The sequence below is a fragment of the Pleurodeles waltl genome, chromosome 7 (genome assembly GCF_031143425.1).
Source record: "Pleurodeles waltl isolate 20211129_DDA chromosome 7, aPleWal1.hap1.20221129, whole genome shotgun sequence".
Taxonomy (NCBI): domain Eukaryota; kingdom Metazoa; phylum Chordata; class Amphibia; order Caudata; family Salamandridae; genus Pleurodeles; species Pleurodeles waltl.
In genome coordinates, this window is record NC_090446.1 from 1,120,340,182 (window position 1) to 1,120,462,077 (window position 121,896).

At 45.7% G+C, this 121,896-nt stretch overlaps 1 protein-coding gene across 1 annotated transcript; it reads left to right on the plus strand.

Moving 5' to 3' along the window:
- Nucleotides 1-33,140: 33,140 nt before the first annotated feature.
- On the plus strand, nucleotides 33,141-120,437 carry OTOP3 (otopetrin 3). The gene is made up of 8 exons (XM_069200103.1): nucleotides 33,141-33,578; nucleotides 45,768-46,181; nucleotides 92,344-92,480; nucleotides 107,734-107,792; nucleotides 108,669-108,782; nucleotides 112,046-112,664; nucleotides 112,803-112,949; nucleotides 118,821-120,437. The coding sequence occupies exons 2-8, from the start codon at nucleotides 45,803-45,805 to the stop codon at nucleotides 118,989-118,991; spliced, it is 1,626 nt and encodes a 541-aa protein (XP_069056204.1). The 5' UTR covers nucleotides 33,141-33,578; nucleotides 45,768-45,802; the 3' UTR covers nucleotides 118,992-120,437.
- The last annotated feature ends 1,459 nt before the right edge of the window (nucleotides 120,438-121,896 follow it).

Here is a 121,896-nt window from a genome sequence, read left to right on the forward strand (position 1 = left end):
CTTACGCCAAGATTATAAGACCATCAAACGATGGTCTACCATTTAGAAGTATACATCTGGTGTACTGCTGTCTTAACTGTAAAAAGTAAATAAAACCTGAACTGTAACTGTTTCACAAGTTATGCTAAATTTTCTGTTAACAATAAACAAACTTGTGCAATGAATAGCAGCTAATTGTTAAAAATGGGGCAACCAGTGGGCAGTCGGTTTTCACCCCGTCCAAGTAGGGACCCTCATTTTAGTCAGGATAAGGGAGATACCGGCTCAGATAACCCCGCTCACCCCGTTGGTAGCTTGGTACGAGCAGTCAGGCTTATCTTAGAAGCAATGTGTAAATCATTTGCACATAACACACAGTAATAAGTGAAAAGGACACCACACCAGTTTTAGAAAAGTAGCCAATATTTATCTATACAAAACAAGACCAAATCCGATAAAAATCCAACATGAAGTAATAAAAATATGAATTCTGCAAGATTTACTCAAAAATATACTTCCTTGAAGTCGATAGCTCCACCTGGGATTATCATGGCGTCGCAATCAACAAAACCAACAGTTCAGGACAGCTATGGTGTCCGGAAGACGTGCAAAGTGTACCTTTGGAATTGCAGGGCGTCATGATCCTCTCAGTGAGTTCTGAAGAGCGGTGTCGGTTCTGGAGTCGGTCCGGGAATCATCGGGCCCTTGAAGTCACAAGCGTTGCGGATCGAACTCCGAGCTGAAGAAGTCAGGAGCGCTGGTGTTGATGGCATTGGGGCTGCAGTGCAAAGCGGGACAATGCGACATGCATGCCCACAGGTCACGGTGCAGGCAGCGGCTCAGTGACGGCGTCCAGCGGCGTCGGTGAGACCAGGGCTGCGATGTGAAGCGGGGCGGTGCAACGTGCTGTGTCACCAAGTCATGGTGCAGGCAGTGTCGTCATTGCTGAAGCGCTGTCATCGGTAGGCCCAAGCCGGCGGTGCAGGACAGTGCTTAGTGACCCTCACGAGCGGTGTCCACAGGCCACGGTGCGGGCAGAGATGCCTGGTGACGACACTGGAGCCAATGGTGCTGGCGTCGTTGGGTCAGGCCACAGTGCGGAATGGGACGTGCTTTGTGCTCTTCACGAGCGGTGTCCACAGGCCACGGTGCAGGCAGCGGCGCCGGTGTCAGGAGGAGCGGTGGCATCAGGGATGCCCAGGCTGCGGTGTGAGCAAGGCGATTCCAGAGTGTAGGGCACACAAGTCACGGTGCATGCAGCGGCTCAGTGAAGTCATCCGATGATGGCGCCGGTGAGACCAAGGTCACACTGCGAAGCGGGGCTGTGCGGCTCCGTGCGGTGTCAGCAGATCACAGAACAGGCCAACGGCGTTCTTGCCGGGGTTGCAGTGGTTTCTCCTCTTAACCAGCACAAAACACACAGTTCCCAGTACTGCAGATCGAGGAAACTGAAGTCTTTGGTGTCCCTAAGACTTCCAACAGGAGGCAAGCTCTACTCCAAGCCCTTGGAGAACTTTCTCAAGCAGGACACACAGCTAAGTTCACCCTTTGCACTCTTTTCAGGCAGAAGCAGCAACTGCAGGCCAGTCCAGCAAATCAACACAGCAAATGCACAGTACTCCTCATCCAGCTCTTCGGGTCTTCTCCTGGGCAGAGGCTCCTCTTGATTCCAGTCTGGGGTTTTGGGTCCAATACTTATACCCGTTTCTGCCTTTGAAGTTGGCAAACTTCAAAGCAAAGTCTCAAGTGTTTGCAAGATCCTTCCTTGTCCAGGCCAGGCCCCAGACACACACCAGGGGTTGGAGACTGCATTGTGTGAGGGCAGACACAGTCCTATCAGGTGTAAGCGACCAATCCTCCCTCCACTCTAGCTCAGATGGCTCATTAGGATATGCAGGCTACACGCCTGCTCCTTTGTGTCACTGTCTAGAGGAGAGGTGTAAACAGCCCAACTGTCAAACTGACCCAGATGGGGAATTCACAAACAGGCAGAGTCACAGAATGGTTTAAGCAAGAAATTGCCTACTTTCTAAAAGTGGCATTTTCAAACGCACAATCCAAAAACCAACTTCACTAAAAGATGTATTTTTAAATTGTGAGTTCAGAGACCCTAAACTCTATATTTCTATCTGCCCTCAAAGGGAATCTGCTCTTTAAAGTTATTTATAGGAAGCCCCCATGTTAACCTATGGGGAAGATAGGCCTTGCAACAGTGAAAACCGAATTTGGCAGTATTTCATTGTTAAGACATGTGAAACACACCTGTACATGTTCTACCTTTCAAATACACTGCACCTTGCCCATGGAGATACCTGGGGCCTACCTTAGGGGTGCCTAACATGTACCAAAAGGGAAGGTTTGGGCCTGGCAAGCGAGTACACTTGCCTGGTCGAATTGGCAGTTTACAACTGCACACACAGACACTGCAGTGGCAGGTCTGAGCCATGTTTACAGGACTACTAAGGTGGGTGGCACAACCAGTGCTGCAGGCCCACTAGTAGCATTCGTTTTACAGGCCCTGGGCACCTCTAGTGCACTGTACTAAGGACTTACCAATAAATCAAATATGCCAATCATGGATAACACAATCATCAATACAATGTACATAGGAAGAACTTGCACTTTAGCACTGATCAGCAGTGATCAAGTGCACAGAGACAATAAACCAGCAAAAAAAAAGAGTCCAGTATACCATGGAAACAGGAGGTCAGAAGGAAAAAAAGACAGGGGAGACATGCTGCCAAAAAGGCCTAACACTAATGTTGAAATCCACTTATTTATTTTGTTCATACTTACACTATAGAATCTGGCCCATATCCATGCTACATGCAGCCACCAATATCTTGGAAAGCAACACTGCTAAAAAAAAACTCTGCAATTACATGCTATCTACTGAGGTTCTAAATACCACCCATGCATGATTATGCCGTATGCATAGAATTAAGTCAGTTCACTGGTTTGCGATGATGATCTCAAGATGGCTGCAGATGTTGGCAATGTCAGTGTGTTTGTATTGTTTGATCTCTCTGCTGCATTTAACACTGCAGACCACACCATATTTATGGATCAGTTTGGTGTAGCAGGGGTTTCTGGCACGCATTGACCTGTTAATTGTTCGTTTCTCACAGGTTGGAACAAACCTGTACAGATTTGATCTTTCCTTGTCAGGGACTTACCATTGATATAGGTAGGCCTACAAGGGAATCCATAAACAGGCACCACTTTATTGTGTCCCTTAGGCTGCTGGCCAAGCTCATCCCCTTCATGGTTGTTGTTGGGATGAAAAGGTTCTCTGCATGGTAAGATATGTGCACCCCTGCCTTGAGTGCCCAAATATACTGGTTCCTGGATCCCTAAGGCTGATTTGTTTTTATCATAGGTAAACACAGGTTATGCATGTTCACCATGACATAGGCCTGTCCAACAGATTGTGGTCTTGTTGGACATAGAGGGTTGCCCAAAGCGCTACCCTCAAACTGGAGAAAGGTTACTGAATTCGACAAGAGTAACCAGCATAACTGTAGTGGTGGCAGCATGCTGTGTAGTGGCCAGGTGTTTTTTATCCTGAGTCAATGGAGTGAGGCCTACAAGCTCACTCTCCTTTTCAAACATTCCGCTGCTGTGTGCTTAACTCAGCCCTGGCCTACATCAGTTGGATGTGGAGTGCTGTGCAGGAGTAGTGACTGTGCTGGATGTGCGTGTGCCTGAAAAGGATACAGTACAAGGACAGATCATTACTGTGCACTATATGTGTGATTAGTACATGTATGCCTGCAGGGAATACATTACATGAGATATGTAGTGCTTTGCAGTGAATGCGCAATGGAAGCATGTGCTGGATGTATGTGTGCTTGTGTGAAGTACAACACATAAAGGGTGAAGTGTTGTGCAGCGCACACATGGTAAAGGTGTGTGCTGGCAGTGTGTGTTTGTAAGTAGCACACCCTGGTACAATACAGAAAAGCTACAGTACTGAACAGTGCTCACAGACTGAATGTGTGTGCTCAATGTATGTGTCTGTAATGGCACAATATATGGAGGAAACAGTGCAGGACAATATGTGTGCTGTGAACGTATACTGGATGCAAGTCTGCCTGCAATGTTATGTTACATGGAGGGCCCTGGGTTCCATTTTGGGAATCCCAGGCCTGCCTGGTGAAGATGTGAGGAGTACAGGAGTCCACACATACAGATTTGTGTGTTGCTGCATTCCTGTGAACTGGGTAGGGCACGCGCTGGAGAAAAGGAGGAAGAGCCTCTCCCTTTAAACTTCGAAAGGGTGCTCTTTGATTTAGTGATAGAACACAAGGAAGGAGACTGGACACAATCCAGGAAGGAGATGGGGCTGGTAAGGGAATCATAAAGAGTAGGACTGGGAGCCCAGGATTAACCTTTTGATGCAGGTATCACTTTGGCTGACATCCAGGTGTGAACTGTGGTCAGTCTCATTAACTGTTGTGCATCTACAAACTTCTGAGTCTTTTCTGCTGTGACAGACAGTCTTTTAAGAGTGAAGACGAAAGAAGAAATGTATGCTTCAAAAGAAGCAGTACCCCAATATAAAGCTACAAAGACTAAGCCCCTGAATCTTGTGTCTGGAAATGGACTATAAGAAGGAAAGGGTGAGACCCCAAAATTTGTCACCTGTCAAGCAGATAGACAGGCTGTGTGAGAAGGGGAAGCTCTGCAAGACTTACGTCTGTGGCCAGTACTGGGGGCAAAGGCCTGCTAGTCTTCCTGCTGGGTGACGGGACATCAGCCAGGGAAAATCAAGAGCAGCTGCCAGGAGCACTCGCCTCCCTGCTTGCCAAGATAAGTGTGGCCTGTGAGAAAGAAAAGAGCATTGGAGGGAGCCAGGTCCAGTGGGAAGCACTATTGAGAGGATTCTCTGAGCAAAGCATGAGGAAACATCTGTGCACTGATCAGGCCGCTACCCAGGAGCAATCTAGTGACCTCTGTATGACAGGAGAGGGATGCCGTGACAAGAGATGTGTGGAAGCGCCAGAACTCCAACTTCTTGTTGTGGTAGCATTGCATACCAGAGGGGCCACCATTGTACTATTAGTTGCCAGAGCATTGAGACTCGTCTCCACCTTAATCAGTGACCCGCCTGCTACGGGCAGCCATCGGGGGAAGAGGGAGTGCACAGGAGAAGTCTGCACCTCAGCTGGAGGTACCGCTGTCATCCCACAACCCAGAAGGGGCAGCCGGTGCAACACTGCCAGAAGTTTGGGTCATTGTCTGGACAGAAGATGGAGGCTTTGACTGGCGAGGTGTCACGCCTGCACACTAAGACCTGAGCCTGACTGATTCCACCAAAGACCCTGAAGGATGCTACTGGAGACAATGCACCCTCTCTGGGCTCCAGTCGGGAGTTGGAGGATTGAACCCCGCATGTACTGCGAGCACCCTAACTTCATTGAACAGGAACAGGACTTGTGAGTGTCCATGGAGAGGGCACTAACTGCATCATTGAACACTTGAATACCGCTGGAGAGAGTAAGAATGGAATTGGGGTGTGGCTAGGCATCATGGCCGACAGGGCGTAAAGCCCCGTAGCTACCGGACGGTATTTCAAAGAAATCCTTCTAATCCTGCTTGATCCTGCAACCAGACTTCAGAAACAGGCCATCCTGGCACACAGCACACTACACTGAGAACAGCCCCGCTGAAATCCAGAAGGAGGCCTGCTACCGGGCTTAGTGAAGAGGAGCAGGCCGCACTACAGGCCTGTACTGCACGACTTGCTTACAAGTTGTGGCCGCTCGTGGCTGCTGTTGCCGGAGCCTGGCCCGCAGAGTGCATCCCCTTACCTGTGAGAGACTCGAAGGAAGCCCTGCTGATACCCCCCATGCTTGTCGAGATGGGGCCACTCACCTGAAAAGCAGGATGTCTGCAGGGGCGATGGTATACCCCTACCTCCTGGAACACCTCTCGGCACTTCCTGGTGGACACAGAAACCCCGGCAGGTGTCCCAAAAGGAAAAGGGGAGTGGAAGACTGCAACACTAGGGCTGGCTTCACAGAGATTCACTGTTGCACACTACAATTAGAACTGTGATTGCACTTATCATGCACAGAAAAGACAAACAAGGGCATTAATTATATCACTTATTATAACTTTCCTGCGTGCAGAGGGTTAAACTAAAAGGAACAAAAACAATCCAAGAAATACAAATGTCCACTCTGGATTTAAACAGTTAGGGTGGCACAGTTTGATTTGGTTTCACTGTGTGTATGAAAAACTCTTCAAAAGCAAATTCCTCAAACCTGGAACACAGGCATGAATGACACAATTTAAATCCAAGAGTTATGCTATTAGAGAAAGAAAAGTCACGTAAATGCTCTTTTAAAATTGCACTGTCACTTTTTGTAGTACTTGAGCTCAAGCAGATTTCCTGAAGCACATTTAGGCAAGTAACTACAATAATAATGTAGAATGTTCAGAAATGCATTTGTCTCTTCAAGATAAGCACTCTGCCAAAAGACGAGGTCTGAAATGCACCAGCTGTTCTAGGAAAGCGCTGCGCTCAAAGAACAAACTCCCTGGAGAATACTAGGCACTTAGCTGCAGTCTTTTCCGGAGTGCTGGAGGAATGGCTGGTGTCAGCTGGTACAGGAACGAAGAAAAGAATTGCCTCAAAAGTCCTGAATACGAGGATGACCGCAGGGGCTGGACTGCCAAATCAGATGCTGAGATCAGGAAGCAAAACAAAGCCAAGCAGGCAGGCATGCTTCACTCTGCTATTTATAGCCAATCAGGAAAGCAGTTGAGTTTCCACATGTGGATGAGTCACCACACCCAATTAGAAGCACATGTCTACACCTGCTCACATTAGCAAACAAGCATTGGTAAAACAAGCATTGATAAAACCAATTGTGTAACACTTCACATTATGTTTACTTAGAAACATGAAGGTTTAACCAAGAACAGAGATATGATTTAACCCTAATCCCTGGGGATGCTGACAGATAACGGAGATTCCTGACAACGCTGAAGGAGGCTCAGCAGACGCAATGGCAGATGGGGAGGAGGACCGGCCAGTTTAAGGCCCCTGTCTGGAGGTTGCTGAAGGCTCTGAGCCTGGGTTGCTCCCGGGACCGGACTTGCCAGCTGAGGTGAGTGATGATTGCCTGGGAGGGGCTGGTTCAAAGACATTGCCTACCACCCACACACTAGCACACCTTCCACACCACCTGGCAGAACACTAAGAGAACTCAGTGCAGTGGTGCGGCTTGAGCAGAGGCCTTTAGTATAGCTGGAAGAGCTGGAGTCCCCACTCCAGGCTGCGTTGCATCAGTTTGAGTGCCCCAGAGGTGCCACCGCTGTCTCTGGGGGGGGGCCTGCAGGCACAGACAGCACCCTGTCCGTGACTAGGTCTATGGCTCAGAAAAGATCTGCCACCTTCAATAATCAATGAGGCTGGTTGGCATGCCCACTCCCCCTCACTGTTCTGGGCTCAAGCAGAGGGCTGTGACAGGGGACAATAAGAAGAGTGGAGTCGTGGAAGAGAGCTGGGTGTAAGTGAGGCTCCTCAGGAGTGGTGCTGGTGAGTCCCCCTGGCAGTGCTGGACAAATTAAATAGGAAGACACAGTCTTGTGGCTGAGCCCCACTTGGGGCCCTGGACACGCCCTAGCGTAGTCCTTGGTGGGATCCTGGACTTACAACACGATGGGCGGGGGTTCCTCTCGCTGACCTGATGAAACTTCACAGCTGTGCTGATTGTAGGCTGCGCCGGCGCCCCTGATGCCCTGGTGGAGGGGTTCTCAGGTGCTGGTATGTACAGCTGCTCTGCAAGGGGATGAGGACGCAATGGGCCCCCAGGAAGACTTGATCAAAGTGAGAGAAGACTGGTTTGCTGGTTGGGGGGACCCCCTCCCTCTCTGCCATTGGAACAACATCTAGAAGTGTGACAGTTGCTGCTCAGGCACCAACTAAGAAAAGCAAGCTCTCAATTAAGGGGAACGATGAGGGGAGATCCCCTGCTCCAATTGTTGTAGTGATGGCGGTGGAACAGATGGGATATACCATAATAAGGACGGTATTGAACCCTGCTGAGGGTTCCCAAGGCCACCCGTAAGTGAAGGATTGGAATGGGTGTCCCTGTGGATGTGACTGAAGCACATAGTGCCCCTAGCGATATCAGAGGTGAAAGGAATAGGTGCAGTTCATGGATATTAGAGTGAGTGACTGCCTCACTTGGTGCATCATGGGCAAGGACTAGGTCGCACGCTTAAGCATGGCAAACACCATCACTCAATATAACACACCATGACATCCCACTCAAAGAATAATGCAGCATTCGCGACTGAGCAATCAGGGATACCCTGGAGGGAGAGCTGAAGTCTTCTTTGGCAGAATTGTTAGCAGCGTCCAGGGCTCTAGGACTGCACTGGACACAAATTACAAACTGTGTTGATTGATATTAACCTGCTGCAGGCAGACTTACAGAAAAGTAGCAGACAAAGTCACAACAGTGGAGAGTAACTTAGTGGACCTCCAGGGGGAGGTGGTGGCCTTGAAGTGCCAAATGGCCAAGATGACTACGACCACAAAGGAATTAGAAAGGCGAGCAGAGGATGCAGAGGGCCGCTCACAATGCAGCAACATCCAAGTACTGGGCTTTCCAGAGAGAGAAGAAGCGGGATCTGGTAAACTGGGTGCAAACTGAACTGAATCCTCTGGGCCTCTCTGACTTCTTTGTAGTGGAAAGCACCTACAGAGCGCTGGTGCCACCACATCCACTGAGGGTACCTCTGCGGGCCATAATCGCTAAAATCCTTAATTATTGCGATAGAGACAGTATCCTTTGTGCAGTCCGTGAATAGCAGGACTTTGTGCCTGACACCATGGTCACACTGGAGGTGGGGAGTGATAATGCATGAGAAGTAAAGTGGATGCTTTTTCCCCCCCTTATGGATGCATAGATGAGCTGTGCGTATGAACAGGTGGATGAGATTGCTGGCAGTAATGGGGTGATATAGAGAATGGATGTAGTGTGCCTTCATGGAATACCCACCACTGATGTGACGTTTGAAGAGATGTATTGGTTCACAACACTGCATTTGGTGAGCCAAAAACGAATATTGACAATACATGATTAGGGATGTTTGGTAGCAGACCAGAACCATTTGAAGATGACTGTCCAAGAGGCAATTCTGTTTAGTGGATTAGATGGTTCCTGTTGAGCTAGCGGGGATGCTGTGCACATCCTGGCACGTGTGGGGTGGGCATGAATCGTTGTAGGGTTGAACTATGCTTGTCTGTGTGTGGGGGGGTTGTTGTGCATGGCATATTATTATTGTTTTCCAGTTGGCAGCAGTTATTGTGGAACATTGTATGGCAGGGAGATGGGAGACACCCACTGCATGATACACATTATGGAGGGGGCTAACTATAAACTCTTGACATGGAATGTTAGTGAATTATGGACATACACTAAGTAATACGAGGTGCTCACCGTCTTAAAAAGACAAATAAGTTCTGTATCCTGCTAACAGGAGACACACTTAGACAATGCCTAGCAAAGAAATGGTGAGGGCAGCTATTTAACTCTTCCTACTCAACCTACACAAGGGGCACATTAATGTTAATGACACTCAGCGTCCCATTCTTCCTCACATATATGGAGGCAGATGTGGGTGATAGATATGTGCTGTTATGGGGGACACTGGACAGATGGGACCTGACTATTATGAACTCCTAGGCCCCAAATAATGATGGCCCAACATTTTTCCGAAACATACAAGACCTGTTACTGCATGAGGTGGATGTGCCATTCTTGTGGCCAGGTGACAATTATATCCTAGATGCTGACCTGAACAGGACGCCTCCCAGGGTGGGTACCAAACTTTTAAAGACCGTACCACTGGGCGAAGTGATGTAAAACTTTGGGTTTGTGGACGTCTGGCGAGCAAGCCACTTGGCGCAGCAGACATATACCTGTCATTTCGCCACACACAATACACACAGTAGCCTAGACAGGATATGGATGGAGGATCTTGCTGTGACCCATTTGGCGTGCTTTGTCTAGGATCACTTCCCTGTATGCAGCGACATGCTGTGGGGTGATCGAGCAAGGGGGGTTCGGTCCTGGAGGATGTTCGCTGACATCCTGGAGGATCTGGCCAGGAAGGACTTGCTATTGCGGGCGTTGTTGGCTTATATGTCAGTCAACTGAGGTACTGCAACTAGTAGAGCTATTGAATGAGAGGCTTTGAAGGCAGTGTTGAGGGGCCACTGAATGGGATTAACATGCAGAGTGCGTAGGCAACCACAGCAGAAACTGGACAGGGAAGAGGCTGAGCTGGCCATTCTGCAGGCTGAGAAGCAGTCGCACCTGGGTGCCCGCTGCAGAGAGCAGACAGTGCGTAGGCATGTAGCTGACATTTGGGACTGGCTGGACAGATATATGCTTAAGCAATACCAGCAGAGGCTCCATAAAGAAGGAGATAAGTAGGGTCAGCTGTTCCTTGGATACTTCTTAGGTATCACCCATCATCTCTAACTGCATACTTGTTGTCAATGGATGATACTAGGGTTGCCACCACGGATGGGATTGTGGAGGTTTTTCAGCCACACTTGCGGCAAGTGTACACCACGGAACCCGCTATGAACCCAGATCGAAATGTTCCGTTCTTGCAGGGTGTGGACCTCCCACAGATCACGCCGTTGGTAGCTGGATCTCTTGACACTCCTGTTGGGCTAGAGGAATTACGCACAGCACTGAGTATGATACTACGAGGCAAGGTGCCGGGCGGGGTCGGCATCCCGCCTGAGTTTTATCAGGTATTCTCTGTGACAATCATGCAGGGGCTCCTGGAGGTCTTATTGGAGGCATGCAAGAGTGGAATCATGCCCCCTTCAATGAGGGAGGGAGAGATCTGCATGTTTCTTAAACCAGGAGGCAACGGATCGGATCCCAGCTGCCAATAGTCTACTCACCATGATTAATGCTGATGTGAAAATATTATGTAAGTCACTTGCCAATTGCCTGGTGCCTCATATGACCTAACTGCTCCATGAGGATCAGTGTGGGTTCATCCCTGGCTGGAATACAAGTATGAATCTTAGACACCTAGCCCTTGTTCTACACAAAGTGGAGCACCGTGAAGAAGAACTGGTGCTAGTCTCCATCAGTCAAGAAAAGGCTTTTAACATTGTGGACTGAGGCTACCTGCTTGCAGTCATAAGTGCTATGGGACTTGGCCCACAGTACAGGGGGTGGATCTGACTGCTCTGCACCAAACCATTAGCCAGAGTGCACTTACAGGTAAGCCGCTTGGAGGCGTGGGTGCAGGAAAAGGGGGCACGGCAGGGGTGCTCCCTACAGCCCCTCCTGTTTGCAGTAGCAATAGAACCCTTGGCGATCTGGGCATGTTGGGCACTGTGGGACTGGGGCATTGGGCTGGGTGACAATTGCCACATCATATCGTCCTATGCGGATGGTGTGTTATTCTATATCGCCACCCCACGTGTACCACTGCCCATACTGTCACACCTCCTGGAGGAGTTTGGGTAACTGTCAGGTCTTCGCCTCAATTGCAATAACTCCCTATTCATTACACTAACAGAGCTGGTCCTTATGCCACTGGATCATCTCCTGAGTCTGGGCTGACGCTGGGAATGGACATTCTTTCCTTATTTGGGGATGCAAGTGGCGCACACTGGACCACAACAGCTATGCCTTAATATGAAGAATGTTGTTGACTCTTCAGAAATCGGTAGAATTCTCAAACACATTGCTAATATCATTGATGGGCAGGCTGGCTGTGTCCAAAATGGTGCCGTTGTTGCGATGTTTGTATACTCTAGAGAGCTCACTTTGTCCCATCCCCCAGAAAGATCTTTAACCAGCTAAAGTCTGTACTTACATCATTGTTGTTGGTGGGAAGTCGCAGTAGAGTAGCCCTGACCATGATGACCTACCGATATGTGGAAGGGAGCTTGGAGACTTCCAGGCTTTATTTGTACTAATAACCGCTGCACATCTACAACATGCAGCCTGATGGCTGGATGTGGGGGACAACTGGGAGAAGCGTCTTTTGGCAAGAACTGTAACCACAGACCAACTCCCTGTGGCACTAATGAAAGGGGGGGACAGATGGGGACTGCCTCTATATTGTTTGCCAAACAGCACGCATATGGAAATGGAAAAGGTTTTGAGACACGACCCTTTCATCGAGAACTTCCTCTCTAGATAATGGTGCCGGTGCAGTAGATGGATTTGATTTGATTTGAATACTTATACAGTGCACAATTGTCCTAAGGCATCTTGGCGCTGACATAAGCCAAAACCTATATCTTGTGCCCTACCAAATATAATTATTCACGTATCACAAGATGTTAAATAACCATTGTAAACAGCCACGTCTTTAACATCTTATGACAACAGAGACAATTCTCTTGTGATGGGAGGGCACGCAGCATCTTATTCCAGAGTGTACTGGTAGAATGCACACAGCTCCACGTGCCCCAGTTCTTTTTCTTGAATCTGGAAACAGTCACAGATCTTGTTGATGCTCATCGGAGAGATCTTTTTAGCAAGTACCATCTAACTTTCTTTCTGAAAAACGCTATCCTTTCTTTGACAGGTAGCCAGTGGAGTTCCATCAAGGCGTTCTTTACAGATTGATATTTTGGAATATTTTAAACTTGGTTAGTGGACTCTTTTTCATGCCAACATAAAACGCATCAGAATACTCTAATCTAGATAAGACTGGAGCAATACCCGCCGATTTTTGCAATTCTGGTGGAATAAACGGTCGAACCTTCCAAAGTATTTTTGTGATGAAAAAACATGATGAAACAAATTTCTTGGTCTGCTCCACAAATGACAGCTCGCCATCAAATATAACCCCTAGATTTCTGACTTTCGTTACTGGTGTAGGAAGAGGTCTGAGTGAATGAGGCCACCAGGATTGGTTACAAAAAGTGAGATCTTTCCCAAAAAGTAAAACTTCGGTCTTTTGTGAATTCAGCTTGAAACAGTTTTTACTCACCCAGTTAGCAATTGCTTGCATATGTTTGTTGAAGCAGCCAGCAACCCCATCAATGTTACTAGAAAGGGACACCACAATCTGGGCATAAGCTATGCTAGCAACACCGAAGGAATCAACAAGCTTCACTAAGTATTAAATAATGTGGGACTAAGTGATCTTTCCTGAGGGACACCACACAGAAGAGAAAAAGCTTCTGAGCTGTATTGTCCGAGGGCTACTCTTTGAGCACTGCCTTCCAAAAATGATGAAAAAAGATCAAAAGCCGATCCAGATATCTCTATTTCTGTTAGCCGCTTGAGAAGCACAGCATGACTAACGGTGTCAAAGGCTGCGGAAAGTTCAAACAGGACCACGGCAGCCCTCCCAACATTATCCATGTTGTGCCTGATTAATTCTAGACTGCAGCTAAGGCAGTGTCAGTACTATATCCAGATCTAAAACCCAATTAAGACTCATTCAAAATATTAATATTATCCAAGTAGTTTGACAGGATACTATTAAGATACCATTCAATAACCCAAGACTGGCAGGCCAATCGCAGTGAGAATTGACAGGTCAAGGGGATAAAAAAGAAAGCCATTATAGTAAAGATGCTTAAATAGCACTAGATATGCACGATTGATACTAAAAGTTGTATGTTTTCATAAAAGTGAATTGATTTATCATCTCTGCGTGTTCATTTCATTGAACCCTCTCAGGCATTTAAGCATTTATTGGTTAAATAAATTTGGAAATGTACTACTTTCAGCTTTATGTATTCACAAAAACTGAAATAAATATGGATAAATACAGATAAAATTATCCAAAAATAAATATGGAAAAGGACAGACGTAAATGTGAACATAAAACTCGCAGCCCTACACATAATCCATCATTACCTGCATAGTTTTAATATTTTAATTATTAATTCCTTTTAGTGCAAACGGGGCTTAGGTTAGTGAAAGTGTTGCATGCTGGGGCAATGTTATGCCTGACACCTGGCAAACGTTCACTAGTCCTCTTTGGTTGTTTATTGATGTATTCAGGCACTTTAAGAGGTAACATTTCCCAGAAATTCCCAGTTGATAGACTGAAAGAAGAAGAACGTATGACGGCAGCATGAAACACAGTCCTTACGTACCTAGTTGTAATTCAGAGTAGGAGAAATGAAAATGCAGTTTCGATGTTGACACAGATATATATAATAAAAATGTACTTTTTCACTGGCGGCACAAATGGGTGTTTACATCACAGACACCATTCTCAAAGTAGCCGGTATTTCACCTGAGTAGGTGGACTCTAGAAGGCCCCCAAGCATGTTCCATCTTTTTAAGGTCTGATGTCTTGAATCCCTATGTACATATTAGTGAGAATCATAAATAATAAGTATTAAATTCACCGCACTGTTCTGTGCTGAATAAATAAGGCCCATCTTTGATTACAAGAAGTGTGTACATTTAGAGGGTAATTCTGACCCTGGCGGCCGGTGGCCGCCAGGGCCACCGACCACGGGAGCACCGCCAACAGGCTGGCGGTGCTCCAATGAGCATTCTGACCGCGGCGGTTCAGCCGCGGTCAGAAGCGGAAAGTCAGCGGTCTCCCGCTGACTTTCCGCTGCTCTTTGGAATCCTCCATGGCTGCGGAGCGCGCTCCGCAGCCATGAGGATTCTGACCCCCCCTACCGCCATCCAGTTCATGGCGGGAAAGCCGCCATGAACAGGATGGCGGTAGGGGGGGGTCGCGGGGCCACTGGGGGCCCCTGCCGTGCCCATGCCAATGGCATGGGCACGGCAGGGGCCCCCGTAAGAGGGCCCCGAAAAGTATTTCAGTGTCTGCCTTGCAGACACTGAAATACGCGACGGGTGCCACTGCACCCGTCGCACCTTCCCACTCCGCCGGCTCGATTACGAGCCGGCATCCTCGTGGGAAGGTCGCTTTCCCCTGGGCTGGCGGGCGGTTTTACTGGAACCGCCCGCCAGCCCAGGGGAAAACTCGTAATACCCGCCGCGGTCTTTTGACCGCGGTGCGGTAATTTGGAGGGCGGGATCCTGGCGGGCGGCCTCCGCCGCCCGCCAGGGTCATAATGAGGCCCTTAGGCTTTTCTGCAAAGTGCAATAGTGTTTTTGTTTTACACATTCTGTTCTACCCCTCCCCCCACCCCCCCCCCCGCCCGCAGGTAGAAAGGTCAGTGTTGATGAAATGAGCACGATGAAGTAAGAACACCCAATAATTGTTAGGAAAGCAAACAGCAATACTGATCTGTTCCAGCGAGGTCAGCCCTTCCCTCCACACCCAGTTTCTGTCGAGCTTTAAGATGCTGAGTGGGAAACATTCTGCCCCCTTAAGATCCAGGGAAAGATCCTTTCGAATGGTAACTCTGAGAGGGGTCTTCCCAGTGCCACCACAGCTCAGGGAGAGAAGCCTGCTCTGTACCAGCTGAGGGTGCAGCCTTCCCTAAATCAGACAGAAGAACTTCCCTAAACCAGCCCTGAGGAAGAGGCTTTCTAGGAGCACCTTCAGGGAAAAGAGGAGTCTTCTCTATATGAGGTGAGAAGTGAGGGCCTTTCTCGATACCAGTTCCAGGAGAGAACCTTTCAGTATAACAGCACTGAATAAGGAGAATCCCCTACATCAGCCCCAAGCGAGGATCTTTCTTATACCACCCCTGAAGAGGAGAAAGGCTTTCTCTGTACCAGCTCTGAGTGAGGGCATCCCAAATACCAGCTACAGGAGAGGAGCCTTCCCACAATTAGTCCTAAGAGTGGAGCCTTCACGATACCCCCTCTGGGGAGGGGCCATTACCTTTACCAGCACTGACTGCAGAACCTACCCTAAATCAGTTCTTTGGGAGTAGCCTTAACTATACCATCTCCAGTACAGAAGTCTTCCCCAGACCGACTTCAGCAGAAAATAAGCCTTCCCTATACTTGCGCCAGGAAAGGAGCCTACCCTCTACCACCACTGAGGGAGACAAAGTTCCTGCATCACCTACAGGAGAGGAGCTTTCCTTACATCAGTTCTTAGTGGGGAACCTTCCCTAAGTATCTCTTAGTGGGGAGCCTTCCCTATGCAACCCTTAGGGTGGAGCCTTCCATAAGCAGCTTTTATTGGGAACCTTCCCTATAGCAGCTCTGAGTACAACTGCACAAAGAAAGGTCCAATGATTTCTGACCATCTCAAAATATATCAACAAGGTCTGCATCTTTTACAAACAGCTCTAAAGCAGCTGATCAAAAAATCCAGTGCCATAAACTCTGCCACACCAGGCAGGAATGGCCACACTGTCTTTTCCCTGGTGATCTGCAGGCACTGCTGTCAGAGCAAGATGGGCTGCCATGATCCAACCGCACCCCATTATACTCGGTTGCCTCCAATGTGGGTTTGGTTCTGGTGCCCTGCTTTCATACTATTACCCAGAATAATTATTCCCCTGCAGCTGTAAATAAATGTATGTCTCCAACAGAAAATGGTGTACCCTTTTCAATTAATGGATAGGTAGCAGATGCATAGTGGTTATCAGATACATTGTATCATGGTGGCAAAATGTCAACCCATACAACCTATACTAGGAGAAACAATATCAATTTAAGTTAAAATACTGGTTTGTGTGCCTGTGCAAGTGAGCATACCATCAGTCACTGTGATTGAAAATACTTGCCATCAGAATTCTGCCCTTGTTATACTAACTCTTCCCGTATGCCATCCTTATTTGCTCTTCAGCATCCCCTCTTCATTCCCCTCCCCATTCTCTCCCACTCTTAACAATAGATTTAACTTGTTTTATTTAGAAATCTACATATAAAGTATTAAAGATGAAGGAAATAAATCATAGAAGCTACCTCGTACTGATAACTTGCCAATAATTCAGGAATACTGGTAAGATACTTTCAATATTCATTGTGCCCTTCTGACAGGACCTATCCTCTTAAGAACATGTTGCTGTTGACTGCACCTTGTACAGCATAACAGCATGCCCTGCTCCAACAGAAACCAGAAACAATGCAACACCTCCTCAGGGGAAAAGGACATGGGAGATTTATGGGCATGAAACTTTGAAAGGAGCTATCCAAGGGGGGGCTACATGAAGTGCCCCACTTACCAAGTAGTCAATGCCAATGATGATGGAGGTACTCCAGGCAAGAGTGGGTACATTCATAATTTGTAACCAGCCAACAGCAATGACCCACTTGCACAATGGTGCAAGAGTGTTTGCAGTACTGCCGGGCACCAGCGTGTGCCTCACCGCACCCTGTGATCAGCAATCTGCAGTAACCAAAATTTCCAAACTATACCTGCCCAATCACTTTCCCACAGTGTGCTACTGTTAGAAATGGCATCTTTGGATGGCAGTCAGGCTACCCCCTGTCCAAGCAAGGACCCTCACTCCAGTCAGGGTAAGTCACACACAATCCAAATTATCCCGTACCCACCCTCTGGTAGCTTGGCACTGAGCAGTCAGGCTTAACTTAGAAGGCAATGTATAAAGTATATGTGCAATAAATCATGCAATAACACAGTATAGCACCACAGAAATACACCACACAGTGTTTAGAAAAATATATAATATTTATCTGATAAGATGCAGGTCAAAAGGATTAAAATGCAATAAGTATATGTTGAGATATCACTGTAAAAGTGATATAAATTGTCTTTAGTCTTTTCAAAGCAATAAATGTCTCTTTCAAGCACAAAGTACCTTGTTCGGGTTCAAAATCTCTGCAAAGAACCGCAGAGGAGGAGATGCGTGGAAACAAAGGGGGTGTGTGTCGATTTCTCGGGCCGCACACGGCGATGCGTAGTTTAGTGTTGACGCAGGGACGGCTGTGCGTTGATTTCCGGCGCTTGGACGTGGATCGTCTTCGAGTTGCTGGGTTTTCAGTCGCCCCGGGGACGATTCGTGGATTTTCTGCACTGGCAGGACGAAGTCACAAGGGCTGCGTCGATCCGGTGGGTGTTACGTGGAAATTTCTACTGCATGGCAGGTGCTGCGTAGATTCCTCTCTAGAAGTCAGGCTGCATTCTTCCGGCTCGGCTGTGAGTCGATCCAGTCGTCTGTGCATCAAATTTCCGGTCGCTACGCTGGCGTTGTGTCGATCTTCTCATTGCGAAGTCAGGCTGCGTTGTTCTGGTTCGGCGTGCAGTGAATTTTTCACTGCGGTGCAGGCTGTGTAATTTCTGGCAGGCTGGGCATTGGTTCTCGCCTCACAAGGAGTCCTTCTTGTAGAGATGAAGACTTTTTCGTCCTGAGACTTCAGGGAAAAGGAGGCAAGCTCTATCCAAGCCTTTGGGGAGCACTTCTCACCACAGCCAGAGAGAAGCAAGCCAGCAGGGCAACAGCAAGGCAGTAGTCCTTCACGGAAAGCAGACAGGTGAGTCCTTTGGGCAGCCAGGCAGTTCTTCTTGGCAGGATGCAAGTTCTGGTCCAGGTTCTTTTCTCCAGGAAGTGTCTTTCAGGTAGAGTGTCTACCTCAGAAGTGCCTGAGTTGGTAGGGGCAGAGGCCCTGTTTCAATACCCAAATGTGCCTTTGAAGTGGGGGAGACTTCAAAGAGTGGCTTAAAAGTGCACAAGGTCCCCTTTCAGTTCACTCCTGTCTGCCAGGATCCCAGAAAGGGGTGTGTCAGTCATTTGTGTGAGGGCAGGCTACAGTCCTTTGACATGTAAGTATCAGGCCCTCCACCCTCCCAGCCCAGGAAAACCCATTCAAAATGCAGATGTATGCAAGTGAGGCTGAGTATTCTGTGTTTGGGGTGTGTCTGAGTGGGGGGACAAGGGAGCTGTCAACTGAACCCAGCCAGACGTGGACTGTAAGGCACAGGAAGGATTTAAGTGCAGAGAAATGCTCATTTTCTAAAAGTGTAATTTCTTAAATAGTAATATTAAATCCAACTTCACCAGTCAGCAGGATTTTGTATCACCATTCTGGCCATACTAAATATGACCTTCCTACTCCTTCCAGATCAGCAGGTACCACTTAACAGTATATGAGGGTAGCCCCAATGTTAGCCTATGATGGGAGCAGGCCTCACAGCAGTGTAAAAACGAATTTAAGAGTTTTACACTACCAGGACATGTAAACTACATAGGTACATGTCCTGCCCTTTGCCTACACAGCACCCTGCCCTGCCCTGTGAGTTACCTAGGGAATACCTTAGGGGTGAGTTATATGTAGAACAAGGGGAGTTTTAGGCTTGGCAAGTACTTTTACATGCCAAGTCGAATTGGCAGTAAAACTGCACACACAGGCCTTGCAATGGCAGGCCTGAGACAAGGTTAAGGAGCTACTTAAGTGGATGGCACAATCAGTGCTGCAGACCCACTAGTATCATTTAATCTACAGGCCCTGGCACATATAGTGCACTTTATTAGGGACTTATGAGTAAATTAAATAATCCAATTGGGTATGATCCAATGTTACCATAATTAAAGGGAGAGAGCGTGTGCACTTTAGCACTGGCTAGCAGTGGTAAAGTGCGCAGAGTCTTAAAACCAGCAAAAACAGTATCTAAAAAGTGGAGGGAGGCAGGCAAAAAGTTAGGGGTGACCACCCTAAGGCTGTCAGGTCTAACAGCTACAGTATGAGTTTACCTGTGTTGTGCTGAGTGTGAAATCACTGAATGAGGCCCAATTTCACTGCCTAAAGTGTGTTCATCATGCTTCACATTCGCCTACCCCCATCTGACCGATGTACCTCCAGATCAAAGCCTTACTGACCAAGACAAGGCAGCAGTTACAAGAAGTGGTCTAACTAGGAGAAAAGCCTGGGAAATCAAGGGGATATCAAAGTGAAACTGGATGAGACATTATTCTGAGCCTTTGATGATCACAATAGCAAGGCATTAAGGGATAGAGCGAGCCACTGTGGCCCTGAGGTACTGATAAATCTGAGCCAGTGATAACATTTGGCCATTGAAGGGGCTAAGGGATCAGGGTTTTCACCCCACTAAACCTGAGGTATCTCTGCCTCATTTAAAGGAGAGAATATCTCCAATTTCTGACAGAGGTACCTTAACCTTGGAAAATCTTTGACCAGTGGCCCATCCACCACAGGGCTACTGGCTTATGATTGCCACAAGGCCAGCTATATGTGTGCTGGCTCACCATGCATGGTATGGCATGCCAGGAAGAAGTAAGCAGAAATTCCCCGATGCACAAGGTGAACATTCTCTAAGGATCAGAGACATTAAGGGCCTCATTATGACCCTGGCGGGCGGCGGAGGCCGCCCGCCAGGATCCCGCCCTCCAAATTACCGCGCCGCGGTCAAAAGACCGTGGCGGGTATTACGAGTTTTCCCCTGGGCTGGCGGGCGGTTCCAGTAAAACCGCCCGCCAGCCCAGGGGAAAACGACCTTCCCACGAGGATGCCGGCTCGTAATCGAGCCGGCGGAGTGGGAAGGTGCGACGGGTGCAGTGGCACCCGTCGCGTATTTCAGTGTCTGCAAGGCAGACACTGAAATACTTTTCGGGGCCCTCTTACGGGGGCCCCTGCCGTGCCCATGCCATTGGCATGGGCACGGCAGGGGCCCCCAGGGGCCCCGCGACCCCCCCTACCGCCATCCTGTTCATGGCGGCTTTCCCGCCATGAACTGGATGGCGGTAGGGGGGGTCAGAATCCTCATGGCTGCGGAGCGCGCTCCGCAGCCATGGAGGATTCCAAAGAGCAGCTGACTTTCCGCTTCTGACCGCGGCTGAACCGCCGCGGTCAGAATGCTCATTGGAGCACCTGTTGTCAGAATGACCCTCAAACTGTTTAGTTTTCATAAGCAAATCCCCTCTTTTAGGGTTCGCGCCAGAAATAGAAAAAACATGCTGAATGGGCTGCCATGATATTTCAGCCTGCCTTGGCAAACTCTGGTCCTCATTATGACTTTGGTGGTCTTTCTGAAAGTCCCCCAAAGCTGCGGGCGCCAGAAGACCGCCAGTGCTGGCAGTCTTCTGCCCACCATATAAAGAGTACTGCAGGACTTCCCCCACATTTTGGGCAGAAATCCTGCAGTTGTCATGCTGGTGGGCAGAGGCGCATGGGCGGTTCGACCATCGGCTCTGCCCCGCCAGAAGGACTCGACCAGCCATATTATGACCTGTAGTACAGCCTGGCAGTGTCCTGATGGCAGGGTGCTGCCGGTGGTGGAAGCACCCGTTCCTGTTCCCTGCTGGATGACCTCATCTCCGTATAAGCTAAGTTGGGCATCCAACAGGAGAGGGGGTGGGAGGGTGGGGGTTGTTGTGTGTGCCTGTGTGAGTGGGTGTATGTCTGTTTGTGTGAATTGAAGGGTATGCGTGTGTGTATGAGTGTGGGTATGGGTGTGTGCTTGCGTGATTGAATGTGTGTATGGATGTTGAAGTGAATTTGTGTATGGAGGCTGAAGTGAATGCATGTACGGATGTTGAAGTAAATGCGTGTATGGATGCATGTGAGTGAATGTGTGTATGTCAGTGTTGGTGAATGGGTGTATGCGGGGGTGCGTGTGGGTGTCTGTGTGCATGTGCATGTATGCGGGGCTCTGTATCAGAAGGAGGGGTTGGCGGGCACTGTACCAGAAGGGGGCAGTGGGGGATTCTGAGGGGTGGGGGAGTTGTCTGCCGGTAGCAGGGAAGAATTTGACTTTCCGTCAGGGTTTTCGTGGCGGTGCTACCTCCGCAGAAACCCTGGTGGAAAGCCAGCTCATAATTCCACTAGCGGTCTTCATTGGACCGCAGGGTCGGAGATGCTCATAATTCCGCTGGCCGTCTGAGCAGGGATGTGGCGCCACTCATGATGTGGCGGTCTTCACCGCCAGACCGCCAGCGGTGAAACCGTCACCGTGGCCCTAGCAGTCAGTAGACCACCAGGGTCATAATGAGGGCCTCTGTTTGGCAAATATGTTCTTGTTCCATGGGTGGGAGAATGTACGGTGCAGAAAGCTCCCCAGAGCGATGGGGAACTCAGGCTATGAGGGAGGCTGATAGAATGGACAGATGGGGCCTCTGCAATCACAGTGGTTTGGCGGCCTACCCACCCTACTAATAATGACCCTCCTAAGCCATTGATGATAGCAAATCACCGCAGATACTGAGGCACTGCAAATACTGAGCCACTATTGATATGGAGCTATTGATTTGACAGCCATTGATGATAATGACCCACTGCAGATACTGAACCACCACTGATAGAGAGCCACTGAAGAGAGAGGCACTGATGATAGTGAGCCACTACAAATACTGAGCCATAGAGCCATTGATGAGAAAGCCACTGATGATAGTGACCCCCTGCACATACTGAGCCACTGCTAGCACCAACTGATAACTCTTCAAATAATGAGCTGCCATTGGTACTCAGCAATTAATGATAGAGGCTCTGATGACAGAGACATTGATGACAACCCAACCCAGCACCAGAACCTATGACCGACCCACCCCAGAAACCACCCAGACCATCCACAGCTGGTCCACACTCACCACGGAGGAAACAGAAAGTATAATGAACAGCACCCACTCTAGAGCCCACACGGACCCTTTCCCGCACCATATCTACATCAGAGCCAGCACATCCATCGCCTGAGCTCCGGAACACGATAAACCACTCCATCAACACTGGCACCTTCTCTGAGGACTGGAAACACACCGAAGTACACCCCCTCCTGAAGAATCCCTTCGCCGACCCATCAGAACTAAAGAACTTCAGGCCCATCTCGCTACTACCCTACCCGGCCAAAGTACTGGACAAAGCCATCAATACACAACTATGAAATTTCATTGTAGTCAACAACTCTCTAGACAGCTCCCAGTTCAGGTTCCGCAGCAACCCCAGCACGGAGACAGCTCTTCTTGCAGCCATCAACAACACCTGATCGCTTATAGACTGCGGCCACACTGCAGCACTCATACTCCTCAACCTCTCAGCGGCCTTCGACATGGTCTCCCACAGCACACTATGCACCAGTCTCCACAACAGGAATCCACCGAACAGCCCTAAAACTGAACACTCCTTCCCCTCCAGAAAGACTCACAGGATCAGGTTTCCTCCCTACACATCTAAACCACCAGGAGTCAGCTGCGGAGTTCCCCAAGGATCCTCTCTGAGTCCAACTATTTTCAACATAAACATGACCCCACTCGCAGCTATCGTCAGAAGCAATGGAATGGACATCATGTCATACGCCGATGACACACAACTCATCTTTTCCCTCCCCAAAGTCCCGGACATGGCCTAAACAGAATTTCCACTCCGGAATTGAAGCTGTCGCCACCTGGATGAGAGAAAGTTGCCTCAAGCTCAACTCTGACAAGAGAGAGTTCATCATTGTCGGAAACGTCACCTCAGCATGGGACGACTCCTGGTGGCCCACATCTTTCAGTACCCCACCTTCACCGACTGAGCACGCTCGCAACCTAGGCATCATCCTCAACTCCTCCCTATCTATGACCCAACAAGTAAACTCAGTCACCTCCTCCTGCTGGCACACCCTACGCAAACTCCAGAAATTTTTCAAATGGATCCCAGCAGACTGCCGCAGGACAGTCACCCACGCATTAGTCACAGGCAAGCTTGACTACTGCAACGCTCTCTACGCCGGTACCATGACGGGAAACATCAAAAAGCTGCAACTCATCCAGAACGCCACCGCCAGACTTGTCCTTAACCTCCCACACTAAGAACATATCTCCCAGCACCTAAGGACCCTCCACTGGCTCCAGATACAAAAACGAATCACCTTCAAGCTACTAACCCACATGTACAAAGCCATACATAACGTTGGACCGGCCTACCTGAACCTCCACGTCTCCTTCCACACCCCTGCCAGATCCCTCCGCTCCACTCAACTGGCTCTGGCCACTATCCCTTGCATTTGAAAAACCACTGCCGTAGGACGATCCTTCACCTACATCGTAGCAAAGAGCTACCTCATACCTCAGACAAAACTCATTGCTCACCATCTTCAGGAAGAACCTCAAGATCTGGCTCTACAGATGAGGTTCCACCCTACCCCCCAGGTGCCTTGAGACCCTCAAGGGTGAGTAGCTGCGCTTTACAAAAATTGATTCATTGATTGATTGAGAGTGAGTCACTACAAATACTGATCTATTGCTTGCACAAAGTAACCGCACCATCAATGAAGCCAGCATCAAACGAAGAATGGTGTTTAAGACACTCTAGCACTGATTCAGTCCCCTACCGGACCCAATTATTCCTCAGTCCACAGAAAAGTGTAATGTCATCAACATCTTCTTCAGTGAAAATATATAGAACGTCCGACAGCACATGACCAACACCAATCCTGCTTCATGTCTTACACTCAACCCTTCTCCTAGAATTCAACAATGATCAGCCTTTAAAGCCCAATCTCTCCCAGATCCTGCTGACATACTCCACTCTCTTAATGCCAATTTTTATGAAGATGATATCCTACCATCGGCCATTAAAGCTGTATCAGGGGACACTGTCCTACTCCTGCTTACCATTATCAATGCCTCCCTCACTCAAGACATTTCCCCAGAAGCGCTCAAGACAGGCCAGATCCTCCCACTCATAAAGAAACCTATAGTAGACTGAGGTAACCTCACCAACTACCGATCAAGACTCACATACCATTCAACAGCAAGAGCATTGACAAGGAAGTCAATGTTCAACTCCAAGTTCACATCTGTTATAACAATCACCTGCACGACTGCCACTGTGCTTGTACATCATGCTGCAGCATGAAGACCACTACCTTACACATGGATGATGATCTCTTGATCACAAATGAAAAGGACTCCTGCCTCCTGGTATTGCTGGACCTCTAAGTTGGTTTCAACAGAGTCGACCATCCCACCCTGATACGTACCCTGGAATCTTGAATGGGATTTACCAGCACTGTCCTTCACTGATTCTACTCCTACCTTTCCAACCAACACTAGTTTGTTTGCATGGAGACCTCACATCACAAAGAATCCCTATTACCTGTGGAGTCCCCCAGCTCTACATATTGTCTCTTCAGATCTTCAACCTTTACATGGAGCCACTTGATGCTCTACTCAGAGATAAAAAATATTGAGATTTACCAATATACAGATGAGGTATATCTCTACTTGAAAGTCTCCTCTTCTTCAGACATCTAACACATTAAACACTGCTTGCATGTCAAGTTAGCTTGGATGTTCAAGCTCAGCCAACCAAAACAGAATTTCTGTTATTTGCCAAGAACAACAAACAAGATTCAGTACCAACCTGACTAAATGACATGAACCTTAATGGCTTTGAATCCCAAACTTTACCAAATGCAAGGTCACTTGGTTTCACCCTAGACACTAAGGCCCTCATTGCAGCCCTGGCGGTCTTTGACCGCCAGGGCTGTTCTGGAGTTTGTACCGACAACAGGCTGGCGGTACAAACTCTGGCATTACGACCGGGGCAGAAACGCCACGGTCGCACCGCTGGGACTGGCGGTTTCCCGCCACTTTTGTCCCGGCGTATTTAATCCTCCAGGGATTACGAGTCCCCCTCCCACCAGCCTTTTCATGGCGGTATGAACCGCCATGAAAAGGCTGGCGGAAAGGGGAGTTGCGAGGCACCCTGCCACGGCCCATGGAGCTTTTCACTGTCTGCATAGCAGACAGTGAAAAGCGCGACGGTTGCAACTGCACCCGTTGCAACACCGCCAGCTCCATTTGGAGCCGGCTCTCGTGTTGCGGCCAAGATCCCCGCTGGGTCGGCGGGCGGAAACCAGGTTTCCTCCTGCCAGCCCTTCGGGGATCTCCAAATAGACACCGCGGGAGTGCGGCCACGCAGCGGTTTCAACTTGTCGGGCGGCGCTTGCCGCCCGCCAAAGTTGAAATGAGGGCCTAAGTTCACCCTCAAGGAACACACTACCAAAAATAACAAAGATGACCTACTGCCAGCTATCTCTTCTAAAGAAGCTCAAAATGTTCCATCCAGAAAGGGACTTCAGAACTGCTGCTCAAGCCCCCGTATGATCACATCTGGATGGTATCAATGTCCTACCCAAGGCCTCCCAGTCTCCACACTGCTATCCCTTAGTGGCATCCTACATGCTGTAGCACATCTTAACCAGGGGTCTGAATAAATATGATCACATGACCCCTTTCTGATGGGACTCCATTGGCTCCCCTAAACAGCCAGCACCATCTTCAAAACCAGCAAAATCATTTACGACCACCAACACCACTTATTTTGCAGACAAGCTCACCCTCTCTCATGACTCTCACCACACCCGCAGCCAAGACATCACTAGACCTAGGCCTTTTCCATCTATGCATCCACGATCTGGAACAACCTTTCAGTATACATCAGGCCCCTCCCACTGCTGCTCCAAATTACGAATGAATTGAATGAACACTACATCACAATTCATTAACCATCCACAATACAGCTTCCTCTTCTATTACTTGTTGACTTTATGCTGGTCTTTGACCATTTACAGCACTCTGTTGTTTTTTTTGGCTAGGTTTACGCTATAGAAATACCATACAGTTTTTGATGAGACAGCCACTGATGATAGAACCATTAACGATAGAGCCACTAATACAGAGTCTATGGTGCCAATGAGACATTGATCATACACCATTAGTGACTACTCATTTTAAGGCTCTGCTGGTAGTGAAACTTCCATAATCTGATACACAGAATTTGAGCCATTCATAATACTGAGTCATTGATAATACAAAGCTGTTGGTAGTGACACTGGTAATATTGATGCCCTATAAAACTAAGCTACTGCTTTTATTCAGCCATGTTGATATTGAGTTACCAATTATAGTAAGTAGTGGGTGCCTACTACACTGAGATAAGGCTAATCAATAGACTGAGGCTGTTTGGAATGTAGCTAGTAGCACAAATGAGAAGTAATTCTAACGTAAAAATTGTGCTGATTAGTGTGGAAATTCCATGTTGATTGTAGAAACAGTAAATGGTTCTTGCCAGCAGGATAGTCCAGTGGTGTGTACATCTACTGCAGTGATGTGCATGTAACATGAAAGAGAGTTGTTGCAGTCACTGGATTCTTTAATTGCTATATCGCTCAGGTTTTCAATGTGTCTATTGCATAATGTGCGTGCATGATTGTAGCCTGTATGTTAGTACTGAATCAAGGCAGGGTCCACTCTGTCTTTTTTCCTTCCAATGTTGCTTAAATTACTATTAGCTTGTTTTTGGTGGAATTTACAAATTAACTAATAATTGTAATCATGGTGGCACTTTAAATACTTGTAGCAGCAAATATGTTAATGAAGAAGCACTTCCTGGGCTAATGTGGTGTGTTTCATATTTGTTTTTAGAAATGTACTTGATCAAGGAGCCTTAAAAATGCATAAACGTATTTTTTAAACATCCAGGGCCACCTGTACAAAGCCATTTTGCAGCCCCAAACTCAAGATTTGCAAACTCAATCAGTCAACCAGCTCCATTTGATACTCATTGCTCAGCTTCTACCTAACCCCACTTGAGACACCTAGCATCGGATAAGGCGATTCACTCAGATCCACAAGCTACACCTCACCCAGCTCCATGTGAAACACCCATTGCTTGGCTAAGTGAAACACCTCACCAAGCTCCATGTGAGGCACCAGACCCAACTTCAGGTAGGTGACACATTATTCAACTCCACATGAAATACCTTGTCTGTCTCTGGTTGTCCATCTAGCTTGGGTGAAACACCTCACCCAGGATTGAGCATAAGCACCCACTCAGTTCTAGCACCTTGATACCCCCAGGGTAATTAACCGCGCTATACAAATACTGATTGATTGATAACAAGCCATTTCACCCAGTTGCAAGGGAGACACCTCACTTAGTTTTACATGAGAAACCATACCAAGCTCAGCGTGAAACACCTTGTAAAGATAAATATGAGCCCTGTTTCCCAACACTAGAAAGCCACAAGAACTGGTCTTGATAAAACCCTTAACAGAGCACAATATGAGATTCCTCACTTGGGTCCAATTGAGATTCCTTGCCCAACTCCACATGACCCCCAACCTCTTCAGCTCTTGGTAGGAAAGAATGCCAGAAATAAGACACCCTGGTCATTTACATGTGAGACCTCACCCAACCCTAGGCATCGCAACAAATCACCCAGTTATGATGAGTCATCAGCCGCCTTTCAGGGGGAGTCACCTCCTTCTGCTGTAGGGGAGACCCTTTGTGGTGCTCCAGGTGTGGTGTCTCAGTCAACAGGGAGCTACTGATAAATATTCCTAAACTATTATGGATAAGACACTTTGCCAGGGTCTATTAGGGGCACTTCAGCCCCATCAGGTGGGACAGCACACCTAAATGATATGGAGACGCCTCATTGCACTCTGTAAGAGATATCGTATCTCCCACAGAGACATATTCCATTCATCTTGCTTAGGAATTCACATTTCAGCAAGACAGATGAGATTGCAGGGATGATGCATGTACTGACGAAGGTTCTGCCATAGGTGTTATTAAGCATATGATGCTTGGCACATGTGCAGTTATCACTTGAAATACAGAGGCACACCTATATCTGAAAAGGAGGGGTGTGCTGGACACAGGTACTGCTGACAGAATTGTATCTTATGAATCCATAAGGGTTCTGCATTTTCTGGGACAGCTATGGACTTCATCTCTCTCTGAATCGAACAGTGAAATATGCCCCTTGCTTTGAACATACAGGTGGGATATGTGTGCAATCACCACCACAGACACTTGATTACTTTCCTCCAGCGTACACAAGTCTGCGAGGGCCTTGGAGTCAGCTCAATGTTCTAGTAAATGATCCACTCTCTCCAGTACTATTCTGTGCCTAAATCACAGAAACCAGATATCACCCAACAGCAAAACTGCTCACTGAATGGGCTATAGCCATAGGAAAGGACTTTGCTTCAAGAAGGACCAACAGTCGGCTGTGCCTCACTTGGGCTGTACATGAACATACAAAGAAGAGTAGCTGATTGCCTTGGTTTGGCCTCTGAAATCAGGTGCTCTAGTGACCTTATGGAATTTTCCATAACAGGAAGTGCTATTCACCCACATGGTCTCTCACTCTTAGTAGAAATATCTAACATGTAACTGTGTTTGTCCCCAGAAAACCCAGTGATTAGAAAAACCCACTATTTCCTGGGATTGGATGTTCCTGCTTTTAATCTCCCCTTGTCAGAGGAGCTAACACGGGGAGGCTGTTCCTTAGGTTTTTTTCTTTGTTAATGCTGTTACACCTGTAGTGAATACCATAAGACAAATGCTGTTGTATCTGTAAGGTCTGGCCAGGACCTCCACCTTCAGCATCCCCGATCTCCACAGGTGTTCCCTCAGGAAGACAAGATATTTAGGCAGTAACGGCTGGCGACTGGGAAGAGTGTGGGTCCGGGGAACAAAAATATATAACATATATATATTTTTTTTAAGTACCTTCTCCACAAGGCCGCACTTCTGCTCTGCAGGCTCCCAGTCTGCCCTGCAGCCAATCATGACGCTGCTCAGAGCAGCGTTATAATTGGCTGGAACTCCCTGGCAGGGCGCTCCAATGCAGACTGGGAGCCTGGGCTTGCTCTCCCCAACTCGACAATACAGTGCCGGGTTGGAGAGAGCCCTTGTACGCATGTGTGTTTGGCTGGCCCCAGATGGCCGACCAAACATACATGCGCACTGAGGGGAGTGCTCACTGCTCGTCACTCCCAGGGCCCCGGCCCTTTAAAAATAAAACAATGATAACCATAGTTTATTATCATTTTATTTTTAAAGGTTTGCAGCTTCTGCTTCTGGTGGGGGGTGAACAACACTCCTCCGCCATAGTGGACGAACCGCCCCTGCATCTAGGCGTCGAGATCCCACTTCTCTGCTGCATTATGTAGAGAGCATCCTGCCCTTTAATTCCACTGGGTTTTTCCATGGTGGGCTGGGGCCCTTGGAGGTAGGTTTAAAATCCCAGGCCTGATTCTAGTGCCTTTCCCAGCATCCAGAAGGTAATGGCAGCAGGCACGTGGAGGTTTCAAGAGAGAAAGAGAGAAAGGGATGAGAGAGGGAGAAGAGAGGGATGAGAAAAGAAGAGAGAGAGAATGGATAAATGTAAAGAGAGATATTGCACAAGTAGATGAAGGGAGCTGAGATGGTTAGAATATGTGTGGCTGGGGGCTTTGGTTCTCTAGTCTGGCACTGATTATGCACCATTTGCACTTACTAACAATGTACTATCTCAACAAAAGCCTACTGCTGTGACCTACTGGACAAGTAAGACTGTCTTCTTTTCCTGTGCCACCTAAAAAGACCCCCTTATTTTTGCTGCACTGTCCACCCTCTGAGCCACTAACGAGTAGAAGTGTGCAGGCAGCTCTGCTCCCGGAGCCAACAGATTTTTTGGAACTCTACTCTCTGTTTGGAGCGCGGAGTTATCCCAAAAACTGTGCTAGCTCTTCCAGCGGAGCGGAGCTCACCTTCTGCGCGCTGCAGCCCAGTATGGGCTGCACAGCACAAGCACACAGAGTCTACACTTGCGCTGTGCAGCCCATAACTGGGATGCAGCGCGCACCGGAGCAGAGGAGGGAGGCAGCCGCTGTTGAGGAGGACTCATCATCGCCGTCAGACGACGAGGAGAGGACGACCCCCGGGAAGACCCAGGTAAGTCCTTGTCTCTTTAGTTGTCGTTGTTTGTGCACACTGGTGCACAAACAAGGACTGAAACAGCAGCTTTCGCTGCCTACGACCCTGGCAGAGCACACAGGCCATTCCGGTGCACAAGAGGCCTCAGTGCACACGGGACAGGCCAGTGCATAGGAGGCCTGAAACTGCAGCTTTCACTCCCTACGGCCTTAGGCCATAGGCAGCAAAAGAAAGCTGCAGTTTTAAGCCTGTTGTGCACCGCACTGCCCCGTGTGCACTGCACAGAGTACAGGCCGGTGCACAAGAGGCCTAAAACAGCCACCTTCACTGCCTACAGCCTCCTGAATGTGCCCATCTAGGAAGTACTATGCAGGGTCGGGCCTGGCTGACCAAGCCTGACCCTGCTTTGCGCTTCTGAGATGGGTGCATTTAGGAAGGCTTCCGCGGGGCACGGAAATCCGGCTTCGTGAAAATCCACCGAGTTTTTTTCAACTCCGAAAAATCCCTCGAATCCGGACTTCATTCACCCCGCCCAGGCCTACTAGCGAGCATCTGGCTTCCACACATTGAACCACGCCATATTACTTCTTTGGGGCTTGCCTATCCTGCTGTCTACATGTCCTCTGTGCCCTCATGTTTAATGCACTTTATTCACTGGGCTGGGTACTAGGATGCCGTTTTACCCCTTGCAGACTTCCAAAAATGGCAGAAAAGATACTCCATTGTAACGGTGACAGAGTACCCCTCCACCAAACTCATAGTCCTTCCATTTGTTTAAGAGGCGGGCAGACCAAAATTATGTTGACAACCGAGTGTACTCTGGCTCTATCACTAACATATTTCTCTGACAGCCCAACAGAATACAGACTAACCGAAGGTAGCCATTCGAACACCTGCTCCATTTAATTTGGGTGAACAGACAGGGTTTGTCTTTTTTAATGCTGTCTGTCACTGCCAGGTAAAACCTGGAGGTGAGGGAAAATGACAACGATCCATTTTACAAGAGCAGACTCCCTCTTTGGAAGTTTGTTTTTGAAACATTAAATACTGTGTAAAAGTTTGAAAGGTGACCATCCTGTTTGATGGAGCTGTCAGTCATGCCTTTACAAAATTGACAGGAACCATCATGATAGCTGTTCCTGTCAATGTTAACAGCCATCCGTGGGGCTGGCAGACAAATCTAGATTTCGCAGACGGAGGTCCTTTCGGATGGCAGGGGCAATGTCCTCTGCCATCCCCACAGAGTACCCTCTGACTGCTAAACTTTAAACAAGCCCTTTAGTCACTGCCGAGGGCCCCACCTTGTAAAACTGTTCTTGAATTCACCATATTCATCAGAGACACTATACTCTTCGACAAAGTCTCCATTCACAACGCTGTGTCCCAAGACAGGGAAAAGGAGTGAAAAGATGGGGAGTGCACTTAGGGCTTCATGGTCGACTTGAATGTAGGTTGCTCAAATATTTCACTAACCATTGCCTCCACAAATAATGGTGTAAAACAGTGGTTCCCAACCTGTGGTCCGGGGACCCCTGGGGGTCCGCAAAGCCTCGTCAAGGGGTCCCCGACTGCTTATACAATTAAATAATACTAACAGATTATGGTGGTCATTCTGACCCTGGCGGTCTTAGACCGCCAGGGCGGAGGACCGCGGGAGCACCGCCGACAGGCCGGCGGTGCTCCAATGGGGATTCCGACCGCGGCGGTAAAGCCGCGGTCGGACCGGCACCACTGGCGGGGTCCCGCCAGTGTACCGCCGCCCCATTGAATCCTCCGCGGCGGCGCAGCTTGCTGCACCGCCGCGGGGATTCCGACCCCCCCTACCGCCATCCAGATCCCGGCGGTCAGACCGCCGAGATCCGGATGGCGGTAGGGGGGGGTCGCGGGGCCCCTGGGGGCCCCTGCAGTGCCCATGCCACTGGCATGGGCATTGCAGGGGCCCCCGTAAGAGGGCCCCTACATGTATTTCACTGTCTGCTGCGCAGACAGTGAAATACGCAACGGGTGCAACTGCACCCGTCGCACAGCTTCCACTCCGCCGGCTCGATTCCGAGCCGGCTTCATCATGGAAGCCTCTTTCCCGCTGGGCTGGCTGGCGGTCGGAAGGCGACCGCCCGCCAGCCCAGCGGGAAAGTCAGAATTACCGCCGCGGTCTTTCGACCGCGGAACGGTAACCTGACGGCGGGACTTTGGCGGGCGGCCTCCGCCGCCCGCCAAGGTCAGAATGAGGGCCTATGTCCCCAGCTTTCAGTAATGACTCAGTGGGGGGGTCCCCAGATTCCAGAAATGATTCAGTGGGGGTCCCCAGGTTCCAGTATTGATAAAGTAGGGGTCCATAGAAGTCAAAAGGTTGGGAACCACTGGTGCATACTGCTGCCTGCTTTTGCACACACTGTAACATACACACCACCCTCACACTCTATCAAATTCCCAGAGATTAAAAAGTGTTGGCTCAAGCATTTTCATTCATGACTTCAGAGGAAGCCGTGCCAAAGGGTGCTACTGACTTCCCATTCAATTCCTCTATGCAGACGTAATGAGCCTTGTTAAATCATTAAGACTTTCATAATTGCTATAAAGGCAAACAACAAAAATCGATTTGTTCCAGCAAGGTCAGTCCTTCCCTCCACACCCATCAACCTTAAGACTTTGGATAAGAATTCTCCTGCGCCCAGTCGCTTCAGGCGAGGAGTATTCTTTATACCAGGTCAGGGAGTGGAGCTTTGTACGAGCTTCAGGTCAGGATTCATCTGAATAGCAGTTTCCAGTTAGGAGCCTTCATGTTTCTGGACGGGAGGTGCATCCCTGTCTTAATCACCTATAACTGAGGAACCTCCTGAATAAGTGTTTTTCCAGATACTAGTTTCCAATGAGGAGTCTTTGTAAAATTGACAAGAGCGAGGAGCCTTCTCTATATTCTAGGTGAACATCAGTTGTTTGCGAGGGATCTTCTGAATACTGACTCCAAGATGGTTTTTGCAAGCTCCGGTTGAGCAGCCTTCTAAATACCAGCTCAGACTAAGGATCCTTCTCTATACCAAGGACATCACATCGTTCTGGCTCAGAAGACAGCTCCAGGTGAGACAATATATCTATTGCAGTACGAGTGTTGTGGGAAATTGCAGAACTTCACTTTAATATATGTGCTGGAATTTGTAACTTTCATTACATTTGTATGGGCTCTTTAAAACAGCCGTAGGAGAAGAGTCTACTGAACTAACTTTTGTTAAAGAGAAAACATACAAAATGACTTTTGTGTCCTGTCCAACAAAACAAGTGAAACATCGTTAGCTTATTCAGTTATTTCCCTGAAAACCGCATGAAAGAATTTTGTGGTAAAATGTGAAAACTTCGCCAAAATCATTTGTTTAAAAAACATAACTGTGTGATTCATCAAGTGTACAATTATGAAATATTATCAGTTTCACCTGTTGAATTATAATTCTACACATCCCTACACCAGAGGTGGGTGAGCAACCACATCCCACTTGTGAACCCCATGCCCTGCTCCAGGTGAGAAAACTTAGCGTGCTCAAAGTGAGCAACTCGCTCAAATTCAGATTAGCATCTCCCTGAATTTTTATGAGATGCCTCAGCTATCTCCAGGGGAGTGAGACACCTCTCTAACATTGTGTTTAGATGCAGTCTGTGTGTAGCGCTGCTTTTCAAGCAATGCATGAAGGAGGTGCCGGGCTGCTCTTCCCTGGAAGTGGGCCCTTCATCATTGCATCTGTTGGCCGTTGTTGGATATGAAGAAGGGGGGTTCAGAGTTCCATCTCCCTAGTCCTCGGTGCTGGCTCAGGTGCACAGCTCCTGCAGGCTGCCAGCACTCACAGATGCATCAGCTGAGGCAGGCTGTAAGCAGGAGACACACATGCATGTGTTTCACTTGTCACAAAGTCCAGGCAACTCTGCAGGCATCTGCAGAATCAATGCTGCTGGGATCAGGGCTGTCAGTCAAAAGCCACAGAAAATCCTGGGCAGGCTAGGCAGTGACTGCTGAAATGAGGTTCTGATTCTTGGAAGCTTTAGGGACTGCAATGGAGCCCTTAAAGGCATAAAATCAGTCTCCAGCGCCCGCAGCTTAACAACTACCAGGGAAGCTTCTGGTGTCCCAGGCCTGATGTGGTGACGGGGGCAGGGTGTTTGGGAGCTTAGAGCCATGAGAATGGAGGGATCTATCTCCAGATCGTTTATGTTTGGCAGTTTGTGTAGGAAGCAGGTTGGGGGATACCAGCCTTAGGCATGTGGAAGGTTGGAGCGTCCTGAAGCCCCTGATCAGAAATATTCTATGTCCTGTGGACAATACACACGATTCTTAACAGTGTTTGCTGCTTCGTCATTTAGCACAGGGCTCAGTAAGATGTACAATAGGCTTAGACACACGGTCTGCCATGCAGCATGATTCAGAGTCCAATGCAGATGGAATTGTAGAAGTTCAGGCTGGACGTTGGCAGCATAGGGGCACATATAATCCAGTATAGGTGAGAAGAAATCCCTCTAATAATAAAAGGTAGAAGAGAGTTTGATTCCACTGTTTATTCTGGAGATAATGGTGACTATGGAATCAATGAGCCCCAGGTTTTTGCACGTTCTCAAAGGGCTCAGGGAAATGGGCAAAAGGAGGCCCCCTCATCAAACCGGATGTCATGTGTCAGTTTAACCCAGAGCCAAGGTCACTCAAACGGAAATGGACAGAGCTTGTTTTAAATCATACTGTCTTAAGCCAGTCGGCCTAGGGATTCCAATGTAGTAGGACTCAATGACTGGGACACTCGGGCAATGAATACCATAAAGGGCCTGGAGAAAGAACTAACAACCCCTGTGATGCCCCAAGGTGTTTAAGGTTGTGTTTGAAATGTAGTTGTCGAGCTTGATCAGGTGTGCCTAGTTCTCTAAAATGATAAATAATAAAAATAAAACCTTTATGCAGACATTTTCGTCCAGATAACACTATTACATTTTTTAAATATCACCTAAAACATTTAAAATCAATACAATCTCTAGGCCAATAAAACGATGAAAATACACAATGTTATAACCCTTGTGCCTTCGTACTAACACCAGTACCATAAAGTACAACTACTAGCTCAACACTTTCAGATTCTAGTCCAAATAAGTCATTGAAAGCAGAGATTATGGTTCTTACACCTGCCTTCTTCAGAACCATTTTTTAAATGCTACTTTCTTATATTCATTACTAGGTCTGGGCGGAGTTTGTAGAGTTCTGCATAAAAACTCAGTTAGGTCATGCCGTTTGATTTTTAGCGCCGGGTATTTATCCCGTACTCAAAAATCAGCACGAATGGCACCACCCGGAGTGCAAAAGGGTGCTGCTTCTTTTCTGCCACTCAAGTAGATTTTTTACTCAAGCTGCTCCTTATGCAATGCGAATGTAAGATTTCTCAAAGCGAGCTGTAGCGACCATCTGCAACCACCCGCGTTGTGAAATCTCCATGGGAGGTGATTTGGTTAAGATTGTACTTGCTCACGTTCGCCAACTTAATGTCGGCGAGTGTGAATGAGGAAAAAACTCCAATCTACTCAGCAGAGTTTTTTTTCGGAACTCCACACTCTAAGCGTAGTGGGAAAAACTTTGCAAACTCTATGAGCAGAGTGGAGTTTGCCACCCACCCCTATTTATTACTCCTGGGCAAATTAGCATCAATTGTATTAATTCATTATGACCCTTTCTCTGACAATTGCATCCACAACAGGAAGATGTAGGTAACCCAATGAATGTCTGATCATCTGATGAATGCCTCTAAAAACACCCAAGTATCTGAGGGCGCGACGGCTGCCCTGATCCATGGAAGCAAGTTCTTCAACTCTAAGATCAACCAGGGCGTCTTCTGCCCAGCAATAACAGTGGAAGATGGAGGGTACAATGAGACTCAGTGTGATCCCATCTGATAATTTCAACATTTATTTGAGCTACTTTGCTGGGGAAACTGTGAGATATGCAGCAGTCGCACTCTGCAAGACGTTTGGATGCTCACTTCTTTCTCGCCTTCCTAATAGTTTGTCTTTTATAGAGCTCTCACTCCCAAACTCTTCTTTAGTGAGTGAGAAAAGTATTGCTCGAGAGAACACCTTGGTTTGCCAACATGAACCTGCCAGACTCCCTGAGGGCGGCCAGTCAGTCTCCACCTTCTCATAACTTGAGGATGCAGATTGCCAAGCAGCCTGAACAGCCACGCTATCTTTAACCTACCATCCACAACCTCAGTGCACCCTCCTCGTCCACACCACTATAATGCAACACAAACTTCAACATATTGTTTGCCTCAATATTTATGTAGCGCACTACTCAAAAGTGGATTATCCAGGAGCAGCAACATTGCTGTTTCATCATCATAAGGTAAACCACTTCATTGTGCAATAAGCATCCAATAGAGGAAGCGCTATTCTCCTGGCCAACTATACTTTCCCTGTCGCATCACTAAAGCCCTCGGTAAGCATCCTGGGAGAACATCTGCCAGCTGCTGTTCTTTCTGTTTGTGATTCTGCAAATTGCCTAGAGAGATGCCTTGTGGTGGTGGAGTGGCTGATTTTTTGAGTAAGCCTGACTTCCTCCAAGAGGTTACTTGGAAAGGGAGTACTCTACACTCTGCAAATTTGTTTAAAAATGTAACCGAAAAGAACATTTACAGCACAATTTACATGACTTTGTTAAAATACCATAGGTTGTAAAAGAACCCTGGAAATATTCCTATATTTCCATGGCGTGACAACGGGATTTGGGGGAATCCACCCTCCTCCTCATGTTTTCTATTAATGCCGGATAGGGGGATTTAGAGTGCAATTTTCACATAATTTCAAAACAAGCAGCAACTGGCTGAATAATGAAGACACTCCAGTACTTTCATAAGGTGCCAATTAAACCTGATGCATGGCAGAAGTGTTCAAGGATAACCAGCTTAATTTAAATTATGGAGAAAAATTGTGACAAAATGGTATATTTAAGTGAATGCCTAAAAGTTACCGGAAACGCATAGGTGAAAAATGCAGTTCAAATTATAAAATTTCTCCTAGACTATGGTTTTTAACCACATCTATCTTCAATTGAATATCTCAATTGCTTTCTTTTTTAGGGTCGTGCGCACGCAAGCAGTCTGGCCCCTGTTGTAATCTTTCTGTGGGCTTTTAACCACACCCATCAGTTTGGTTGGTTCGTGGGCTTGCCTTTTAAAATCCACTTGATTTTATTAGTGAAAGGCATGCATACGTCATGCCTTTTTGGGTGTTTAGCCCTCCTCTACCGCACCGGTAAACTACTGAAAACATACGTGGCTCCATGTTTTCCGAATGGCTTCTGCACTATTTCTTTTTATTTCCTGTGCAGCGCGATCTCACTGGGCAGTAGTCGAGCTCTTTGCATGACATCGACCCTGTTAGATGGATAATTCTACTTTTGCTATTCTACATTTTCCGGTTACACGGATAATTGTACTTTTGCCGATACATTTCACTGCGAGCGAACTTCTGTTTCCTTTTCTGTGTCTCCTTCATGCTCATGGTGACCATCGGCTCACATATGTGAAACTGTTTTACTTTTCATTATCAGTTTATGTGGCAAGAAAGGTCCAGTTAGGAGTTTACAACAGAAATAGCTCGAGCAAATGCAAGACCCATTGCATTGCAAATGCTTGTTTTCTATCTTATCCTTTCCATGTGGACTCTAGTCTCTTTCAAAGGGGCAAAGTGGGATGTTAAAAACAATCACACAAAGCTTGCAATTTCATGCAGTATGCAGCAGAGCTACATGGATTTTACACCTGAATTACCAGTGCTATCTCTCAGTTTACAGACACATAATCCATAAACTGCAGTTCAAGAAAATATGCACATTCTGTTATCAAATTGAAATATGTGAATTTGAAAAAATGAAACCTAACGGCCCCAAAAAAAACTTAAGAATTTAAAAAAAAAAACCTTGTCCCGAAATATCGATTTCACCTTTATCAAATATACATTTAGGCGCTCATTAGGACCTTGGCAAATGCCGCCTACCGCCACGGCGACGGCCGCCAACATACCGTTGCTGTGGTTACCGACCGTCCATGGCATTATGACCGTAGACGGAATTCCACCAGAAGGCTGGCAGAATCCCATCAACGGTCATGGCAGCTGACGGTGGGAAGGTGGCACTGGTCAGCAAAACACCGCCTACCGTATCATGTTCCACGATACGAACTGGTGGTGTTTTGCTGGTGGATGCTGCTGCTGGCAGCAGCGCCATGTCCTGTCTCCTGCCGGAGGACCCCCTGAAAGCAGGTAAGTCAGGCTCTCTGACAGGAGAGGGGGGTGTTGTGTGCATGAGTGGGGGTGGGGTGTGTTTGACTGTGTGTGAATGTGTGCATGAGTGTGTAATGTGTGTATGCATGAGTGGGTGTGAGTGTACGTGCATGTTGTGCCGTGAGATTCTGTGTATGCCTGGATGTATGTTCATGAGTGTTGCTGTGAGTGTGTATGAATGTATGAATGCGTGGGTGAATGTGTGTATGCATGTGTGTATGGTTGTGTATGTATGTGCATGTATGTGTGTAAATGTGCGGGGAGGGGGAGGGTGGGGGAGACCTCTATCAGTGCCAGGCCGGCGGTAGTTACTGCTGTGGCAGTTGGTGTGGTACATTGGCGATTTGGCTTTGGCCAAACCGCCAATGTCATAATAGTGGAGGTAGGTACCGGCAGCCTGTTGGTGGTAATACCTCCACTATACCACCAACTGCCGGGGTCGTAATGACCCCCTTAGTGTCAAAGATCAATTTATAATTTTCATCACGGTCTTTCATACACTCTTGCAACACATGGGTCGACTCTGTCTTGTATGCCAGTGAATCACCAGCTCATGGTATGGATATTCAAAAAATGCCAGGAATTACCACTATTATGCCAGGGCCCAGCATTAAACCAGAGAAGGGCACCATCATGCCATGGATGCTCATAATTGGTCAATAATTGCTAGTGTTACACCAGGGTCAGTATTATTCTAAGGGTGGACTGCCCCCGGAGATCTTTGAGGCAAGGAGATTGTTTTTATTTTTTATGCCCAATGTTAGCGAACGATGACCAACTTAAAATTGTATATGAGAGTTTAAAATACGAAAGGATTTTTCTGCCCTCTCAGTAAAGGCCCATAGGGCTCTAGAGCCTTTGTCAGAAAAAGAAAATGGTCCTCTCATAGTCGCTGTCACTTCCCCGTCATTCAGTCAGTTGATTCACAGGTTGTGTGAGAATAGAAGTAACCTATTGGTGTATCCCAAAAGACGGTCCCTTTCACCAATATGTGACTTGCGTGAGGCCACCTGGCTGTGGCCGATGTCTCAAATTGCCCCCGAAATGCTGATATCATTGTCCGTTGATCACTGGTCCACCTGGACAGTCAAATCGCCACAGGAACAGTTCAGGGCCTGACTGCAGGCCATGTGTTATCAGTTGAACTGTTAGTGTAATGCCTGTCCTTCTGTTGCTTTCGAACTATGGATATACAGCACTCTACTGGAGAGCTCTGGGTCACCTTTTCTAAAAGAGCGTTCTGTACCAGTGCTATGAACTACACAGACTGTGCATATTAGGAAGGCCGAGAGTGGGCTGTTGGCCCATCAAACGTGCAGTGCGTATTTTTTTCCCTGCGTGAGACGCTCTTCGGGGGGGTCACAAGGCAAACGAGCTACTGGGCCTCAACCGTGATGGCTGTGTTTGTTTTGCTCTTGTCCTTGGGCCCATGCTATCAAAGCACTTTACTCTTTAGGTAGCTAGGGCGAGTAACCAAAGGCTTTTCAGGCAGATAGTGTGAGGGGCAGAGATTCAGAACTCAGCGGTCAACCACCAGACACAAAAAAACACTCTCCAGTCCAGTCCTCGTCTTAGAAATACAGAAGTACTTTAATAGCACAGCAAATGGAAATTCTAGACACATTAATTGGGTCCCTCACAGGGTTCTTAAAACACCATACTTCCCACACCCCTATAGAGCCTCAGTACAATGGTGGTAGTTCCTGCCACACAGCAACGACTTACCACCATGGCTGCAGCTCCCACCCTACTACAGCGACCTAGTAATGCAGGAAAACCTAGGACAAGATTCGGCTCAGTTGTGAGATCACTATTTGATTTATGCAGGTAATCAGGAAATGAGAGGCCCCGTAGGTCAGTTCAGTTTATATTTTGCAATAAACTTTGTATCAGTACTTGTTACTCCTTTCAATATGCTGTTCAAGTCGTTCAACATGGTCTCGAGTTTTACCTGTCCTAGTGGATGCAGCTCAGCACTCTGGTGGTTGTGGTTCGCCTTTTGTGGGCACAGGACCAGTGACTGTCAGTGGGAGAAGGATCTCAATAGATCAAATCTTGGCTCATGTGTCTGAAAAATACAGCATGGTAATCCTGGTTCATCCTTCATCCAGTTTCAGTCTCCATGGTGTTAGGGGCCCCTGTGTTACAGCAGTCCTGAGGTCTTTGTCCATAGCGCACAGCAGTGACAGAACAGTTTGATCGGGTCACAGACGAGATGCTGGACAGCATGCTTCTACCTAGTGGGTTGTGTTGCTTCACGCAGTTCTCCACTTGAACTACGGAGGGAGACTGTTGAATGTCACACTCCCAAATGTAAGTCTTCTTTTGCTGGGTGTTCCACTCCTGGAGGGCATGGATGAATGGCACCCTTCTTACCTCTATGAGCAGGTAGGTTGATTTCTAGGTGGCAGGCACACCGCCAGCTTCAACTTAAGCTGATGTTTCCTCATCTCTGGTAGGGTGTCAATCATGCAGAGACCATCCATGGATTACAACAGCTTTTTGAGTACACAGTGCTGCTCTCCCTTACATGGTGAAGAAGAACTTGATTGTTTTGGGACCCACATTTATGCTAATTTCTGACGACTGAAGATTTGGAACCACTGTCTAAAGCCCTGCTACCTGTTTGGGGAGATTACTTTTTAAATGTAATTTTCTGGCTGCAGTGCAGGCTCGGACTTTCTACAAGGCGATGAATATCACAGCAGGTAGTGATGATGGAGTATACAAGGAGTATGCCAAAATACCTGCACAATGAGGTTTGAGGACTATGCACATGGCTGTCATCAACCTTCCGGAAATAGCAATTAGGAAAATGTAAAAACACCAGGCCCTGCCTAGTAACTTCCTCAACCTTAACAACAAAATCTGCAGCCTCACCTACTATTCTCTGACACACAACAAATGACAGTACTCAGAAATGACTAATCATCAATCATCTGTTAAAAGGTCTTTATACAATTTCTAAGGGTAGCCTGATCTCCACCCTCCCTCACTTAAGTGCCTGGGTCTCTTCCAGACAACTTCAGGAAAGCAGGTAATAAGCCACAACTGCGGGGGGAAAGCTGCATCTCATCCCTCATCAAACCAGGGGCTACCAAAGTTGTTTCTACTAATCAGTCTCTCACAACAGCACAGAGTCTTGCTACCATCTCCACCAGTAATTCTTAACGTTTTGAATTATGTGCATGCCCACATTCTTAACGTTTTTACCTGTGCGGACTCTCACTTAGGGGGTCTTCACGAGTTTGGCGGTCGGAAATATCAGACCACCAAGCTCCCGACGAGGAGACTGACACTGTGCTGGTGGTCTCCCCACCAGCCCCATTACAACTTTGCACCTGGCTGACCTTCCCGCCCGTCAGCCCAGTGGGAAAGGTGCGGCAGCCTTGTTCCTGGCTCATAATTGAGCCGGCGGGAATGCTGGGGTGAACCAGCAACCTTGAAGTGTGCAGTGTCTGCACAGCAAATAGTGTGCATTTCAAGGGTGCTGGGCAGGGTGATCCCTGCACTTGTTCTCCACCAGCTTCTTCATTGCAGTCAGACCGCCATGAAAAGACTGGCAGAGAACAGCACTGACTTCAGCACATCCCTGGCTGATCACAACCAAGACCGCCATCACCCTGTCTGGAGCAGAGATCCAGGCGGAGATGGCAGTCCCCTGGAGGTCCGACTGCCAGGGTCGTAATGTGGTGGTCGGACCTCCACAGCAGCGGTAGTCCAACCGCCACCATGAGTCTGGCGTTCTTGAGACCGCCAGACTCATAAGCAGGCCCTTCAACATTATTGGAATCCAGCAACCCCCATTGAGTCATTTATTAGTCAAAGCTGAGGACCCCAGCCTAAGCAATTTTGATGATTTGACCCACAAAACAGTACACAAATATACAGACACAAACATTAATTAAATACATACACAAATAATGACATAGTTTATTTAATTCACATACAAATATAAAATATCAAAATGCTGTTTTCAATGGCAATGTTGGACCTTTTCTAAATTCAATTGATGCCACTCAAAGCCCATATTATACTCTGTATGATGCACTTGCACTGCTCCCATGAATGAATCTGATGACACCAACTTATTTTTTAATCTCCAATTTCAAATTCCTTCAATTTACAGAACATTTTAAAATTGACAGTTGTGAGAAATTGGGTTGTTGGTTGACTGTGGTGTGAGCCCTGGTCAAAGAATACCCACAATCCCTTGCAGGGTTAACCACAAAAAGTCACTAATTTAATCTGTGCTTAACCCTGGGTAATTTGGCACAAAAAGCAGTCAGGCTAATCTTGGAGGCAATGTGTTAAGTATTTATGCAGTACTCAAATAACTATACAGTGAAAACACAACACAATTAAATCCCAAACCAATTTAGATTTTTTTAAATGTAAGGTTCAAAATACCAAGTCCTCAATTTTGGAAAATGGCCACCTGGGCACCGTTAACACAACAACTAAGGGTCCAGGAATGGATGCAGAACTCTGGGGGGTTCAAACCTCTCTCAGGCTGGGTCCAGGTGCAGGTTTAAGATAGTGGGAGCCTGCTACGTCCTTGTGGCTCAGACCAGGAGACCAGCTAAACTAGCCCTTGGAGTCACTTCTGAAGTCCTGGGTGCAGGCGGTGATGCAGCGCTCTACAGCAGGGCTGGCCTCAGAGAGTCCCAAGCAGGCTTCGGGCAGCAAAGCAGTCCTTCCAGCTACAGCAGCAGTCTGGCAGAGTGCACAGCAAGTCATCCTCTGAGAGTCCTTCCGCAGGGCTAGTAGTGAACTGAGGAGCAGGTCTCAGAGCCCTATTTTTATACCCCGGTGCCCTGCTCCTAGAAGTTGGGTGAAGTTTCCAGAAAGGTTCTCTGAAGTTGAAGTAATTTCCTGCCTCCCCTGCCCTGGCTCCCAGCTGGCTGCACTGACAATACAGGTTTGTTAAGCCTATTGTGTGGTAGCAGAGCTCAGCCTATTTAGTTGCAAATGGGGATGTGCTTAGTTCTGCCCACCATCAAGTCAGTTAATGTCCCATTCAGGCTCTGCTAAACCCCTTCCTCTCCCTCCCCCCATTGTGTGACTGTCTGGGGTGAATTCACCACCTGCCAATTTTCAGTTACACCTAGTCATGTGACCTAAGGCAGATTAGAGGCAGAGGGGGCTAATAGCAGGAAAATGCCAACTTTTTAAAACTTGAGATGATAAATCTGACTTTACCATTAAAGAAGGTTTATCATTACAAGTTCATAGGTACCAAGCATGAGGTATCTACCACCTCTGCATTAGTAATTACAATTTATTAATTTTAATAAGGAATCCCCAATGTTATCTTATGGGAGGGGTAGGACTCTCAGTCGCGAGAAAGCAAATTTGGTAGTTTTACACTACTAGGACATCTAAAACTAAGAAGTACATGTCCTATCTTTTAATTACACAGCACCCTGACTTATGGGCTACTTAGGGCCTACCTTAAGGGTGACATATATGTAATAATAGAGGAGTTTAAGGTTTGGCAAGGGGCTTTAAATGTGAATAATATGTGCAATAGCAGCCCTGGGACAAGTTTTAAGGTACGACTTAAGCACTGCAGACCCACTAGTAGCATTTAATTTACAGGCCTTGGGTATATGGTATACCATTCTACAAAGAACTTACATATAAAATATTCCAATCAGGCAAATGTTTCAGGGGAGAGAGAACAAGAACTTTAGCGCTGGTTAGCAGTGGTAAAGTGCACAGAGTCCTAAGCCCAACAAGCAAAAATCCAGCAAAAATCAGGAGGAGGAAGGCAAAAGGTTTGGGGGTGATCCTGTAGCGAGGGCCATTTCTAACACCAGTGCTATATTGTTCTTCCTTATTTATAAATACTTTATAAATCTGTTAATATTATTTGATTTTCTAAGCAGCTGGGGCCCTTTGAGCAGGTGTTGAGGACCACCAGAAGTACCAGACCACAGATTAAAAATCGTTGATCTACACCATACACATATGCACTCGACATTCACACACACCAGCGCAAAAGTCTGGGTGTTACATCTAAGTGGAACTTTATTTACATGGTGCCAAGCCACATTCCCACTGAAACATATAAAAGGTCTACTCACTACTATCAATCAACAAAAGTACTGATATGCTGCCACAACCTCTTCACATCAATAACCCAGGACACTGACAGTAGACCATGTGCATACTTGATACAGCCTACCAGGTGGCAGAACAGTTTCTAGACCTTAGAATCACCATGGATAGGCCTTGCCTCAGTGGACACCCTACATTAGAGTGTGAACTGTGCCAACAAAAATCAGCATACCAGTTTCCCATACCGTTGGGTCACTCTAGACAGGGGTACATGTCTGTTTACCATGCAGGGAACACTCCCAACCCTATACCAGTTCACTCCAAGGGTTTTCAGGTGTGAAACAGAGGTATTGCTGTACAGCTTCAGACACTTGGGGTGACAGATGAAAAAAGGAAAAGAAAATAAGGCACAGAATCCCAGGTTGGATGTAAGGTTTATTTTATACTTTCATACTTTTTTGTGATTGTTAATTTGCACATAATGTTTCTGTATATGAATGAAATACATTTTGCAATACTTTTTTTCCTTATTTCCCATTTTCGATTTGGAAAGTAGCAATATGCACCTGAAAAATCAATTAAAAGGTTTATATGCTTTATTCCATAGTGATAATCTTGGACGTAATTAAAAGAGGTATAAAGTGTTCTAAAATGTAATTATTCACAATTTTAGAAGTTATTGTTTTCACTTATAGAAAAATGTTTTTTATATTAGGTTGTTTTGTTATATGTTTCTTCTAAGAATAAAAGAATAAAAACTGTTGCCTAAACATTATACATCGAGTATGCTATTATCAGATGAATCATGAAAAAACTCTATTAATCAATGTTATCCACACTTGCAATGTGGTGCTCTTCTACGTTAATAATCTGAAATGAGACAAATGCGTGTTGTTCCAACTCCAGGTGTGCAACCTCTGTGATAAAGGGATCTCCAGATTATGGCTGATCAACTGCCTGAACAGAGGAAGCGCCCAAGCCTCAGCAGTGATGGATCCTCCCTGGTCGAGAAGATTCGCTATGAGAAATCCTGGTTGCACCGGCACTGCTCGTCTGTGGCCATGAGAGACAAAAAAGCAAAGAAGTCTGGACAGCTCTTCTCAGGGCTGCTGGTGATGAACGTAGTGTTCCTGGGCAGTGCCCTCATCAGCAGCATGATCTTCAACAAAGTGGCCATCACCCCGTTTGATGTGAAGGTCTTCCTCAGCCTCCTCATGGTGCTGTCCAGCTGCTGGTTGCTTTACTACATGCTTGGCACATCCCGGAAGCCCCACGCAGTTCTCTACAGGGATGTCCATGCTGGGGCTTTCTGGCTCCGTGGTGAGTCCTGGAGATGGGTCCAATGCTTGCAATCATATTTGCTGCTTTTTGCAGATTTTGTAGAAAAATACATGAAAGGCACACTATCTTGCATATGATACATCACATGGTAAAAATGTCACATCACTGCACTGACCCGACCACTACATCGCAAGCTACCTCTAGGTAAACAGATGTAAAGTTAAGAATAGTATAGAATAGTATATATGCATTTTGCTTGATGATGTAGTGGTGGGTGAAGTAGATGAAGTAATGGATGCAATATTTTTGTAAGTCAGTATTGTTGACCAGCAGGACCTGGTTTTTGTCAATACCTTAATGTGCGACTCACAGAGATGAAACAGGTTCGTTCATAACTGAAGCTAGGTCTCATTTAGTCCTGGTGAGCCAACAAGCAGCACTGCCTCCACAACCCCAGCTGCAACTTGCCTGCCATGTAGAAGTCTCCTTGCCTGGTCTGACAGGATAAAGGTGCTTCAACTAACCCAGTAGGTGTACTTTCGATGAAATTGCAGAATTTCGGCATTCCCCCTCCCCCACCCCCTCCCAGCTGGATCAGCCTTTTTTATTGCTTTTTTTTTGCTTTTGAAAAGTGAAATACAGTGGCTCACTGGCTTGAGCGGGGGTGAAAACGTGTTTTTTTCCATTCCCGGAACAAATGCTCAGGTGGTCCTAGGCAGAATCAAACATGGTGGATATGGCATCAGTGGTCGTGCCCTAAATATTGCTTTCTGATGCCATGCCTGAAGGGGTTTTGAAACACTGGTCTCTGCCATGTGAACCACAGCGGTTTCCTGAGGTGGGAGAACTGAGGGTTGAGTTGAGGGGACGGCCGCCGTTTTGTGTCAGATGTCCTATTACTGTCTAACCCTAAACGAAGCCCGCACCCTTCTGCTTGCAGTGTTCTCGTTTCTCAGAGTCTCTGCTTGCCTCTTTGTGCAAACGCAATATAATTACTGGACTTCAAATTCCGTATAGTACTGGCTTCTTGAAGTGTATTATTTAATTATCCTTCATTAAAATATTTTCAGCTCTTTCTGGAGTTATACACTACCTCTTTTCATCAAATAAAAAATGACCCTCTTCTCAATTTTCATGATTTGAGAGGTAAACACAGGCCATTTTCTTACTTAATGAAGATGTACACTTGCCTCTTTGACACATGGCATGCGAACTCTTGAAGTAGCAATAGCAGCAAAATAGATACTGGCAGGTCTTTACTTAATATTAGTCCAAATAGAGACACAGCCATAATAACACTTTTCTTTCATATAAAAATTTGTTAAAATCTCAAATACACAAAGAATAACGGTATTTTTTAATATCACTGACCAGCTCAGCTCGAGAACATTATACACAGCTCCAGTAGCACAGCAAGGGTGTCTTGAGCTGTAATCCTAGCAATAAAAATGGCGCCTCGGCTTCCAGATGGACAGTAAAATAATGGGCGCAGCGAGTCCTTGAGTCCCTGGAACGTGCTGGGCAACATCCTGTGATTCTGGGCAATCACTTAATCTCTCTCTGCCTACAACCAAAATAAAATAATCTACGTTGTGTAATGATATGCGCTGCTCATGTAAAGAGCTTCAATGCCCGTGGGCTGAGTTCGCGTTATGTAAAACTTCAAAAAATAAAAGAACCTCCTAAAAAAATGGCAAGAAAAAAAAACATAATGTTAAGTGCGACCCTGCCCAACTCAGGTTACTCTTAGTGCAATGCGGAATCGCTAACTCGGCAAAACTAATGACTTTACAGCACAAGTCCGCAACGCAGCTCCCAGAACCCTGCCGCTTTTCTCAGGATGCTGAAGTCCCTGTGATCTCCTGGGCGTGGAGTACAGTGGACCTTTCACCGGTGGCTGACAATTCATAATCTTGATATTGTGAGTCATTTACACGTTAGTAAATATAATAAAATCCCGTGACTAATAATTATATATACAGGGAGTGCAGAATTATTAGGCAAATGAGTATTTTGACCACATCATCCTCTTTATGCATGTTGTCTTACTCCAAGCTGTATAGGCTCGAAAGCCTACTACCAATTAAGCATATTAGGTGATGTGCATCTCTGTAATGAGAAGGGGTGTGGTCTAATGACATCAACACCCTATATCAGGTGTGCATAATTATTAGGCAACTTCCTTTCCTTTGGCAAAATGGGTCAAAAGAAGGACTTGACAGGCTCAGAAAAGTCAAAAATAGTGAGATATCTTGCAAAGGGATGCAGCACTCTTAAAATTGCAAAGCTTCTGAAGCGTGATCATCGAACAATCAAGCGTTTTATTCAAAATAGTCAACAGGGTCGCAAGAAGCGTGTGGAAAAACCAAGGCGCAAAATAACTGCCCATGAACTGAGAAAAGTCAAGCGTGCAGCTGCCACGATGCCACTTGCCACTTGCCACCAGTTTGGCCATATTTCAGAGCTGCAACATCACTGGAGTGCCCAAAAGCACAAGGTGTGCAATACTCAGAGACATGGCCAAGGTAAGAAAGGCTGAAAGACGACCACCACTGAACAAGACACACAAGCTGAAACGTCAAGACTGGGCCAAGAAATATCTCAAGACTGATTATTCTAAGGTTTTATGGACTGATGAAATGAGAGTGAGTCTTGATGGGCCAGATGGATGGGCCCGTGGCTGGATTGGTAAAGGGCAGAGAGCTCCAGTCCGACTCAGACGCCAGCAAGGTGGAGGTGGAGTACTGTTTTGGGCTGGTATCATCAAAGATGAGCTTGTGGGGCCTTTTCGGGTTGAGGATGGAGTCAAGCTCAACTCCCAGTCCTACTGCCAGTTCCTGGAAGACACCTTCTTCAAGCAGTGGTACAGGAAGAAGTCTGCATCCTTCAAGAAAAACATGATTTTCATGCAGGACAATGCTCCATCACACGCCTCCAAGTACTCCACAGCGTGGCTGGCAAGAAAGGGTATAAAACAAGGAAATCTAATGACATGGCCTCCTTGATCACCTGATCTGAACCCCATTGAGAACCTGTGGTCCATCATCAAATGTGAGATTTACAAGGAGGGAAAACAGTACACCTCTCTGAACAGTGTCTGGGAGGCTGTGGTTGCTGCTGCACGCAATGTTGATGGTGAACAGATCAAAACACTGACAGAATCCATGGATGGCAGGCTTTTGAGTGTCCTTGCAAAGAAAGGTGGCTATATTGGTCACTGATTTGTTTTTGTTTTGTTTTTGAATGTCAGAAATGTATATTTGTGAATGTTGAGATGTTATATTGGTTTCACTGGTAATAATAAATAATTGAAATGGGTATATATTTTTTTTTGTTAAGTTGCCTAATAATTATGCACAGTAATAGTCACCTGCACACACAGATATCCCCCTAACATAGCTAAAACTAAAAACAAACTAAAAACTACTCCCAAAAATATTCAGCTTTGATATTAATGAGTTTTTTGGGTTCATTGAGAACATGGTTGTTGTTCAATAATAAAATTAATCCTCAAAAATACAACTTGCCTAATAATTCTGCACTCCCTGTATATCGTGAAAGTTGAATAGGTTAAATAAGGAGAGTGGGCAACTTTCTACTATCACTTGCCAGGACACACAGCGTGTGTGGACAGCAGGCCCGGTTCTACCGGGTGAGCCAGGTGGGCTAGGCCCACCCAAACATGACCTTTGGCCCTCCCAGTAACAGCAAAAGAGACCACGGAGAAAGAACCTGTTAAGTGCTTCCTCCATGTCAGCAAATGTGATTTTTTTGTTTCATATTTTTTTCACTTTAATTATCAGTAGGGGTTCAATAAGAAATCTCTAGAATACATTTTATAGTGCAATTTTTTTAATAATAGCTGTTTAACTTTTTTACTGATAGGGAGAAAAATACCGCCTTTAGATTATTTTTCTACTGTCTGAGACAAAAATCTGGGCATGTCCGTAAAAAGAAAACAGTTCAGTGGCAAGCTTAGCTCATGTCTGAGGCAAGCTGCGGTGGGGAGGTTTGCTTTGGGGAAGAGGAGACGGGAGTTTACCTGCCAGCCATGCCTGCCAGAGCCCAGGTTGTAGGCTACCTCCAGATTTGTCAAAAATTGGGCACACATTAGTTCATCCAAACGCACCCTTGGCTCATCCAGATATAAATTCCTGAAACCGGGCCTGGTAGAAAGACACTGCATGCGTGGACCCACTGCGCATGCACCAGAGGACATTTGTTGAGGAGTTGATGGCTGTGGCTGCCTAGTTTTCTGATTGCTCGGAGTCACACATTGCACTGACAAATAATTACACTGGGTGCCCGAAAAAAACAACTCCTGCTAATCTCAGAGGAGCTCTTAAATTGTGTGATAAAATGCTTCAGTGTGGGAATGGCTAAAGCGTTTAATTAATCTGACCCGTGATATGTGGCACTTGGCAGTTCGGTGTTACTATTTTTTAAAATTAATATCTGGGTAGTACTCACAACACATTGGCATATCCATGGGAAGAGTAATCCCTTTAGACTTGCATCAGAATCACTGACACCCCAGTTGTGGACAAGTTAGAAACTGTAGAACCAGGAGGCATGGTTTTTAAGGCCGGCTTTCACTTTGACCAAACTGTGTGCTCTTAAGCAATCACTTTTTTACCTCATTCCTTAACTCCCTTTTGGCTAAGATTAGGAGTACTTAAAAGCAATGTAATAGCTGCTTGCAAGTGCGTGGTTTAAAAAGGACTGATATTGGGGGCATGGCCACGGGCGTCAAGATGGTGGTCGCACTCTAAGAGTACTCCGGACCCCTCCATCATCCACCAGGCATCGGCCCGCCGTTCCTGCACCCGACCGACCTTTCTTGCCTGTGCCCCACATGCGCAAAGACCCGCTGCAGTGGTGTGGGGAGGTGTGCCCTCGATTGGGGTGTGACGGAGCTGGAGACGGGGATCGGCCGGGTGAGGCCGGCACTGGCAGCGCGCTCTGGGCCGGCCGGAGGAGGCGGGGTCCCTGTGGAGCCGCGGCAACCGTTGGGGGCAACGTGCAGCAAGAGCAGCGGCGTCCTGCAGTGAAAGGGGCGCCGCTGGCCCCATAAACGAACCAGGCCACATTCCGTGGCAGAGATGGAGAGGAGGGCCCCGCCCCCGGTGTCCGCGGCTTGAGGCCTGTGCCGCAGCCTGGGGGCGTGCAGAGGCAAGAGAGGCCTACGGCACGTGGCGCGGACGGGCCCGATGTCCTCGTGGGCCCGCGCGTAGAGACGAGCGGACCTCCTTGCCGACCAGAGGAGAGGCAGTGAAGAGTGCTGGTGCAGGTGGCTGGTTGGCGCCACGTAGGAAAGCGCCAACCCCGGCAGAAGAGGGGACAGGCCCGTGGAGCACCGGGAGAGAGGCGCTGAGAGGCCGTGTGAGGTCCAGAGGTTGGCGGCTGCCCCCCCCCTGAGGATACTGGGACATCGCTGCGACAGGGACGGCCCAGGGGAAACTCCTGAAGCATAAAACTGATGTATGTGGGCCCCCGGGGGTGGCATGGCCTGGAATTATCTGTTCTACACTTGTCCTACACTTGGAGGGGCAGTGGGGGACAGCAGGCAGCCAAGAAGTGAGCGAACGACCCCGGCGCGCAAAACGTGGATCGACTGGTAGAGTGACAAAGAGCAGGAAGCCCCGACTGGGGCAAAGGCAGGCCCCCGGTGGAGAGTTGTGGTGATGGAGAGGTCCACTGAGGTGGGGGCAGCAAGATTTAGTGCCTGAGAAGGTGGGCAGACGGCCCAGGGGTGATCCGACCTCGCATCAAGACACAGACTGGCGGTGGACATGGGGAAAGATAGGGCAAGTAAGCAGCCACCCGCGTCGCAGCAACGCATTGACCAGTTCGCCAGGCAGCCTGCCTTGCGGGCGGTAGGCGAGCTGGTGTCAGAGACCACCCCGGCGGAAGGGGTCAACATGATCCTACAAGCCATCCAGTCTTTGCAGCTGGCGGTCGAGGCCAAGGTTGGTGAGGTGCGAGAAGATGTGGGCCTGCTGCGACAGGATTTGCAAGTGGCAGTGGGACGCATTACAGAAGTGGAAGGCCGGGTCTCCCAGGCAGAAGATAAAATCATGGACCACAAGGCCAAAGTTGCCTAGCTGCAGACCCGCACGGGGAGCTCCACCATAGAGCAGAAGACGCGGAAAACCGCTTCAGGCGTAACAAACTGCGCTTCGTGGGTTTCCTGGAGGGCGCGGAGGAGAATGACGCAATAGCTTTTCTGGAGAACTGGATCAAATCATGGGTCCCGGCTCAGAAACTCTCCCCTTGGTTTGCGGTCGAACGAGCTGACAGGGCCTTGATGCCCCGGCCTCACAGGGTGGACCTCGGCGGCCTATGATTGCACGATTCCTTAACTTCAAGGACCGGGATTTAATCCTTAGAGAGGCCAGAGCGCAACCGGACCTCCGCTGGGACAATCACAAGATCATTATTTTTCCAGACTACACTCGCGTGGTGCAAGCCAAGCGATGTTCCTATGAAGGAGTTAAACAGAAACTCAGAGCGCTGCAATTGACTTATATGCTTCTCTTCCCGGCACGCCTTAAGGTCCTCATGGGCGGGAAAGCTTTCTTTGACTCGCCGGAGACCGCATGGGACTGGCTTACGGAAGAACATCGAGTGACACGACGGGGCCCTCCCCGACCGGGAGATGGCTGCCCAGTGTCGGACCCCGGCAGACCCCTGGGTGCACCGGGGGGGCGCAAGCGCACCCGTTCTCGCTGGAGGAGACGGAGTGGCCTGGGTGGTGCACACGAGGCAGAGAGACAACCGAGTTCAAGCCCCTCTCGGGGTGGAAACATGTCAGGAGACCCCAGCCAATGGGGGCCTGGCCGAAGCTTCCGAGGGGGAGCACCTTAGCCAGTTCCCCCTGCTCCCTTGAACCTGACACACAGACGCATGGTATTGCGGGGAGGCCGGGATGGGGATATGTTCCCTAGTGTAGGGCGCACAGCGGCAGGGAGCCAGATTGCAGAACTCCGACTGAAAGGAGGGACCACCACTCCAAGCTTGTAGTTGACACGTTGTTAGCAAAGTTTAGGGTAACAGATGCTTCTGGGTTGGAAGTATGGGGTGGGGGGCAGTTGGGGGGTCATGCGGGTACAGTTGACTACAGTTGTTTATTATGGGGTTTGTGTTGCTTTTTTATGCCCTTGCTAGGCTGGTCGTGGAGGAACACCCGAACAGGCACACCTCTCATAATGCTATTATCGCCTTGCACAAGCTGGAGCAGACTAACCGGGTCCTCTCCTGGAACGTAAACGGGCTCCTCAACAAAATTAAGCGATCAGCAGTGTTCTCTTTTATTCGTCGTTTTGCCCCATTGTAAAGAAATGGCTCCCTGTTGCAGTTACCCCCCACCTTTTGCCTGATACTGATGCTGACTTGACTGAGAAGTGTGCTGGGACCCTGCTAACCAGGCCCCAGCACCAGTGTTCTTTCACCTAAAATGTACCATTGTTTCCACAATTGGCACAACCCTGGCACCTAGGTAAGTCCCTTGTAACTGGTACCCCTGGTACCAAGGGCCCTGATGCCAGGGAAGGTCTCTAAGGGCTGCAGCATGTCTTATGCCACCCTAGGGACCCCTCACTCAGCACAGACACACTGCTTGCCATCTTGTGTGTGCTGGTGGGGAGAAAATGACTAAGTCGACATGGCACTCCCCTCAGGGTGCCATGCCAACCTCACACTGCCTGTGGCATAGGTAAGTCACCCCTCTAGCAGGCCTTACAGCCCTAAGGCAGGGTGCACTATACCACAGGTGAGGGCATATGTGCATGAGCACTATGCCCCTACAGTGCCTAAGCAAAACCTTAGACATTGTAAGTGCAGGGTAGCCATAAGAGTATATGGGCTGGGAGTCTGTCAAAAACGAACTCCACAGCTCCATAATGGCTACACTGAAAACTGGGAAGTTTGGTATCAAACTTCTCAGAATAATAAACCCACACTGATGCCAGTGCTGGATTTATTAAAAAATGCACACAGAGGGCATCTTAGAGATACCCCCTGCATTTTACCCAATTGTTCAGTGCAGGACTGACTGGTCTCTGCCAGCCTGCTGCTGAGAGACGAGTTTCTGACCCCATGCGGTGAGAGCCTTTGTGCTCTCTGAGGACAGAAACAAAGCCTGCTCTGGGTGAAGGTGCTTCACACCTCCCCCCTCCAGGAACTGTAACACCTAGCAGTGAGCTTCAAAGGCTCAAGCTTCGTGTTACAATGCCCCAGGGCACTCCAGCTAGTGGAGATGCCCGCCTCCTGGACACAGCCCCCACTTTTGGCGGCAAGTCCAGGAGGAGATAATGAGAAAAACAAGGAGGAGTCACTGGCCAGTCAGGACAGCCCCTAAGGTGTCCTGAGCTGAGGTGACTCTGACTTTTAGAAATCCTCCATCTTGCAGATGGAGGATTCCCCCAATAGGGATAGGAATGTGACCCCCTCCCCTTGGGAGGAGGCACAAAGAGGGTGTACCCACCCTCAGGGCTAGTAGCCATTGGCTACTAACCCCCCAGACCTAAACACGCCCTTAAATTTAGTATTTAAGGGCTCCCCTGAACCTAAGAATTTAGATTCCTGCAACTTACCGAAGAAGAAGACTGCTGAGCTGAAAACCCCTGCAGAAGAAGAAAGAAGACACCAACTGCTTTGGCCCCAGTCCTACCGGCCTGTCTCCTGCCTTCTAAAGAAACCTGCTCCAGCGACGCTTTCTCCAGGACCAGCGACCTCTGAATCCTCAGAGGACTGCCCTGCTTCAAGAGGAATAAGAAACTCCCGAGGACAGCGGCCCTGTTCCAAAAAGACTGCAACTTTGTTTCAGAGGAGCAGATTTAAAGACCCCTGCAATCCCCGCAAGAAGCGTGAGACTTGCAACACTGCACCCGGCGACCCGACTCGACTGGTGGAGAACCAACACCTCAGGGAGGACCCCCCAGCGACTCCGAGACTGTGAGTAACCAAAGTTGTCCCCCCTGAGCCCCCACAGCGACGCCTGCAGAGGGAATCCCCAGGCTCCCCCTGACCGCGACTGCCTGACTCTAAAATCCCGACGGCTGGAAAAGACCCTGCACCCGCAGCCCCCAGCACCTGAAGGATCGGAACTCCAGTGCAGGAGTGACCCCCAGGAGGCCCTCTCCCTTGCCCAGGTGGTGGCTACCCCGAGGAGCCCCCCCCCTTGCCTGCCTGCATCGCTGAAGAGACCCCTTGGTCTCCCATTGATTTACATTGGAAACCCGACGCTTGTTTGCACACTGCACCCGGCCGCCCCAGTGCCGCTGAGGGTGTACTTTTTGTGTGAGCTTGTGTCCCCCCCGGTGCCCTACAAAACCCCCCTGGTCTGCCCTCCGAAGACGCGGGTACTTACCTGCTGGCAGACTGGAACCGGGGCACCCCCTTCTCTCCATTGAAGCCTATTCGTTTTGGGCACCACTTTGAACTCTGCACCTGACCGGCCCTGAGCTGCTGGTGTGGTGACTTTGGGGTTGCTCTGAACCCCCAACGGTGGGCTACCTTGGACCCCAATCTTAACCCCGTAGGTGGTTTACTTACCTGCAAAACCTAACAATACTTTACCTCCCCCAGGAACTGTAAAAATTGCAGTGTCCACTTTTAAAACAGCTAAATATGTTTTATGTAAAAAGTATATATGCTACTGTAATTATTCAAAGTTCCTAAAGTACTTACCTGCAATACCTTTCAAATGAGATATTACATGTAGAATTTGAACCTGTGGTTCTTAAAATAAACTAAGAAAAGATATTTTTCTATAACAAAAACCTATTGGCCTGGAATTGTTTCTGAGTGTGTGTTCCTCATGTATTGCCTGTGTGTATGTACAACAAATGCTTAACACTACTCCTTTGATAAGCCTACTGCTCGACCACACTACAACAAAATAGAGCATTAGTATTATCTCTTTTTGGCACTATCTTACCTCTAAGGGGAACCCTTGGACTCTGTGCATACTATTCCTTACCTTGAAATAGTGCATACAGAGCCAATTTCCTACATTGGTGGATCAGCGGTGGGGTACAAGACTTTGCATTTGCTGGACTACTCAGCCAATACCTGATCACACGACAAATTCCAAAAATTTTCATTAGAAATTGATTTTTGCAATTTGAACTATTTTTCCAAATTCTTAAAAGACCTGCTAGGGCCTTGTGTTAGTCCCTGTTTAGCATTTCCTTTTAGAGTTTAAAAGTTTTGTGAAAGTTTGAATTAGAACCTAGAACTAGTTTTAGATTCTTAAAAAGTATTCCAACTTTTAGAAGCATAATGTCTAGTACAGAGATGAATGTGGTGGAACTCGACACCACCCCTTACCTCCATCTTAAGATGAGGGAGCTAAGGTCACTCTGTAAAATAAAGAAAATAACAATGGGCCCCAGGCCTTCCAAACTACAGCTCCAGGAGCTTTTGGCAGAGTTTGAAAAGGCCAACCCCTCTGAGGATGGCAACACAGAGGATGAAGATAGTGACTTGGAGGAAAATTCCCCCCTACCAGTCCTAACTAGGGAGAACAGGGCCTCTCAAGCCCTGTCTCCAAATATAGTAGTCAGAGATGCTGCTTCCCTCACAGGAGGGACCAACATCTCTGAAATCACTGAGGATAACTCCAGTGAAGAGGACATCCAGCTAGCCAGGATGGCCAAAAGATTGGCTTTGGAAAGACAGATCCTAGCCATAGAAAGGGAAAGACAAGAGATGGGCCTAGGACCCATCAATGGTGGCAGCAACATAACTAGGGTCAGAGATTCTCCTGACATGTTAAAAATCCCTAAAGGGATTGTGACTAAATATGAAGATGGTGATGACATTACCAAATGGTTCACAACTTTTGAGAGGGCTTGTGTAACCAGAAAAGTGAACAAATCTCACTGGGGTGCTCTCCTTTGGGAAATGTTCACTGGAAAGTGTAGGGATAGACTCCTCACACTCTCTGGAAAAGATGCAGAATCTTATGACCTCATGAAGGGAACCCTGATTGAGGGCTTTGGATTCTCCACTGAGGAGTATAGAATTAGATTCAGGGGGGCTCAAAAATCCTCGAGCCAGACCTGGGTTGATTTTGTAGACTACTCAGTGTAAACACTGGATGGTTGGGTAACTGGAAATGAAGTGCATGACTATGTTGGGCTTTATAATTTGTTTACGAAAGAACACATTTTAAGTAACTGCTTCAATGAAAAGTTGCATCAGTATCTGGTAGACCTAGGTCCAATTTCTCCCCAAGAATTGGGAAAGAAGGCAGACCACTGGGTCAAGACTAGGGTAACCAAAACTTCCACTGGGGGTGACCAAAAGAAAGGGGTTACAAAGCCTCCCCAGGAGAAAGTGTGTGACACTAGAAATAAAGAAAAAGAGTCCTCTGTAGGCCCTCAAAAACCAGACCAGGTGGGTGGGCCCCAAGACACAACCCAAAACAAAGGTGGGTACCAGGGTAAGAACTGGGATGCCACTAAGGCATGGTGCCATAACTGTAGACAGACAGGGCACCACACCAAGGACACTTCTTGTCCCAAAAACAAACCCCCTAGCAAAATCCCAGGGGTGACCAGTGTAGCCATTGGGGATGACTCCTCAGAAGAGGAGGTCTTCATAGCCTTCAACTGGAAAAAGGGCCCAACAGGTGAGTTGGAGATTCCAGAGGGAAGTAGACACTGCCACCACCTACTGGTGAATTGAATCCCAGCCACTGCCCTGAGAGACACTTGTGCCAGTCACACTATTGTGCATGACAGGCTGGTGTTCTCAAACCAGTACATCCCAGGTGAGACTGCCAGAGTAAGAGTTAGCCCAGACAGGGTCACTGATAGGCCTGTGGCTTTTGTGCCCATAGAAGTGGGTGGGACCTTTAGCTGGAGAAGGGTGGTAGTCAGTACAGACCTCCCCCTTGATTGTCTCCTTGGAAATGACTACCCAGAGGTTAGTCAGAGCCCAAGAGAGGAACTGGTCCAGTGCCAGTCCTCTCCCAAGGATTCTGGAGGTCCTGCCCCTGCAGTAACTGCAAGCAGGCCCCAGAAGAAAAAGAAAAGAAAACAGTGTAGGAAGGGTGGACAACCTTTAGCCAAGGTTCCAGCAAGCCAAGGAGATTCTGTTCCAGTAGGGGAGAACTCCAAAAGTGGCACTGATAAAGTCCAACCTGACCCACAAGAAGTCCTGGCTAGTAAGGCAACTGTTAAGCCTGAGTGGGTGGCTCCTCAGCTAACAGAAGAAAGAGTGGAAGAAGGGTGTTTACTACAAGATGTGTTAACCCCCCACTCTAATGCAGCAGACAGGCTCCCTGGACCCAAAAAAGCATGTAACTGAGCCCCTTCCCTTGTAGGTGAAGAGCTAAAGGTGTGGTTCTGGGCACTGACAGCTGTCAGTGGCCTCTGCTGGGTGTTAGCCTTTATGGCTGCACTATCCTTGGCATGGTGGTCTGACCCCATGCCAAATAGCAAGTTAGGACCCCTGACCCTGTTGGTCATGGTGGGGTTACTCCAGCTCTGGGTAACCTCTTTGGGTAAGCTAGGGGTGACCCTGGCTAAGATAAGATTAGATGAGGTGGATACCTCTAACCCCAAAATAGAGAGAATGGGTGAAGACAGTAAAAGAACAGACGAGAGGCAATTCAGACTAGGTCCTATCACTGTGGAAGTGGGTCAGTTCCCAGGAGGGAATGACCTGAACAGGAGGATTTAAGGCAGAGTAGGCCCTGCAACAAACCAGCCTATTTCCTCTACTCTTCCTCGCCTGACAGACTAGGAAGACTCTCCCAGCTTTGGCTGAGTCTCCTGGCCTGTGGGCTGGGGGGGGCTTGTGTAAAGAAATGGCTCCCTGTTGCAGTTATCCCCCACCTTTTGCCTGATACTGATGCTGACTTGACTGAGAAGTGTGCTGGGACCCTGCTAACCAGGCCCCAGCACCAGTGTTCTTTCACCTAAAATGTACCATTGTTTCCACAATTGGCACAACCCTGGCACCTAGGTAAGTCCCTTGTAACTGGTACCCCTGGTACCAAGGGCCCTGATGCCAGGGAAGGTCTCTAAGGGCTGCAGCATGTCTTATGCCACCCTAGGGACCCCTCACTCAGCACAGACACACTGCTTGCCAGCTTGTGTGTGCTGGTGGGGAGAAAATGACTAAGTCGACATGGCACTCCCCTCAGGGTGCCATGCCAACCTCACACTGCCTGTGGCATAGGTAAGTCACCCCTCTAGCAGGCCTTACAGCCCTAAGGCAGGGTGCACTATACCACAGGTGAGGGCATATGTGCATGAGCACTATGCCCCTACAGTGTCTAAGCAAAACCTTAGACATTGTAAGTGCAGGGTAGCCATAAGAGTATATGGGCTGGGAGTCTGTCAAAAACGAACTCCACAGCTCCATAATGGCTACACTGAAAACTGGGAAGTTTGGTATCAAACTTCTCAGAATAATAAACCCACACTGATGCCAGTGTTGGATTTATTAAAAAATGCACACAGAGGGCATCTTAGAGATACCCCCTGTATTTTATCCAATTGTTCAGTGCAGGACTGACTGGTCTCTGCCAGCCTGCTGCTGAGAGACGAGTTTCTGACCCCATGCGGTGAGAGCCTTTGTGCTCTCTGAGGACAGAAACAAAGCCTGCTCTGGGTGGAGGTGCTTCACACCTCCCCCCTGCAGGAACTGTAACACCTAGCAGTGAGCTTCAAAGGCTCAAGCTTCGTGTTACAATGCCCCAGGGCACTCCAGCTAGTGGAGATGCCCGCCTCCTGGACACAGCCCCCACTTTTGGCGGCAAGTCCAGGAGGAGATAATGAGAAAAACAAGGAGGAGTCACTGGCCAGTCAGGACAGCCCCTAAGGTGTCCTGAGCTGAGGTGACTCTGACTTTTAGAAATCCTCCATCTTGCAGATGGAGGATTCCCCCAATAGGGATAGGAATGTGACCCCCTCTCCTTGGGAGGAGGCACAAAGAGGGTGTACCCACCCTCAGGGCTAGTAGCCATTGGCTACTAACCCCCCAGACCTAAACACGCCCTTAAATTTAGTATTTAAGGGCTCCCCTGAACCTAAGAATTTAGATTCCTGCAACTTACCAAAGAAGAAGACTGCTGAGCTGAAAACCCCTGCAGAAGAAGAAAGAAGACACCAACTGCTCTGGCCCCAGTCGTACCGGCCTGTCTCCTGCCTTCTAAAGAAACCTGCTCCAGCTACGCTTTCTCCAGGACCAGCGACCTCTGAATCCTCAGAGGACTGCCCTGCTTCAAGAGGAACAAGAAACTCCCGAGGACAGCGGCCCTATTCCAAAAAGACTGCAACTTTGTTTCAGAGAAGCAGATTTAAAGACCCCTGCAATCCCCACAAGAAGCGTGAGACTTGCAACACTGCACCCGGCGACCCTGACTCGACTGGTGGAGAACCAACACCTCAGGGAGGACCCCCCGGCGACTCCGAGACTGTGAGTAACCAAAGTTGTCCCCCCTGAGCCCCCACAGCGACGCCTGCAGAGGGAATCCCCAGGCTCCCCCTGACCGCGACTGCCTGACTCTAAAATCCCGACGGCTGGAAAAGACCCTGCACCCGCAGCCCCCAGCACCTGAAGGATCGGAACTCCAGTGCAGGAGTGACCCCCAGGAGGCCCTCTCCCTTGCCCAGGTGGTGGCTACCCCGAGGAGCCCCCCCCTTGCCTGCCTGCATCGCTGAAGAGACCCCTTGGTCTCCCATTGATTTACATTGGAAACCCAACGCTTGTTTGCACACTACACCCGGCCGCCCCAGTGCCGCTGAGGGTGTACTTTTTGTGTGAGCTTGTGTCCCCCCCGGTGCCCTACAAAACCCCCCTGGTCTGCCCTCCGAAGACGCGGGTACTTACCTGCTGGCAGACTGGAGCCGGGGCACCCCCTTCTCTCCATTGAAGCCTATGCGTTTTGGGCACCACTTTGAACTCTGCACCTGACCGGCCCTGAGCTGCTGGTGTGGTGACTTTGGGGTTGCTCTGAACCCCCAACGGTGGGCTACCTTGGACCCCAATCTTAACCCCGTAGGTGGTTTACTTACCTGCAAAACCTAACAATACTTTACCTCCCCCAGGAACTGTGAAAATTGCAGTGTCCACTTTAAAAACAGCTAAATGTGTTTTATGTAAAACGTATATATGCTACTGTAATTATTCAAAGTTCCTAAAGTACTTACCTGCAATACCTTTCAAATGAGATATTACATGTAGAATTTGAACCTGTGGTTCTTAAAATAAACTAAGAAAATATATTTTTCTATAACAAAAACTTATTGGCCTGGAATTGTTTCTGAGTGTGTGTTCCTCATTTATTGCCTGTGTGTATGTACAACAAATGCTTAACACTACTCCTTTGATAAGCCTACTGCTCGACCACACTACCACAAAATAGAGCATTAGTATTATCTCTTTTTGCCACTATCTTACCTCTAAGGGGAACCCTTGGACTCTGTGCATACTATTCCTTAACTTGAAATAGTGCATCCAGAGCCAATTTCCTACACCCATCCGTAGTCTTGCTACAGGAGACCCACCTTCGGAGTACTAGGTGCCCTATGCTCACGAGGGGGGCTCCAACAGAGTTTATCATGCAGGGTTCTCTAGGGGCTCGAGAGGCACGGCTGTTTTGCTGCACCGCTCCTTGCCCATGGTGGTGACGGTCACTCGGTCTGATCCACAGGGCCGATACGTGGTAGTCACTGAACTTCTCGGGAGCACCCAATCAATATACTCAGTATCTATTCCCCCTCGGGTGCACAGGGGCATCTCCTCATGCTGCTTAGAGTCGTGGTGGCAGGACTCCCCCTGGATCTCACCATATGGGGGTGGGTGGGGGGTTAACTCTGTTCTTCACCCGGAGATGGACACAGCCGGACCCTCGCCTTTAGGTTGAGTCTTTGGGGCGGCTGGGCTGCGTAAATGGGTAGACAGCCTTGGTCTCTGTGACGCGTGGCGGACTTGGCATCCCCATCGATGGCAATACACCCACACGTCGGCGGCACACCACACCCACGCCAGAATAGATCTCTTTTTTGTGCCGGCCCTTGATATTCCCCAAGTTACGGGAGTGGAGATAATCCCTCAGGGGGTCTTGGATCATGTGCCATTACTTCTTCGTTTATATGACGTTGACGCAGACGCTGGATGTGGCGACTTAATGCCTGGTACCTGCAAGACGATGATTACACCCAGGCTCTGGGAGAGCACCTCACAGACTACTTTACCTTTAATCTCTGGTCCGTATCATCCCCGGGTACGATCTGGGTGGCCTGTAAGGCCACTCTTAGGGAACATGCTAAGCATCTCCTTCGGGTGCGGGAGCGTACACGTCTTCAAAAAGTGTCGGCCCTTGAGGCCAGAGCGGTGAGTTTAGAGGGCCAGTTAATGATGCCATATTTTCATCTGTAGCGCGACACCTATCTCTAGTTAGGGAAGAGATTCAGCAACCTACTATCAAGGCAGCGAAGCACGTGGCGAGCGTCCTTAGCCCGCGTATACGCGTGGGGGACAAGAATGGCAAGCTCCTCCACTGGCTCAACACTAGAACAATGGCAAATAGAGTTGTGCCAGAGGTCGTCGACATTGGCGCCATCTCCCGGACGCCACACGAAATAGCACAGAGTTTCGCCACCTATTACAGGAAGCTCTATGAAGAGCGGCCCAGGCCCCAGGTTGAGAGAGAGGCCCCCTTGTTGAAGGAGGTGTCCTTTCCAGTGATTTCGATGATGGACAAACAGGATCTTGACGAGCCTCTAGGCCTTCAGGAGGTTGAGGAGGCTATATCGGAGCTGGCCACGGGGATGACTCCGGGCCCTGATGGTTTCCCGGCAGAGCTCTACACAAAGTTTCACGATATCCTTACCACCCCATCTGCTCACCATGTTTGAAGAGGCCGAAAGAAAGGAGGAGTCTCCCCCCCGGTCTAGATCTGGCCACCATAGTGGTGATCCCGAAGACTAGCCCCCCCTTGCGATGCTGTGCAGCTTACCGCCCCATCTCGCTGCTTAACACAGAACTTAAAATACTATCCACAGTCCTCGCAACAAGATTGAAAAGGGTGTTGCCCTCATTGATCCACCCGGACCAATGCGGCTTTATGCCGGCCAGGAGCACGAGACATTTTATCCGACGACAACACGTGGCCCTGGCCAACCGGAACCTGTTGACCTCTCCACTGGCACTTCTCCTGCTAGACTTTGAGAAGGCCTTTGATACAGTGGACTGGTCCTACCTTCAGCAAGTGCTGTTGAAAATCTGGCTTGGGCCACGATTTCGAGCCCTACTAGGACTCCAATACTCCAATCCAATGGCCTGGGTGCAGGTGAACAGGGTGGTGTCTGACCAATTCCCTATCCGCCGGGGTACACGTCAGGGGTGTCCCCTATCACTGCTCCTGTTCGCCCTGGCTATGGAGCTGGTGGCGAAACTTATCAGGGAGGACCCCTTGATTGAGGGCTGGTCATGGCCTACCGGGAGAGAAGACCGCATCGCACTATATGCGGATGACGTGGTTTTGTTCCTAGCCAACCCAGCTAGTAGCAGTCCTAGAGTGCTGCAACTGCTGGACCTGTTTGCCGAGGCTTCTGGCCTGGTGCTTAACCCCCTGTAAACCGCTCTTGATTCCACTTCACCCGGCCAGAGACTGCTATGACTGGCAGAGTACCATTCCTATCCTACGCAACAGCTTCCGATACCTGGGCATGCAAATAGCGTTTTTGCCCGAATTGGCGTGGTCCCTCAATGTTAAACCACTAACCTGGAGAGTCAAGGAGGACCTCCAGAGATGGCAGTCTCTGCCCCTCAATGTCTTGGGCCGAATCACACGTTTCCATAACTTATTTCTTCCCTCCCTATTGCTTCCTCTTTCCTCTCACGTCTCACACTTTCCCTTGCCAAAGTTCCCCTCTCCTTTCAGGGCTGACTTTAGCACTGGTGGTGGCCGGTACGACAATCTTTTTTAGTGTTCCAATCCCCCTCCCCCAATGACCACCTCCTCTGATTAGCTCACTACCACCCAGCTAAAGTGCCTTCCTTTCTCCATAACCCCTCACTCACATATATATCATTTCTTTTAAAGCGCGGGGATAGGCTGGCTTTACTAATCCATTCAGCTATCCACATAAAATACAGATCTGTTCTTTGTAGCAGGGTATTAACCCTTTGGCTACTATGGCCACTAGACAACACCCTGATCTCTCATTCTTGCAGGAACATTTTTTTTTTTTTTGCTGCCTGAAACCTGGGAGCACAAGAAACGCAGCAATCGTAAGTTATTGCTAGACATAGCCCCCCCCCCTGAGGTCAGTGCCCCCTTCAGGACAACGCCCAAAGCGACCGCACCTGTCGCACTGCCCTAAAACCGGCCCTGGAATGTAGCTCTATTTTCTACCGGTATACCAGGAAAACTACAAGTCCTAACTTCACGCCAGATATGAAAGAAAACCTCAACAGCTCTGAAAGGTGTGGGGTACCAACAGTGAAGAGTCGCACAGCAGTGGCGGATTTTGCATTATGGCGCTGGGGCCACGCCCCTAGCATTTTGTGGCTTCATTCACTTAATCAAAGTGATATTAGAGTGAGCACATGTTGATTACGCCTGACCGTCTATCTGAGCGAGTTTGACAGCATTTCCAACTGCACATGTCTGAACATGGTGCTCCGGCACTGAGAGGGCTCGTCCATGCACAGCCCTTGGATTTCTAGTGTACGTGGTGACGTCCCATGTCAGTTTCCTCCTCCCTCCTGCATCTCCAATAATAGAAAGCATTGGGCGTTTTACTTTCGAGCCCGTGTTAGAGAAATCTACAAGCCACTCAGCCTGCATGCTGCGCCCTTTTTATAACCGACCTTTACCATCTTTCGGAGGATGGGGTGTGAACGCAAGTTTATTTAACCAAACCCCTTTCTCTACTAAAATAGGAAAGCTGGCATTGAGGTCACTGTTCTAGAGTTTCAATTAATACACCCTGCAGTGAACTGTCTGAAAATCACAAGTAAGTTGGAATTTTTCAGTATCCGCGTCTAGAGAAACAAAACTCTAAGGGGGTTATTCCAACTTTGGAGGAGGTGTTAATCTGTCCCAAAAGTGACGGTAAAGTGACGGATATACCACCAGCCGTATTACGAGTCCATTATATCTTATGGAACTCGTAATACGGCTGGTGGTATATCTGTCACTTTACCGTCACTTTTGGGACGGATTAACACCTCCTCCAAAGTTGGAATAACCCCCTAAATCTGTTCTCTCTCATTTCCATAACTAATCCATATTCCTGCACCATCTACAATGTGGTCAGTGTAAATTGCTTGATAGTTATGGTTTCAGATGCTTGTTTTTTCCCCGCATGTTATAGCTCTATGATGTGAGGGTGGGGCATCTACTTTTTTCACTTCCACATTAAAGAATCACAGTTTTGAAAGGAATAAAACCAACATTAGTAAAACCACAACGTGCAGTTTTTTTGTTTTTATGGGGAATTGTGTGTGTAAATGGGCGAGTCACTCCATCTGCCAAGCACTCTACCAATGCCAGTAGGACAGGTGCTAAAGGGCCAGTATGTAGTCCTCCCAAGTGTGCACAAACAGGGTCGGGTGAGAGAATTGTTGAGTGTGGGTGAGTGAGTGTGCATCAATAATGTGTATAGGTGAAAGTAATTGGAATGCTGGGCCAAAGCCTGGTAATGTTGGTCAATGTGTGAAGGAACTCTGGCAGGCACACTATCTGCCTCTAGCCAGGTCTAGTGCAGTAGGCTAGTGCAGTAGTTCTAATTGTATTAAGCTTGGGAGGATGAAAGGCAAAGTTCACCTGCTGTGCTTCTAATTTGTGACTAATGGGGCAAAAGCAGCTAGCTCTGAAAGGTCTGGTCCCACTTACTACGCTTGCTTGAAGAGTGCAATATCATGTATGGGCTTATGTGCCCTCCCCCCCCCCACCTGTTGCAGTCACCAACCGCCACTGTCGCACAGCACGATAGAACACCAATTAGCAAGCACTGCTTGCAATCCCAGGCAAGCTGGTGGGCAGAGGGCAATCGGGCAAGTTCAGATGGGGTTTGGTGTGGGTGGTAAACAAGGGGCCTTAATCCCTCAAGTTAGCTTCACATAATCGGGTCTCAGTATTTCTAAGGCACGTTTCAGTTGTATTGCATGACACTGTCACTGGCACAAATACTTAAGCATAGTCAGCTTCCGCTGTGAGGAAGCTGCTGCTCTGGGCAACCTCCCTGCTGCTGGTGCCAAGAGGGAGGCCATTCTCTCACTGGCCAGGCGCCCATGTAGTCTGGATATTGGGTGAGACCCTGGTTTCCTTATAATTGAGTGCACATGGACATCCATTCAGGGGTAGCGCAAGTAACGCCCTTTAGCCCCTGTGACATCACAGGAAGTGGTCATATGGCCTTCGACCTACTGTCACCCTCCCTTTAGTTGTCTATTTCTCAACTTTTCATGACCTCTCAGTGACCTACCTTTCTCATCTGTTGTTTCTTTCTCACTCCTCCTGGCTCCTCCTCCTCCTCGAAGTCTGCTGTGTCTTGCTCACTAATCTGATAACTCACGTCTGACGTCTCTCACCTGTTGTGCCTCTCACTGCTTTGCCTTTCTCTTTCTCACCTCTTTCCAAATATTACTTTCATATCTCTCACCTTTATTCCTCCTCACCTCTCCCTCAGCTGCGTTTTCTAACCTTCCTGTCTCTCTTTATAAATTATATAAGTGCTCTATCTCCCAATCAACTGTCACTTTATCACCACACTTTCAACTGTCTCATTTTTTTCAGCTATCACATTCTCACGCCCAGCTCCCTACTTCTCTTAGTTGTCTTTCTAACTCATCTCTTTATTACGTATCTCTCTCACATTCATCTTCTCCTCTTTCAGAGCCCAACTGTCTCCCAAACGCTCTGCTTCTGATTCTCTCTGACCAGACTCTCGATAAGTGGTCTCTCACCTGTCTCCCCACTCTCTCAACTGTCTCTGCATTAGGTGTCTTACCTGCCCATCTCTGAGCTGTATCTTTCTTACAAGGCTCACCAACCCCCATCTACCTCTCAGTTGTCTATCACCAGCTCTCTCTTTATTACATTTCTCACATCTGTCTCTCCACTTCTGTCTTCCTTAGCTATCTTTCTCTTTTTTCATTTTTCATCTAGCTTTTAGCTCGAGAAATACAGTATAGTCAAAATAGGAAATGTAACTTCTGTAAAGACTTGTTTTAACTTTGTTTAGTATTATGTGCCAATGATTTCAGTAAGTTGCTTCACCTTGCATCTCTTACTAAAAACAATATGGGAAAACATTAAAAACATTCTCAGAAGACCAAGAGCAGTTTGTGTGAGTTTGCCTCATATTGGGCTAAGGGCCAGCCTAACACACAACAGGGATTAGAGGGGTGTGTAAGTAGAAGGAACTGTAACGTACTTATCAGAGTCATGGTTAGAAATGGGGTTTCTGGTTGGCTAGGGTATGCGCCTAAGCCAGGCAGAACCCACCCACTCTAGTCAGGGCAAGGGAGTTACACGTCCAAGATAACCCCTGCTCACCCCCTTGGTAGCTTGGCATGAGCTGTCAGGCCTATCCCAGAGCCAATGTGTAAAGAATTTGCACAACACACGTGATGCACTATCCCCACCACAAAGGAAACACAACAGCAAGTTGAATAAAACTGAACTGTAATGTACACAGCATAATTATTAGACCAAACACGTCAGTAATATCCTGCCACCCAAGCAGTTGTCAGAATGTTACACACTAGTTACTCTGCAGAACCAGCAGTAGTCACATATAACACACAGGTTACTTATAATTCTGCAACATAAGCAGTAGTCAGGAATCACATTACAAGATAAATGTACTTGTAATGAAAGTATCATTAATGCCTATACCAAGAGTGTTAGAAATGGGGTCTGTAGTTGGCAGTCAGTTTGCACCCTGTCCAAGTAGGGAACGTCACTCTAGTCAGGATAAGGGAGATACCCGCTCAGATAACCCCTGCTCACCCCCTTGGAGCAGTCAGGCTTATCTCAAGCAATATGTAAAGCATTTGCACATAACACACAATAATAAGTGAAAACACTACAAACGGACACACTAGTTTTAGAAAAACCATAGCCAATATTTATCTATATAAAACAAAACCAAATCTGATACAAATCCAACATACAGTAATAAAAATATGAACTCTGCAAGATTTACTCAAAAATACAGTTCCTTGAAGTCGATAGCTCCACCTGGGGCTATCACGGCGTCGTGATCAACAAAACCAACAGTTCAGGCCAGCTGCGGCGTTGCGGGTTAGGTTTGGTGTAGGGAAGTCCTGCAAACAGTACCTTGGATTTGCAGGGCATCGTGATCCTCACTGTGAACTCCGGAGAGCGGCGTCGGTTCCGGAGTCGGTACAGGAGTAGTCAGGCCTTTGAGGTCACACAGGATGTGGATCGAATTCCAGGTTGATGAAGTCGGGTGCGCCGGCGTGGATGACATCAGGGCTGCGGTGCGAAGTGGGACGATGCGAGGTGCGGTGCCCACAGATCACGGTGCAGGCAGCGGCTCAGTGATGGCATCCAGTGACGTGTGTGAGACCAGGGCTGTGGTGTGAAGCGGGGCGGTGCGATGCATGGTGACAACACAGGAGTCGATGGTGCTGGCGTCAGTGGACCGGGGCTGCGGTGCAGGACGGTGCTTTGTGTACCTCATAAGCGGTGTCCACAGGCCACGATGCAGGTAGCGGCTCCGGTGTCAGCAGGAGCAGCGATGTCGGGGATGCCCAGACTGCGGTGTGAGCAGGTGATGCCGGAGTGCAGGGCCCACAGGTCGCGGTGCGAGCAGCGGCTCGGTGAAGACGTCAGATGATGGTGTCGGGGAGACCAGGGTTGCGGTGCGAAGCAGGGCAATGCGACTCCGTGTGGCGTCGGCAGGTCACAGTGCAGGCCAGCGGCATCATTGGCGGGGTCGCAGTGGTTTCTCCTCTTGAACAGCACAAAACACACAGTTCCCAGTGCTGCAGGTCGAGGAAATGGAAGTCGTTGGTGTCCCTGAGACTTCCAACAGGAGGCAGCCCTCCAAGCCCTTGGAGAATTTTCTCAAGCAGGACACACAGCAAAGATCACCTTTTGCACTCTTTTCAGGCAGAAGTAGCAACTGCAGGCCAGTCCAGCAAAGCAGCACAGCTCCTGGGCAGGGGTTCCTCTTGGTTCCAGAAAGATTCTAAAAGTCTGGGGGTTTGGGTCTTCTTCTTATACCCAGTTCTGCCTTTGAAGTTGGCAAACTTCAAAGCAAAGCCTCAAGTGATTGCAAGATCCTTCCTTGGCCAGGCCATGCCCCAGACGCACACCAGGGGGTTGGAATCTGCATTGTGTGAGGGCAGGCACAGTCCTTTCAGGTGTGAACGACCACTCCTCCCTTCCCTCTAGCTCAGATGGCTTGTCAGGATATGCAGGCTACACCCCCAACTCCTTTTGTGTCACTGTCTAGGGAGGTGAAAAACAGCCCTCTTGTCAAACTGACCCAGACAGACAATCCACAAACAGGCAGAGACATAGAGCGGTTTAAGCAAGAAAATGCCTACTTTCTAAAAGTGGCATTTTCAAGCAGACAATTTAAAAAACAAATTCACTAAAAGATATATTTTAAAAATGTGAGTTCAGAGACCCTAAACTCCACATTTTTATCTGCTCTCAAAGGGAATCTGCGCTTTAAGGATATTTAAAGACAGCCCCCATCTTAACCTATGAGAGGGATAGGCCTTGTACAGTGAAAATCACATTTGGCAGTATTTCACTGTTAGGACATATAAAACACAATAGTATATGTCCTACCTTAAACATACACTGCACCCTGCCTTTGGGGCTACCTAGGGCCTACTTTAGAGGTGCCTGACATGTAGTAGAAGGAAATGTTTAGGCCTGGCAAGCGGGCACACTTCCTAAGTCGAACTGGGAGTTTAAAACTGCACACACAGACACTGCAGTGGCAGGTCTGAGCCATGTTTACAGGGCTACTAATGTGGGTGGCACAACCAATGCTGCAGGCCCACTAGTAGCATTTGATTTACAGGCCCTGGGCACCTCTAGTGACTTAACGGTAAATCAAATATGCCAATCATGGATAAATCAATCAACAGTACACTTTACACAGAGAGCATATACACTTTGGCACTGGTTAGCAGTGGTAAAGTGCCCAATGCCCTGAAGCCAAAAAAACAGGTCAGAAAACTTAGGAGGAAGGAGGCAAAATGACTGGGGATGACCCTGCAAAATGGACAATTTCCAACACAACCCCCACCAGCCTAAAGCAAGGGAAAAACAATCAATACCTTGATGTACTTCCCTGATTGGGGCGATAGCACAGGGACTCAGGCCCACAACAGCAGGGGCATGTGCCAGTTCTACACCTTCCTGACTCCAGTTGGATCCCTCTGTCCATGCTCTCAGGGCCCACTAAGCTAACCCATGGGGAGCCTTTCTCCTCACCTGCAGATACCATCTGTGAGCACCTAACCTTACTTTGCTCACAGATGTATCCCAGGGGGCAGATAGTACCACCAGGACCAAAACAGTGGTGTTGCCCACTCCACCCTGGGGTGTGACTCTTGTCCTCCCCTTAGGGGCAACTCTGTCCACCAGGACAGCAAGCCACAGTGGCCACTGACATCTGCCAGGGATGAAAGCCAGGCCCCAGTCTTCTCAATGCTCTCCAACCACTGTGACTGTGAAGAGTGGGGCCGGTAGCCCCAGGTGCCTGGCACCCTGTGACCACTCTCCCTTCCACCAGGTCTGAGATGACAGTCTGACCATGGTCATCCCCTCTGGGGCTCTGTACCCTCCCCCTAGGAGCAGCACCCCCAGAGTCCAGAATTGTCAGGGTGCTTGTAGAAGCAGTCCTGCACAATTCTCCCACAAGTGCAGGGATGTTAACCTGCAACTGGTCTTCCAACCTGGGGTCTGTGCCTTCAGGTTGGACCAAGGCCAGGGACTAGGCTTCCCTCCCCATGCCCCCCCTTCTGGGGTCCTGAACCCCCCAACTAGGAGTGGCTTCCCCACAAGACAACACAGTAGGGGCACTGTTAGCAGTAGCCCCTCCCCCCAGGTCAGGAGGGACACCCTGAACCTGGCCTTTCAATCCAGGGTCTGTACCCTTAGATTGAACTGGGATCAGGGGTGAGTCTCTCCCTCCGCTGCCCCTACTCCCAGGGTTCTGCACCCCCTCACCATGGAGAGTACCCCTAGAAGTCACACCCGGGGGGTTAATTGGGCAAACCACACACCCCCTTCAGGTCAGGGTTTACCCCCTGCACCTGATCCTCCAGTCTAGGGTCTGTACCCTCAGACTGGTCCACTGCCTGGCAACCCAGGACTTCCTGAGGAGCACACCTACTCCCCATTAGGTCAGAGTTTACCTTCCGAACCTGATCATCCAACCCAGAGTCACCACCCTGCGGTTGAACCATTGCCTGGCACAACAGGACTTCCTGGGGGGCACACCTATCCCCCAAAATGAAAATACCGTCCCCAAGGGCCACACAAGAGTCTGGCTGGTGCAGGTCTCCTGACCTCTGCACATCTGGCAGGGTCTGGATTCCCCCAACCCAGAAATGGTCTCACCAAGGTCATTCCTGGGGTGCTCTGACCTTAGAGCTAAACCCTGACCCTCCAGGTTCTCCACTGGGGTCCGCAACCCCCTCTCAACCCTCTGTCTGGACTTCTGCACCCCTCACTAGGTGTGGTACTGCCAGACACCAGAAATGGTGGGACACTGGCTACAGCCGCCACCCCAAATTCTCCTGACACTGTGGGGTCTCCCTCAGCAGATGACGCTATGGCACAGGCTAGGCTCCCCTCCTGGCGTTCCCTCATGGAACCCTCCAGGATCTGAGACTGGATCTCAGGGACCCTGGGCCTCAGCCCAACCCCATTCACTCTCCTCGGAGACTGGACATGGGATCCCTCACCCATCCCACTACACTGGGACCTACCTGGGACAGTACAATCCTTTTCCACCTCACCTGGTTGGGAAATACCTAGACCACTCCCCTCAGGAACACCCCCTAATGCCTCTTCAGACTCTCTGGTACTCACCCAGAGGTCTGCATCCAGTGTAAGTTCCCTGGGGTCAGAGAACTCTCACTCCACCTGGTGTTGGCATAGCTCTGGAAAATAAGGACTAGACATATGCTCTCCAGCAATTGCATCACTCAGCCCCTCACATGAATTAACCAAACTACCCTTCACCCAACCATCCAGTGACTCAGCCTTGGAAAAGTACCCCACATCACCCTCCTGAGACTGGTGAGACAGTACCAGACTGTCCCTGACACTCAACCCACACTCTTCTGGGATGTCTCCACACTCCATAGCCAGGTCTTCTACCTGGGGGGGAACCACTCTCCCTGTCTCTCTCACCTAGAGCCAGTAGAGTGTCCCTTCCATCACTAGGAATATGAGTCCCCCTGCCAGTTCCCCAATACACCTCAGGGACCCTGTGCATCACTGGAGCTACCCCATACCCCTGAACCTCCTGGTGTGTGTTAACCCCCTCCTTCAAGTGGGGCACCAAGTCTCTGGGCATGTGCACGTCTTCATCTACACTGGATACAAGATTTTTGCTGCCACCATCTGAACTGAACTAAGCCCTCATGGCTTCCAGCTTCAGCTCTTCACAGCTCAGATCTTGAGCTGCCAACATTTATTTTTCCTTGGCTAAGACTCTCTTAGCCTCAGCTCTCTCAAGCTGTTCGTCCAGCTCTCTTATCCACTGCTCTTGAGCTAGGAGCCATTCCTCTCTCCCTGGTTCCCTTTCCTCATCAGAGTAGTCCTCCTCCTCGGAACGATCTGGTATGGCTGCTTCCCAGCGTTTCATCTCATACAAAACAGGGCTCAAAGACCCACCTTGGGGGCCTTCTCTTCACAGCCAGCCCCCTTTCTTTGCAGAAAACCTTTAGCTCCCTCAACGTGTAGTACTCCAGGTGTCAGAAGTTGACCTCCATTCTGCAAAGGCCCCACAACCAAAAACCAGAGTCCAAAAATATCACAATATCTCTAGGAGGACTCCAGAGAACAAAAAGGAAAATCCAGTATGTGGTACGTAATGGCCTGCGATATGGTAGTAGTGTGCACCAATCACTATGGGTCAAGTGCAAATGCAAGTACTATCGTCACCGCTGACAACCAGTGTTAGAAATGGGGTCTCTATTTGGCAGTCGGTTTGCACACTGTCCAAGTAGGGACCCTCACTCTAGTCAGGATAAGGGAGATACTCACTCATATAACCCCTGCTCACCCCCTTGGTACCTTGGCACGAGCAGTCAGGCTTATCTCAGAAGCAATGTGTAAGCATTTGCACATAACACACAGTAATAAGTGAAAACACTACAAACGGACACCACACCTGTTTTAGAAAAAAATAGCCAATATTTGTCTATATAAAACAAGACCAAAGAATTTGAAGTTTAAATCTACACATACAGACACTGCAGTGGCAGGTCTGAGCCATGTTCACAGGCCTACTAATGTGGGTGGCACAACCAGTGCTGCAGGCCCACTAGTAGCATTTGATTTACAGGCCCTGGGCACCTCTAGTGCACTTTAGTAAATCAAATATGCCAATCATGGATAAACCAATCAACAGTGCACTTTACACAGAGAGCATATGCACTTTAGCACTGGTTAGCAGTGGTAAAGTGCCCAGTGCCCTAAAGCCAACAAACACAGGTCAGAAAAATAGGAGGAAGTAGGCAAAAAGATTGGGGATGACCCTGCAAAAAGGGCAATTTTCAACAAAGAACATTATAAAACACATGGCAAGTCATAAGAACACATCAGCATAGAACGCCCATAAAAGGAACATTAGCAAAAATATATGTAGCACATCAGATAACTAGGCAGGTTAACATATAAATCCTGAATGCCCATACAAGTAACATATGACACATGAATGTCCTTAAAAAGTACCTGTTTCTATGATGCCAGGCACTCCCGGAGCCAAGAAGCGAACAACTGGGGCCTCAATGTAATTTCGTGGTAAGGGGGAACACACACCCACTCTGATTTTTTATAATGGGCCCCTCCTGGGTCATGCAATCTCTGGGGGCGCCCCCCCCCCCCCCGGGCCTCCGCTGGCCCTCCAACAAGGAGGGGGCCAAAGCAATGCCCCAAAACAACAAGGGGCCACCAGCCTCTCGCGGGGGCTCACCAAACACCAGGGAGGACTATGCTGGAAGGGGAGCCTCCCGCGAGGCTTCCACCCTGCCCGCGGCCTGCGAAGGCAATTTGGGTGTCCGTTGGGGCAACCTCCGATGAGGCTTCCTTCCTCCTGCCCGTCCACAACAACAAAGGGGCTCTGGTGGGGCGGGGGAGCCTCTGATGAGGCATCCTTTCCCCACCTGGCTACCAAATGCAGGCTGCGGCCCGTCCGGGCAGTAGAAGACAGCAGGCTCGGAGCATGCTTGGCCCCGGGGGCACGGTAGGAGCATGCTCGCTCCTCTGTTGATCACAGTGGTGAGCCGGGGGGCCCAGGAGCAGTGCGTCACTCGCGCTGCAAAATGTATAACATCTGGCTTGTGGCGGTGATTTCCAAGTGGCAGAGCGCTTTCCAGCGCAGAACCTGGGGGAAAGCCACAACGCCAGGCACTTTCAATAATCAAATGGGGCGCTCAGAAGGCGCTACATGGCACAACTCAAAAGCACTCTTAAGGAGCTACATCAGAAAAGGAGAAGCGTTTCTCATGCGCTTCAGGTGGAGTTACAGAGGTCAGGGGCCACAGCACCCTGCCCCCGGGGGACAACAGTCCAGGACAAAGGAGCACAGGTGGCAGAACCCAGCAGCAGGCCAGCACAAGGGGGATGCAAGCAGATGGCAGTCTCTTCTAGTGACCCAGCAGGTCACAGGTCAGCACAGCAGCAGCAGTCCATGGTGGTTCCTGGTGAGTCCCTCCAGCATTCTGTGTCCAGTTCCAAGTAAGTTCCAAGGTTTCTTCAAGTTGTGGGGAAAACTCCCCTGTACTTATACTCAGTTTTACAGTGTGTTTACAAAGAAATGGAAGAGGAGGTTCCAACCAGTTACAATTGGTTCTGGGAGTGCCCCCTCTCTCCTCCAGTACAGGCTCCAAAGATCAGTTGAGGGTAAACGTCCCTATTGTGTGAGGTCAGGGCACAGCCTTTACAAATGCAGGTGTGCCCCACTCTCCCTTCTCTCAGCCCAGGAAGACTATTCAGTATCAAAATGCACCTTTGGAGTCAAGCTGCAAAACACCAGTCATAAGCAAAGAGAAATGCTCACTTTTTAGAAGTGGTATTTCTGTAATAGTAATAAAAAATCCACCTACACCAGTAAGGAGCATTTCTCACCATCATTACAACCATACCAAACATGCCTACTCTACCCCTCATAAATCAGACAATACCCAGGGCAGGGCATTTGCAATGTACTCTTATGAGAAGGCAGCACTCACAGCAGTGAGACACCAAGTTAGGCTGTTTGTCACTACCATGACAGGCCACGCAACCTGGCACATGTCCTGCCTTCTACATACATAGCACCCTGCCCCTAGGGCTAGCTAGGGCCTATCTAAGGGGTGACTTACATGTAATAAAAGGGGAGTTCTGGGCCTGGCAAGTAAATTTAGATTCCAGGTCCCTGTGGCAGGAAATTGCACACGCAGGCCCTGGGCTAGCAGGCCTGAGACATGTTTGAAAGGTTACTTCAGTCAGTGGGTGGAGCAAGCAGTGCTGCAGGCCCACTAGTAGCATTTAATTTACAAACCCTGTGTATAGAGATACCACTGTACAAGGGACTTATAGGTAAATTAAATATGTCAATTAGGTACAAGCAAATCATACCAACTTTAAAAAGTTTGATCAGCAGTGATAAAGTGCTCAGAGTCCTACAGCCAACAGCGATAGGTCAGAAAAAATAGGAGGAAGAAGGCAAAAAAGTCAGGGGATGAATCTGCCAGAAGGCCAGGTCTAACAGTCATCAAGACAAAAACGGCCTTATATCTCTTCAAAAGGCATGTAGCTCATCATTCAGTTAATACATAAGTCACCCATGTGAGGTCATCGTCTCCATTGCTTCACTCCTTTCTCTTAGAGTGGGAGATGTGGGTGTCTTCCATCTTTGGAGGATCCATATTTTTGCCTTAGACCCAGCCTACCCCAGCCAGTGGTGAGTAATGTTCGACCTATCAGAGGAGTGATGAAGAATAGACAGCTCTATGGAGGGTGTTAGAGCAAAGCTGCTATTTCTCATCTGTAGCCATCTATATCGTACTCTCCTCCCCTCCCACTGGTCTTCACATATGTTTGCTCTCAGCTTTCTCTTTCTCACCTATGTATCTATCACCTACCATTGTCACCTGTCTCTTTTTGTTTCACACCTATCTCTAACTCTCTCACACTCTCTCAAACATGCCATCTCTCTGTGATCTCTCTTTAATCCCTCTCATGCACCCACCCCTGTTTTTGACTCTCTATTTCTCAAATGTCTCTTTGTACAGTCTCTTCCTGCTGTTTGTTTCATTTTTACCCCTTCTTTCCCCTCAAAGTATTTTTACTCTCTCGCCCCACTTTCCTCTCTCTCTACCCTACTGTCTCCTGTCTTTCTTGCTCCCTTCACATGCTCGGGGCAGAAGGAAACATGGATAAACCTTTTTTCTCTAATTGTTTTGCAAGTTTATTACATTCCTCTGAGGCCAGGGCTCGCAAACTCCTTGCTGGAGGTTGCAGGAGCCAAGCCAGGGAGGGGGGCATTGCAGCTGCGACCCCTGGCTAACCCTAAACATTTTCTACGTGAGTCATCTGGTAACAACTCCAGTGCTGTGTCAACCGGTGCCGAAATGAAGAGTGCATGTTGACGAGACTAGATGACTCCCTCCCGCCCCTGAACCTGAGTGAGGGATCAACACACCATAGATCTAATAACCAATAGCAGACTCTTGCGGCCGTTGCAAGAGTGAAATAGGTAGGGTTAAGAAGATAATAACTCATTGGAGTCAAGCTCTCCTTCCCGCTCCAATTTTGCCCCTTTCAAATGCAACAAGCCCTGATATTTGTTACAAGAGATCCTGCAGTCATTACAGGCTTTGTGAGGAGGGGTTAATTAGGTCTCACCTATAAGACTGTTGTGAGACATTGTGGGCTTACCAAGAACCTACTTGGAGCCTTGGAACCCACCCATTGACAACCACTGGTTGGCTTGCCTGTCACTCTCATGTGCCTACTTTTTATTTGTGTTCTAGCTTTTAAATCTTGTGTGTCCCTCCCATGGGGCATAGCCTCTTTATCATCTCTTTTGATTGGTTGGCTTCTACACATCTGCAGCTTGCTTTCCAGCAGTACTTTTTTAGGTCAAGTGCGCAAGAGCTTCTAACCTGTTGTCTTTCCGTTGGGCTTTTAACCATGCCCATGTCACACCCATCACTTTCATTTGTTCGTGGGCTTGCCTTTTATATTTACCTTGATTTCATTTGGGAAAGACATGTATACGCCATGCCTTTTCTGGTGTTTAGCCCTCCTCGAGTGCACCAGCCAGCTACTAAAAACATACGAGGCTCTATGTTTTCCACATGGTTTCTGGACTATTTTTTTCTTTTTATTTCCTACACAACACAATCTCACTGGGCAGTAATTGAGCGCTTTGCATTACTGCCAGTTTAATTCTATTGATTATCCAGGCGCTCCTCGGCGAACTCAAGGTTTTACAAAGCGCAATCATATAAAAAAAAAAATAATAATAATTTTTACCCATCCCCATCCTCGGCCACCCCCGCCCCTTGAGATTTACGTAGGCCGCCGCTGCACATACTCATTGCCACGCGTCCTCTAGTGTGATTATGCTTTGTTTCTTGTGCACACACAACAATGTTCCTAGTTGTTTTAGTGCTAGTGGCTTTGCATTGCTGACCACTCAATGATGGCTGTCTTAATGTGGTTACCTGTTCAAGTGCCATGTGGTGGTGCATGTGAAATTATGTGATCAGTGCCGTGACATCAGGCGGTGTCAGGTTTTCATTTTGAATTTTCATACCTACCTCCAGCCCACAGCACGGGTTCATCCAGCCATACAGCCCTGCTTTGATGAAAGGGGCAGGATTTGCTTCACTCATATGAGATGCTTTGATATGAGTCCCCTCTCAGTAACATGTTTGCAAAGACGTTCGTTTGCATAGGGTGTTGTAATTTACTTAAGTGCCTCTGCTGGGCACAAGTCGCACGTGGGATGTTGGACTTATTTATGACCTGTTTTGTTTTTGTTTATTGAAAGGTACGTGTTGCAGCAGGAACTGTGACACTCGTATTTTTGGAATTATGGGTGTGAAAACCAAGCTGTGTTGGTGTACCACAAATACTTTGCATGATTGTAGCACCCGTACTTCCTTTTCATCTGGATTGTGATTTATCTAAATGATAACGCATCCTCGGCACCAGGTTTTGATCGAGCAGCTTCTGCTGGCACTGTCACCACTGCCCAGATTAGTCCTGTTATGGCATGTCACGTATGCCCAGTTTAGCCTTGTGTCCTATGATTATATTCTGTGTTATATGCAGGGCACCGGAATTATATTGCAGGAAATTACGAAATTATGAGGCAGGGTTGACCAATTTAAGTGGCAACAAAAGTCCTATTATGGATTTACAATGCCAACAGCTCTACCTCAGATAAATGTCAGACCTATCTCCAGTATCTCCAGTTTCACCAGCAATCACTAGTAATCGGCAACCAGAAGATAAAGGTGAGCGGGACACCAGTTATGCACAGGAGACAGGACTCAGGGGGCACATGCTACCAGCGCTTCAGCAAGGCGGGAGCACAGGTGAGCACATGAGCAGCGGGGGCCAAGCCAGGACTCAGTCTCGGATTTGGTGCAGCTAGTGGTCCTGAGCCTGTGGTACCTCCGGCCCCTCGCCCCCTCACCCCCTTGAATCCTTGAACCCATTCAACCCAAGGAACTAAAGAAGTCAAGGAAGCCAAGGAAAGATAGTAAGACAGACAACAAGGCAAAATTAATCCTGCAGCCCTGCGATTAGAGCAACTGGAGTTGTGCATGGTGCTGCAGTGTTCTGCATGCTTGTGCTCCCCACCCCAACAGTGCGGAAAAGTGGGGTGTCGCAGTTTTGCCAGGAAGTCTAGAGTGCGAAGGCAGCCCTGAGGAGAAAACTTGAATCTACACCAACCTACACAAGCCACACACACGCCAACAAATGCCGACACACAGTGCTGCATTGCCCCTCCCACAGGCCCACCAGAGACCCCATAAATCTGCAAAATGCCAAAAAGAGAGGCTTCTGTACTCCAACAAGCTAGGGTTAAGAAATCTCCAAGGAGCTATCAAAGAAAAAAATAACTAGGACTTGGATACACAAAAGGAAGATACTTCACAGGTCTGTAGAGAAACCAGCATAGAAGCTTATCTGCCACAAGGGAAATCCAAACACACATTCAAGTGTATTTTGTGCAAGATACAAGGCCTGAAGCCTTAACTCCAGTGCAGTCAAGTCCAAAATGGGAGTACAAAACCGGTCGCACTGAGTCAGATATTGAGCCCATCAGATGTACTAGGGACAAAAGTGCCGCACTCAAGACAACTCCATATTTGACTGCAAAATTAAATGGAAACCTCAGCTCCCCATATCCCAGAATTTACGTCTGTTAAAAGGAGGGCCCAGAGCCGGGAGTCCTCCCCATTTATAAATTAAACTCTGAGAGGCAAAGACCCAGCTTCTACAAGGGACTTCACCGGCAGAGTGGTACCATTAAGTCCAGAAATATACTTGATTAATGGTAATGGTAATCCCAACTCTGGGAAGGAACGTAAGAGTCCCTCGGGAGAGACAAGCAATCGCCCTACTTGTGGGGCTCTGAGCTAGCCTCCCAAGTCCCCTCAGTTGGGACTCCACCATTCATCTAGTTCAGCAAAAGGAGATAGTAGGCTTTAGAGATGCCATGAAGAAAAAAGATAAAAAAGAAGAGGATGGGGCCGGCGTCTGAGCGCAGAAAAAAGAACAAATTATAAGTGGTGGGCCAGAAAATGCTAGAAGAAGTTCAAACTGTGCCCTCTAAGTCAGATCCTCAATAACAGTGCTGGCACCAGCAGAAGCGCTGCCTGGACAGCAAGCCCATAAGGCAGTACCTGAAGAGGCCGGCCAGAAAGTGTTCCCTGTCTAGTTGGTGCTCTAAATATTAAAGTTCATGCTTCATATATCATCAGGACCTTGAGCAATCAGCTGATATAGCAGAACAGCAGCAATCAGCCAGAAACTATACCACAAATGGCGGCAATTTTAAACATCAACAGAACACTTGATGCCATGGCTAACGCGGCACTCCTCAATGCAGACAAGCTTAGAAGTACAAATCTTCATCCTGCAAATGATTCCCACACTAATCACAAGGATTGAAAGCAAATTTGTTGTCTTAAATAATTTAATCATCAGAGTCCAAGACTCAGTTCAAGTAGAACAAAAGCAATAGCTGTGCACCTGTGGGCCAATAATAGAAAAATTGTCATCCTTATCAACGGTGATGACCACCTTGATTGACGACTTTAAAAAGTCAGCCATCACACAGGGTATCGGCAATTGGACAACTCAATATCCAAGTCCAGGAGCGCAAAACTGCATCAAGAAAACTTCCATGCCAACTGGCGGGCAAACTCAGGCAGATGACGACGCACCTCAAAAAACCCAGGGAGTGGCAACAACATGTGTGGAGGATGATCCGATGGAGCACGATCTATCCACCCTAGGCAATGTCCACATTCAGCCCTGACCAGCACAGAGGACATCACAACTACAAAATAAAGTTATATCTAAGGATCCAAAGTCAACGGACGACCTGAGACCATCCTTCTCAAGGAAAAACAATAGAATGCTGAAAAAACTTCAAAAAAGCAAGACCAATAGAAGATCAATCCCCCTTCATTAGCTACAATTGGAGGAGGGGCAGGGGTAAGCGTGCACTCCACACCAAAATAGAAAGGGGTCTTGCAACCCCATGCTGGAGGTGAATACTGGCAATGTGGGGGCCTTCGACTTAAATCAGAAGAAGGCCACCATGGATGTTCGGGAGATCATAGTTAGACCAAATGTGACCTCTGAAAAACTCTGTGATCCGATAAGGTCCTTGGAAAAAGGCCTTCATCTCCACCCATTCCAGCCAACACAGCCGAAGGAAATGAGCTTCCTTGCCTTCATTGAGCCTCCAGAAGGGTCGCAAGAAATGCAAGCAACACAAACAATTCCAATGCCCCTAAGCTCGGGAGAGGAAAGAGGTTTGGGTGGGCCAGGTGGGCCACCCAACCACTAGCTCCCACAAAGAGACTCTCTAGCAAAATGGGGCATTTCAATAGGCATATCAGAGAATCGAGGGGATTGTAAATCCCTATAGGTGTCGCTATTTAGAGCAACTAAATAGGACGAGAATCCCAAGGAAAGCCATTCCAGGAAAGCCTGTGTCCCAGAAGTTGAGAAAAGTAAATCCAGAATCGATCAATAAATACATTTCTACCCAGAATATGAATCAAGGGGAACATGGGTTATCCTCAATAGAGGAAATATCTTGAAATTATGCACAAACATACCAGGTTTGGAACAAATTTGCTCCTCTGACATGGAAGGTGTAGCCTTCCTTCCCCTAGGGAATGGGGAGATCAACGATTGCACAGAAATCACTTTTGCCAGCCCAACAAAAGTCAAGGCATTGAGGAAAAACAAGATGCAGTTTGAACAATGGGGTATAAGATGTGTTGATCCTGTGGGAAGCAAATACCCCATCTGTCTTCTAGAACCGGCTGCATACATAAATAAATCTTCAAGGGGCACTACAAGGGAAAGCCGTCCCCTGGAAATCATGGAAGAGACATTAACAATCACAGCAAGCAGAACCGGCAAAGGCCGGCTGTGCACAGCTGGGTAGTCCACACCTACCAATTGGGCGTGCCTACCAAGTACCCTAAACCCCAGCTCCTAGCCCAAGGCCTTATTGTTTAATTTGTATCTGGCCAACATGCTATCCCACCTGGAGATAGTAAGGGCCTTTCCACCAAAAATTGCAGGCTCCAGAATACAATGATTACGATATGCAAAATACACTGTGGTATTCGATTTGATTCCCATTGGTCTACAGCGGCTTCTAAACACCCTCCCAACCTACTGCCAAGTTGACAGCTTGAAGATAAATGTCACCAAAACAAAAGTCTTGAGGGCCCTGGTTCATTGAGGGGAGCCAGGTTGAAGTTGTTGAAGCTTACAAATATTTGGGAGCATGGCTAGACCATAGGGACCACATTTCCTCCCACATCTACATGCAGAAGGCAGCTGCAAGCTCGCTGGAATGGACCTTTTTCAAATTAGAGAAGTCACAGGTGAATCTCATCTAAGATCACTGTTAAAGGTGGTGAGCTGTAAATTACTTCCTACAATAATTCATGGTGCCATTACGTTTTGAGAAAGAATCACAAAGGGGCTTGTTAGGGCCCAATCCATGTCCTATCAAAGAGCCTTCTCCCTCCCCAACTGCACCACGCCTGCCCAAATTCATCACACGTTCTGCTTGGTCTCTCAGCATTGGGCACTTAAGGCAAAATATTTAGTATACTGCATAAAAGCGAAACAAGTGAAAGAAAACACGCTGGAAAATATAATTTGGGAAACAATAAAAACCCCTTGACTAACTGGCACAAGTATTTCATCCATGCACTGGACACTCTAGAGGTCCGTGATATCTGGTCAAGCAGTCTCCCTGTGTCAATAACCCCTAGATTGATAACTATGCCAGAAAAAGCAATTTCGAGGGATCAGGATGCCCAGACAATCAAGAGTTGGACCATGGCAGTTGGGGCTCCACACTGTATGAGCCGGGGGCCCTGTCGACTTATCTTTCCCTGCCATTTAGCCTGGGCCTAAAGCAAGAGCTAATGAGATTGTGAAACTTTGATGACAGGATAGCCGCTGTCGATTCTGTGGAAGGCAGGAGGAATTATTAATCCACATCCTCTGCTTCTGTGAAAAGCTGTACCACCTCAGAGTATTTTGAATAGTGAGTCCTCGCAGCTAGCAGCCCGATTTCTGAAGTTCCTGAGAGTGGCCTGGGCATCATCTATGTGTGCATCAGATTCTATCCTATAATAGACTATTAAAGTGATCACAATCTTTTAATGTCCAACTGTAATAGCTTCTCCTTCTCGACTAGATCACCCCGTGTCTGGCCCTTTTGTAAGGCTTGTTTCGTGAGAAATATTTTAGTAATTGCACTATAACCCGAGCCTTATTAACAGGATTTATGCATGCACAAGCACCTTCTTGACTAGCTTTCTGCCACCCCTCGGGACCAGTCCATCATTTTTAGATCTCTTGTAAGGTCTGGTTCTAGAGAAACTGTTTAGTAACTGTATTTTAATTTGAACTCTGGATCTTTGTTAGCTCTTTAGGGCCTTCCCTCCTAGAGGCGATGTGTACAGTAATAGGGCTAGTCTTGCACTCGATCCAGGGCTAAAAACTGCACATAAGTTTTACGAACTCTTTTAAAACCAACTTCTTAAATTTTTGTACTTTTTGTATTTCCTGTATTTTAGTGATTTCTAAATTTAATTTGGTCTCAGGCCTTTTGGCCGTTGTAATCTCTGATACTGCTGACAAGCAAAAATGCACTTAGGGTTTTTATTGTAATGATTTAAAATAATTGTACAATAAAGACTTATCTATCTATCTATCTATCTCTCTGTCTACCTACCTGGGGGGCAAAGGATGGGAGGGACCATCTATCAAGGTAAGCTGCCACATACAAGCATGGGATTACCCCAGATGCTCAAGAGTGAGTGGAGACCTACTGGTGGGCAGCATCAATACCGGCCTCACCCTTTCCAGCCTCCTGAGGAAATGCCCATTGCCCAGACGTTCCAAGCCAGGCATGCCAATGTAGCATTCAAGAACAGTCAGTCAGATGGATCACCCTCAGTGGCCGAATGACACTCATACACAGTAGTACAGAGGATGGACTGGCACCTGTGTATGCACAAGTCCTCTTTATTGAACATAAACACAGGGCCATCCGGCCACAGGGAGTGGGTGTGTGCTAGTGCAGTTTGCTGCTTTTTAGTGTTATTATTTTCTTTCTTTATTTATTTATGCAGTTATATACAGCACAGACGTTTCCAATGGCCACTAGAGTACTTCACGGTAGAACAATAGGTTGCAGGAGAAAAACAAACTTTGGCAAATCTAATAGTTCTCAGCTCTAAAAGTTAAAACTATTGGCTTTTCCAATGCTTTTTGTCAATTGTGTCAATGCAGATGTGTTAAGAGGCAAGCACATATGTATAACAATCTTCCAATGGGGCTTCTGTTAAAAAAATATTCCAAGGCGTATAGGAGTCATTTTTAATTCCAACATGGGGGTTGGCAATGTTACAACATTAAAATTAAAATGCAAAAAACGCCAGAAAAAAGTGCATGAACAACAAAACAGGAAGTCAGCATGTGCCAATAGTTGTAGCTGCTGGGCCCTCATAAAATAACATAAAATTAAAAAGGAAATAGTAGAGGCAGTGGGTTCTGGAGCAGGATGGGAAGCTTTGGTGAGTGGCTAGTGAAAATTGAGTATATGGGTGAAATAAAGACGAAAAGTGGGAAATAGCAAGAAAACAAATGCATTCCCACTGAGTGCTGAATGCAAAATTTAAAAAGAATCTCCTCAAGTATGCAGTAGAAGGCTGTAAGTCATCCACTCAAAACACTGTCAGATCGAAATACTCCCGGGCAATATTGCTAATGTTGGTTCATTAAGTCGTAGCTACAGCCAGCTTAGCTGTTTGTAAACAGTTTTATTGCTTCCAAAACCATAACATGTACCTAGAGTGGGGTTTGGGCAGATCGTTGCTCATAACGTGATGAGTTGTCTATAGCACTTGTCTGTTCTTGATTCATTGTCTTTTCTTCCTCTTTTGGATTTAGCACAGTCAATAACGACAGATTTTCAGTCAAAAATGCTATAGGAAGCACTCCAGGATTGAGCTGGTAGAAGCTTTTGAGATAGTGAGATCCGGAGAAACTCGGTTTTTGCAGGGTTGAGTTTTAGAGTGTGAACACGATGTGAGAGGAGGAAATAACGAGAAGAAATCAGGAGAGGAAATACTGAGATAAGTCTTTTCATTCACACACTGATGATATAAGATGTTAGAGTTTGTAAATATGAGTTCAAATAGTTCGATGTCAAAATTTAAGAGTATGGGCCAGAACAAAGCATTGATAACGCGTCCCGCCCTAGATAATTTGCTTAGTCTGGGACTCGTTTTAGGTCAATGAATCTTTTGACCCTGATTGAACACACCTTAAGACGAGATAACTAATAAGCATGTCAATCAAAAGATCGATAACCTCATCAATATTCACAATAACAAATCAATCAAGTCAGTTAATGGCATTAATAAGAATCGGAACACACCATGACCTTTCAGTCATGAACAACCACACAAAATTTTGGAAGAGCTACGATATTTATTCCCTATTGATTACACTCTACTAGCAAGTTTATTAGTCTCAAAACCATAAAACACATTAGCACTGTCACATTATGGCAACTCGAATAAGATTTCAGCAAAGCAAAGGTCATAAACATTAGGACAAAGCACGACGTCAATATGGATTAATTTTAGCAGAGCATCATTAGAGCATTATTCAACAAAGCATCGATTAAGTCATTTGTCAATTTGCATCCGTTTAGTGAACCCCTTAACTAGCTCGAAATTAGCATTAGCATATTGGGCTTCATGCAAAACAATTTAGCAACACAAATTTAGAAAACATCTATCTATGGTCTCTATCAAAAGAAGCAGTTGGTACCTAGAAAGAAAAGGCAAACAGACAATTACAATTTTATTATCATATAGTTACCCTCCGCAATGGGTCAACATACAGAGACAGTCTTCGTCCTCAGGACATCAGTTGATTCGCCATCAGCCAGGAAACACAGCAAAGTTCAGCAAGACAGGCAATAAGGAATGCCTCCCTCATAAGGAGGAAAAGTATAGAACGGGTAAGACAAGGGTAAGGATGGTTTGAAGAGTCAAACAGCAAAGTCTTTAAGACAGAGTGACAAAGTGGCTAGGTGCTAGCAAAGAATGGCACAGAATGGCAATGGCAAAAATCGCTTGGAATGGCTGATTTCTCCTTGTGACGCAGGGTTATATTAATCTTGTTGTACAGTCTCCTAATTTCCAATTGGGCAAATTTTGGTGCATCATTATCTCCAACCAATAATTTGGTGGTCACCTCATTAGGGTTTTCACTTTAAAACAGTTCTCACGTAGTTCATTGGCTCCAACGGGTAGAATGTCAGGTACAAACTTTTATTCTCGCAGGCTCAGTCAGTAGTCCCATTGTCTTTACCAGTTCAGGCAACATTGTACCTGTTGCAAGTTTACACTGTTGCACTCAGCAAGAATATCTCCTTGAGCAAGTCGGGTCTCATGAGAAAGAATTCACTACGGTTACACACATCTTCTAGCTTCTGGAAAAGTACAGCTACATGTCCTTCAGCAAGTCAGCACATTGCACGATAGAAAAACACATTTAATATGAGACTGGCAGCTAGGCCCCGACTCATTCTAAGGCCAAGTAATTAATTTTAGCAACATATTAACATAGAACTCTTAATACTAATATAAAACCACACATTAGTACATCAATAATTCATTATTAGTCAACTTCATTTATCATCGTATATATTGGTGGCCACTCCCCGTGGGCACATTTTCAAGCGCCTATGTTAAAAGCACATTAATACAAATTTCTATGCGACATCATAATACATTAATTTGCAAACATCTCATGTTAATTTTGATTATAATAACTACACTCCAACAGCATTGAAGGCAGCCCCTTAGGTAAGGCAACTGAACTTGGGAGGCATGTGTCAATTTTGATCTGCTGCAATTGGATTGACAGATAGGAGGCAAACCAATTGAGAACAGTGCCATCAATATCCATACATTTGTTGAGGTTCTTAATGAGCATATAATGATTTTCCATGTCAAATGCGACGGATAGATTGAAGACAACTAGAAGATAGGAATTGTTATAGTTGAGGATGTGGATTGCATTTCTAAACTACTAAAACAGATTCTGTACTACAGCCTTATTTAAATCCCAGAATTCAGATATATGCTGCTTTAATAGCGTTGCAACACAGTTCTCAATAACTATCGAAAGAAGGTGAAGGCCTGTCTCTTTTTTTATATTCTGCTCACCATCCTGAGAAAACACAATGAGGTAGCAGGCCGATTGTCCAAGGTTCTCCAACCACCTTAATGATTTTATTTCCTTGTGGAGATTTTTATAAAACCAAGACACTGAATAGTTTGGTCTTTTTTGTTGCTTGGAAGGAGAGCTAATTCATAAGGAAATGCAGGCATACATGTGATAGGAGTAAGAATATTCAGGGCTAGTGACATAGTGTTATTCAGCTCAATATGTATATTAGTATGAAACCACAATACTTCCTCCAAATGTGATGCTGGTGCAGTCAGGAGTGAAGTGAATTAGGAGAGGATCAGACCATTCCACAACAATGAAGCAACTTTTGGGATAATTATGTACAGTGTAGAGTACTTTGCGTGAGTAGGTTTAAGGCAGTTTTGTAGAAGCTCATTAAAAGAAAGGAATAGGTATAAATAATTAACTGCAGAATTTTTGATATCACCAGGGAAGGTTTTAATAATCTAGAAAGATGTTTGTGTCAGAACAGATTAATTGGGTATTGATATTCTTCATACAGTTCTTAACAAAAACTTCAAATTGTGGCTAGAAGAGTGATAAACATATGTAATGGGCACCAGGTGTAGTACACACCATCCCTCCAACCTGCCCTGCAATTGAAAACACAGCATAAACAAAGAAAATGAAGAGTCTGATACAGAGCTTAGTTTCTAAAAATAATAATAATAATAACTGCTAGGTCCTAAGGTATTTCTCAGAGGACCAATGTAGCTTTCACCATTCACTGTCCACGCCAGTGCTGCAAAATTCCAATACTGACTATAACTACCAACAATTACACTCCTACAAATGTGACAATCTAGAGTATCCTAGGCACCCAAACCCATACGAATTCCCTGGATATGATGCCAGTACAACCTTTCTAATACATATTGAATTGTTAAACTCACTGGTAGTGTATTCTTTTTAAAATAGATGGACAGAGACACCATGTGGTACACTGTCAGCTGTATGTGTCGGTGTTAAGAAATAAGTGAGAGTATCCAGCACCAGTAAACACCGGCACAAATTATGCCCTGTTTTGATATTTGACTATCTGCTCTATAAAGTTAATTGTTTATAAGTCTTTGGGAAGGGCATGGGTACTGGTGGAGTGCATACCTTCCTTGCCCTCAGCATTACCTTTGGCTATCTCCTGAGCTTTCAAAAGGGGAGTGATTACTTCAAGTGATATGGGTCCAGGAAATCTGAGCCACTCCTGTTCTCAGAGTCTGTGTCTGTGTGAGTTCTGTTGAAGAAGTATGCTCTTCTTTACACGTCTGAAATGTCCTGTGTGATATTTTCTCCTCTTTAACATCCGGTGACAGTGATGCCTCTTCTTGTGACCACAGTCCATAGTGAGCACTTATTTGTTTTCCAGAATTTGCTCCCCTGGTGTCTGGTTAGTTCTATTACTTTGTCATCCATTCCAGCCGCAAAGGAGTGACATTGTGATGTCCTTGCTCACTTTCCTCAGGAGCAACGGCAATGGGTGAGCAACATTCAGTTTGGGGAATTGCCCTTCATTGTTTCCCTAAGCAGAATGAATATAGGGTTGCACAATGGGTGGTGTTGATGAATGCTTGATCAAAATATTAGACTCTGTATTCTGGAGCTATTTGTTGTTGTATTCCCATGTGCGTGGATTTCAAGGCGCATATTAAAGTTTTAACTTCGCCATTGGCCTAGAACCATTCCGTGGTGATTTTCCTAGCCCTAAAATTTGCCACCGTATAAGGGAGGTCCATTATTTGTTTTGCCTCATTTAGAGCTGTCATTGGAGACGCAACATGTGGCTTTTTTTTCAAGTTTAGTAGCCAAGCTTTTGAACCATGTAAAATTTGCCAGCTTCACCACAGGGTATTTGATGCAGGACTCATTAGCAACTAACAACTATCGACAAAAAGGGATAGTTCAGGAGTTCTTTCTTCTTTTAGTCCACAGTTCCCTGAAATCTTCTTCATTGATAACTGATAGTGGGGGATCCATATTCCCTAATGTGTGGCAGGGGGAACAAAGGTTATTTAGGTCAAGATCAATTAACTAAATGTTAAATTAAACTAAAAGATTGGGTAAACCATTAACTAAACTAAAAGATTAATTAACTAAACTAAACATTATGTTGAAATTTGGCTTTCATTTTACCTATGCCCTTATGGCATCGGTGTGCCAGTTGGATTGTGAAAGAAATAAAGCCAGGATTACTATGCAGTTTCCTTTAAAACCACTACTTCAGCTGTCAGGTCCAGTTTGGGGTATGCCTTTCTCAGTGCCTTGAAGGTGCTTTGGGTATCTCAATGTCAGAGACCGTAAAATGTCTTTCAGTCATTGTTTAGCAAGGCTTTTGTCACTGCTTCTGTTAAAGATTTTTTAACATTTCTATTTTTGTACATCATTAACAACATGCAAGGTGTATTTTCACACTCGACTACATTTGTATAGACTAACATAGTAATTTTGCTTTTGAGACAGATTTTCTATGATGTGTAGAAGTAAGCTTTCCTGGCCTTTATCAAGTAGCCTTCCCTATGCACACCTCACTGCCTTTAATTTCTGAAGCACATAGTTGAGTGGAATATTATTTGTTTATTTCCATTGTCATGGTTCATGCTGTTTTCATTGGACTTTCCCGGGGTCATTCACAAACCTGCAAATATTTCTTCCATGTCTTTCTGCTAGATTTCCATTTCTACTAGGGAGTCTGTCCGTTTCTTTCCCAATTTTGCTGCCCACTTCAGACTTAGACTAATTTCTGATTTTCCATTCATCTGTAGAGCCTTAATGGCAATGACTCTATATCACATTACTTTTGAATTTTGTAATAAAATGCTTTAATTAGTCTGCTAACTTAAAACTCAGTTATTTAGCCAAAAATGCATTTTTGTGCCTTTTCTTTCTAGGTACCAACTGTGCTGTCTAATAGCTTTTTTAGCTAGATGCGTTTTCCTAAATTCTTGTTTTCTAAATTGTTTTTGCATGAAGTCCCACATGCAAATGCTAATCTGGGTTAGTTGATAGTTTCCCTACATGATGTTGACAGATTACCAATATAAATGGTTGACGGACTGCTTTGCTGAACTTCATGACTAGGAAGGAATATTTGTCTGTGATTCTCTTATTGACCTATGTTAATGCTATAGAATGTACTCTGATACAAGCTTTGATTAGTCTATGTTTTTGGCGTTGTCTAACAAATTGATGCTGGGTTTTAATCAAATTGAATTGCATTTTAATTAATCTTATGACTTAGTATTGTAATCAATAGGGAAATAAAATTACTAAAACGTATACTGAGGTGTGGTTATTCATGGCTGAAAGGTCATTGTGTGATGTTTATGGCTCATATTGACTATTGATTGATGTTTTGACTCATGGTTATTGAACCTTGTGCATGGATTACCGAGAAAATTGGTCACTCCATAGCTAGGATACTCCATGTGAATCAAAAGGTTAATCGACCTATACGCGTCACCTTGTAAGTTTACTTATTAAGGACCAACACGCTAACACTACCATTAACTAGGAGCTATGGTAAATTATGTATCTGAACTGATGTTATGTATTAATTGAAATTAATTCAGGTTTATAGTTAATTCTAACTAAGGGTAAAGTCTAGAGTTGGTATTATAAATAGTTACTGTTGTTTTCTTTTATTTAAATTTTATATATGTGAAGTACATCATAGATTGAGGTCAATGATATGAAATTAATTTAATGGAATTATGATTTCTTATTTATTTTAAATTAATCCCATCCAAAATAAGTATGGGTTAGGTTAAAGTTGTATCTCAATTTACTTTACTATAAATTAGATAAAGGTTACGGAGTTAGACTAGCATTTGCAGGAGGGAAAGTAATAGGCTACTATTATTTATTTAATTCAATGTCATTAAATAATGTAAATATTAATTATGTGTTTTGTTTAAATTCATTTAATGTAAGTAGATAATAGAGATAATGTATCTAATGCTATTTTACTTAATGTGTTTAAATTAAGTACGTGTTAGGGTTCATTATTCAAAAAATAATTATATTTTAATAATCAGGTATGAGAATAAAGGTTGTATTATATTTAAATAAAAATAAATTGAAGTAATGAAATACATTTTATTTTTATTTTAAAATGTTGAAATAGCTGTAGAGTTGTAGAAATTAGATTGCAGTGAAATACATTAATAGTAACAGTGAAGTACATGAATAAATTTCTTTAATTATGTAGTTGGTGGCAGTATAGTAAGCAAGATGTGGTCGGACCTCAAAACAATGGACAATGTGGTAGTAACATATAACCGTCTTCTTCTGAAATAGGAAGAGATGGAGAGTGAGGTCACAGTCTTGCATCAAGTATAATGAGAGCCTGTGGTTTGAGTGATTCACTCACATAGCCCAGCCCAGCTTTGTGTAAAAAATCAGGCTCCTAACAGGGTGCCTAACCATAGGTCAAATGAACAATGTACTCTCACATCCTAGAGTATGCAAGAACTCAAGGGGGAAATGAAGCTCCCTTCTTGGTACCTGAACACTTAGGCATGTACAAAGTGTGTTCTTTTGTTGCTCCTTAGCGCCTAAAAAACCTTGTTCACTTTAGTTGGAGAATTTCTTTTTGGATCCTTGTTTCTGCTGGTGAATGGAGCCTCTTGATACCACTGCTCTGTTATCCTGTCTCTGTTGTCTTACCTCTAGGTCTGGTTCCCTCTGTTGCCTGCTCTCTGTCACTGTTTTTGTTCCGGTGTCTCCCTCCTTCTCTCTAGGACTCTTGGGGCTTGCAATCTCTGGTAGGTATTATTTCATTGTTCTGTCTTCCTGTTTCCCCTTAGATCTTCTGCCCCATTTAGGACCACAAGCTTCTCTCATTGTGCCCTTGTTCAGTGGCTTTGCACCAGGTTCACCTGTTTTCGTATTACTTTGGTGCTTGGAATCCGTACAGGTCATTGTTCTGATATCTGATTTCTCCTAATTTATCTCTAGGTTCATTGGTTCTTTTCGGAACTTGCAGTCTGATGCTGGCTGTGTTCAATATTGGTTTTGAAGTCAGTCGCCCTGGTTGTGAGTCCCCAATAAACATCATCTTCCCGTGTCTGGAAATCGTCTTCATCAGCCTCCAGGTGACTAGCATATGAGGATCTACACTGAGGGTGCAAACGTGCAGTGCAGTCAGCACACAGGAGTACACAGTACCTTAAATCCAGGACTATGTTGTATAAACATGAAAGGATAAAAATACTAAAGTCATCATCATTTGGGAAACCAAAACATTACTATGATTAAGGCCTTCTTCTCTCCCAATGTACTTCTCTTGGTACAACCAATTTCTGATGTCGGAACATTATAGGAACAGCCTTGAACCCTGGCTGAGTGCACCTCCCTAAGGAAGTATTTTTAGTCTTAAGAACATCTTTCCACATTTGAAGTGTATCCATCCTTATAAAAGTGGAACAGTCCTATATGAGTGTATCCCTTTAGATAGCAATCTTGTGTTCTGAATCCCAAATATACAAGAAAGAAGGCAGCACTTGATCTTTATTCCCCAGGCCTTTCCTGCTTCTCACTGTATTAAACATGGTGTAAGAGATTTAGCTGTAGAAGTGGCATCTCTTTGACATCACAGACGGTGAGTGCAACTTCTAGTAGCATAAAAAGGGCCCGATTACGAGTCTGGCTCCACGATGAAAAGGCTGGCGGAAACAGGTGCAGGGAGCCACAGGGAGGCCCCTGCACTGCCCATGCCCTTGGCATGGGGAGTGGAGGGGTCTCCCTGCCCAGCACCTGCACAATGCTAATTCACATTAAAGTGGAAACTTACAACCACACAAGGAATACTGATATGAATGTGTGAATCCTGAAGTACGTTGACTTGGCAACAGTTAACCAACAAATGCCCTGTAGCCAAGTTTTAATGTCGCCGTAAACAAAAATCTTGACACATCCAGCAAACTGTTTGAGTGAGATGCTAATGACCGCTGTCATCCATCCTCCAGGATATTTTTAGATTAAGACAAATCTTACTTCATTGCACCATACTACTTCTGTTTTTTTTTTCTTGGCAATACCTCTGGATTGCACAAATGATCTACCCTCTATGAGCAGATATATTGCCGTAATAAAAACAGAGCACAGTCTTCTCTTTAATGAAAAAGGTATGACACTTTATTTTGTATACTGTGCATGGCAACGTGGTATTACACAGACATCCCTCCTGCCCCAGGCACTGACGGCATACACCCGAAGCTCGAGTTGTAATGCAGACTTGTTAGCACATTGGACCTCAATAAATAAACTTACAAGGGGACGCGAATAGGTTGATGAACTTTTTGACTCGCATAGAAGATGTTCCTAACATAGATTCAGTATTTGTAGATCAATAATAAAAATCTAATCAATAACATCAATAGTCAATGATAATCTGTAGCATTAGTATTCAATTGGAGTCAGTAATTATCACACTCCATGACCTTTCAGTCATGAATAACCACACCTTTTAGTAAAAGTTAGAATATTTATTTCCCTATATTAACAATGCTAATGTAACGTAAAATAATCTCAAAATCAAATGATAAACATACAGAAACATCACTGGCTGTCCAAAGCGATGAAAGAAACGTAATCTAATCAAAGCTCGAATCACTACACGTTCTAAGGTTACAGTGCAAATTAATAACAAGAACAATTGAGCAAATGATATTACATAAATTTATATTCAGCAAAGGGAAAACATCGATTATTACCCTCTGTAGCAGGCTTTCATTAGTGAGGATCCTTATCTAACACCAGATTAGCATAAGCATGTTAGGCTTCATGCAAAACAATTTAGTCAACACAAATTTAGAAAACATCTAACTATGGCTCTATCAAAATAGTGCGGTTGGTACCCAGAAAGAAAAAGCAAACAGACTTAAGAAACACATAGGTAATAATATACCTCCCCTCAAATGGATCGGCAAGCTCAGATAGTCTTCGTCATCAGGACATCAGTTCAGTCAGCAAGGCATAAGGATTCAGCATCAAAGTTCAGAAACACAAAGGGGGTCATTACAACCCTGGCGGTCGGTGACCGCCAGGGTTAAAGTGGCGTTCGTACCGCCAACAGGCTGGTGGTACGAAAAGCCATATTTTGACCGCGACTGTACCACCGCGGTCGCACCGCCAGGGCCGGCGGTATTCTGCCATTTTAGCCCCAGCGGTGATAATCCACCAGGGCAGCGCTGCAAGCAGCGCTGCCCTGGGGATTATGACTCCCCTACCGCCAGCCTGTTTCTGGTGGTTTACACCAGGAAGAGGCTGGCGGTACGGGGACTCAGGGGGCCCCTGGGGACCCCTGCACTGCCCATGCACTTGGCATGGGCAGTGCAGGGGCCCCCAGGCAGAGCCCTGTCGCACATTTCACTGCCCGAATTTCGGGCAGTGAAATGTGTGACGGGTGCTACTGCACCCGCTGCACATCAGTATTGCCGCCGGCTCAATTACGAGCCGGCGGCAATGCTGATGTGACTTCTCCGCTGGGCCAGCGGACGGTAACTCTGTTACCGTCTGCTGGCCCAGCGGAAAAGTCAAAATACAGAGCCAGCCATACCGCCAGCACTGGCGGTATTCTGGCTCCCGCAACCTCGGCGGTCTGCAAGGCAGACCGCCGAGGTTGTAATGACCCCCAAAGTCTTTAAGCATTAAAGTAAAGCATGTCTCTAGACGCTCAGTAAAGTAATGGCCTTTCGACAAGAAGAAGATGGGCAAATGCGCTAGGCAAAAGGCAAATGAACAAAGGCAGCTTCTTCTCAGTGTAGTCCGGCTAACTTATATTTCCTAAAACTACTTCCGAAGTCCCTATTGGTCAAGGAATTGCATGTTCACACTTTGTCCAATAAAACTAAATATCACATCTATATTTTCTATTAGTACTCGGTTCACATGTCGCTGATTGGCTTCTCTTGTAACGTCCTCATCGTCTGGCTCGTCAGGTAACAATATTGTTGCAGTTTATACTCCAGTCAGTGTCTCTATTGTTCTCCTCCTGAGAAAGTCAGTCTTACACACATTACACTTATACTGTTAAATGTTACAAGAACAGCGTCTTCTAGCAAGCGGTTTTCATGAGAAATACTTTTAGCTATGGATACATTTAGTCAGAACAGTGGAAAATTACAATTTAAACCTCTAAGCAAACCTTTTATTAATCAGTTCAGAAATACAGCTTGACATGAGGCTGTGCACTATGCCAAAACCTCCGCTAAGGTAAGGCCTACAATTAATAAAGCTAATACATAATGCATAACCCTTAATATGATGTACTACTACAATAATCAAACAAACTCCATATTTCACATTAATAAGCCATTAAAAAGTATACTTTGTGAACATTGGCGGCCACTTACGTGGACACATTTTCAAATGCGTGCATTATTTTTCTCTATATTATTACATTTTCTACGCAAATCCATCACTCAGAATGCAAGAATATTAATTCATATTTTTATTAAAACACCTGCCCTAGCAGACTCGTACCTAAGTATGCGTGGATTGGCAAAGTTTGTCCTCGTTACCCTTGCATGTTTCCTGCAAAAACTAAGCTTTGACTGAAAAACATGCAAAGGTCATATAGGTATTAGTGATTGCGGTTGCGAGTAAAAAAGTTTTTTCCCGATGCTTTGGAGTGTAATTTAAGGAACCTTTTTTTTGGCAAATCTTCAGTCATCAACAGGGAAAAGCCATGAAAGAAATTCACTCACATACAAAATGCTGATCTTTGAGCTTCAGTGGGTTTCGGGGTGAGGAGAAACAATCCTTCCATGTACAGGAACTATAGACTACAAAAAAAACAATTATTAGTCAAACCTACACTTTCATAATAAAAACTTTGCACATTTGCTCATCCTAACTGAGAAATCGTCCAGAACACAATAACCGTAACACTTAATCAGAAGCAGAGTTAGAAACCTCAGAAACCCTCGGAACCGTGATACAAAGTCACCTGAACTGCAAAAATCACTATATGGAACATACTGAGACAGAATTGGGGGCGATAGAAATGACACGAACATAACATAACATATAAAATGGCATTTAATGTTTTATCTGGGTGCTCATATATTCTTAATGTACTATTCTATTTGTTGTCTCGTCACCTTTCACAAGACTGCCTAATGTGTAATGGGACACTGATACAGGGTACCTCATAGCAACCCTACTATGAACTAAATGGACCTGTACTGGCATTTCTCAAAAAGTTGCCATAATTGTAGAAGTCAGTATTGTACTTTTCTGCAGTCATACAATACATTTGCTGGGCCTAGGAATGGTTTCACCACAAAGAATGGTATGCCTGGCACTTCATGTTTAAGTAACAACAGAACCACCCAAAAACCCACATGGAACTGGGTGTTCATATGTCATACGAAACAGTTTTCCCTATGGAAATGCTTTTTGTTAATTCTGACCACTAAAGAACCTCTGTAACAAATGGTAAGTGTGGCCTGGGCTATTGCTAAATACTTAGGACCTTATTACAAGTGTGGCTGTCTTACGACGGCCACACTCGTAATGAGGTCTGGACCACCTCCTATGCGGCTATCCGACCGCCGCATAACAACCCTAGCGGTCTGACCACCAGGGAACCGCCAGCTCCACCATGATCTTGGATCCCAGCGTTCTGGCGGCAGCGGAGATCCTAATCCACCAGGGCAGCCAGGGCAGTGCTGCTTGCAGCACTGCACTGCGGATTACGACCTCATTCTCCACAGAATTCTGTGAACGGGTGGAAATCAGCATGTAATGCTGCTCATGCAGAATTTTAGCACCAGGAGCTCGTTCTGTGCTTAAAACTCAGCAAGAACAGACCCACAACAACGCACCATAGGACACTGCTGCTTGAGTTGATTTTACTGCTGCTCGAGTAAATTTTCTACTTGAGCAGCAGCTTTCTCACTGTGAACAGTTTTGAACCACAGTGACTGTGCGCATTGAGGAAATATTAAAGGGTGACTCCTAGCACCTGAAAATTGCACTGGAGGATGCCAATTCTTGCTCACACTCCTCATCTTACCATTGACAAGATAAAAACTTAATTTGTAAGGGAACGAGTGTCGGTGCCCAAAGTTCCGATCAGAAACCCACATCCAGTGCTATTAAATGTGGGTGCACCAAATACGAGGCTGCATTGTCTTGAATCCCCATCATGCCTTTTTAATCTACCACCAGACAATCTCAGCCCCTTAATCTCACTCTTTCAGGTTCCTGTTTTATCCCTTTGCGACACTGTTTTTCTTCCTCAGTCTTTCCCCTTTGTGCACTTTTTCTGATTTATCGCTCTAAAAATGTGTGCTGGTCCATAGAAATGAGTGCTGGTGGTCTACACTGGCAACCACTGCTCAAATTAATCACTGGACATCGCCTGTCAAAATGCCATTTCATTGTCTGATAAGATAATGTGTTTGAGATGTTATGTATGTGCAGTTGTCAGAAATATAGTTCTTGAACATATTCCCTGCCATGATATAAAGATTAAGCACTAGATGCTGGGATCAGTCTTTTATCTATTTGAAATATGGGGAGTGGCTTTCAGAAGTTCAATTGTACCAACAGTCACATGCATTACAGAAGGATGCCCCCCCCCGGATCCTAGTACCAGAGAGCACCATCAGTAAAATGCCATAGAAGTATCTATAAATCAGACCACTGATATAATATTGATCCATCAAATATCAGTTTTCATATATGTCGGAAATTAAATATCAAGAACAAAACTACAGACTCCATAAACCTAACTTTAAAAATCACAAATATCGAGCACACAAATATCATTGTCAAATATATTGATTTTTACATACATCAATAACAAGTATATCGTAAGAAAAAATATTGTCACCTATAAGTAAACATATAACATAGCAAAAATATCGATTCACACAGTATCAACTACAATATTATCACAAATAAGTAATTAATCTTAATATATATATATATGTGTGTGTGTGTGTATAGATAAAAGTTAACAGAAAACAGCTACTTCAAATAACCCCACAACTTGCAATGAACATCTATAATTAACTAAAAGTATATTGCATTTAACAAGAAATAAACATTCAACCAAAAACTGTACTCCTAAAACAAAAACACAAAAATCATTTATATTAATTAGAAACATTTAAACACAAACCAAAATATTAATTAATTTATGTAAACAAATAAATTCATGGGAAAATAAAAAAAATATATATCATACTTCAAAAATACAAGATAAGTTAGCATTTACCAAAAAAGGAGTCAACTGATAAAAAAAATTCAAACTATACTAAACCAAAAATAAAATAACACTACAAAGAACGTTAACTAATAAAATCAAACAATTAAAACAATATAAAAGACACACTAATTAAAACAACTACATATAAACGCTGTCGAATTGTCACACAAAACGATTAAAAATGACAAATACATCTCAACAAGTACATAATCAAGTAAGCAATACTTATATTTAAACTAAAAATACTTATTAAACTTAAAAATATAAATTAACAAATAGATGTTAACACACTCTGTAAGTTTTATCTTTTTACATAGACTACCTAAAAGAAGATAAACAACTTTGAGATCAACAGACTGCCAGAAAAGATCAACTATAACAAACTAGGAAGAACATATAATAAAGTAAATATACATAAATAATAGATTATAAACTCACCCAAACAGCAACCAGAAATAAATCTACATTCCCAAATCTGGACAAACTAGCAACAAAAGATCTTTGTTTTCCCTTTCAACAGAAAAGAAAGCACCTGCTACACATTAAAACAAGCTCAGGGGAAAAGCTGCAAAGCTGTGCAAAACATCTCAACAAAACATTCAAGTAAACAAAACATATGTAACTGCATTTTTAACATATTAACAACAAACATGCAAAAGTTAAAATATACCATATATTTATACTATTAAACTACTTACAGATGCTATGATAGAAGCTGGCAATTTTATCACTTCTCAGAAAGGAAAGCAATCATTAAATCACATGGGCTACTCCTACAGCCAAGAAAGTGCATCGACAGAAACTGGAAATGTACTAAATATTCTAATGCTATGGAAGGGCAACTACAAAAGATAATGTGGTAATTAATGTTAACTAGCAGAACCATTCCCCACATGTCACAGAAATAGAAGTTAGATAAGATATAAGAAAGGCAAGCACTAGCTACCAGAAACCCACTAAACCCTTAAAAATATATAACTCAAAGTCCCTGAACACATAGCAGGTGTCCCAAACCATTCACTCAGTTATACACCATGCGTGGTGAATATCAACACACCAATATCCCTTTCATGTATACTTTACTACCAAACAAACAAAGCAGAACCTTCTACAAACTCTTAAACTATACAAAACGACAAACACATAACTAATACCCACAACAAATAATCAGAGATGTTCAGCAGGCCATGATTCAAACAGTTCTCAAAACATATCCACACACAGCCATAAAAGGCTCTTAGTATGACTTTAATCGAAGTATATGGCGAAACCTCCAAACATATACACTTTGTGTAGAATATTCCAGTAACAGCCAATTTACCTTTAAGATAAAAAAAAAACTAATAGCACTAGTCTTGGTCCCTGTCACATAAGTAGTCAACCACTATAACTTACTAATAGAAAGCCCTTTCTAACGACAAAAATAAAGACAAATGTGTTCCTCTAATAGACCCAAAGACACTTGGCTTGGCAGACTGTAACAGTCAGGACTCAGAAGCCAAGCCAAATTCCATATCCATGGTGGAGTGTCTATGAGAGCACCCTGGCACTGGAAGCCAGTACAAAGAATGCATGCCTTATAATCCACTCTTGGCAGAACTCAATCTACATTATCCACATTTATCGAAGCATTACAAAAAGAGCAAAGCAACCAATAACTAAGAATAGAGCAACCTGTTACCCAAATTGACCCTAAACTTAACTAACAAACTAAAAGAATGCACAACATGCTACAATTTAAAGTCAAACTCTTCAAAAATAACAAAGGAGAAAACCATACTATAAAATACATATTATTCTACCAAGATCCTCAAAACTACAACAAACTCAAAAGAAACATACCAAATCCTTTTTTAAATATACATCTAAATATTGTATTACATTGGTGAAACAAATGAAATCAAAAGTTAATAAACACTAACATAAAAACATATATGCTAATTATTTTTAAAATGTAACAATAACCAACCAAACAACTTAAAACCAAATTCAATTCATTACATCAAATAAATACAACCCATATTTCAAACAATTCCACATAATAGTGGCATAAATATAGCGTAAATAATATTATATGACATCTCACTCACAATTAAAGTAAGAAACAAAATTTACTGTTGTGTAGCTTCAGATCTTTCTCCATTTCCATTTACAAACATTTGTAATCTTCAACAAGATAAAGCAGACGAATCGAAATAAACCCAGAAGAAAATGCAAAATAATCCAATCGAAACCCCTTGAAGCAATCCAAACTCTGTAGCTTCCATGTAAAACCTGAAAAATCGCTTTAAAAAACAGAAATACTCCAAGAAACCTGACAAAAGGAAAACTAAGTAAAAAAACATTCATTTATAATAAACCAAAACTGATTTCCTTTAAAAAAAAATGAAACTCTAAATTCCCATATTAATACTCCATAAACAAAAACCTGTAAAAAAGCATGTTAAAGACCCACCCGCACAATGCATTACTGTCCCAAATGTGCAGATACATAATATTTAATCATCAAAACATAAATAATATAAAATAATTTAACATAACAGATTCATACGTTTCTATAACAATAATGAAAAAACACAACACTGCAAATAGTGCAAAAAATTAACAAGAACACATCTAAATGCACCAAAATCTCACAAGCAAAAATATACCCAAGTTTTAAACATGTATTCTAAATCCCCCTACCCTCAAAACCCTTAAAAAAGCCTTACAAAAGGACTTATTTGTTCTGACAAACAGCAGCACTTTCCCACGACTTGGGGCCTGATTACGAGTCTGGCAGTATCAAGATCGCCAGACTCATGGTGGCAGGTGGACCGCCGTGGCTGTGGCTGTCCTACCACCACATTATGACCCTGGTGGTCCGACTGCCAGGGGAACACTGTCTCTGCCAGGAGCTCTTATCCCAATGGGATGACAGTGGTCTTGGTTGTTATCAGCCAGGGCGGCGCTAAAGTCAGTGCCGCCCTGCTGATTACTATCTTGTTCTCTGCCAGCCTTTTCATGGCGGCCTGACCGCCATGAAAAGGCTGGCAGGGAGAACAAGTGCATGGTATGGGCGGTGCTGGGGTCCCCATGCCTAGCACCCTTAAAAGTTTTATTACTTAAAATACATAGTTGTAACATATAAAACTGCACAATAAATTATAATTATAAAAAAATAAAATTTAAAATATTTGTGTGACATCTTTTTATTATAGTAAATTTGGGGAAGATGTTGGACACTAAAAGGGCAACATTTACCATTCTGAGACCAATCTAAACCAACTTGGTTAAGGTGCCGGACACTAAAGGGGTTACATTTACTACTCCCCCTCCAACCTAAACCAACTTTGAGAAGGTGCTGGCTATTAAAGGGGTGACATTTACTAATCACCACTCCAAATAAACCGATTTCAAGGAAGGCACTGGACACTAAAGGGGTAACATTGACTATTCCCACTACAATCTAAACCAACTTGGAGAAGGTGCTGGATACTAAAGGGGTGACATTTACTATTCCCACTCCAATCTAAACCAATAAGAGAAGGTGTTGGACACTAAAGGGGTAGAATTTACTGTTCCCTCTCCAATCTAAACCAACTTGTGGAAGGTGTTGGACATTAGAGGGGTGCGATTCACTGTTCCCACTCCAAACTAAACCAATTTCAGAGAAGGCATTGGACACTAAAGAAGTAACATTTAGTATAAATACAAATTTAAACAATTTAATAAGTAGAAAAAACTATCTAAACTAAAAACAAAATAAAAAAATATAAATACATAGAATAAAAAAGTACTATACATTACATACTTATAAACACTAACAAAAGATATTATATGCAATGATATTCTCAACATCGATATTTTTTACTAGATTAAAAACAATACTGAAAATGATATCTTTACCTTCTATATTCCTGTCCACAATATATTTGAAGTTCTGATATTCTTGACACAATATTTATGTAGCACAATATTTGTTGCTACATTTGGTCCAAACACCCTAAAAATGGCTTGTGCCAGTCTTTATGGGAGAGCCAGTTTTTTCCAGTAAAATCTTTGCATTTGTACCAGTTGTCCGAAGGCTGTCGGATGGGTGGAAGCCTTTGACTGTGCATGGTGAGTGGCTGACCCCAGGGCCAGGCCCTGCAGCCAACCACAGCAAGTGGACAGACCACTGCTGCACACAGCCTAAAGCTGTGTGCAATAGGGGTTGGCTGTAGGGCCTGGCCTCTGACCAGAACTTGCACCTAATCCCACTATGGGCAGCCAACCTCCTGTAAGCCTGCAACCCTCATTTCATTTATTTATTTTCCCCCATTGAAGCATGCACTGTGCAGCGTCTTGTAGCTTGACCAGCAGCTCCCATGTGCGTGTCACAAAATGTTTTTTGTTTTTTACTTTTGCCTCTGGAGGGGATACTCTGGGCCCCCCAACAAGTGCCACAAGGTCAGAATACATATAACCTTCTCGATTACACTATTTTCAAAAAACATTTCAGGACATGGGAAGTCCGATAAAGTCTGCAGTAACATTATCTTCCATGTATCAGCTGGCCAATTTTATCCCGTGGCACCACAGGACTGGGACCAATTTTGCATTAACATAATGGCCAACATAAGAAAAGGCTCACTTGACAAATCAGAAGGCCCCTCTTTTTTAACTTTAAACACACTGTCTGATGTGCCTGGCAGCTCCTTCTTGAAGATTTAACAGTTTCAGTGCATGTGGTCAGGTACACACCAAACTCATTTCTTTAAGGTTAGTTTTTATCGTGATGTCTGGGCTTCCTCTGTGGTTTCTGCACGCAGGAGAGGAATGAGTGTAGGCTGACAGATGATGCTTAGTGCTTTAAGGCTGACATACCATGCTTACTTCTGACCTCTGAATCCCTGCCCATAATGACGAGCCATACAATACCCATATGTTTTATAGCTCCAATTTTGGACTAAATATAGTGGACAGGATTCTTGAGTTGAGAGACAGATGGATGATGCATAGAAAGGTGGATTTGCAGCGTCTAGGTGACATGAAATCCTCAACCTCTAACAAGGCTTTGATGATCACCAGGTTGTTTTGTGCAGCTGAGGCCTAGTGGGCGTAGTTATTGGCGTGATGTAATAAGTACACAATATGGGGACTTTATGAGTCTGTCGGTTGGCGGCGGTCCGAGTGCCACATTACAACCCTGCTGGTCAGGCCACCAGGGAACCGCAAGCTCTGCCAGGATCGAAGATCCCGGCAATCTGGAGGTGGTCCTAATCTGCCAGGACAGCACTGCAAGCAGCACTGCCAGGGGGATTGACCCCCTTCTCCACCAGCAGTTTCATGGTGATACCACTGCCATGAAAATGCAGGTGGAGAACGGGTGCAGGGGGGCCCCTGCACTGCCCATGCACCTGGCATAGGCAGTGCTGCCCCCCCGGCCAGCACCCTTGCAATGTCTGCAGACAGTGAACATTGCGATAGTGCTGGTGCACCCTTCACGCCATAGCATTACTGACGGCTCGATTACGAGCTGGAGACAATGCTGTAGCCTGTTTCCCGCTAGGCCAGCAGGCAGAAACTCAGGTTTCCGTCCGCTGACCTGGGAAGCTCTTAATGGGGCCTGGGATGAGATAGCCTATGTAGTAGCAACCTCCCCATTGGAAGCTCGGCGGACGGTAAAAACTGTCCACCAAACTCATAATGACCCCCTATGTGTTGCATTTGATTGTCCACAACATCAACACCATTAACATAAAAAAGCACAGAACGTTGGAAAGTAATTGTGGAAGGGATGGTAATAGAGCATAGCTCTGAAGCAAATGTGTGCTATGTGGGGAAAGTAGCTGTGTCAGAAAGTGAAAAGGGTACATTGAAGTTGTTGGTAAGGAAGTTTCATGCATATTGACAATTTCAAAGAGAGCCCTTCTCTTTCTAAGGAATGGAATAAATGTGGAAGAAAAGAGGCATTTCTCAAAGATTCATGGGGGAGAGCCCTTGTAACCCCATTATGCCTTGGCTAACAAACAATACTGACACAAAACTGACATGCAGTAGGGATAAATACATATGTATTATATGTCACAGTGAAGACATTAATTGATCACTGGAAAAAATGTTTAATTCTGATATTCATGCTTTATATGAATTTATGTTTGTCTCCCTTTGTCTCGCTCTTCCTCTAAAGTAACAACACATGTAATATATAATATTGACACAATGCACGCCACTGAAACAAATATATACACATAATTTCACACAAAAATATACATCATAATTTTCAAAAAGAAGGCACTGAGTTTAAAAGGTATTGCACTGAAAACTTCCAACAAAGTTCACGAATAGGCATGGGCAGTTCAGGGACCCTACTGTGGCCCCCAGCACTGGGCTACCGCTAGGTTTTCCATGACGGTCAGACTGGCATGGAAAGGCTGGCGGTAAGTAGAGTTGTAATCAGCCAGGCGGCATGGTATTCAGCGCCACCCTGGCTGAGTACAACTCAGACCACCTTCGGACCGTCAGGAGCTATTTTCCCGGCGAGGACAGCAGTCCCCTGCCGGTCCGACAACCAGTCTCCTACATTTTCAATCAGACCACCGTAGTTGCGGCAGTCCGACCATCACCACGAGGCTGGTGGTCCTTGGACTGCCAGCCTTGTAATGAGGCCCTAAATAAAAACATTCTGGGGCTTCAGTATGTTTGAGCCTCTATTTCCACTTGGCTTATCATTGAGTAATCTCACAAGCTCTACCACAGATTGTGGTTTCACATCATGGGAATGATATGTGGATTGGGATCTGCCATGTCTGTCTTTCAACATGCAATTTTACACATATTTAAGGATATGGAGGCATCTGTGAGATGATGGTGCTTTACTTTCTGATGGGTGAAATGACTAAGGTTCTCAGGAAGGCATGCTGAGATTGAAAAAATAGGAGTCAACTCTTAAAGGTGAGTGAAATATATTGAAAGGAACTGTGGACTATTTACATCACATAATTTTTTTGTAATGAATAAAACCAAAATGTTCTCTTGGGGAAACCATTCGAGGAGCCCCTCAACTGAATAGGGATCACTTACGGCCCCTTGCAGGTTGGCCAAAATAATGCAAAAATCATTGACCTAAAATATACAACTGTTATGAAAGGTTTTACAAACAGATGAAGAATATGTTAGGTTTCTGAACAAGCGTAATCGTCCTTTATGATAAAAGATGACATTGTGGCTGAGCCCACACTCAAACAATTTGATGTTAAAAAAACACCTGAATTGTAAGGCAATGCTGTTGTGCTTTGGGTAGGGACAGTGTTGTCCCAGGAGGTGGGTAAGAAAAAAGATATTCAGTTATTAAATAGAATTTATTAGCTACTGTGTTGGTGGTACAACATTTTAGACATTAGGGTCCTGATTATGACCTTGGCGGACAGAATACTCCGTCACAAACGTGAGGGATATCCCATCTGCCATATTACAAGCTCTAGTGTATTCTATGGAACTTGTAAAATGGCGTCTAGGATATGCATCACATTTGTGACGGAATATCCCATCCGCCAAAAGCATAATCAGGCCCTATATGTGGGTTGGGGAACTTAGAGCTTGAATAGATCACAAGAAATGTATATCTTGGTGTGAGGAGTGTGGTTATGCAGATTAAGGTGGTGACCTAAAATAAGATCATACGTGGACGGGATTGTGAGGCAGTAAATACTGTGGGTGTATCTGGCTACAATGGAACCAGTAATGTGGCCTGGAAGGAGTGAGCAAATATTAGCTTTTGGTATGTGTCCGGTTGAATTGTTGAAATAAAATGACCTGCAGTTACTGGTAATCAAGAAGAATATTTTTTTTGTTTATGTTTGAAGTTTCTTTTCTAGAGAGATCGTTCACTGGAGAAGGAGAGGGCGTTTTTCCTGGGAAGGTTTCTAGTAAAAACCAGTGAACAGTGGTCAATTCGTATTTGGATAATTCAAATATCCCTTCATGTTTAAGACGTTATACAAAGGAGAAAGAAGTTACACGAAAGCAATGGTCAGGTCGAGAGGTTCCGCTGTGTAATTTAGAACAGTAGTCAGCTAGCTCTAGTTAGTGATGTGACTCTTTATAAAGGTGGTTCAAGGAAGGGCCTGGGGTCATCACCCACCACCGCATTTCATTTACAGGGGCGTGTCCCCGAACCGGTGAAAGGATGGACTTAAGATTCGACGTACGTCCTTTGTGTTTACGGAAGAGGTTCTTGAAGCAGGATATAGGAGGCCTGGAGGATGTACATAAGATGTGGGTGGGAGCACATCAGTAGTTGAAGTTATGTTACAAACCTTGGTATGAAAGGGCTGGTGTTAGGATGTTAATGATGCGGTGTTTCCCAAGTTGTACTGTGTAAAGGTTGTTGAGGTCTATTAAACCAAAAGGTGATGTTGAGGAATAGCGTGAAACTAAAGATGGAAAGTGATGCAGCCTCAGAAGAATAGCTAGATTTTATAGCTTGTTGTTGTGATGTGGGTTTCCAATCCAGGTATATTGAATGCTCTTAGTGGCTGCAGGGGTCGAGTGAGTGTACTGGAAAGGATTTCAGGGAGATTGTAGCAGGAAAGGAAAATAATTTAACTTACCAGCATGTTCGTCTTCTAAAGTGAAGAGATTATGTTTCACAGTGAATTGTGTTCACTAAGGGCTGCCTGTGGGTGTGTGCATTTGTATGTGGGTGTCTAAGGCACAGGGCAGATATTCGAGGGAATGTGGAATAAGCTCGCACGAAAGAAGATCCCTTTGGGGTCGTTAATGATCCTCACCTTGAGAAGGGGTCTGTTCCTGGGCCATGTGTGTGCATTAGTATACCATTGCTGTAGACATATCTTTCCAGGTTTATAACAACAGAGGCTCTATTTTCTCCGCGCTTTTGGAGCAGCGCTTATCTCTTGCGCCCAGTTCTTTGAACAGTTTTAATAACCGGGTTCTTGTTCATTTTCACACTATTAGAAGAGAGAAAGAGCACTCTCTAAAAAAGTAAACCTGTTTCCATCACACCCTTGTTGTTATTGTGAACATTCCCATCAATGCATTTATGCAAATACATAACTGTACTGGGCGCTGGCTCAGGGTAAATCCTCAAGTATGCAGATAATGTTGTGTCTTAATCAGCATCTCTTTCTCCTCCTCAGACAGGTTTGTTGTGGTTCTATTGCAAGGACTGCGTCCAGGTGCAGCATACTCTCACGAGGTAAGAGTGGTGCACCAATCAGCACGGTGAGAAGGAAGCCAAAATGGAGCATGGTTTCATGGGGAGATCGGGCTTGGATGTTACATGTGTGCAGTTGTTCTCTAGACCCCAATAATGGCCACTCATACCTCAGTATGCTTAGAGTTCTCCTATAACTAGTCCTCTCTCCTGGTCTCCCATTTCACGTCACGGTAATCCTAGGCGACCCCATTTAGCTCATGGGGCCCATAGTGAGCCCCTTAACAGCTTTACCACCCTATACTTCTCTCTTCAGGTCCTGGCATTGCTATGGCTCATCATTCACAGTCCTTCGTGCTATTAGTGGTAATGCAGCCTTTATACATCCTCCTACCCCATCCTCTGCATGTAGGAGTTCCCTTTAAACTCGGATATTTTCATACATCCAATGTTACAGCCACTATCTCCAGAGTTTCTTCTAAATGGCACCTCATCTTGATGTTTTCCATTTACAGCCTGGCACCTATAGGCTTCTTATTCATAGTCCTGTGTTAATATGGCCAATAGCAACAGTACACTCCTGGCACTACACTACAGTATGTGCATGCGTAGGTTATTAGGTTCAGTTAAGCAGATGTAGCTATAGCTGGGTGAGCGCCACTGGTTTATTGGACTTGGCTGTGTTGGTGGATTTGGATATCAGCTATATTAATATATCATCATCACATTAATATTAGTATCAGTGTTATTATTACTACAAATTCTAGTGCACTTTTTATTGTATCTGTATAGATATTAATTCTGAAAAAAATATTTTAAATAATAATGATAATATAATTGTGAATATTACTGATCGCATCATTGATAGGAGCAGAAACCATCAATGCCTACTAACTACTTCCAGTGCTTGTTTTTCAGATATGGGCTGATGCTCACTCTTGCAACTGATCTGCTCCTGTGGACTCTGGCTGTGGCAAATGACTCCATACACGAGGAAATTGAATATTTTTCTAAATCATCCAATAATCAGTCGTCCCCTGAAGGCAGGTGCTGCTATGCACTCTCTTTTTCGCTTGTGCCTCTCCTAAAGGCTGTGAACCTTGATAATGAAGATATCACCCTTGAGGGCCAAAGTCCCAAGAAAGAGCTCCTTGGGTTAGAGGGATTTCTACTATAAATGCTTACATTGTGGGTGAGGGTAAACTGTCTTTACTTGTTAAGTCTAGTATTACTTAGAATTCCTGCCCAGTCCATCCTCGCTTTGCAAAGCAATGAATTTTGAGGCAGCTGGCCCGTTGTTCTGTTCACTATTATGAAAAAGATATGCCCCGATGGCAGAGGCCCCCCAGTGGCAAAGTATAGGGAAAAGTAAAACAGTTTATTGAACTTGAAACAAAATATTTTCATGTTAAATATTAATGTAAATTATTTTTCAATATTTATTTTAAATGTAGAAGAAAACAATAAAGCACTTTATGTGACAATTTGAAAACACTAAATTAAATTACATTATTTTTCTAGAGATTAAATTACAAATAAATCTAAAATATATTGTTATATATTAAAATCTTTAAAAGTGACATGTATAATTAATAAAAAGTACTTTCATATTATTTTATCAAAATTAGTTTACATTTGTTTTCTAATTCCAAAAAGATTACTCAAAATAAAATAATAAGTTGTATTTGTAGATATATTTTCACTCTGTTAAATGTATTTATATTTTAACTACTTTAAATAATGTTATTTGATTTAACATTATTTCACGTGGGGTTATATTTTAAGGCCCTGCCACCATTATTTTCTATAGGTATTCCAGTACCAGTGGTTGGCCATATTTGATGCTGGATGTACTCCAGTTCTGAGTTGGAGTACATTTACTACACTTTTAGTTATTTTGTGGCTGTAGTAACTTTAGAAGTGCAGTGTATTTATCGCAATGGGCTTACTGTGTTATGGGTGGTAGCAAATCCCTCTCTGAACCCCTCCCTAACCCTTCTAAACCTCTCCTTATTCCTCCTCAGGTATGCCCTTTTTCCAGCTACCACCCCAGTCCCTCCCACATTTACTACTAAATAACCAAATAACCTTACATGTGTGAGGATCTCCCCACAGAAAAGATAGGAGAGTTGAAGGTGGAAAGTTACACTGTTAGATTTGTGAATTGAACGATATAGTAAGTAGAACTACTGTAGCAGTACCATCTGTACTAAAATAATGCAGTTTGTGAATCAGGCTAAGTAAGTCTATGCTTACCTTTACCACTTAGTGGTGGTCAGTATTTTGGATACAATATCATGCTAGGAAGATTTTGGTAACTAAATATTTTACTCACATCAAATCCACTGATATATCCTCATGTTGGCACCCTCAGCCCAACTAGTCTCTAAAGTAGTTGTGTGCGAGCTGCACATACTTTTCTAGTAAGCACACACTTGAATTGATGCTGCTGAGAAATAAGGCTCCTGCTTACTGTGCCAGATTCTGAGGAGCTGCAATAGTTAATGGGTTTCTCTGTCGGTGAACCTGTAAAACCTGCTGCCTTTGAGCTCTTTGTGTTTGCTGGGCCAAGTAGTGGAATATACAGCTGGGTTTGACACATTTTCCAGGGCAGGTTTGAGCTCCCAGTCCAGTTCTTGTCCTCTATTTTGTGGCCACGTCAGGATCTCCTCAGTCCAGGTTCAATGTGGGAGGTAATGGCCTTGGTCCTAGTCATTTCCTTAATTTGGGCTCTTTAATCTCACTGGCCCTGTCTTAGTGCCCATTCAGTCATACCTCTGTCACCTTCACGAACCTGGCCACTTTTATAATCCAAGACTAACCTTGGCTGCTGCTCTCCCAGACGCTAGGTCTCATCCGTCTCCAAGATAAAGCAGAGCGGCACCTACCCCAGTCACTGGGCTTGGCACTACCAGCCCCTCTCTCGGACTAGCCCTCAGGTTTATTCTGCCCTAAAAACCCTTGCCCCTCCTCCCTTGAACTTTTCACTCCAATTCTCTTTGCTTACATACACTACAACCTTCAAATGACTATTCCCAGCATTTCCCGCATTAAAATTCTTTCCTCTCTCAGCTCCGACCCACAGCCAGACAGAGTGCTTCCACACTCAACTGAGCACATACTCTAGAAAATAATCAGCACAGTTCTCTTACATTATGGCAAATGCACCACTCAATTGCAAATAAATTGTACTAAGGAACTTTCTAGCGAGAATTGAGAGTGACCCAGAACAGACCCAAATCCCCCTATCCACATAACACCCTACAATAAATGACAGGAGTGCCATGTGCATATTTTGGTATGTTTTAAACAGTGATCAACACATCAGAATATTAAATAACCTCATGTGCGCTTGCTACAATAACAGTACCTGAAGAGCAAGTTCCAGCTTTTACCTAGTTCCATGGCACTGCCCTGTTTTCTGGAACCCTCGTTTCTCTCCGGTGCCATGTGCTTTTTCACAGGACACACAAGGGTCACTTGACAGATCCAACATGTTCTCAAAAGGAAAATGTTGCACCTTCGCACAACAAAGCTGTAGCAGCCCCAAAGACCCCTGGGTAGATGAAGCCAGGCTACTGTCCAATAACACTCCACCCCCCAGAGTACATAACGCACTCATCTGTTGACCATCAGTAATCCTTTCAAGATGTTAAGATCACATGACCACAAACAACCAATCAGTAGATCCAAGCTGGGACAAAAACTACAAGTGGAGTTGCGCATCCCTCCCTCAGAGCTGAGTGCAGTGCTAAGGTGTGTCCTTTGAGTGATGGAGCAGGATATAGTGGACATAAAGGATGTATGTAAGATGATCAGTAGGGCACAAATCAATTAAAAGAATTATTATCAGGTGATGTGCTGGCCCAGAGAAGAAAGAGAGCAATAAAAGAAACTGCCAGGGACCAATAGCTTAGGTGGCACAGTATCAGCAGACCACGCGCACCTCGCTCGATAGACCAGGGCCTGTGCTGGGGAATACACGCAGGAAACACTTCTGGAGAAGAGGTGATTTGCCTATAGGGTAAACAGAAAATTCCTCTGACAGGAAAGAAAGTCTGATATGGCTGTGACAAGGTAAACCTCGCATCCTACTAATTGCATAGGCCTTTCATGGGCACCAGCTTTGAGGAGGGTTCTAATGACACTACATGCCTGTCCTCCATTCCAGACGGGGGAGGTGCCTTTATGTTAGTAGCGTTTTGGGATATACCAGGAATGACATCATGATGTTAGCATACATTTGTAGATCCTCTCATCTAACCTTTGCGCTTTAACTTCACAGCTGAGAACAGCAGCAGCTGCAACTGCACAGGGAGGTATTACTGTCGTGTCTTTTACCAGGGCTACCTCACTCTCTACCCATTTAACCTGGAGTACAATCTTATTGGCTGCTCTATGCTCTACATCATGTGGGAGAATGTTGGAAGGAGGGCGGCACACCACTCCACCCATATTTTGCCCCGGTTCAGGTTTCATGGTGTTCTTTTTGGGCCCCTCTTGGGCATCGTAGTTCTGCTGGTTGGTGTATGTGTCTTCATCTTCTACCAAATCCGTGCCACATCCTTCACCCTTACACAGCGCGAGTTTGTCTTGTACTATGGCTACCACATTGCACTGCTGCCTTTGATGACCATGTGCTCAGTGGCCGGGACGATCATCCACAGCCTGGAAGAAAGACAGTTGGACCCTCACAAGAACCCTACCCGAAGCTTGGACACTATTCTGCTCCTTGGGTCTGCTCTTGGACAGTTTGCCATCTCATACTACTCTATTGTGGCCGTGGTGGCCACTGACACCCGGGATCTGGTAAACAGCTTGAATCTGACCAATTCAGTCATCCTCATTTTCCAGCACATCGGCCAGAACATCTTCATCATCGAGGGTCTTCGCAAGCAACCTCCAGGAGAGGGTGTCATCCACCTTCAGCTTCACAGAAGAAGCTCTGCCCCTGGTCTGACCTACATCAAGCAGGACGCCAATCCACCAGTCAAGGGACAAGGCCTTGCAGAGGGAAAAGTGAAGGAGGAAGAAAAAAGCGTAGAAGAGGAGCCGCCAGAAGGGATAAAGCCAAGGAGCACCTCCATCCCATCACTCAGGAGGGCCTCGCAAATATACCTGGAGGCCTACAGCAACCTGAACTGGAAGCGCAGGGCTGTGAAAGAAATTGCCCTCTTCCTCATCCTGTCTAACATCATAGTAAGTAATGAGCCCTCCTCGTCTTACTTTTTTGGGAGTTGACCACTAGCCTTCCCTATCTGTCTCAACACCTGCGAAATGGTATATTCCTATGACTTAGACATATTTATGTGTGAACTCAGCAAGTGGCTGTCACCTGAGCTGTCCACAATCATTTCCTTCTATGCTTCTGCAAACTGCCCGCTAAGGAGTGTGTGAGACAGGGGTGGTGGAACAATTTTCAGAGTGGGTGGTGTGCCATCAAAGTTATGTCACTTGGGTCAGAGGGATCATGAACAATCCAAACATTGCACAAATAACAAGTGTTCAAATGAGCCATGCCCATTCCTCAGGAGAGTGTTAAAGGTGTGCTATGTAGCAGGGGGTGCATTTTGGAGCACATTGTTGCAAATATTTTACTTAAGCATTGTGTGGTAGCTCACTGTCGTGTACCAACAGTAGACTTTCCATAGAAATGGTCATACAATCTTATCGCGTCCTTTATCGATTTGACAGTCACACCTACTGGTGTCCTGCTTTGCCTGTAATGCTACAGAAGTTTAGATCCATTTTATGTTTTAGATATCTTTCTTTGGAAACCACAAGGCCTTCAAAGGTCAGCTTGCCAGATCTCTTTGTTTTCTGTATTCCATGTTCGAGTTGCAGTCTGCTAATTGTAGTCCTGTTTCTAGATTATAAATTAGGTGAAGGTATGCAGATCAAGAGAAGATTGTCTATCCAGGAAATACCAGACACGGGGAATAGGATTTCTTCCTTTAGACTAGACATGGTCATTAATGGACACAAATGGGCAAGCGGTCTTTGGCGATGTCTCTAGCGTGATAGGTCAGATTATTCAACCCTCATCTGTGGTGGTACTCCTGGGATACACGAGGGACATCACAGCGGGTTAGAAAAGAGACAGATTGCTGTGCACTGGCAGTGGGGTATGTCTGCAACCACTAGAGAACAGTATGAGATATGGTATGAGCAACTAGGAATATGCAAGACTACACTCCCGCAGAGGACCAGAGCAAAGGATATTTGGCATTCCCGAGACCCTTCTAATGTTATCCAATGCTGCCCTGACCTAGATTCCTTAGGGATAAACAATTCACTCTATGATCTATAGAACTACTGTAATTGTGCCTTGTAGTGCGGGCTAACACTAATAAGTGGCAATCGTGTATGATCCCTAACTGGGAAATCGATGTACTTATCAGCCTGGTATTATTAAAAGGCAATTATAAGTGTTACTGAGAAAATAATATCACCTGTAGAAACGCTGGGATTGCTCCAGAATGAGTTGAGAAGTATAGAGACACAGCTGCATAGTAACAGCATTCTGTTCTTTGATGAATATCATGGCGTGATACTTTTTTAACCCAATTAAAACATTACAAACTCAGAAATACATGCATCAGAATGCAAGGAGAAAACCTGGAACGAGTGAGCTGCTCACCCATGGATTGTGGAAACTTGCGAACTCTGGGTTATCAAATTGAGCCATGTACAGTAAACATGATGTACCCAGTCCTAGGTTTCCCGTTTACACATCAATATCATCTAGCCTGCCACCTAATTGTTTTAACTGATGAAAGACTACAACTCACGGGATGCTGTGATTTGTTAAAAGAAAATGCAGGGCTGTCAACGGAGTGTTCAACATTTATGGATTAATGCTGTCAACCTTAACTGCATAGAAGCAGTTTATGGGAACGAGCACAAGCAGACCCATTACCCTCGTCATCACGGCATCTGCACGGGTACAGATCCCAATGTTGTCTTCTGGGTGTGCATCGATGCACAAAACAAGCACTGGCAAAGTCAATAGGTCTTGCTTTTGCAAGAGGTTCTATTTTTTGTTTTCTCTATTCTACAGTAGTTGTGCGGATAGTAAATGCATATTGTAGGTATTAATAAAATCGTTTTTTAATGTTTTGCTGATTAAGTTATGTATGTTTTGTCTGCCACAGTAGACTTATTGGCTTTGCAAATGTTTTTTGTCAATATTAGCCTTAACTCTCTGCAATACGTCAATGGCATTTGAAAATATTACATAAGTCTACACACGCTCCCTTTGGCATGTATTGAGTGAGCTATAGTAAATGCTTTTGTTAAAGCTTTCTCGCACATCACACAGAGGTCTGGTTCTTTCAGTAAGAGAGGGGGTCTTCTTTTAGCCTCCATTTAGTCAGAAGTTGTATGCGCAAGGTATTTATATATAAACCTAATTGAAAGGCAGGGGAGTTCTGTATTGTCAAGGCAGAGCCATCGCAACATATGATAGAAGTGGTAGCTGGTGTGTGGAGTATTGCTGATGCGGTTTGACGTAGAAGTGGGAATCAATGTCTGTAAATCAATCACCTCTTGCAGCATCCTCTCTTGCAACCCGTCAGCGAACTTGAGTCATGTCATGCAGTGGGAAGATGAAACAGACTGCTCTCTCAACTGCTTTCCTTGCTCCTGAATATTAACTTTTAGAACACCCTCGATAGCCACAAGACTGTGCACTAACGGCTCGATTAAACAATTAATAGTTGTAAAGTTGTGGGTTTGCATACACGGTTGCGATAATTATTGATAATGCACTGTGCCTCTTTGTGATGACTGGCAGTCTCACGTGTGTGTGTAGCTCTCCATTGGAAGCAGTTGTAACGAGGGGCCTTGAAGCTAAAGTGGGACTCAGAGAGGAGGAGACAGGCGCGGCCAATGACGGAGGGGGCAGGAAGTGACGATGGGAGGGATCGGTGGACGCAACAGGCCCCCTCGCAATACTGCAAATAGGACGAGGTAAGGACAAGATTTACAGGGCTGTTTACTGAAACAGGACTTGGAGCATCAACACTACAAAGAAACAAAAGGGAACCTTCCCAAAACAATTAGTGAGCAGTATGAGAAAAATTGTGAGAATAGATCCTGTCACCAGCCCCTTTCTGACTTTCACAGAAACGCATAGTCCTCCAACAATGGTTCCTGCCGTCCTCTGACACACAGATCAGCCAAGGAAAGTGTGGCACACATCAGAAACCACCATTCTCCCATTAGAATTCTTCTCAGCCCAACAGTGTGCTCCACAACACACCCCATTCTGCACAGGAGTGAGAACGAATGGGCCTCCAAGGAGTCTAGCTCTGTAAGAAACGTGAACAAATGACTTAGCCAAACCCGATCCCCACTGGGAAAAGCGCTCAAAAGTAACTTCTAAAGTCACCCAAAAAGCCAGATCTCCACACGCTATAGCTTTCATGATAGAGACAGACCCCCGTAGAGAATGGACTATGGAATCTGCATCCGACAATACCCTAACCTCTCAACTGCGCAGATCCAACACTCTACCCCAGAAACAACATTCAAATGAGGCCATCTATGCCCCATATACACCTCTACAGGCCACGCAGAACTGAAACAAACAGGGCCATAACTACTTAACTTTCACCACAACCACTGAATCTCCTTCCTCAACGGGACCAGTGCTAGAATAGTAACAGAGTGCACAGGAGGAAAAGAAAAGCATTGAATCTTCCAGCACCACAGACACACCACCACAGTTAAAGCAGCATGCTAGGTCAGACAAGACCTATTGGACCCATCACGGTGGGGGATACCATAGGGGCAGAGGCTGGCATTAACCCATAGACCCAGCATGGAGAGAAGGGAAGCAAGAGGAAACGTTCATTCCAACAGCACAGACTAGTGACAGTTTCCAAACTGCAAGTTATTGCATACCGAAACCAGAGGTAACAACTTGACATGATGTGGTTTTTATCTAGAAGAGAAAAGCAATAGCGACCCAAAAACACAGACACAGAATAGGCAAAGATGATCCGCTAACTATACCTCACACTCAGCACCAGAAGATCTTCGCCAACATGCTTCAGATGCTATCTAAACTGAAGAGGCAGACCACTGCTGAAATCCATCACTCTTCCATTAGCCACAAACACCAACAGGCCTCTCTGGTGCAAGACACCCACAGTGCTGTTGCTCCACCACACCAAGGATCCTGTTGCAAGCCGCTCCCAACCTCACACAGAACAACAATCTTACTGTGCCTGAGGGGACACCACTGCACCCTCAACTCTATCCACAAAGCTCTGCATGTCTGATCTAAGCCCCAGTATCACCAAGACAAGGTGCAACCATTGGAGCATAGGATGGGGAGAAGCCAGTAGAGGCTCATCACTCCACTCCTCAACCACTACAGCCGCTGCCAAAGAACAAGCAAAGCACCTCCCAATCAGCCGCCCTTTAAAAGATTATCCATGTCTGCCTACCCACCACCACCTTTGCTGCCTTTTATGGTACCAGACAAGGTAAGCTCCTCAAAATCACTCCCCCTATCTCCATTTCGGTTTCCAACCCCAAATCCTTCAACATGGCTCAGATAGCACACAGTGTCTCCAGAAATGCTCCTATTTCACTTCCTCACAAGACCAAGTAAGAGAAAGGAATATCCTCACTATTACAGCAAGGTCCTAGCTCCAACCTCTGAAGTAACAGAGGCAGTGCAAGGTAAAGAAAGTGATGGGAAGAGATGCAGTTAGAGTTGCAGGGAGAAGGATGAGTGAGATAAAGATCAATCAACCCCCACCAGAGCCCGCTGCCCATGGTCTGCCGTGTAGATTAACGATAAAGTCAGAGGAAACAATCTTCCGATGAATAAAAAAAAAAGGGATGGATATAGTATGAGAGAAGCAGTGAAACAAGCTGCTTGTGAGGGATCTATCTTGCTGTATCTTCATAGGAGTGGTTGGCAGGAGGGTGCAGTTATGCCAAAAGCAGGAGTACTGGTCTGCTGCAGCAAGTCCAGCCAAATAGTGCTTGTGTGCTGCCATTACTACTTTACATTTTGAAATGTAAAATTAAATTTCAGCATCCTCATTCTGAAAATAGTCTTAGCACCACTACCAGTGTGCTGCCTTCCTCTCCTGAATCTTTGTAGGAAGGTTCACTTCTCGACGATGAGCAGCCTTAGTCCCATAAGCGTTTGATGCCGTCATCTACTGGCACCAACAGAAGAAGGAGGTGGGTCATTCTCTCTTCTTATAATAACATCCTCCCAATTACCTAGTCAGGGCGTTCACCAGACCACTCAGCCCTTAGGGAAGAAACTCCCAAATAGTAATCTGACAGCCCTATGTGCAGGAGAGATATGCATATTCATGGGCATATGTAGGGACCACTACACTTCACAATCAACACAGACAACTATCAAACCTGCCTGAGAAGTGACAACCTACCTTGTGCGAAAGAGATAAGACAGGTTAAACTTTCTTTGCTCCCAGAAGAATACATTTTTTTTGGTGTGCATTAACACTAAAAAGATTATATATATCTGTTTTAAGTACAACTGCCTACTGTTCTATTGAAAGTATTTGCAATGGTAATTTAGTTTTTAATTACACATTTTATTGCAAGTATAAGGCCATTACGTTTAGGAGGCAGCAAGTTATCTTTTGTGTTTATTCTTTTTATTTTTGTGTCATATGCTTGCAGTAAAAATTATATTGAACTATTGCAACAGCTTCCCAAAGCCAGAACTAATGGCTTTGTCAATGCTCTCTGCCTGTAGGAGCAAAAAGACTCCTAGCGACAGACATTTGTCCAGAGGAAGAAAAAGAAGACGTTCTTCTAGGTTTTTGCCAAATAGGGAAATAAAACGTACTTATTAGTATCAAATATGGCGGCTAGAGCGAATACAACGTGGACCTAGATTCGAGACTGTGAGGGGTCTGTGTGTGAGTGTTTTGTTGCACTATCCATATGGGCGTAGCTGTGGTTGCATAATCTGTTCTGGCTCTTTCCTTACATCACTCCTTTTCCCTCTGACCTTGTGTGTTTGTACATCACTTTTTTGAGGAGTGACTACTGTGCTTTTCTTTTCACCAGCTCTGGATCATGCCAGCCTTCGGTCTGCACCCACAGTTTGAAAATGGACTTGAGAAGAAGTTTTATGGTGAAAGCACTTGGTTTGCAATCTTGAACTTTGGTTTACCGCTGGCTGTCTTCTACCGCATGCACTCAGTGGGGGGACTCCTGGAGGTCTACCTAACAGCCTGATTCACTGCTGCTTCTCAACACCCCACAGTCTGCTGGTCTTGCGTGCCCACTGAACACAGTAATAATCTTGTGCTTTCTGAACACGCCCATGAGCATCCAGAGCTGGATGAACAAGAAGCAGGTCCTTATTACCCCTGTGCCATCTGAAAAAGTGTCTTGTCAAGGCTATGTCTGCTGCACAAACATTTAGCATCCTCCCTGCGACTGCCAAAATGTTATCTAATCATTTCTCGGCCTGGCGAGCAAACACCCATCTTCACTATTGTGTTTTGTTTATTATTTGTTATGTGCAAACAAATGGCCATGGGCTCAGCTTCCAGACGCAGGAAACATTAAGACATACATCAAATAATGAACTGGTCCAAGACGATAAAAAGTAAACATTGTGTAAGTCTATAATCAAATAAAATGATGCCTCAAGACTGAAATCTAGTAGAAAGGAAATCAAATAAGAACCATTGGTGCATTTAGTAGGTAACGTAGATCTGGAGAGTCTATACCGATTCTACTGTGTTAAACACCTTCTGGTCCTGGGTCTGCTGAGCAAACAGCTGTTCCTTCTGGGCCTGCTCAATAGACACCAGCTCCACCTGTGCTGGATCATCAGATACCGACCTATCCTGCGCCTGCTGAACAAGCCTGCTATATCCATCCTGCCTCTGCTGAACACACTCACATAATGCCTCTTTGGCATGTTGATAATATACCCGATTTCACAAGCACCTATCAAGAGAGCCTCAGGGTTTGATAATGAATATGAGCGATTTGGCAACAAGTAAAGTGCCTATTAAGGACAAAATACATTTTCTCAGGATCATCCATATTTTCTTTAAATGTTTTAAATGCACCAGGAAATTAGTAAACTCCTGCCGTAGGCAACCTTTGAAGCTTTGACAACCAGGTAGAGATTTGATATACTTTGTAATAAACTTTTTTTTTTTTTTTTTTTTTAATGTATGTTTCTTACTTTGGGGCCTACAAATTGTCAATCCTTGATCTTCTGATTGCTTGCACTCATTTAGCTCCAAAAACCGCACATTTGCCGTCATATCTAAGAATGAGGCAAAACCAAAATCTTCCTGGTATGCTCCTGATTCTGATAAGGTGAAAGCCTACATGTATTCAGTATTTGATTTTTTGTTTTTGAGTTTTTCTTGCCTCAAGACAAAGTCAATATTCTCTTTCTGTAGTGTGCCTTGCTCTACTCTCTAATTATGTATGCAGCCACAATTTTATATTTCCTTCTGTTAACTGTAGGAGGGATGCGTTACCACTCTTTACATATCTTTCCTACCAACTCTACTTCCACTTTTTATGATCAACTATACTTCCCATCTAGGTTGTTTCTGTCTCATCTACACTGAGTATTTGTTTCCATTCTTTAGCAGCCACTAAGCAATGTCCATAAGGTGTCCCGTTAGGATCTGCAATAATGTGTGTGGGTGGTAGACCAGTGTAGCTGAAAGAGAGGGCCACAAATGAGATACTTGATATAAAGGTACTGACCTGTGAATGAGACCACTCCTAATAATCTAATATACCAACAGAAACTGGGGCAAAAGCATTGAACGATTTCCCTGGGAGCTCAAGTCTAATCCAAACAACCACTGGATTAAACATTAGCCCATGGGCACCAGAGAACCATGCTAAACGCTGTAAATCGCTTTAATGCCTCATCATATGTACTGTTAGTGAAATCCAATTACAATACAGTACAATAAACCTGCAAGCATGTGCTGTGGTGCACTGAATGCAGGTGTGTGTCTTTAATTAAAGGGCCAGAACATAAATCACTGCTACAAAAAAATAAGTACATATCCAACGGATTATTTCTTGCTCTGTGGTGCAGCGGGTGTAGTCTTCCACCTTCATAGATGGTAAGGCTTAAGGGGGTATTATGTTTCTCCTACCCCCTGAGAATTCATTTGACTATCTTTTTTTTGTGTGTTTAATAATGCTTTATTGAATAAGTTAGCATACACTAGTACAATAGAATAAATACATTGTAACCAGAAGAAAAATCAATAAAAAGAAAACATTAATCATGATCATAAAGATAATTATATCTATAAGAAACAATTTGTATACACAACCAGACTATAATATTGTACCGTAGAATAATAGCATATTTTGTTATGTTTTAATAAAGGAAGAGAAGAGAGAAAGGAAAGAAAAGTAAAATTAAAACAATGCAAATTAAAAATCACATATTTACAATAAAGCAAACATTAAGTATTAACAGTAGTATGAAAGGTCTTGTGTTGCGAAAGGAAAGAGGTGAGAGGAAGCCAAAGCATGTCCCTTTTAATTAACAGTTGAGTAGGATTAGCATTTGCTCGATCCATTCTGTGATTATAACAGATCAGATTCCACCAAGTTACAACAGATATTTTCGTAGTATCTTTCCAATTAGAAGTTATAATTTGCAGTGCACTAGCAATGATCAAATCAGCCAATTTACCAAGCAGTGGTTGGGAATACCAAATAGATGAAGTACTACCCAAAAAAAACATGTAATAAATTGAAAGGTACATTGATGGAGAAAATCTGATTAACTTTATCCCAAACTTGTTCCCAAAAAGTATGAACTGCAGGGCACTCAAAAAACATGTGCATATAATGACTGTTTTCTTTAGAGCACGACCAACACTTGCTATCTGTAGTAAGTTTAAATTTATAAAGGTCTACAGGAGTATAGTACAACCTATTATAAAAGTAAAATAACGTTTGGGTTGTAGATGCTGAACGGGATGTTGTATGGAGTTTTGACCATATTTTTTTCCATGTAGACATAGGAATGTTTTGATTGAAATCCTGCTCCCATGCTAATTCTATTTTAGATTTTGGTCTCACAAGACTGGTATGTGTAAGGGTTCTGTATATAAAAGACGCTGGGACTTGTGAG

Excerpts from the sequence above, each read along its gene's own strand:
- OTOP3 (XM_069200103.1), top strand. The coding sequence starts at position 45,803 with ATGGCTGATCAACTGCCTGAACAGAGGAAGCGCCCAAGCCTCAGCAGT. Across the intron at positions 46,182-92,343 it reads TGGGGCTTTCTGGCTCCGTG|GTTCATTGGTTCTTTTCGGA; the intron begins GTGAGTCCTGGA and ends ATTTATCTCTAG. Across the intron at positions 107,793-108,668 it reads GTGCAGCATACTCTCACGAG|ATATGGGCTGATGCTCACTC; the intron begins GTAAGAGTGGTG and ends CTTGTTTTTCAG.